The following is a 125293-nucleotide window of genomic DNA, read 5'->3' as shown; positions in this document are numbered from 1 at the left end:
ATGAAACAGGAAGCCATTGAAGAGCTTTATGTAGGAGATGAAATGACCTGGTTGGGGTTTGAAGAAGAACCACGGCTGCTGCTGAGGATGAATTAGAAGGAGGCGGTGAAAGCAGAGAGACTAGGTAGGAAGCTGCAGGGCCCATCACAGGAGGGGGAGGGGAAGCAGGCAGACCAGGGGTAAAGGGGTGGGCCTCGTGCCTGTACTTTTGCAACGTCTCCAGATAGAGTTCTACGGGCCACTACAGAGAGGCTGACAGGACTGAGAAGGGTGGCATTCATCCTCTACCTGACAACCTGGTTCCCAAGACCAGCTCTCCCAGCATGGAGTGAATTACGAATAAATATTTCTACCTAAATCCTGTAATCAGCCTGTGGATAGCATTCTGTATTACAGTTTTTGTAGTGCCGTGTCTGAGTTTGGGTTCTCCTAGACCTTGAGACTAGGATTCAATGCAAGGAGCTTGTCTGGGAGGTGCCGGAAGTGCAGGAGAGGTGGGGGAATTCATACAGGAAAGCAGCCAGTAAAGGTGTGTTAAGAAACCTCCATGAGTGACCAGCTTAATCCCTGTGGAAACTCTGGGAACGCACCTCAGCTTGTCTATCCGGGAGCACGGGAGCTGGGCTATTTTTACACCAACTTTCTCCACCTGGCCACTGTGAGGGCTGCTGGGCAGGGGTTAATTCTCTTAAATTTCTGTCTTTCCACAGGGATGGGTGGTCCGGCCTTCCCCAGTTCTGAAAGGCCTCAACACAGAGATGCAGGTAAGGGCAGTAGGGAATCTCCGGAGTCCAAAGAAGTTGCAGGGCCGGAGGGACACAGAGACATGGGACAGAATTGTGTGGACTTTGTGTTGGGTTTTCTTTCCCTTTTAAAATAGACCTCACATCATGGAAGTGACCTAAGCCTTTTTGATCACCAAGAGGCCCTAAGAAGCTGTGAAAATTCCAGGGGAGAAATGATGGTGGCCTGGGCTGAGGTGGTGGCAGTGGAGGTGGAGAGAAGACCGTGTATCCTTTGGGTGCTGGTCAGCTGGGATGGTGGGGAGGGCGCCGTGAGGCATAGGTTTGAGGAGAGAAAGCAAGAGTTTGGTCTTGTGTTCGGTAAGTCTGGGCTGAGTAAGAGCTATCTGAGTGGAGATGTTGGCAGGCTGGACTGGAGACAGAGCTCTAAAAAGGGGATAGGTGGCCGAGGGTATGGGGAGGGAGGGATGACTGGGGGGCACAGAGGATTTTTAGGGCAGTGGACTATTCTGTATGATGCTCTAGTAGTGGATACATGTCACCACATTTGTCCAGACTCGTAGGATGTACAACACCAGAGTGAACCCTAATGTAAACTAAGGGTGACAATGACATTATCAATGTAGGTTCATGGATTGTGACAAATGCACCACGTTGGTGTGGGATGTAGATATGGGAGCGGCCGTGCAGGACTGGGGACAGGGAGGAAACGGGAAGTCTTCTGTACTTTCACTCAATTTTGCTGTGAACCTGCAACTGCTCTAAAAAATATGGTCTACTGAATAAAGAGTGGGGGGAGAGGGAATAGGCGGGGAATAGGCAATAAAGACAGGAGGGGAAATGCTCAGAAGGAAGCCGAGGTGTGTCAGGGTGGCAGGAAGGGAGCTGCCCTGTGAGTGAACACGAAATGACCAGGGACCTACAGTGGGCAGGCCCTCCCAACCCAGCCTCACAAGAAGCTTCACAAGAAGCCTGTGAGGTGAGTGTTCCTGCATGGAGACTCTTAGACTTGGGAAGGTGAAACAATCTGTGGGTCCGTGGGGTTATTTATTTTTTTTTTTTGGCTACACCACGTGGCTTGCAGGATCTTAGTTCCCCGACCAGGGATCGAACCCACAGAGTCCTAACCACTGGACCGCCAGGGAATTCCCCATGGGGTTTTGAACTGAGGACAAGTTAACTCCAGCCACTACTCCGCTGCCTGCCCTTGAGGAGCTCACCGTGGAGCAGCACGAGGCCATGCAGTGGGAATCCGGGGGACAATGTTCTCAAGAGAGGCCTTTGCCAGCAGACATGGCTCAGTGTTGAGACTGCATCTTCCCTGAACCCAGGGGCCCTCGTCAATGGGAAGAGAAGGGAAAAAAAATGAATGCTTTTTGCTGTGGAAAGAGGAAGAACTCAGCAAAACCCAGAGTAATGTTTGCCATCTCTAATTGTAGCCCTAGTTACCAGAATATTAACTTGTGGTTCCAGGGAGGTATTTTCCTAATCATCATAAAAATTAGCATATATCTTTTCATTTGCCTTTCCCTCGACTAGGTCCAAAAATTCTTCTCCCAAACTCAAAAGCAAGCATTTCAGTTATTTTCTACCCTTTCGGTAATGAGGACAAGTTCAGTTTGTCTTTTTCCTTCAGGGGAACAATCTGTGTCCTTGTTGTGGCAGCTAGAGAAAACTGAATAAAGAGATGTCTTTTCCAGAATGAATGTGGAAAGAACGTTTTGGCCACCATGTCAGCCACCGCTTATTCATTCATGTGACAAATTTTTCTGAGCAGTTGCTATGAGCCAGGCGCTAGCCTAGCCATGGGGACCACGGAGCTGAGTAAGACATGAGCTCTACCCTCATGAAGTTCACAGTATGGTTAAGGTCTAGAGAAGACTATAGAAAATTCCCATGTGATGTGGCAAGAGCAATGAGAATGAGAAAAACATGAGAAATGAGAATGAGAAAAGCTTTCTAGGTACCTGCAAGGTTTCTCTAACCAGACCCATGGGGGAGGTAGTCAGGGAAGGCTTAGCAGAACAGTGCTCAAACACCAATACTCATTAAGATTATCTTTTCTTGGAATGAACAAGTGGAGGACTCTGCTTATCCTCCCAGGGGAAGTTCTTGGCTGTAGCCTGAGATTTAGCTGAAGGCCACTCACTTTGCAATTCTGAACAGGCTTGAAAGGCTCTAGTATGAAATTCCTTCTGGGCCTCTGGGCCTGAGATTCTAGGTTATTTCATTCCTTTTAGGACAAGGGAGATAAGCTTTAGACAGATATCAGCAGACCAATGTGTCCAATGAAGAGTTCTCAGTTCTAATTGTCCCCTCGCCAATGAATCCCTGTGTGACTTGAGGCAAGCTGTTGAACCACAGGCAATTGCTTCAGCTTTCTGTTTAGAAAAGAAGTGATAAGCAGTGAAACGTCCTCTCCAATGGCCAAAAGATATGGGAATTGGGCTGCTGTCTTGGGCCTGTAAGCAGATAAGGTGGGGGGTCCGTGGAGAAAGAGAACCAGGCATAGCTTTCTTGACCTAACAGAAGCCATTTTTGGCCTAAGCTATTTTGTGATCTAAGCCTGGTCACAGAACTTGCCCTTGAACAGGTCTCAGTAATTAATGATCTAAAGGGAACAGAAGAATGCGGAAACAAATTACTTTATCAGGCAAGAGAAGAAACTATAGCAAAGATAAAACATCAGTTGTAAAGACTTCCAGGTCTGTTTCAATGTTTAAGATTGGCCTGAAGCATTCAACCACCAGATCAACTGGAACCTAAAGCTTGGACTTGGGGACTTCCCTGGTGGCGCAGTGGTTAAGAATCCACCTGCCAATGCAGAAGACACAGGTTTGATCCTTGGTCCAGGAAGATCCCACATGCCGCAGAGCAACTAAGCCCATGTGCCTCAACTACTGAGCCTGTGCTCTAGAGCCCGCGAGCCACAACTACTGAGCCCGTGTGCCACAACTACTGAAGCCTGCATGCTTAGAGCCCATGCTCTTCAACAAGAGAACCCACCGCAATGAGAAGCCCGTGCACCGCAATGAAGAGTAGCCCCTGCTCGCCTCAACTAGAGAAAAGCCTGCGTGCAGCAACAAAGACCCAACACAGCCAAAAATAAATATTTAAAAAAATAAATTAATAAATAAATTTTTTTTAAAAAGCTTAGACTCTTTCTACCACCCAAGCCCCTTCATGAATATGCATGTACCCTTAGCTTAAAACTTCCCCAGTTTTCCTGTTTGAGGAGATACTGCTTTGGGAAAGATGCCTGGTGTTCTCCTTACTTGCTGCAAGTAATAAATCCTTCCTCCTCCGTATCTTTGCCTGGGTTGTGTCTTTTGGCTCCACACCCAACAAGAGGCGAACCTGGTTTTTCAGGTAACAGGCCTGGTGTTTGAAAAATACTCACTTAGAATCTACATTGTCACACTTACTGTAGGGCCGCTGTATGATTTTTATCATGTTTGATGAATTTGCTTCAAAGTACCCTGCTCACCACTGAGAAATTGGCTTTACTAATCAACAGAAAATGAATTTTAGATATGTCCTAATTCTCCCAATTTTGGCAAAAGAAGCCAAAATGGAAGCCCATGCATCATCCTAAAGGTTTTGAGGACAACACAAACCTTTATGTGTCTGACCCACTCATCTTATTAATGGACTAAAATTGCATTCGTAATTTTTTTTTTTTTTTTTGGCCACGCCATGCAGCATGCTAGATGTTAGTTCTCCGACCAGGGATCACAACCTGCGCCCCTTGCATTGGGAGCTCAGAGTCTTAACCACTGGACCGCCAGGGAAGTCCCTGCATTAATAATTAATTCCATTTCATCCAGAAGCCACAAGGCTACACCTCTGGCTGAAACAGGAAAGGGATTCTTTTACAGAAACAGTAATCCACAGGTTCACAAAAAGTAGCAAATGTGGAAATATCTATCTTCCCACCTGGATTAGACCTTTTTAGGTTGGGGCGACAAAGAGAAATAAAGTGTCGCTTTCCCAAGCATGCAGCTACTTAGAAGCTTTAACAGAAATTAGCTCCGTATGAATCTGGGTCAAGGGACCCGACCACTGTGACGTTTACACGCGGAGGATCCCCAGAAGGTTAGGAGGATGCAGCTCTTCCCAGCCGCGGCTCCGGCCGGGCCCCGCCCCCGCCCACCGAGACCCCGCCCCTGGCCCCGCCCTCCATGTAGACCCCGCCTTCTCTGCTTCTCCGTCTGCCCCGTGGGTGCCGTGCACCCTGAAGATGGCGGCCGTGGCGGGAAGGTTGCTCCGGGCTTCGGTGAGTGGCTGGCGGCGGGGCACAGGCGCGGAGACACTGTGGTGGCTCCGAGAACGTGCTTCCCTGATGGGATCCCGCTTCCCTGCGGCCTTGGGGCCTTTCACCCTTCTTGGAGGATATCGGAGGGTAACGGACCAGAGGCCTGCTCCTCTACGGAAGGCTCCCTGCGCCTGCGCAGAGCCGCCCTTCCCCCACCCCAGCCCTCTTGTGGTCCCGTGCCCAAGTCCCTTGCGCTCCAGGTCGTGGGTCCCCGGTCCCCTCTCCACCTAAGCATCTGGCTCTCGATGCAGGCGACCTGGCCCCTGGTCCCGGTTCTGTAACCGACTCTGTGACCTTGGACAAGTGACTTCTCCTTTCCGAACCTCGGTTAACTTTCCTCACCTTAACAAAGAAAGATGTTTCCGTGAGCAGCCACTTAAATGCTGGATGAAACCCAAAATGCCAAAGTAACCAGAGTGCTTACGTGCAAAAGGCGCTTTTCTCCTCCCCGCCCAGGGCGGTCCCTGCTGTTTTCTCCAGGCAGAGCCTAGTACCCTCTTGCTAGCCGCCCTCCCTTTCTCGTGGTGGGGTTCAGCTCAGGCTCTTTCTTCTTCCTGAGTCATGCTGGACCCTGAAATTGAGCAAACGTTTCCCTTGAGCCCTGTCCAAACTTTCCCAGAGGCTGAACTTTGCTCTGTTTGCTTCTCTGTGGAGCTGGAAGGCCCTTGTCTTTCCTAGGGAAAACCTTGACCATAGTAGAACATGCTCAGCAGATCTGCTGGTAAAGGGCTTAATACACAGGGCCTGGCCAAGTTTCCCGGTTTCTGAATCCTCTGGGTTGCTCTTAAAAGCATGGAGTCTTTATGTTCTTATAATTCTCCTCTGCCTTGCAGTCTTTTTTTCTCCCCCATTCATTAATTTATATATTTTTTTAATAAAAATTATATATTTGAGGTGTGCATCATGATTTGATATACGTAATGAAATGATGACTACAGTCAAACCAATTGACATATCTCTTCACATAGTACTTTTTTGTGTGTGATGAGTATACCTGAAATCTACTCTTAACATATTGCCAGCTTCAATACAGTATTATTAAGTATAGTCAATATGCTTGTACATTAGATCTCAAGACTTATCCTACATAACTGCAACTTTGTACCCTTTGACCAACATCTCCCTTTCCTCCTCCCCAACCCCCTTTACAATCTTGAAGGATGAGGAAGCAGAAGGGAATTTTAAGAACATGGAGACTCAATCCATGCTCTTAGAGTTTGGAGTTTGGTATTTTTGTTCACAGGAATAAGGACAGCTGAGGCCACTACTGGCCTGACGCCCGCTCAGCAGGGATTCAGCCACCATTCTGGGAATACTTCCTAATTTAAAGTGTTTCTCTTTTTAGCTTGTCCGACACGTGAGTGCCATTCCTTGGGGCATTTCTGCCTCTGCAGCCCTTAGGCCTGCTGCTTCTCGAAGAACGTGCTTGACAAATGCACTGTGGTCTGGTTCTGCTCAAGCAAAATTCGCCTTTAGCACCAGTAAGTGTTGTTGTTCTTTGGTTTGAACCAGAAAATGGCAACATTTGTCATCTCTGAACAGGGGCTCTGAACCCTGGCGGTATATTAGACTCACCTGGGGAGCTTTTGCAAACATACCACTGCCCCAGTCCCACCCCAAACAAAATGAGTCAGTCTCTGGGGTGAGACCAGAACATCAGTATTTTTTAAAAGCTCACCAAGTGATTCTGATGTGCAGCCAAGGGCTGAGAATCACTGAGGCAATCTGCCCTTGTGTCACATTTCCTTGTTGGTTCCAGAGGTTTTAATCCCGTGTTGAGGAACTTGAAGTGGGGTGAGAACACTCAGAGGCCTCTGGGCCTGCTGTGTGTGAAGGGCTGTGAGCTGACTGGCGACTGAGAGTGCAGCTCCTCTAAAGGCTTTTGGATTCAAACTTGTGGGCTGGCTCCACTTGGCCATGCTAGGGGGATGCTAGCAGTCTAATGGACTGCTCCATGATCTGAGTGACGCACAGCTATTTCTTGAGATTTACACTCCATTCTCTAGAATATGAGGTTTGCTAAGTACAGCCTCAGATATTTGAAAATGCCTCCTTTAGATCTATCGCACCTTTTAAAAAGAGTGTATTTAGCGCTTCCCTGGTGGCGCAGTGGTTGAGAGTCTGCCTGCCCATGCAGGGGGATGTGGGTTCGTGCCCCGGTCCGGAAAGATCCCACGTGCCGCGGAGCGGCTGGGCCCGTGAGCCATGGCCGCTGAGCCTGCGCGTCCGGAGCCTGCGTTCCGCAACGGGAGAGGCCACAACAGTGAGAGGCCCGCGTACCACAAGAAAAAAAAAAAAAGAGTGTATTTAACATGTAATGGTTTGGGGGGATATAGTTTAGCAAACCCTTTGTTTGTGGGTGAAATGTTCTGAAAAATTTTACAATTTTACTTCCTCGGAGCTTTAAGAAATTTCTGGTAGCGATTTGATGCCACAGGTTTAAAACTTTCCTTGTCACCTGTCCCAAACCCCCCTGCCAACAGCTCCTCCTGTTTCTGAAGCCAGACATCTTGACCCTTGGCCTCCTTTGTCCCGCCTTCCCAGGTAGAAGCGTATCCTCTCCAATTCTGGCACAGCTCTTACATCCTTTCCTTTCTTTCTGTTCCTTCTGCTGTACCCTTTCCCTCCACACCTCTCACTTAGATGCCTGCAGTCACCTCCTAACATCAGGCTCCCCCATCCCTGTTCCTCTCACTGTCCCCTGCAGACTGATCTTCCCGAGAACAGCTGACGCATCATCCATCTCCTACGCGAAAGCCTCCAGTGATTCCTGTATCTCTCCTTTTAAGAACAGATTCATCGGCCTGATGTATAAGCGCCCTTGCAGCATGGCCTTCACCAGCCTCGCTTTGTCTCCCACACGTCTTCCCTCCATGCACACCTGCTCTCTACATCAAGCTCTGCCACGGGCTGTTCCCCACACCTGCCCTGTTCTTTCTTTTGTGCCATTAGCCCTGGTCTTGGCAAAATCCGAACCATACTTAGGATCCACCTCCAGGCTCATGTTGTCCTTAATTCTATGTTCATTCCATCCCTACTACCTCCTGTCTTTTTAGTTTCCACAGCACTTTGAATTTGTGTACAGTCTAGAACTATGAAAAGAGAAAAAATTACCTAAGATGTACAATTGAACTGAACTTTTAATTATACTATGAATTAATTACTGTGAGAGGATTAAATAGAATCAAATAAGTGCTTGGCTTAACACATGAACTATATATGTGTGTGTTATGTTTTGTTTTCAGGTTCCTCCTGCCATGCCCCTGCCGTCACCCAGCATGCGCCCTATTTCAAGGGTACAGCTGTTGTCAATGGAGAGTTCAAAGAAATAAGCCTTGATGACTTTAAGGGGAAATATTTAGTACTCTTCTTCTATCCTTTGGATTTGTAAGTGTATTTTCTGTGATGCTTTAATGTCATTCTGAGAGCAGGCAGAGACCCCTGCCTCCCCGCTGACATTGCCTGTCTCTAGTTACTCTTGTCAAGGGGAGGGTTGCTGCTGACCCTTCATCACTGATGGCCTTGTTGATACAGTTTCCATCTGTAGCTAATTTACAGGTGATAAATATAGGGGGTGAAGTGGCATTCCTCTTAATGGGGCAGGGGTTTAATGTGGCTCTGTTTTATGTACGGACCCTGGAGTAGTGGTTCCTGTAAGCCAGTCTGTGAGGAAGTTTTCACTGGTTCGGGGGAAAATGAGAAAAGTAAGGATAAAATGAATTTTCTCATGAAGCTGCTTTATTTAGATAAAATTTTGTCTTCTTGGAATGTGCCTCCCCTACCCCCATTTTTCTAATATGATTCTTAAATAGAAAGGTGGTAAATCTTTTTTTTTTTAAACTGGAGTATCACTGTGACCAGGAGTCCAGTGAGGATGGTTAACCATTTTGCCTTTCTCACCTTTAAGCAAACTGAACTCATTTTTTAAAATTAATCATTTATTTATTTTATTTTTGGCTGCGTTGGATCTTCATTGCTGCGCGCGGGCTTTCTCTGGTTGCGGCGAGCGGGCTTCTCACTGCGGTGGCTTCTCTTGTTGCGGAGCACGGGCTCTAGGCTCGTGGGCTTCAGTAGTTGCAGCACACAGACTCAGTAGTTGTGGCTCATGGGCTCTAGAGCACAGGCTCAGTAGTTGCGGCGCATGGGCTTAGTTGCTCTGTGGCATATGGGATCTTCCTGGCCCAGGGCTCGAACCCGTGTCCCCTGCATTGGCAGGCGGATTCTTAACCACTGTGCCACCAGGGAAGTCCCTGAACTAGTTTTTAGACACCTATTGTTCAGATTTTAAAGCCTTGTTTTTCAATTCTCTGATGAAAATGTTTACCCTTTTTCCCCTAGCACCTTTGTGTGTCCTACAGAAATTATTGCTTTCAGTGACAAAGCCAATGAATTTCACGATGTGAACTGTGAAGTCGTTGCAGCGTCAGTGGATTCCCACTTCACCCACCTGGCCTGGATAAACACACCAAGGAAGGTATAAACATCATTCACGCTGTGTCTGCACTTGTGATCTTAAAAACTCAAATGATCCCATTAAAGACCAACGTAGAAGTTGTTAAAGCATGACTAGTCTGAAATGGGCTATTTGTCAGGCCTAACCTACTGGCAAATTCTGTTAAACTCCACCCATATCTCCTTTAACATTGCATGTATTTACCCCCCACTACACTTGTATTTTCCAGAGTACAAACAGTAGCAGAGAACAGACTCTGCAGGGCAGGGGAACAGCTGGGGTCCATTCCCCTCTCACCAGTACCCTGTAGGTCCCCGGGACCCTGCGAGCCATGTGGGACAGTGATTAAGTTTTCTATTTCACTGCTCTCCATGATCAGTATTCTTGCCTAGAAACTTGCTTGGGAGAATCATAATTTCTAGCTATGCTGCTGGACTATCTATCAAATTATTCAAAGTATTCTTTTTTTTTTTAAACTGTTCCATTTTTATGCTTCAGAAATTAATCTTCAACCAGAAGGATACTATAAGAATTAGAAAAAGAAAGGTCTGTAGTATCAGCTGGGTTTAAATCCTGCCTCTGCCCCTTCCTAGCTGCGACCTGGAGCAAGTTACTTAACCTTTGTGTGTCTCAGTTTCCTCATCTCTACAGTGGTAGTGATGATAGTAGCTACTCCAGGATGCTCAGAGGAGGAAGTGAGACAACAGAAAGAGCTTAGAGCAGCACTCGGCCCATTGTTGGTGCTCAGTTACTGCTGTCCGTTGCCACTGTCAGTCAGACATCGTGTTGCCTGGCTGAGGATGCTGTGGGAGCCACAGTATAACAACCAGCCCTGTTTGCATTTTTATTAGAATGGCGGTTTGGGCCACATGCACATCACACTCTTGTCAGACTTGACTAAACAGATTGCCCGAGACTACGGTGTGCTGTTAGAAGGTCCCGGCCTTGCACTACGGTAAGATCCGTTTCTTATGAACTTAAAATTGGTTTTCATGTTTAGCATCATCCACTTCAGAGGGGATTTATAGACACCTTGGTAGGGAATTTTTAGAACCCCAAATCCTTAATTTGTCTTTTAATAAGCACTGATGGATGCCTCCTGCAAGGGTTGGCAGCCTTTCAGAAATGCTGAGACATGTGTGCCCCCTGCATCACCCTGGGCCTGTTTCTGAAGAAGGATATCATGTCTTGATGGTCATACTGCTCCACTCTCCCTGACTGTCTGGGAGCCACTCCTGGTGGTGAAGCCATCAGACTGTTCGGAGATGGGGGGCGGCCAGCAAGGGTAGGAGTCAGTTTTCTGGAATGGTTAGGATCTTGTACAAGCACTGGAACCGGACCAGAGTTTGAATTTATTTAAACTCAGCTACTTAATAGCTGTATGACTTTGAGCAAGATATTTAACCTCTTTGAGTCCCATCTTTCCTGTAACTACAATGAGAATGTACCTCCCAGGTTGGTTGTGAGGATTAAATAAGGTGAGGCAGCTACAGTTTTTGGCACAGGTTCTAGTACCTGTCTCAGCCTGTCAACCTTGCTGGGAGGGATGAGAAGTTAGGCCTTAGAACTGGCGTCTTGATGGCTGCTGAATGAAGGAGGGATTGGGCAAAACTTTACGTCCAGGAAGGAAGCGGGAACCCCACTTTGATGCGCCTCACAGCTTTGCTGGGGGCTGGCTTGAACCCGCTCACCTGCTTGCTCTCGTAGCTGACGTCTGGCCTGCTTGGGTTACACCTGAAATTTTAGCTCCAGGAGCCACCTTGGAGCTTGGGCCTTTTTGACTCCAAGGGGATTACAGTCTTCCTTTAATAAACTAAAGTCTAGCTTTGACAGAGGTGGCAAGGGAAGGAGAAGAGTGCTGGCATTTTCCTCCCAGGATCCCCTCCCCTGTAGAGTCGTGCTAATTTTGCAGTTACCTCCCTACTGGTTTCACTATCAGGATTGACAAAGGGAGAGGAGTCGAGTCTGACTTGTAAGATAAGGCTTTCCTTCTGGAGTCTGTGGGCCCTGATCCATCCTAGCTCTGTGTCTGCATCTAAACGGTGGACTCCACCTTGGCTCCACCCTGCAGGGGCATGCACCAGGACCCCTTAGCCTCAAAGCCTAGACCCCCAAAGGCCAGGCCCAGGGAGGGAGAACCACCTTTTTATCTTCTGAGTTTTCTCTAACTTGCCTTTTTCCCGAGTGATTAACACTTGGAATGCCACACCCTTTTAAAGATGGACTGTTAAAAACCTAGGAGTTTTATGACATCTGCATATGTCATAGTAACACCAACACACATATGGAAGATGAGCACAGAGCCCAGGGTGGGTCACCTCATTACATTGCTGCCGAGTGATAAAGAGTGACGGACTTGGATAATCTGACAATAAAAATAACAACTAGAAGTGACTGAAACACATCAGATATATTTAAATCGTTGATTTGAAGAGTTTCAGGGAACCAATTCATTATTTTGAAAACTATTAATAATGGAATAGTACTAAGCACTCATTCTGTCTTTCCTGTACAAACTGTACCTCAGGGTAACCAAAATAAACAGAAGTGATGGGCTTGGTTTTTCCTTTAGATTTCTGCTCTGCATAGCCTGAAGGCCAGTGAATTGTCCCATGGGATTTCCCCCCCTCTATGCAAGAATTCACTCATTTCATAAGTACTTACTGAATACAGATAAAATACATCTCTGTCCCTTCCCAGTTGCCTATGGTTTCTTGCCCAGATTTGATGCAGCAGCCCAAAGAATGCTTTACTACGTCACTGATAAGAAGTCTTTGCTCTCTGTAGTTCAGTGACTTACAGATTCTGCGACATATAGGTCACATTTGTAAATGTGACCATACTGCCTGTTTTCCATGGTGGCCTTGTCCAGTGCTGTCTTTGTTAAAGCATCTGTCATCAATAAGAGATGATAAGCTGTTTGTATAGCAAGGAAAACCCCATTTTTAAGCATATGATAGAGTTTATTAATAAATGCTCTATCAAGGATAATTAAAGACAAAAAGGATAGAAGTTAGAGTCTTTCTAGCTCTGGTAATGTTGAAATACTGATGATGATAAATTCTGATGCAGAGGTCTCTTCATAATTGACCCCAACGGAGTCATCAAGCATTTGAGCGTCAATGATCTCCCAGTGGGCCGAAGCGTGGAAGAGACCCTCCGCTTGGTGAAGGCATTCCAGTTTGTAGAAGCCCATGGAGAAGTCTGCCCAGCCAACTGGACACCAGATTCTCCTACAGTAGGTTTCTTTTCCAAAAGCAATGGGACCCCAGCAGAGGGTCCCGGGTCCTCACTACCTCAAGGGCTGCTGGCCTGGAATATCCACGGAAGAAGCCCACCCTTGGAGCAAGGGTGTAGATGGTGTGCAAATGGGTGAAGCTGGTGCAGGTGGGGGCGGGACCAGGCACCAGGCAGGCTGTTAGTGTAAGTTTCATCCAGGTATTTTAAAGGAAACACACCCATCTTTAAAAAGTTAAAGAACTTTAGATTAAAAATTGAGGGCTTTCAACTCACTTTTGAGATCATAAAGTCACTTACCCAGTGAAATGTTTTTGTATTTTCAGATCAAGCCCCATCCAACTGCTTCCAAAGAATACTTTGAGAAGGTAAATCAGTAGACCATCCCATGTGCACCTGCAGCTTCCCACACCAGAAAAGAACCACAGCTGGAACTCACTTTTAGCATTTCAAAGATTATTATTTATAGAAGGCAAAAAAACAATTATGCTTGTATTAATAAATATTACTCTAAATGTTTTGTTTTTGAAACATTGGCCAAGGCTTTCAAAATGTGGTTAGTTACTAACGTAAGGAGTCCTTTATTGGCAGTGTATGGATGGATGGCTAGTTGCTATAGAATGTGCAGTTCCCCTATTTCTTGGATCATGTCATCAAAGGGAAAAGGAAACAACTCTTCTTTATCAGCCTTACTTGAACCTTTGTGTACACTAGAGTAGTATGACAGGCATCAAAAGCTTCTGATCAAGGGTCCTGAGATTTTCTTCTTGAGTTTCTTTGTATTAAACTGAATTTTCTTTTAAGATCATAGTTTTGTTAGCATCAATGGTCTAATTTAACACTTGCAGGACTTCCCTGGTGGTCCAGTGGTTAAGACTCTGTGCTTCCAGTGCAGGGGGCGTGGGTTTGATCCCTGGTCAGGGAACTAAGATCCCACATACCATGCAGTGCGGCCAGAAAAAAAAAAAAAAAAACAACACTTGCAATGAATGTGTATGTGATTGAAGCAGATGTGAATCATGTTTTTTAAAAAACCACCTACAGTGGCCAAGTGACTTAACTGATCATGCATGTTCCCCAGTCCTGAGATGTATACTTTATATAGTTATTTTACTTATTTTGTTAGCTGACTTAGTGCCTACATACATTTCTAATATTTATTGGGCATAATTATAAAGGATAATTATTGAATCCAGGGATTTCATTTTGAATTTGAATCATTCATGCATTTGAATCATTGTAATTTTCTTTCCTGAAGTGTTCAATGTAAAAAAATACAATAAAAAATAAACTTTAAAATACTTGCTTTTTTTTTTTTTTTTTTTTTGCGGTACGCGGGCCTCTCACTGCTGTGGCCTCTCCCGTTGCAGAGCACAGGCTCCGGACGCGCAGGCCCAGCGGCCATGGCTCACGGGCCCAGCCACTCCGCGGCATGTGGGATCTTCCCGGACCGGGGCACGAACCCGTGTCCCCTGCATCGGCAGGTGGACTCTCAACCACTGCGCCACCAGGGAAGCCCAATACTTGCATTTTTAACACCATTAATTTATTGGTTCAGCTTATGCTGTGGGACTCTAGTTTTCCTTCTCTGATTATATCAACAAACATTTATTGAACATTTAACTCAGTGGCTACAAAGATGAATAAGATGCTGGCTCCACATCCAAGGAACTCAGCTTAGGGGGCAAAAGAAATATGGAAGCATTTGTTAATTTTAATAAATCCTGGAGTTCCTACCATATGCTGTGTACTATTTTGGAGGCAAGAGAGTGAACAAAAAAGACACGCCCCTTCCTTTATGCACTTAAATTCTAGAGGGAATAAACATAATAAAAATACATAGTGGGGGGCTTCCCTGGTGGCGCAGTGGTTGAGAGTCCGCCTGCTGCTGAGCCTGCGCGTCCGGAGCCTGTGCTCCGCAACGGGAGAGGCCACAACAGTGAGAGGCCCGCGTACCGCAAAAAAAAAAAAAAAAGGGGGCTTCCCTGGCGGCCCAGTGTTTAAGACTCCATGCTTCCACTGCAGAGGGCGCGGGTTCAGTCCCTGGTGGGGGAACTAAGATCCCACATGTCTTGTGGCACGGCCAAAAAAAAAAAAATACATAGGATGCTTGGAAGGACAATAGAGTGGAGCAAGGGACTAGAGCAGAGTGTTGCAGGTGTGTTCTAAAACGGTTTCAGGGAGTCAGTCTCTCCAGGTCTGTTTTCTCATCTGTAAAATGAGGACTGTAATTGTACCTATCTTAGGGTTTTGATGATCAAATGAGATAAAACATGTAGGTGAGGGAGTAAGGAGGATAAGAAGGTTCTAGGCAAAGGGCATGGCAGGTGCAAAGGCCCTGAGGCAAGGGTGGACCTGGGTGGGTGAAGAATTGAAGGGCCATGTGACCAGAGCTGTGAAGGAGAAGCATGGTAATGGGGAACCCAGAGTGCTTTATGGGCAAGCTAAGGACTTTGAATTCTATTCTGAGATGGGAAATGTCAGGAATGTTCTTGAGAAGAGTTCCATCAACTTGTTCTAAGAGGATCACTCTGGCTCCTCTGTTAAGGCTAGACAGTCCAGAGAGGGAAGCAGGTCAGGTGGGCTGGATCTGTGACATACTTGCAGGTAGAGCCAGCAGGATAATACAGGTGTGCTAAACTGTGATACAACAGATACATTCCTGGGGCACAGAACACTGGGGAACAGTGAGGAGGGGGCACCTTACCCAGCTATGGGCATCAAGGAAGTCTTCCTGGAGGAAAAGATGAAGTCTTGAAGGCTATGGAAAAGTGAGCCAAGTGAGCTGAGCAAAAGTGGGAGCTGAGAGGCCACATGGGCCTCTAATAAGCTGGTTTCATGTTTCCAGAAGGGAAGGCAAAGCAAGGGAGGGCAAAGGCCAGCTGCCTGTAAGTGGCCCAGCCTGAGCCAGCACTGTTAGGGCTTTTACATGTTTTATCTCATTGGATCCACAACAAAAGCAAAATAGGTACAATTACTGTCATCATTTTACAGATGAGAAGGTAGATTTGGAGATACTGATTTGACCAGGGTCACACAACCAAGTAGTGGATGGTGCTGGGTCCCCAACCCAGGACTCCTGAGGAGCCCCCTCAACACCCTAAACATCCACACGTCTTCCACACATAACCCCCACCCACCCCAGTGCTGGGGAATGGGGTGGAAGGCGAAAGGAAGGCACGTTTTTCTCTGCAAATGGTCCCTACCTGATCTGGTATCCAACAGAAGGAGCTGGATTTGCCCCGGCGCTGGGGAAAAACTCTTGGGCAGAGAGAGAGATAGTGCACTGAAATCAGGGCCAGCTTCACGGGCTGGCAGCAGGGCCCGACACTTAACTTAGAGGGGCCCCGGAGTTTCGGTATAATGCTCTGAGGTCGACTTTTGAAAATTGGCAGTCTTTTTTAAATAAGGGGTGCCACGTTTTCATTTTTCACTGGGCCACGCAAATTATGTAGCGAGTCCTGACTACCCGTACTACACGGGTACGCTGGACTTTAGGTGCAATTGAAGAGATTTTCGAGGGTGATATCCAAAAGCCTGTGCTGGGGGGTGGGGGGTTGGACGCTGCAGGAGCGCAGGGCGAGGCTGTGGAAGGCGCCACACGCCACCTGATCGGGTCTTCGCGGTAGGTACAGTGATCTGGGGGTTCCATAGGTAACCCCTCTAGGCCTGAGGCGACCAGGCTATCCGAAAGGGCGGAGCAAGGGTGGGAGGCCTTGACCTGTGGGAGAGGTGGACTCACGGCAACAGCGGGCGCGCGGGGCCCGGGGCGCTGGCGCGTGGTAACACCGAGCAGCGGGCGTGCAGGCACCCAGGCGCCGGAACAGCCGGCGCGTGATGAGGAGGAGCGGCGGGCGCGCGGCCCCGGGAGCGGGGAAAGGGGACGCGCGCGCCCGGGGCGGGGCTCGCCGCCCGGCTCCTCCTCCGCGCCGGCCCAGGCGGCCGCGGCCTTTCCCGGGAGCTCGTAGGTCTCAGGAAGAGGAGCAGCAGGGGGAAGAAGCGCGGGGGCCGGTTGGCTCCTAGGGTGCAGCGGCGCCGCAGCCCGCATGGAGCCCAACGTGCGCTTCTGGATCACCGAACGCCAAGTACGGCCCGGGCCTGGCGCGTCTGGGGACGGGGAGGGCGTGGGCCGCGCGGCGTGGAGTCGCCGCTGGCCGCGGTGACCTTGGGCAGGCCACGTGGTCGCAGCACCCGCCTTCCCATTTCAGACCCCGGGAGGGGACGAAGGAAACCCAAGCTTGCCGGATGCCGACGGCCATGGCTGTTACCGTGCGTGGCCTCTGCCCCAGGCCTCGCTAGCGAGGGTCGCACAGTATTCCCCTGCAGATCTCACGAACTTAGGAGTCACTCCCCACCACTCAGGGGTCTGCCTTCCGCTGCCTAAGCTGTTGCTGGGCATCAGGTTGGAGAGGAACAGGTCCTCCCAGGTGGCCCCAGCTTCCCTGAGTCTGTAGGCTCAGCCACCGGACAGTGAGACTCGGGGCTGCGGGAAGCCGCCATGGCCGGAAAGTAACCTGGGCCCCATCTCAGAGTGGGGCTGGGCGGCGCTGTCCAGTAGAAGTAGGATGGGAGACGCATAGGTAATTCCAGATTTTCTAGTAGCCACATTAACAAACGTGGCTTTTAAAATTTAAATTTTAATAATATATTGCATTTAGCCCAACAGATATAAATATTAACATTTCAACATGTAGTTGATATAGAAAACTATGAATGAGATATTTTACCTCCTTTTCTGTAGGAAGTCTTCGAAATCCCGTGTATGTTTTTACACGTACAGCACATCTCAGTTTGGCCTGGCCACATGTGGCTAATTGGACAGCACAGTTCTAGAGTGTTCTCTTTCAGCCTTTACCTAAAGTAGAGCCTAGCCTGATTCTCTTAGGTGGGGATGTTGAGGAAGCACAGGGTACTCAAGGTGTCCTGGCAGAGCCAGGCCTCAAAGCTGAAACCACTGCAAAATTTGGGGACTTTTAGGAGCAAACCATGCCTGCTTTCTCCATATGTGAACTGCCTTTATTGAGCCTTCACTGGGGTGTCTGGTTCTTTATGACTAGAGCTAAGCCTTATAACCACCGCAGGAGGGTGAAGAAACAGATTCTGAGACCTTTCTAGGTAGTGCTTCAAGGTCATATGTGGGGTGTCAACATAGGCCCATTTGACCCCAAAGTCTGGGCTTTTAACCCTCAAGAGCACTTTGATAGTGGAGTGGTTAAGAGCACAGGCCATTGGGTCATTTCCTGGTTGGGTTTCCTTGAATCCATTCATGAGTCCTTGGAAGCCTCAGTTTCCTCACCTGTAAGATGGGGATGTTATGAGGATTCCAGGAGATGCTGCAAGAGGAAGGCCCTATTAGGTTCTCAAAAATAATGTTAACTGCTGTTATTACCATGTATCTTGGTTTTTCTGCTGCCATTAACCTCTCTGGTGCTGTTGCCCCTCTTAAGTCTTTTATTCAAAGATTTCTTCAGTGGACAGAATTATTGGATCCTACAAATTTGGTCGTTTCAATTGTAAGTATTTTCTTGTTTTCAGAGATAGTGAATTTCACATTTTATTCTGAAACGTGAAGACTGTGTGTCCCTTTTGAAAGCAGCTGAGATAACAGAATCCATATATATTATCATGTTTTTATTCCTTGTGAATGAGCTTGTTGGATTGGAAGGGTGGTACATAAAAGCAGACATCTATTTAACAGGTAGTAACAAAGGGGATCCAAGCAAACCTCCCTCATAATGGAGGACAGATTGGCAAAGCTAGTTGCAGACCTTGACCTAGGGTTCTAAGGGCAAGGTATAGCAAGGACTTGGGGGAGGTTGTTTAGAGAAGGCAGGGAGGGAGGGAGGGCCAGGGAGGAAATGTCAGGAAGAGCCGACTGTAAGCAAAATGGGGGAGGGGGGACCAAGTGGGCCATGTCACCCAGTTACTGGGTTTGTTTGTTTTTTTCCTGCTGCGCAGCGCAGCATGTGGGGCCTTAGTTCCCTGACCAGGGATCGAACCTGTGTCCCCTGCAGTGGAAGCGTGGAGTCTTACCCTCTGGACTGCCACAGAAGTCCTCCTGGGGCTTTTATTTTAATTCAGGTGAACCAGGCACTTCTTGAAGGTCCTTGTGTGTCATTCAGACGAGGGGGGTTTGTACCTAGCCAGGTGGTGAGTAACCAGAAGGGACCAGACTGAGAACAGTTCAGGGGGTGGATGGCTCAGCTGTCCAAGTAAAAGATGAGAGTTTGAACCAGCTGTGGCTGAGGGATGAAGAGGAGGAGAGACCCTGTCACCAGCAATGACCCTCGGGGCCAGATCCACAGGGATGCTCCTGTCCTTGTGCTCAGGTGTTCCATATAGTCTTGTTTATAATAGAGAAAAACAAGAAACAAGCTGAATGCCCATCAGTAGGGAAATAGAGAAATATAATGTAGTATATTCATGCAGTGGAATACTGATTAGCTGTTAAAAATGATCTGGTGATCGACCTATGGTATAAAGTGGAAACATATGATATGTGTGCTGTTAAATGGAAAACATGGTATCCATGATGTTTTGTAAAGAAAGCAAGATGCATATAGTACAGCATTTATGCGAATTACAACATAAAAAACCAAAACTACATATTTGTTTTATGGATACATGTATTCATGTATGTACAAATATAAACAATGGACTGGAAGTTTATACCTTGAATTCATAATAGTGGTTACCTCTGATAGAATGGAGAGGAAATTGAGACTGGGGGTGATGGATCTTTTGGGGGGAAAAATTAGAAACAAATATAACGGAATGTTCACAGTTGTTGATTCTGGGTGAGGGGCTTGTATGTAATCATTTTTTTAATTTCCTTGTTTAATTTTTTTACTCAGATTAAGTAAAACAGAAGAGAGAAAATAAGACTGAACTGATTAGATGTGGGTATGAGAGAGAGAGAAGGGACTTCCAGGTTTCTGACCTGTGTGGCCAGGAGGATGGTGACAGTCGGAGAGGAACCAGTGGAGGGGATGGGGCAGGTGGCAGCAGCAGTGGGGTAAGCCACTGGGGCTGTCTGAGAAGCAGGGTGGGGGACTTCCCTGGTGGGCCAGTGGTTAAGGAGCTTCCAGTGCAGGGGGTACGGGTTCAGTCCCTGGTTGGGGAACTAAGATCCCACGTGCCGTGAGGTGTGGCCAAAAAAATAAATGAAAAAAAAAAAGAAGAAGCTGGGTGGTCTGAATCTGAATGACACACAGGACTATCTAATGGAAACTCAGGGGGTACAGAGCCTTAGCTCCACGTTGCTTTAAAATTAAAATCAGGTGTGAGTGAACAGGTGCTTCTTAAATCTGTGGATAAATCTGAACAGTGTTGAGATCATTGCTTGATTTCCTTGTCTCTGATTATAGGAAAAAATAGAAAAATCAAGGCAGCTATTGTTAACCCATGAAGATGCATCCAGAAGTGACTTGGAGGACAAAAGGGTATGACTCTTGTTCCCAGGTGTGCCTGGCTCAAGGCTGAGTGGGGTTGCCTTGAGGTGATTTTACTTGCATGGTCTGAAATCAGGTGGGATTTTGCCATTGTAAACACTGCCCAGTTGGGTTCGCTTTTTAAATGTAGGTAGGATTCCTTCTCGTAAACCAGATTAATGTTAGTTACTAGTGTTAGGAGCTGGTATTAAGAAGAAAAGGCGTAGTGTTCCTCCTGTGCAGCAGATATTTGCAGTTGCAATATCTGTTGTGAGGATTCTCTGTAGCTGATTCCTGGAGCCCCATGGCAAATTCCAGAATTCAGGCAGGCCTCCAGAGTGAGAACCTACTTCCTGCCCAAAGACTCAAACCAAGTGTTTGTTATCTACCTTGCGGTGTACGGGGCTTTCCGGAGGCCACAGACATCAGTCCCTCGAGGCAGCCTGCGGAAAGCTCACGCACTTAACTTGGTTTTTCTGAGAACTTGTTGGGGCCTCTGAGCTCACAGCCTGGCTCTGTTACAAGTGACTTGGCTAATGGCGTGGTCTGCGCACAGTCCACTCTGCTCTGAGCCAGGAGAGGCTGGCTGCACTCAGGGACTCGCCCGAGGGGACGAGTTAGGTGTTGGCCTCTCCTAGTTTAGAGACTTGGGACTTTTTAATGTTTTGGTCATTTTCGTGTGGATCTTCTCTTTGCTTCCTGTCAGTTCATTCGTTTGATTCACTTGTTTTGATTTGTTCAGTCCCTGTGGTAGAAAACAGTTTGCCCTCCAGTCTCGGAAAGGTGGAGCAAAGTTGGCACCAGAAATGAGACTGTAGAGGAGATATTCTGGCTGCTAAGCCACCTTTAAAAGCTATTGCTTGGTTTTTCTCTTTTTAGGTACAAGAAGCTTGGAAGAGAAGTCTCGTAAGTTTCAGCCCCGTCCTAATTTTTAGCCTAAGATAAGAAAACCAAACATCAGACTCACCTTTGTGTTTACCCTTCTGAAGTCAACAGTGCATCCTGACAATAGCAGGCTGATCCCTGGTCCTTTTCGACCTGCAGGTGAGTTGAGTCTAATTTTCAGAGTGGTTTGTAACCTTTAGAAAACCTTGCCTCCCTCTAGTCAAGTGTTTGGTTCCCCTGGCAACCAGCCCCCTCCCTTAGGTGCTTTCCCAGGGTCACTGCATTGACATTATCTCAGGTGTGGTTGAAAGGGGCTTGTTATGAAGAATAAGAGACACTCCTTTCACCTTTATCGCTCTTCTCACTTAGGAAATTTCAGGGGTTTTAGGCTGTGTGCCAGGAGCAGGGATGAAGAGCAAGTATACATGTCTTATTATAAGTCCCAGTGTCACAGATGTATTGAATTCATGTGGAAGGGTGAACAAGGACCGGGAACAAGGGACCACTTACCTTCAGTGGGCAGGAGCCTGGTCAGATGTAACTCTGCTGCGCTGATTTAAAGTTCTGCCACGTGCACAGCTATTATTTTTATTAGGAACAAAAAAGCACGTGTAAAAAATACCCTTTGACGTCCATGCCTTCATTCGGCCTGAGAAGAGGTTTTTGGGTGGGTGCTTTTCCACCCACTCTGCTGTCACTGACCCTCTTGTCTTTTTTGCCAGCTTTCCTGCCTTTCACGGCGCCCATGGTGAGTAAGCTGCCGCTCACCGCTCTGAAGCTGGGGGCTTAGGAAGATGTCCCCCCATCTCCTAAGCTCAGTGGCTGGTGTCCTCCAGCTCTGGACCTCTGTCCCGTGACTGCCTGATAGATGGTTAGGACCCTGCACCTCCGACCCTTGTCCACTCCCCACCCCACTCCCACCTATCCCTCCCCGGGCACCAGGGCCTCTTGAGGGTTCACAGTGTCATAAGGTAATCCTTTCTTTGAACACCTAGTGTGTGCAAAGCGCTATGGAGCAGATTGATGAGTTAAGATGTGCTCCCTGGCACAAGCCCGTGTCACTGGCTGTCACCTTCTCTCCGCAAGCCCTCCCCTGGAAACCGGAATCGCCCCCAGCGAGGCCGTCCGCCTTGGCTCTTGTGAGGCGCTCTCACCAAGTGACAGCACTCCTCTGCCCCTGCAGGTGCTGCTGCTTAGCTGCCCTGCTCAGTTGCCTGGAGATGGGGGCCACTGCGAGGCACCCAGGGGCTCCCAGTGCCCGTGGGTGCCCATCCAACGTCACCTGTCCACTGCCCACTAGCCCCCTGCATCGCACCTTCCTCTACTTTCCCTGCTCCTGGGGTCTCAGGTCCGCATCTCCCTGGGGAAGTTCTTTGCGCCACAAGCCCTCCCTCCCCCCAGACACTCACAACTCTGCTTTATTTTCTTTTCTATTTTATTTTTTTAATTGGAGTATAGTTGATTTACCATGTTTCAGGTTTACAGCAAAGTGATTCAGTTATACATATATATCTGTTCTTTTTCAGATTCTTTTCCATTGTAGGTTATTACAGGATATTGAATCTAGTTCCCTGTGCTACACAGTAGGTCCTTGTTGTTTATCTGTTTATTTTATAATATATATAGTAATCTGTATCTGCTTTATTTTCTTTACAGGTATTTCTGTCAATGCTGCCCGTAAAAAGTCTAAAGTCCATGATTTTACCTCAGGTAGCAACTCTTTCTGTTTCGTAATTATTGGATTTTTTGTGCTTGAAACCAGAATGTGACATGTTAGCCTCTGTCTTCCCGCAGGCTTCCTTCTACACCTACAGTACAGTCTTCAACATTGTCAATGGAAATGCAAGTTATGTGAGTATTATGAGGCCCAGAGGGTATGCAATTTCATATTGTTTCTTTTGGCGATTTTGTGTGTTTGTTTTCATTATCTTTCCTGGGTAAAACTCTGGTATTTGCTAAATATGAACTTTTGTTTTTCCCTAGGATCGTCGCCCCCATGAGAGTATCTTAGTAGGAGCAGGAGTGATTGCTTCTTCCACCTTTTTTGGAGTGTGTATTTTAGAAATCTGTCGAATCTTTTTTATTCCTCAGAATCAAAATTTTACGTTCTAACTTAATTTAGAAAGTGTGATTAAGACATAAAGAAGAAAATAAAAGTCATCTGTAATCCTATCACCCCAAAATTGTGTGATTATTTTCCAGGTTTCTAGGCATGGGCTCAGTACTGTTATCTTTAAAAACAAATTAATTCAGGGGACTTGCTTGGCAGTCCAGTGGTTAAGACTCTGCGCTTCCACTGCAGGAGCTGTGGGTTCGATTCCTGGTCAGGAAACTAAGATCCCACATGCAGCGCGGCACGGCCAAAAAAAAAAAAAATTTATTCATGTTTATAAACATGTTACACAAATTGTGTATTGCTTTAGATGTCAGGATACTGATAGGAGAAAATGTAGATTTCAGAGTCCAGTAAGCCTGGGTTCACATCTTGGCTCAAACTCTTAATGGCTTAGTAACTCTGGACAAGTTCTGTAGCCTCTCTTAAGTCTCCAAGAGTTCCTCTGATGATCCAGGAGAACACGTCAGTGTTGCAGGAATTAAAACAAGAAATACACGGAGAGCACTTGCAGGGGTCTGACCTGTAACAGGAAGTAAGTTGACACTAGCTCTCTGCTGGTTCCATGCAGTAATGATTTTTCTCTCTTATTTTCTAGTTATTCCCTCGTTTGCTCCAAGTAAGATTTTCACTGAACAGCATTTTGAGCAGAAACGTCATTCCTGTCATCATTCTCGGTAAGCAGGGAGCCTCCCTCCATCTTCAGGGATACCCAAGTCTCTGGGCCACACTGTGGCTGATGAGGGCCACTGTTTGCATCTTGCCGGTGCCCCCAGGCCCAAATTAGGTCTTTGGTTTGAGAGGTGACACTTTCTCTGTAGATACCCCTTTAGTTGTCCAAGGGTGAACACAAACCTGGAAACACAAATTACATTTGAAAGACTCTGTACAAGCCCTGTCCATGTATTATTTCATTTAATCTTGACAACAACTTAGGGGTAGGTAGTAGTATTATTCCCATTTACAGATGAGGAGACTGAGTCGAGGGGAGGCTAGGGAACTTTTCTGGGGTTTCACAGGGAGAAAGTGGTGGTCTAGGGGATTCCAACCCAGTGGTCTGACTCCAAGGGAGTGACAGAGCTATTAACCAACTGTTTTAACTGTTTTGCCAGCCTGCAAGTTCACTAGTTCACGCTCCACATTTGGGTTTGGGAATCGTAGCAGCTTGAAGAGTTAGCAGAATTATGTCAGTGGTAAACTTTGGGAAATTATGTTACAGAAACTTGGTCAAAGCAGCTTCAGTAGGGAGTTCCCCAGTGGTCCAGTGGCTAAGACTGCACTTCCACTGCAAGGGGCACAGGTTCGATCCCTGGTCATGGAACTAAGATCCCACTTTGCACGTGGTGCGGCCAAAGAAACATAAAAAAAAAACAGCTTCAGCAAAGCAGGTAGGCGTATTTCAAGGACCCCAGGGTTTCTCCGGGAATCCAGTCAGGGGTGTCAGAACCTGGTGCTAGTTTGTGGTCAGGATCCAAGACTGAGAGCCCAGCAATTCTGACCCTGCCCCACAGCCCAGAGGAGAGCTTGGTTGGCCCAGTACCACCCGAGGATCAGGAAGTGCAACCATCAAAGAAACAGGCGTGACACTTGAAAAGATGTTGCTTTATTGGACTGACACTTATCTCTCTGTTGTGTGTTTTCTTCTTTACATCCACAGCCCAACTCAGCGGAATGAATGTGGTTGCATCGAGAAGTTTGGAGCCCCTGCGAGGGATTGAGGTCATGGACAAGGAAGGCAGTGTCATAGGCTATTCCAGAAAAGCTGGGACAAAGGTAGGGGGACGCACAAGATGGAGCTGTAAGCTGCTTGCCTTTTGGGCAAAGAATTGAATTGCCTGTTTGAGAGTTGGTAACAAATTCATGTCTCCCTTCAACCTTTTCTTATCTGTCTTTTCTTACGATGCTGAGAGAGAGAATTTACATTTTGTACGCTGGTGTTTATTTTTTAAATTAAAAAAATTTTTTAATCTGTTCTCTGCAGTAAGATCTTTCTCTTTTTATGAATTTATTTATTTTATTTATTTTTTATTTTTGGCTGCGTTGGGTCTTCGTTGCTGCGCGCGGACTTTCTCTAGTTGTGAGCGGGGGCTACTCTTCTCTGTGGTGTGCGGGCTTCTCATTGCGGTGGCTTCTCTTGTTGTGGAGCATGGGCTCTACGTGCGTGGGCTTCAGTAGCTGTGGCATGAGGGCTCAGTAGTTGTGGCTCGCGGGCTCTAGAGCACAGGCTCAGTAGTTGTGGCATACAGGCTTAGTTGCTCCACGGCATGGGGGATCTTCCCGGACCGGGGCTTGAACCCGTGTCCCCTGCATTGGCAGGTGGATTCTTAACCACTGAGCTACCAGGGAAGCCCCACCCTGATGTTTAAAAGGTGATGCATTAGTCTGGGTTCTCCAGGGAAACAGAACCAATAGGATATCTGCCTATCTATCTATCATCTATCTATATATATAGTAAGACATTTATTTTAAATAATTGGCTTGTGCAGTTTTTGCACTGGGAATGTATAGGGCAGGCCTGAAAGCTGGAAAGTCAGGAGCTGATGCTGCGGTCTTGAGGCAGAATTTCTTCTTTGGGAAACCTCAGATTTTGCTCTGAAGGCTTTCCAACTGATTGGATGAGGTCCATCCACCCTATGGAGGGTAATCAATCTCCTTTACTTAAAGTCAACTGATTGTAGATGTTAATCACACCCCCACAGCAACACCTCGGTTGTGTTTGATTAAATACCTGGGGACTACATCCCAGCCAAACTGACCCCTAAGATGGGTCACAGATAGATGTCCGCCAAACGTTTGGACCCCATCTGAAGGTGAGATCTTGTCCTCCAAGCTCAGCATCTGCCCTCCCAGCCTGCTCTGTACTTGGGGAAGTCAGTGGACATGTCTCTGGGTTTAAGAGAAGCCCTCCGTGTCCACCTCCCAGTGGATTTTCTTAGAGTCTTCATCTTTAAGGACCAGTCTGCTGTGAAGAATGGCCTGAGGAAATCCAATGCTCTGACCTAAAACTCCTCTAAAAGGCCTCCATTTCTAAGACTTCTTATTGTTAAGTAGTTTACTCTTTTGCTCAATCCAACACAGTAGCTTCTGTCTGCATTCAGCTCAAAGAACCTGCAGTAGTCTATGGTTTCATTTTGGGTATAGACTTAAAAAAAAAAATACCTTTCAGGAAGTGAGATCTTTTTTGATCTCTGTGGAGTGACTTTAGCTAAAGAACTGTAACGTGAGGCAGTTGCTCACAAAGCAAAGAGAGTAGCTGGGCCTCTCACAGTGTCTGCGTTCAAGAGGGCTCCCTGAACCAGCGGGACCTCCTTCTGCCCAGAATGCTGGTAGGAAAGGCGGTCAGATAAGATGGCCTCTCAGTCGATCAGTAAATACATCATTATTTGGCTCATGAAACATGTTACTCTAAATCCTGTCACTATTTACAAAGCTGAATTGTAAACCACTGGATACATGCTACAGTATTCCCACCAGCCCATCTAATAGCAGGTCTGGAAATAGTGGCCACCTTTCTAAGTGAATTACAACAGGGACATCATAATTGCAAGTAACAGGAGAGAAATTGCTGCCAGAAATGAAATACCTTGTTTTGGAGATGAAGGTTCTATGTTTAAGAATCCACCCTAAACGGTCCACCAGAGGGCAGACAGCAGAAGCAAGAAGAACTACAGTTCTGCAGCCTGTGGAAGGAAAACCACATTCACGGAAAGATAGACAAAATGAAAAGTCAGAGGACTTGGTACCAGATGAAGGAGCAAGATAAAACCCCAGAAAAACAACTAAATGAAGTGGAGATAGGCAACCTTCCAGAAAACGAATTCAGAATGATAGTGCAGATGATCCAGGACCTCAGAAAAAGAATGGAGACAAAGATCAAGAAGATGCAAGAAATGTTTAACAAAGACGTAGAAGAATTAAAGAACAAACACCTAGAAGAATTAGAGAACAAACAAGCAGAGATGAACAATACAATAACTGAAATGAAAAATACACTAGAAGGAATCAATATCAGAATAACTGAGGCAGAAGAATGGATAAGTGACCTGGAAGACAGAATGATGGAATTCACTGCCATGGAACAGAATAAAGAAAAATGAATGAAAAGAGATGAAGACAACCTAAGAGACCTCTGGGACAACATTAAACAACAACATTCGCATGATAGGGGTCCCAGAAGGAGAAGAGAGAGAGAAAGGACCCAAGAAAGAGATTTGAAGAGATTATAGTTGAAAACTTCCCTAACATGGGAAAGGAAATAGCCACCCAAGTCCAGGAAGCACAGAGAGTCCCAGGCAGGAGAAACCCAAGGAGAAACACACCGAGACACATAGTAGTCAAACTGACAAAAATTAAAGACAGAAAAATTATTGAAAGCAACAAGGGAAAAACGACAAATAACATACAGGGGAACTCCCATAAGGTTAACAGCTGATTTCTCAGCAGAAACTCTACAGGCCAGAAGGGAGTGGCACGACATACTGAAAGTGATGAAAGGGAAGAACCTACAACCAAGATTACGCTACCCGGCAAGGACCTCATTCAGACTCGACGGAGAAATCAAAAGCTTTACAGACAAGCAAAAGCTAAGACAATTCAGCACCACCAAACCAGCTCTACAACAAATGCTAAAGGAAATTCTCTAAGTGGGAAACACAAGAGAAGAAAAGGACCTACAAAAAATAAACCCATAACAATTAAGAAAATGGTAATAGGAACATACATATCAATAATTACCTTCAATGTGAATGGATTAAGTGCTCCAACCAAAAGACACAGGCTCACTGAATGACTACAAAAAAAAAGACCCATATATATGCTGTCTACAAGAGACCCACTTCAGACCTAGGGACAGATACAGACTGAAAGTGAGGGGATGGAAAAAGATATTCCATGCAAATGGAAACCAAAAGAAAGCTGGAGTAGCAATACTCATATCAGATAAAATAGACTTTAAAATAAAGAATGTTACAAGAGACAGGGAAGGACACTACATAATGATCAAGGGATCAATCCAAGAAGAAGATACAACAATTATATATGCACCCAACATAGGAGCACCTCAATACATAAGGCAACTGCTAACAGCTATAAAAGAGGAAATCAACAGTAACACAATAATAGTGGGGGACTTTAACACCTCACTTACACCAATGGACAGATCATTCAGACAGAAAATTAATGAGGAAACACAAGCTTTAAATGACACAATAGACCTGATAGATTTAATTGATATTTATAGGACATTCCATCCAAAAACAGCAGATTACACTTTCTTCTCAAGTGCACACGGAACATTCTCCAGGATAGATCACATCTTGGATCACAAATCAAGCCTAGGTAAACTTAAGAAAATTGAAGTCATATCAAGCATCTTTTCTGGCCACAGTGCTATGAGATTAGAAATCAGTTACAGGCTACAAACAACAAATGCTGGAGAGGGTGTGGAGAAAAGGGAACCCTCTTGCACTGTTGATGGGAATGTAAATTGATACAACCACTATGGAGAACAGTATGGAGGTTCCTTAAAAAACTAAAAATAAAACTACCATATGATCCAGCAATCCCACTACTGGGCATACACCCAGAGAAAACCATAATTCAAAAAGACACATGCACCCCAGTGTTCATTGCAGCACTATTTACAATAGCCAGGACATGGAAGCAACCTAAATGCCCATCAAGAGATGAATGGATAAAGAAGATGTGGTACATATATACAATGGAATATTACTCAGCCATAAAAAGGAACGAAATTGGGTCATTTGTAGAGACGTGGATGGACTTGGAGACTGTCATACAGAGTAAGTCAGAAAGAGAAAAACAAATATTGTATGTTAACGCACATATGTGGAATCTAGAAAAATGGTACAGGTGGACCAGTTTGCAGGGCAAAAATAGAGACACAGATGTAGAGCACAAACATATGGACACCAAGGGGGGAAAGTGGTGGTGGTGGAGTAGTGGTGGGATGAATTGGGGGATTGGGATTGACATTATACACTAATATGTATAAAATAGATAACTAATAAGAACCTGCTACTTAAAAAATACATAAAATAAAATTCAAAACAAAAAAAGAATCACCCTAAAGAGACATGTTTAAACAGCTTTATTGAGGAGGAATTTACATAGTATAAAATTCATTGTAAGAGTACAGTTTCATGAATTTTAGTAAAATCAAACAGTTGTGCAACCATCACCACAGTCCAATTTTAGAACATTTTCATCACCCTAAAAATTTTTCATGTGCCCATGTACAGTCACTCCCTTTCCCACCTCCAACCCCAGGAAAACACTGATCTGCTTTAAAATTTATTTATTTATTTATTTTTGGCTGCGTTGGGTCTTCGTTGCTGCACGCGGGCTTTCTCTAGTTGCGGCGAGCGGGGGCCACTCTTCGTTGCGGTGCGTGGGCTTCTCATTGCGGTGGCTTCTCTTCTCTTCCCGTGCGGAGCAGGGGCTCTAGGCACGCGGGCTTCAGTAGTTGTGGCTCACGGGCTCAGTAGTTGTGGCTCACGGGCTCTAGAGTGCAGGCTCAGTAGTTGTGGAACATAGACTTAGTTGCTCCATGGCATGTGGGATCTTTCCAGACCAGGGCTCGAACCTGTGTCCCCTGCCTTGGCAGGCGGATTCTTAACCGCTGTGCCAGCGGGGAAGTCCCCTGATCTGCTTTATATTGTCATAGTTTTACCTTTTCTAGAAGTTTCATACAAGTGAATCATACAATATTTTTGTGTTGGGATTCTTTGACTTTTGAGGTCCGTCCAACTTGGAAGGCATCAGTAGTGTGTGGCTTCTTATCGCTGAGCAGTGTTCCATTGTATGGCTGTACCACGTTTTGCTTGTCCACTCCCCAGGCAATAGATATTGGGATTGTGTCCAGTTTTTGGCTATTACATGTGATGCCGCTCTGACCATTTAGGTACGACTCTTCGTGTGGATATATGTTTGCATTTCTCTTCAACTCACATTTAAGTGCAGGGCATGGGTATCGTTGTGAACTGTTCACAGAGCTGGAGAGAAGAGTGACAGCAAATGTTTAATCCACAAGTTGTTCCTCAGCACCTCCTCCCTGCTGGGCACTGTGCTGGGCTCTGGAGACCCATAGCCTGACCAGTCAGCATCCCTCCTCTCCAGGGGCTGGGGGCGGGGAGGCAGCCTCGGGCCCTGCTAGCTACCCACTTATCTAGCCCAGCTCATGGAGAGAAACTTCCTTTTTTGCATGAAGGCCAATTTAGGGTAAAAGAAAGGTTTGATGGTCTGCTCTTTTTTAAATGTTTATCTTTCTCTTAAGAATAAAGTGTCTGCGACTGTGCGTAAGCATTCTTTTATCACTTCCCTGTCACCGAAAGGTTTATTTTCTTTGGCTAAAATTTCAGAAACTGCGTAACCAGCAATATCTGATTGTAACAGGGCACCTTTGATCAGATTTCAGGAGCCTAGTCCGTGCTGTTTTCCTTGGCCTGGCCGTGTCAGCTACTCAGTTGCAAGCTGTCACGTGTCTTGCAGTGTCTCCTCATGACCGGTGTCTGGTTTGGAATGTCTTCTCTTCCACACGAGACAATTGGAGTGAGGCTGGCCTCGCCTCACTGACGTCGAAGCACAGGGTGCTCAGCAGCCACTTTTCTCCTCCTGGAGTCGAACAGCTTTATCTTGTATTCCTGAAAGTTTATTTTAAAAGCCACCCTTCTTGGTGCCCTCTGTCCTCGTGGGGGAAGGACATTCCCGCAGAGGATCGGATGAGCCGAGCGTTCGTGTCCTAAGCAGAGAACAGGCGTGCTGGGTACAGCAGAGGAGCCCAGACAGCGGGCTGTAGCCCCAGGGTCACAGGGTCATGGGCTTATGGGAGGACAGAAGTGCACAGAACAGAGTTCAGGGGAGGGAATGGTGGGGAGAGTGCCTGTCCATCTTGCGCTGAGTGGTGCTGTGTGCGGAGTTGTGTCTTATCCAGGGCTTGGGTTCTGAAGTTCGCACACAAGTGTCATCTGTAGTCAAAAATTTCCCTTGAAAGTCTCTGACATTGCTCTTGAGTACATGATTGTGTACATATAACCCATACAGTCAATCATATGTTCAATATAGAGGGTAACGTATATTCTAGAAAAGATGACAACATGGTAGGAAATATACATACGTGTTTACGCAAAATACAATTTTATAGCACATTGTTAACTACACAAGCAAAAGATGGGTGCATACAGGAAGACATATTCATGTTACATGTGGGTGCGATGCCACACCAGTGCACTCGGAGCCGGCCTTCCTCCACTGGAAGGGGTGGGAATAACTGGGGGGGGCCTGTTCAGGAGGGGAAGGCCAGTGGCAGAGTCCTGGACTGGAAGGAAAACATGGAGCGGTCCTCAGTGGCAAGTCCAGTCCAGCATTTCCATCAAACGGACTGCCATCTGGTTCTGAGTAAGGATTTGTCTGTCAGCTGCCTTTGCTTGTGCTTGGTATTATATTTGGGGCGGTTTGGAGGAGTGATGGAGACCACTGTGGAGTCAGGGAGGTAAATCCCATCTCCGGTTCCTCTGGCACCAACCCCAGGCATCCTCTGTACGTGTGCACGTCAGGCGCTGCCTTCACCTTTTTGCACGTGCATTGTTTTTCTAAGAGAGAAGGGAGAGCTGCTGTTTGCCGGCCTCTGTCCTGAGTTGCAAGATGCCTGGAAACTGTCTCACTCCACGTGCTAATAAGCTGCTTTCTTTTCATTTCCACTAGGCCATTAAAGACACAGCAACATCCAGAGTTGTGCTGTTTGGGACCTCAGCTTTTATCCCTGAAGTCTTCTCATACTTTTTTAAAAGGTAAGAGGTATGCTCATCTCCCCGGGTAGGAATCAACATTTTAACAATCAAAATTGTATAAAACTTGTCAAGTACTGAACCTGGTTGGAGAGGTGGGAATCAGTTGCTTCAGGAATCTTCCTTCTAAACACGCTTCATCACAGTTAAGACAGTAGGATTGATTTAGGGCAGATGTGCAAATCCGGATGTGCACATTCCAGCAAACCTGGAATCTCGCCCAGGCCCTGTCCTCAGTTAACGTCTGCTCCTTGGGCATGTCCCGGCACCTGCTGAGGCTCGATTCCTCGCTTCTACAATGATGAGTGTGGATGATTTGCGGGTTCTCCCAGCTCTGATATGCTATGAATATTGCTCAAACCTCTTTTTCCCCCTTCATTCCAAGCATGCGTTAAATTAGCTTAAGTGGCCCAGAATCAGTAGACTGCTATCCGTTTTGAGAAGCGAGACATGGCCTGTTAGGAGGAGAGCCTGGCATCAGCCAGTATGAGAGGCCCCACTTGCAGTGAGTAGCTTAGGGCAGAAGGGAGATGCGTTGGTTTAGATACTGGGTACGGTCGGGGTGCGTTGCCTGTGGCAGCTGATCAGAAGCTCTGGTGCAGGACGGTCCTCTCTTCTCCTTCGTGGGTGTTGTCTTCCTTCTCTCCCACCACACACTGGCTTCTTTATGTTGAGGGACGTGACTGCAGCCACCTCCCAGCTCATATCCTCACAGTGTCCTGATGAGAGAGAAAAACACAGCAAGCCCTGGGGGTCTGGGGGCAGGGAATGTCTTCCACTCAGTTCACAAACTCCCAAGGAAGGATTCTGTTGGCCCAGGAGGGGTCACCTGCCTGGTGCTGAACCAGAACCAGTCTGCTCTGTCCAGGTGGTGAGCTCGGAAGTCCCCGCTAGGACCACACAAGGAGCACATTTCAGGAAGTAGCAGTGTCCTGGGCAGAGCCAACTGTTACTTCCCGTGGTCGATCCAGCTAGCTGGGTGTGGGGACTTCTGTTGGGTCGGGGTCTTCCTGAACCTCTCTGGCTGGCCTCAGAGTGGGGGCTTCTGGAAAAGCTGGGGTCCTGCGGTTCATCCCGAGGCCTGCACAGTGGCACCCGCTGTCTGGTGAGGAGAGATGGTCCTCATTTCCCAGTGGGCCTTGGGTGCCTGGAAGGACCTCATGTCATCCCACAGCCATGATGGTGTCCAAGCTGGAGTGACCACCATGGCTCTTCTGACTCAACCCTTTCATTTTGCATCTGAAAAAACTCAAGGCTCAGAAGGGGAAAGTGACTTGCCCAAGAGCACACAGTCTGTCAGTGGCCAAGCCCCAGCCGGACCCCAGGTCTCTGACTCCCAGGATGGGCTTCTTGCACCTTCTTCCCACACTCTCAAAGGTCATGGTCAGAATGTCACATCCGTGTCAGTGTAGCCCAGGGGAGAGCACAGGCTCTAGAATCTGACCTCTCACTTTTAAGAATTTGGAGATTTTTGACAAGGGACTTACACGGTCTGTGGCTGCAGCCTCTTGTTCGTGTGAAGGGTATGATGATAACACAAACCTCATAGGGTCATGGGAGGATCTTATGAGCAAATGCGTGTGAAGTGCTTGACCCGGGCCTGATGTGTAGTGAGCGCTCTGTGGGTGCAGCTGCTAGTATCGCCTGTTTGTGGGGCAAGTGGGAACCAAGTCCGGGCCTGCAGCTGCTGGCAAGACAATTGGACACCATTCGAGCAGAGGGCCGGCCTCTAAAAAAAGCCCTGGTGCCTTGTCTCTTACAGGACCCAGTTTTTCCTGCAGTGTCCGTGGTCACTGTGGACCCTAAAGCTTTCTTGTACTATCCTTGTCATGGGACTGATGGTGCCAGTTTCTTTTAGTATATTCCCACAGATTGGACGGGTAAGTGTCCCCCTTCGACTTCCTCTAAGAATATATATCTCTTTCTTCTCCTCGTTATCAGAGTGAAATAAATTATTCTCCAAAAAAATCTGCGAAATTTACAAAAGTATAAAACAAAGTAACATTATTTATGCATAATCCCATCTCCGAGGTCACCTGTACAATTTTGGATTCTGTTTTTCTTAACTGTATATCTGAAGCATTTTTCTGGGATGTTAAAAAAAACCCTTTGAGATATTTTAAATACTTCATAATATACTATTATGAAGCGACACCCCACCCAGTGGAGCTTTCCACAGTGATGGAAATGTTTTATATCTGTGTTGTCCAATGTGTGTAGCCGCTTATCACATGCGGCTGTTGAGCACTTGAAACGTGGCTAGCGTGACTGAAGAACTGAATTTTTAATCTAGTTTAATTTAATCTTACGTGCTCACATGCAGCTAGTGGCTGCTGTTCTATAGACCAGGGTGTATTATGATCTATGGTGCGTCGGACTGCCTGGACTCAGATTCCCAGCTCTTCCATGACCCTGGTCAATCTGCTTAAACTCTCTGAGGCTTAGTTTCTATTAAAGACAGATGATGATCATAGTACCTCTGCAAAGCCTTGTTGCTGGTATCAAGGACATTATTGATGTAGGAGATATCAATTTCTAGTATTTCTTGGCTGAACATTTCAAATGCTTGTTGCTGTCACCCCCCTGTCCCCAAACCCCACCAAGCAAGTCTTGGCATTTGCTGGACTTTTTAAATACCTTGTTGGTCCAAGGTGGGCATGACGTAGCTAAATGGTGGTCCTGTCCTGCCTAGGGTGGTTTGCAGAGAGAGCCCAAGGCTAAGAGGGATTCTGCCAGGCCCCTGCCCAGGGCACCTCCTTAGACATTACATGGGCCACAGCATTTGTTTGTATTTGAAATTTTCCATAAGAAAGTTTTTAAAAAGTTAGGTTAATGTTTTTTTGTTATAGATTACACATCACTGAAAAGGTTATTGGACATAGATGCTTTCTGAAATTGTGTTGTTTTTTAAACTTGGCTTCTAAGGCAAGAAAACGTCTTAATGTGAATATTAAGAATTTAACTTTGTGTTTTAGATACAGTGCAGTGAGCTTGAAAAGGAAATTCAGTCTGCAACAGAAGAAACAGAACTCTTCTATAACAGAGGGGTGTAGGGGTGAGTTTCAGGTGAATTTGTTTGGTACCTGTGTGAAAACCTTCCTCCAAGGTTTCCGTTTGGACAGCCCTGCCAGAAGTGTCCTGGTACCCCCAGAGGTGTCTGCGCCAACAGGACGGCTTCCGATTACACGTGCCAAGACTGTTTTGAGGCTGATCGTGCCTAGGGTTAAACAAGCTTGGGTGGAAGGAGAGAAACGGGGGCTGTCCTGTCTAACCCACCACAGGGGGTTGCTGAGGGGATGCATGTGTGATACGAGATTCAGTTTTCTATTCGTCAGCCTGTGAAAGGATACTCTGAACTTCCTAATAAACTTTTCTAAAGTTGAGTATTGGAAAACAAAGGAGAGAGGTCCACCCATGTGCCCAAGGCACAGGCATTAAACTGATGGCCCATCTCGAGGTGTATGTGTGGGGAGCCAATGAAGAACTCCAACCCCCAAAGCAATCCTGTCTCCCTTCTCAGCTTACTCCTGTTGGACAGCTGCTTAAAATCTTTGCCAGCTGCTGCCCAGCTCCTCCTTTCTCCTCACTGGCAGGTGACCCTGTCTCCTCCTCCACTGTGAAAGCCAAGGCTATTGGCCTCCTGGCACCAAACCTGCTGACCGCCCTCCACACACGCCCAGCCGCCCCTCCTCCGTGCAGAGTCAGCTGTGCCCCGGGCTTGAGCCCGACCCTTCCTGTTTCCTCAGGGCCTCCGCTCTGCGGCCTCCACTGCGCCTCTGGCTCCAGCCTCCCCGCTCTGCTGCTTCTCAGTAGCAGTTCAACGGCTTGAGTCACCTGCCTCATGAAAAAAGCAAAACCCCCCCTTTGTAGCCAGACTTCTTCAAAGAGTTTTCTACCCTCACTGTTTCCACCCCGCCCTCCACTGCTGAGACTGCTGTCATCCGTGCCCCCCCAGATGCTGGTCATACTGCCACTGCCTCCTGTGCAGGCCTGTCGTGGGGCTCGCTCTCCCCTGCCCAACAGGCCCACGTCCAGCGGCCCCCTGCGCTTTGCCGTCTGGATGTCCACTTGAGACCATCTTTCCCTCCCAGCCTCAGGGAATGGCACCACCGCGTACCAGTTTCGTCAGACAGGACCACTGGCCTCGGCCTTACTCCCCCGTCGCCTCACCCCATTCAGCACTATTGGGCTGAGTCTGTCAAGTCTCTAGAACTCACCCCTCCGCGTCCACTGCCCAGCCCAACAGCATATCCCCTGCTGGTGTCGCTCATCAGTCCATCTCCAGCCCGCTCTTCGAAACCACACCTGCTTTAAAAGCCTTAAATGGCTTCCCAGTACATCAGGATCAAGTCCAGATTCCTTGCCATGGCAGGCGGGAGCCTTTACCTTATTCATCTCTTGCCACTCCCTCTCCTCACTCTGGACTGACATCCAGTTCCTCGGATGTGCTGCGGTCTCTCTTCTCTGGCCTTCCCACCAGCTGTTCCCTCTGTTCTGGGCTGACTCCTTCCTGTGTTTCAGGTCTGACTTGGACGTCAATCACTCTTCTCCAGGAAGCCTTCCAGGATTCACAGTACTGAACTAGGTGCCCTTCCAATGTGCTCCCGTAGTGCTCGTATCATGCCTAGCACTCGCCACACCGCGTGCAATCCCGTTTGCTGACTGTGCACCTTGACAGCAGGAACTGTTGTCTTGGGCATCAAGGAAGCCCCAGGATACGCAGTCCACGGTGTAGAGTAGGTACCCGAACGTATGCGTACTGGATGGAGGGCTGTTTCCAACACACCCTGCCCCAAGTCGTCTAAGAATGCACCTGTGGCTTTCAGTTTTCCCTAGGCCACAATGACGGTTATCTCCAAATTGGGTAAAAGATGTTTCACAACAGCCTAAAAGGACAAAATCAGTAAAAGGGATGGATCAGTCAGCTCCATGTAGCCACAGGCTTATACTAAACAAACTTAACAAAATGTGCAATGGCTCCAAGTGGAGGTTCAGCCACTGACAGATAACTGAGTAGTAATGTGAGAGCATCTTTTCAGAGAAGGCACTCGGACCTTACAGTCAGCTCCAGGAAGTGCGGGGTGGAGGAGGGCCGGGCAGGGAGAGAAGGGCTGAGCCAGTGGTGGAAGGAGCCAGACTGCCTAACTTTCAAATCGGTCTTTGGATAATTCCCCGGTGGGCTTGCGGTTGACAAAAAAGGGTTTTTTCTTTTGTTGGGGGTGGGGAGAATTAGAGAAAGAGGGCACAACTTTTCATATGCCTAAAACTGTTGAGTATCAAAATATTTCATTTTATTTCTGTATCATAAATTTGTCATTTTAACAACTTTGATCATTAGCTAATAGAGTAATACAAAAAAAACGCGGGCAAAAAAGATGTTAGTATTCATTCCCATAAAGTGCAGATTTAATTTTCAACTGTTTGCCTCAGTAAACATCATCTCATTTCAAATCCTCCCCTGCCCCCACCCAAGGAGGGGCTATTTTAAAATTTTTTTCCCTAACAAATGTGTAACACCAGGAATAAATGAAAGATCCAATAAAGACAAGCTTTTTTGCAAACATTTTTCTGCATAAGATTTCTAAGGACAACAGTACTGAGTGAAAAATAACCTTTCCTAATGAATATGAATACATATAATAAGCAGAACATAATTTAGACCCCCATGCTTATTTTGCAATTTTTAGGTCTCCAATTATGAAAAAGTTACCTAGCTAAACAAAGAACGGTTACCTTCATACGTGGCCAAATTATTTTTACTGATGTTGTTTGAAGACATTCTCTGGTTTTGGCCTTTACAAGAAGTTAATTCTCACAGTCTCTCACCAATTACATAAGGCTGCTGTTTCAGCCATAGAGACATTTATATTCCAAATGGGCTTTCTTCTTTTACTCTACTACATAAGGACTGGCATCTTTTTCAAAAGAATATTGCTAGCAACTGGGTTAATTAAAGAGTACTAATGGCTTAAGTTTGCCAAATGCTTACCTCTGCAACAGTATAAATATGGATTATTAAGTTGTCTACTCAAGTATAAAATCTATGCAGAACCCTCATACTATAGGCAAAATGTTCAAAGGCTAAGGGAAAAAAAATTCTTTTACAAGAAAGTGCAACTGCGGGTCTTTTGAATGATCTTCTAGACGGTTCTGCAGAAAACTTAGTAGTTTGGCTCAGAAAGTAGAGTTCCTCATGAGGAATTAAAGTTCTTCCTAGAAGAATACAAAGCAAAATTTCAGGCAGCTTTCTGAAAATAAACCATTAGTTTGTGGTTACACACTGAGACAAATTGGAACTTATAATAATGAAGGCTTTCGGATTTGCTGTGATTTGCAGGAGAACTTGAGTTGTTCTGCTCTTACTCCGGGACATCAGGCTGTTTTATAATGTTATATATATAGTTGGTTACAGCACTTTGTAAACATTGAGAGTAGGCATGAAATTAATCAGATAGGAGGAAATCGGAAGTGTTTTCATATGTGTTTCAGTGCTTTTTCAGGTCAAATTGCAATGCTTTCAAATAAGTCATTAAAAATATAACATTTTCTTTGTTATTTCCAGTATTTTACACAGTTAACGGATAATCATGGTGCTAGGGCTTTAGATCAGTTATCAGTGATACATTCTATCCCACCATCAGATTTTCAGCATTTGTTCCGCAGCTGCTAGATGGTAGAGGAAGTTTTCCGTTGCTGGTGGAAATCGTCTTTGCTTTAGTGCCTCATAATTGAGCACTCGCTTTCCTCCATCATCCGAAACTTCTGAAAATGGAGCCAGGTTGGTGAAGATTTCTTTTGTTTTTAGGGATATATCCTTTAATAGAACACGAAAATACACAATATGTTAGTATCAAGAAATCTGAGTTCTTCAGAATTCTTCCTGCTATTCTTTTTTTTTTTTTTTTTTTTTTGCGGTACGCGGGCCTCTCACTGTTGTGGCCTCTCCCGTTGCGGAGCACAGGCTCCATACGCGCAGGCTCAGCGACCATGGCTCACGGGCCCAGCCGCTCCGCGGCATGTGGGATCTTCCCGGACCGGGGCACGAACCCGTGTCCCCTGCACCGGCAGGCGGACTCTCAACCACTGCGCCACCAGGGAAGCCCCTTCCTGCTATTCTTTAAGTTTATCGGACTAACTTTATAAATTATAAAAAATGAAACATTTAAAACAACAAAAAATACATGTCATGGTTAATTTTGAGCAGTGGTGATGGTGGGATCGGTGTGGGGGGGGGAGTTTAACCATTTTTAAAGTGTGCAACTCAGTGGCGTTTTAAGTGCGTTCACAGTTGTGCAACCATCACCACTATCCATCCCCAGAACTTCATCATCCCAAACCAAAACTCCGTACCCATTAAACAGTAACTCCCCACCGGCCTCTCCCCAGCCCCTGGCAATCACCATTGTGCTTTCTGACTCTATGAATTTGTCTATTCTAGGTACTTCATATGAATGGAATCACGATATTTGTCCTTTTGTGACTGGCTTATTTCACTTAACATGTTTTCAAGGTTCATACACGTGGTAGCACATGTCAGAACTTCATTCTAAGGCTGAGTAATATTCCACCACATGTATATACTACATTTTGCTCATCCATTCATCCGCTGATGGACATCTGGGTTGTCTTCACCTTTTGGCCACTGTGAATGATGCTGCTGTGGGACGTGGGTGCACAAATATCTATTTGAGTTCCTGCTTGCAGTTTTTGATACATACCCAGAAGTAGAATTACCAAATCTATGTTAATGCTATGTGTAACTTTTTGAGGAACTGCTCTTGCTTTTAGAACAGATCTCTCCCCAAAGTCCCCTCCTGCCTGGGATGAGTGACCCAGCACCTGTCGCACGGGCTTTATTCCCCTTCACTGATTGACATTCCCCTCGGGTGGCTGAGGACTCAGCAGAGCTCGCATTAAAGTCACGTCTTTCTCCTGGTTTGCTGACATCATTAACTTATTCAAGTACTGTGAACCCGTACAACATGGTAGGCACTCTCATCATACATTATACTGAGTCATCTGTGTATCACTTTTAGTCCATGAAAAAAACAGTAATACAAACTCAAATTTATACATTTCACCAACATTGTTGTCCCTCTAATGTTGACAGGGCAATGGATGGGCAATGACCATCTGTCCAGTAAGACAGTCTCAGTGTTTGGGTTCTCGGGACAAAACCTGCCCACTCCTCCCAGCCACAGCACCGAAGAGAAAGGACAGTGCTGCTGGCGGGTCCCCACCAAACCCTATGGCCCCTCTCACCACTTGGCAATCACATCTTTCACTATAAACGCTTGGCTTTGGCACCAACGCTGTCTTGTCTGTCTCTCCCTGGAGCCTGGTAACTGATTGGCTCATCTTCGCCAGGGCCATCCTGCAGACCTCATCTCAGCAGCTGCCCACCGGCCTCTCCAGTCACTTCACTCTGTGCCCGTGAACAGCAGATAACCAGCCGCTGCCCAGCGACGCCGTTTCGAGACTCAGTCAGTGGGAAGATTAAGGCATTACCTGTATAACTTGACTGTCTGATTTCTCTGGATCTTCTGCCGACTGGACAATTAACTGACCGATTTCTTTATGTAGTTTGCCCATTGTCATGGCCTCTGGTGAGATGAAGAAGAATATGTTTTGTGAATATTTAGATGTTTACATAATGAAAAGTAATCATCTATCTGAAAACTTGAACAATCACACAGAGGGAATTTTCAAAAAGCAACTGACAACCCCCCATTTCCATCTTATTACTACACATTACTACACATATTACTATTACTACACATAAATATGGTGTCACAATAGATCATGATTTATATACTTCACGTCCAAAATAAAAATACACCACCACCAAACCAAAATTCTGATAAGAATTCTTATTTTTCTTTCTAGACAAAACCTAATGAAATCTGACTGCCTGTGGGTTGTGACTGTAAGCCAACAGCCTGACTTTCCTCTCCAGGTCTTCACAGTTGAGAATTCGCGTTTATCTTTCTGGCAGGGATATTGTGAAAGCAGCACTTCCTGTCAGTTCTGCAGAAGCACCTCAACATTCACTGTGTAAAGGCCCTTAGAAACGAGCTAAGGCAACAGCCCAAGTTACACTAATTATATACACTGCTATTTTCTGCCGCCAGAAGGTTAACAGAAATTGCTGTTTGATTCTCTTGAGGGACAAACTCCACTGGGAGGAGCCCGTTTTATAGACTCAGAGCAGCAGAGGGCAGCAGGGAGTTGCCACGCTTTCCAGTGCTAACGCTTCAGCAGTTTCAGTGGCCCCGGCCACAGCTAGTTTTCTATCACTCTGGCTTTAAAAACGCAATATCCCCTAAAGACCTGATACTATATTTTGAATTTTCCACCATGAATATTATATGTGTAATTTCAAAGCGAAAATAAGTTCTGGTTCTATGAATTTCAGGTTGCTAGATAAAACCTCACATTATCAGAACCTAGCTAACAAAAGTCCCTCATTGGCTGGCCTTCAGCTGCTCCCACTTTTAGGAGAAAGATAAATGACACCACAAAAGCTGTTATCTGTAATTCCTGTCTAAAACCAATACCTCATAGTGTCCTAGGCTCAAAACGTATTTAACCCAATCTTTTCTACTCTATGCAGCTGTAATTTAGGATAATTTACAGTTGCCAGAGATGACCCTATGACACTAGAACACCCTTTCTTGGTCATTAGCCCCCAGAATACTCTCATTCCCTGGTGCTTACTGAGACATCCTTCAAAAAGATTTTCCACTCGGGAGTCATATTCAACCCTCGTGTAGTGACAGATGTCTGCACACTCTTTGATACTCCTTCCTTTATAAGGCGGAGTCTAATTCTTCTCCCTTAATGACCTGCTTTAACAAATAGAATATGGAGGAAGTGATCATGTATGACTTCCCAGACTAGGTCACAGAAGGCACTGTGGTCCCCCCCTCTCTTGAATTACTCACTGTTGGGGAGACCAGCAGACACGTGGTGAGAACACTCAAGCTGCTCTATGGAAAGGCCCATGTGGTGAGGCCTCCTGTCAACAGCCATGTGAGTTAGCTTGGAAATGGATTCTCTAGCCCCAGTTAAGCCTTCATTTGACTGCAGCCCTGGCAATATCTTGATTAAAATCTCATGAGAGACCCTGAATCAGAACCTCCTAGCTAAGTCACTCATAAATTCCTGCCCACCAAAACTGTGAGATAAGTATTTGCTATTTTAAATCACTAAGTTTAGAAGTAATCTCTTATGCAGCAATAGATAACAAATACACCTTGTTTGAATATGAAACTGAAGAAACAAGGCAAACAGACCATTTATCTTATTAACATATAACCGTACAGCGTAAGCACTCAGATGTATCCCTAAAAGGGTTAGGTCTATTAAAATGAATGCTGTGTTCTAGAAACAGAAAAATCCCTCCAGCACAACAGGTGAAGCAGGCCTTGAAAAGTAAGAATCAGCCTAAAAAATACAACTGCTTGGCTTACATCTTGTGTCAACAACAGAACAGAACAGAGAACTAACCTTTTGCAAGCGGGGCAATGGTAATCTCACTATCTGCCAGATTCACAAACACATCATACAGGTCTGATCTATTGCTCACCTCCAAGTCTACAAATCCAGCGACGTAACCTGCATTACAGAGAGGAACAATGTTACTAGAGTAGGAAGAAATCGCATTGTGAACATACCAAAAAAGGAGTGAGTCTAAAAGCTCATCAGCTGCTTTTCTTCTCTGCTTTATATATCCAGGGCATTTTAGCTATATCCCGTGGCATTTATTAAGATGACATTTTTGCCAATTGCCTGAAGAAACTCAAGCAACTCAAAATGTTCCAAAACTAGGTTTCAGTGTCAAGGAGGAAGGCTGAAGCAAAGCATCTGCTTTTCAGTCATCGCTATTTGGGTCAAGAATGACAGAGGAGGCAGCAGGCAGCAAGGGTTCTCCTGACCACTGTCCCCCCTAGGTCTCTGTCAACAGGAAAGTCATAGCCAAACACTCGGGTTCCTCGGGGATAGCATGGTGGAAACAGCATCATCTTCACCAATTTCAGATCTGATACAACAAATGCTAAAGGAATCAGGGCAACTCAAGAATTAGCAGACTTCTGGAATTGGTGTTAAGACAATGGTTCCCAGACTTTGGATTTCACAGAGCAGTATGATTTAAAAAAAAAAATTTATTATTTTTTTGAGGACCAATTTTACTTCACCAAGGGACAACATTTAAGAAACAACAGCAGCGGACTTTCCTGGTGGCGCAGTGGTTAAGAATCTACCTGCCGGGCTTCCCTGGTGGCGCAGTGGTTGAGAGTCCGCCTGCCGATGCAGGGGACACGGGTTCGTGCCCCGGTCTGGGAAGATCCCACATGCCGCGGAGCAGCTGGGCCCGTGAGCCATGGCCGTTGGGCCTGCGCGTCTGGAGCCTGTGCTCCGCAACGGGAGAGGCCACAACAGTGAGAGGCCCGCGTACCGCAAAAAAAAAAAAAAAAAGAATCTACCTGCCAATGCAGGGAACACGGGTTCAAGCGCTAGTCCAGCAAAATCCCACATGCGGCGGAGCAACTAAGCCCGTGAGCCACAACTACTGAGCCCACATGCCACAACTACTGAAGCCAGCGTGCCTAGAGCCCGTGCTCTGCAACAAGAGAAGCCACCGCCATGAGAAGCCCGCACACTGCAACGAAGAGTAGCCCCTGGTCACCGCAACTAGAGAAAGCCCACGTGCAGCAACAAAGACCCAACAGAGCCAAAAATAATAAATAAATAAATTTATATATTTTAAAAAAAAAACAGCAGCAGCAACAAAATCAAAAACCTGGAGCTGAAGATGGCGGCGGTGGGCCCTGTGCAGAGAGCCTGCGCCCGGCACTGCCACCTGGAGCCTGAGCCCCGCAGGCAACTCGCGAGAGCTCTGCTGTCCCACCCACAAAACGAGATCCCTATAAAACAGCCCTGACCCCGGTTTGCGGGGGAGAGCGTGGATGCACCAGCTGCGACCTCTCCGTTCTTTGATAAAAGGATGAAGCTTTCCTTTGCTTCCGAAACGAAAACTCATTCTGTTGGCTTGAATGACACTGGGCAGAAGGACCCTTGCCAGGGACGGACTCCAGAGGCGGGGAGGAAGCTGAAAATGGCCGAAGCCAATTTGGATCTTCACAGAAGATATCTGTAGTCTTCTGCAGTTAGAGGTGGTGACCTGGCTGCTCCTCCCTTGATTTGCAACTGTTCGAATCTGCCCTTTGGAACTCAGGGAACGTCATGGAGGCTGGAGTCTTGTCTACAAAAAATGGGGGACAAAAAGGCCTCCGTGCCTGGGAGGCCCATAGGTCCCCGCTCAGTTTCAATTTCTTCTTGCCAATTGGATCATAAAGTCATTGAGGAAAAGCGTCTTGTCTTATATAATATGGCAACTTGCCAAGACCTCAGCATATACTAGGTGCTTAACAAATGTTTATTGCATGATGACTTGCTTCCTTGACTAATACACACCATAATTCTTCCATCATTTGGGAAATAAAGGGGCTGTAATATTGTGATATAATAAGAAATGTATATTTGGTTATCCAGGCTCCTGGCCAGAGGTCCTACAACACATGTAATTTCCTAAGTGATACGAGTTAAAGGAGCACCTTTTGTTATAATACCTGGATTTTTGTCCGCAGTTCCTGAAATAGTTCCAGAGTGTTAAAGGTGAAAGGAGGGTCTTTTATTATTTATAACAAGCCCGCTTTCAACCACCCCAGAGTTTATGTTAATGAAGTGACAAAAAAAGCCCCTAAGAATGGGGGGTGCTGGTGCTTCCCTGGTGGTGCAGTGGTTAAGGATCCGCCTGCCAATGCAGGGGACACGGGTTCAATCTCTGATCTGGGAAGATCCCACATGCCGCGGAGCAACTAAGCCCGTGTGCCACAATTACTGAGCCTGCGCTCTAGAGCCTGTGCTCTGCAACAAGAGAAGCCACCGCAATGAGAAGCCTGCGCACCACAACGAAGAGCAGCCCCCACTCGCCGCAACTAGAGAAATCCTGCACGCAGCAACAAAGACCCAACACAGCCATAAATCAATCAATCAGTCAATGAAATGAAATGAAATGATACTGCAGATTCCTGGAGAGGGGACACTATTCTATAAGTGTTCCTGAGCTAAGTTGTTATCCAAATGGAAAAAAATGGAACCAGATCCCAAACCCACACCCTACAAAAAATAGTAATTCCAGGTAGATTAAAGACTTAAATGGGGATGAAAAAACTTTAAAATTTTTTACTAGAATATATAGGAGAATACCTTTCTACTGTTGGGATAGAACTTTTCTTAAACAAAATATAAAAAATAAAATCATAAAAGCCTAAAAAATCCCAACACATTAAAATTAAGATGTCTAGGGACTTCCCTGGTGGTCTAGTGGTTAAGAATCCGCCTTCCAATTCAGGGGACGTGGCTTCGATCCCTGGTCGGGGAACTAAGATCCCATAAGCCATGAGGCACGGCCAAAAAAAAAAAAAAGAGGGTAACTTTTATGTGATGTGTATTTTACCACAATTTTTTTTGTACTTTATAATTTTTATTGGAGTATAGTTGATTTAGAATGTTGTGTTGGTTTCAAGTGCACAATTTTTTTTAATTAAAAAAACTTTTGAAGGGAAAAAAACCGGTTGCATTTACCAAAAAAAAAATAAACGATCAGTATGCCCCTTAGGAATGCACTTAAAAAAAAAAATCCCCCAAAACAAACAACCCTGGTAAAGCTGAGCTTCTCATCCCCTGGGAGCCTGCTGTCTACCTGGGCACATCTGCAGGGCTTCCAGCTCATCGGCGTCCAGGTGCACATAGGAGTGAAGTATGGTCCAGTCCTGTCGATGCCACACCAGGGCAGGCAGAGTCCTGGGGTCAAGGTGAGAACACAGATGGTTGCCAGCCCACACCTGAGACTCAGCCCATCCTCTTCCCTCTTCTTCTGGGGGAGGAAACTGGCTACCAGATGCAGAGGGAGAACAAGCCCTAAACATGCCAACACCTCCTCCAGGCTTCAAAGTAAAGTAATGCAATGTTTTAAACACTGACTGTTGGGTCAGATTGGCTACAAAAAGCTCAAGGTAAAGTTTCAAAAGATCTCCATGGTGGCAAGGAAGGATGCTTCTGAAGTGTTCCTCCCAACGGCCACTCTGCAGACTGCCATGGAGGGACACTGAGGGTAAAATCCAAAGTGGGCCCTGCAAGCAAGAAATTTTTTTGAAGTCTCGCATTTCATATTTAAAATTCCAGCCAAACTTGCAAACTACTTTGTGTTTGTTTTTATACAAAAATAAGTTTTCTTAAAGAAACTTCCAATAAAACAGCTACTTCATTCAGGAAGAAGTATGTGCCGAATTTATCTGTGGTTTTGTGAACCCCCTGGTGGCCTGCTACATATCTCAGAAGCTGTGTACACTCCAGTTTCAGAAGCATAAATGGAGAGGAAAAGGGTAATTGGGTGGAAAAATACAGGGTTTGGGAGTCAGAGCCGGGTAAAAATTCTGGTCCTGTTACCTAAGATCTAAGGCAATCACAATCATAATAACAATTATCGTCTCTAGAGTGCCCACTATGGACAAAGTACATGCTGAGCACATTACACAAATTATTTCCCATCCTGAAACCAAGCTAACGAGGCAGGTATTATCATCTTCATTTTACAGGTAAAGAAACTGAGACGTAGAAACATTACATACACTTTATGTGGTCACAAGGCTAAGAAGTTGCCTCCCAGGACTTTAACCCAGGTCCTTCTGACTTGAAAGCCTTTCTTCTTCTCAATATCTAACCCTTAGCCTCCATCTTCTCATCTATAAACAGGGCAGTAACACTTCCTCCCAGGGTTCTTCTAAATTTAATAATTTAAGGTGACTTATACAATGCCTGGCATACAGTAAACAGCATAAATACTAGTTCCCCTGCTTTTACAGAAGAATCTAAGTTAGATTTGGCAAGGAAAACAAAACAAACTATATTTATTATATAAATAATACAGTCTGTAATAAAATTGAATGGAAGAAACAACTTACCTAAAACAGGGGTCAGGCAACTATGGTCCATGGGTCGGCTGCCCATCTTTGCACATAAGATTTTACTGGAACATAGCCAAGCTCATTCATTTACATATGTACTGTCCATGGCTGCTTTTATGCAACCTGTGGCAGTTAAGTAGTTGGGACAGAGAGCGTATGGCTACAAGCCTAAGATATTTACTCTCCGGCAAGGGAAAGTTTTCAAACTCTCCGCTCCAAAATATTCATATTTCAAAATTTAAAGAAGAATCTATTCAAATTCAGTAACCTTGAACTACTCAATCTAAACTAAAACATTACACCAAAATGGTATTTCACCCCCAACCTAACGCAGCCTGTTTATACCAATGTGCAAAGGAACAGGGCACACAGTGACACAGAGGGCCCCAAAGTGGCTGCTAACAAAGTTTACACTTTTTAATGATAAGAGACCATACCTGGTAAACTCCTGGACAGCTTCTATTTTCGGGTGATAGACAACAATTCTTTTCTTTAGCATCAGTGCTGTGTGTAAGATAACAGTTTCCATTCCAAACTGAGATACAATGTCTTAAAACAAAAAAAAATTATGTCACTGCATTAAACATTATATAAAGAAATCAAGTTTTTATTGGAAATTATTCTTGTATGAATGCAAAATTATTTTCAACACAGAGAATAAATTTAGGTAAATGTTATAAGTACTGAAGCACCTTATTTGGTGGATGGGCATATCAATCCATACATCTGCTCCCCAGGATGGGCGTTACAGTAGCTACACCTGCTCCCACAAGGGACAGTATGCTGGATGCACAGATGAAGCCAGACTCACAAGAAAGTGGAATTATATGAAGGGAACCACCATCCTCGGTGTAGTGCAAACTTAAATTTTAAAAAATATTCACTGACTCCCCCCAAACCCACATACACATCATTGCATAAGTCCTTGTGAGACAGTTGGACAAACACCTAACACCTCAACAGGGATGCTTAGAAACCATATAAAACAGTAGGATCAAGAGTGGAGACAGGGCTTCCCTGGTGGCACAGTGGATAAGAATCTGCCTGCCAATGCAGGGGACACGGGTTGGATCCCTGGTCTGGGAAGATCCCACGTGCCGCGGAGCAACTAAGCCTGTGCGCCACAACTACTGAGCCTGTGCTCTAGAGCCCGTGAGCCACAACTACTGAAGCCCGCGTGCCTAGAGCCCATGCTCCGCAACAAGAGAAGCCACTGCAACGAGAAGCCTGCGCACCGCAACAAAGAGTAGCCCCCGCTCGCTGCAACTAGAGAAAAGCCCGTGCGCAGCACTGAAGATCCAACACAGTCAAAAAAAAATAAAAAAGAGTGAAGACAGGTGCTGTGGGAGGATGAGAAAGAAGGCCAGCATCACCCTTGGAGTTCCCCTCTCTTCCCTTTTAAGGACCTGATGTCCCGGTTTAGCCCTAGGCTTGACTTTCCAGTGAGGAGAGAGTGATGGGGAGTTAGAATGGGAACTCTGGGGCAGGGGCCTGAGCTCCCCAGGTGGAACAGGTCACTGCTAAGATCTAAGGAAAGGAAAATGATGGAAGTCAGTGGAGACCTTGACCCGTAACTTTAGCTCACTGGTGAAAGTACATTTCTGTATTAACAGCTGGAATCATATGGAAAGAAACACCACAAAAGTCTGCTTTCCTGACAGAGTTCTAACCACATAAGGAAATGTAGTTGAACTACCCTCTTGCATAGGAAACAAATATCATGTAGATGAAAATATATGGAAAGATGAAATAACAGAGTCTAATGACAGATTGTCCTTGGCTTGGGGATTTTGTTGTTGCTGGGATGGACTCATCTGGGATGGGTTTTTGTTTCTTTTTTGCTTCTTCTTTTTATTTATTTATTTATTTTTTACCTTTGATGGAGCCTGCAAGGTATGCCTTTCGGGCATCAAAATCCTTGCTAAGGAAAGAGCCATTTTCTTCACTCTGGCATATCCCCTTTGTGAGAACCGCGATGTAACTCTCCATCATCTTAACTGGGCTCCCATGTTTCAGGTACATTCTGTGAGAAAGGATAAAAAGCAAGCGTGCTACTAGTTAGCATGAACCACCTGGAGAAACGCACCGAGGCCAGGCACGGGTACGTTCTAAAGAATCTAAGCCAACTTGCTAATACACCTCTGAATGCCTGAATCTTTTCATGATGTGGTTATTTCTATAAATTTAATTAGAAGATGTATTAGAAAAACAAAACAACCACTTGAACAACCTTCAACAATTCTGTGAAGTCGGCTCTCTTGTTACATCTGGGGAGGCCTGCTGTGGTCCACTTAGGCAGGAGAATGAACTATGGACTTTCTGAGGCCCTGCTGTTCTCAAGAATATTGTATCCTTATCTCTTTTTATGTCCTACATTCACAACTGTTTTTGTTCGTCATAACAACTGTTTTATTGCTGGATATCCTCTGACAAGAAAGGAGTTTTATGCATTGTTCACAAAGAAAGCAGTAATTAGGTGTAGAACCTATATTTATTATCAGAGTTCTCAGAGGTAACTGTATTTAGATAATTAAGAAATCAAACTCCTTTAAGTTTCCGATGATAAATGCACACTAGACACATTCATCAAGTTAAAACTTCCAGAAAATGCTGACAGGAAACTGGCTACATTTATAGCTCACATGTGAAATCAGCCCTTTCCCCTGAAATATCTTCCTGTAAGTAAGTAAATGTAAATTCTTCTGGAGAAGCAGGACTGGGTCTACTCGGGCATTTTAGTAGCTGAAGGGATAGAAAATTGGGACGAAAACAAAATAATTGTTTAAGAAAGATCACTTGAAAACTATATTTACTGTAGACTAAGTGAAAACAGCATGTGATTTAACTGCTTACTAAATTTTGTCAATCATCAGTGTTTCTAAATTATTTCTATGCATAAATTGGGGAAAAAAGGCGAAGAACAATGAATATGGTAAACTATCATATACATAGAACAGTCAACCCCATATACATGCTTATATATGAAGAAAATATCTCCAGTAAGATATAGAGAAGGGAGGCCCAGGAGCTGCCTTGGGGTGGGGAGTCGGTAGGTAGAATTAGAGATGGGGAATAGGGGAAGGAAGGGACTTAGGTTTCACTGTATACTCTTCGGTATTATTTGCATTTCTTTTTACGATGTGCTTACATTACCACCACCAAAACAAAGCAGGAAACCAAAAAACACCATTAAAATTATAAAATTTTTAAAAATAAAATAAAATTTATTTTTAAAAATTTTAAGTTTAAAATTATAGAAAGGGGTCATGGCTCTGGACCCAGATCCCACAGGGGGAATGAACCCCTCCATGGGGGTTTCCATGGCCACGTGAGCAGCGTGCTGTGGAGGGCACCTCTCACCAGAAACGGGAGGGAGCACTTCACCACCATCAAAAAGTGTGTGTCTAACTAATACAACATTGTAAATCAACTATACCTCAATAAAAGTAAAATAGAAAATAAAGGGAAAGTGAAAAAAAAAAAACGCTTGTCTCTGTGTGTGTGAACAGGCACATGTGCACACGGGGAGAGTGAGTGTGTGTGCACACGAGCACATGAGCGTGGACAGGCGCTAGGGCAAGCACTCAAGTGCGGTAAGCGGTGGGGGCAGAGCAGGTGGCTGGCAATAGCTTGAGCCCTCCTTTCTCTTGTAACTGTGACAGAGAAGAGAATCCAGAATGTGACACTGCCACAGCACGGCACAAGTGGAGACACCCTCTGGGCTTCCTCCTGGGCAGGAAGTGGGGTCTAAAGCAATCTCGCCTTCTGGGCCCCAGAACATTTCCCAGTGAATTCAGTTGAGTAACCTAACCCTGACTCAATCAAATGAAATGGGAGTCCAACGTTTGTTCAAAAACACCTCTGCAGTGTTTTTAGTTCACGGCTTCTGGATAGAGCCCCTTCTAACAATAATCATCTCCCTTTGTGTCAGTGCCGCATTTGCAGAAAACTGTTTATATTCCACAGCGAGCCATACACCTGGAATTTATCTCACTGAAAGCAAGAAGCCTTTCTTAACACAGCTGACTGCAAAAACACTAAAACTTCATTTTGTCAAAATACAACCTAACCGAAACACTTAGGTGATGAGATTGTATTCTTGCGCTGTGTGCGCACACATGCGTGCATGTGCGCGTGGTCATACACAGAAATGGCAAAAAAGACAACCATTTATCAGGCTTATGGTGAGAAAAACAGAAACAACTCCCCTTATCCACCCCTCCCCCCAAAAAACCTACTTATTGGGGATAAACCTGAGGGCTGAGAGGAATACATAACACTGAGAATTATAATTCTATCTAGTAACAATATTAGAAAAAAAAAAAACCCAAACCCTGAAAAAGTCTTGATTAAAGAAAAAGCCAATATCCCTAACATATAAAACAGATTTCATTAATTCCACCAGATATACTTATCAAGGCAAAAAAGCAGACTGTATATTTTAGTTAAATTTTTTCAACGGCTGGGATGAAACTGAAGGAGTCTATCCTTCGGTTTAACGATTAACCAGAAAATCAGTTTCTCAGCTCCTCAGCATTCCAGCTAAGAAATATTTTCCTGTGTTTTAGCATAATTCAAAATGCCCATTAACTTTCCCCAAATGACTCCCACACACAGACCTCCGCACAAATGAACCAGCTTAACACTTCCATCCTAAGGAAAGTTCCAGATTGGAAATGAGTAGAAGTAACAGACCAAAAGTGGCAAGCGACTCAAAGTACCCAGAAATTACAATAGTTGTGCAAACTGCCTCTTCTCCTCCCCTCTAGCATTTTCCCTAATAAGAGGAACAGTACCATGGAAGCAGAAGACAAAACAGCGTCCGAAGGGCCAGTAAAGATTAAGTTGGGGAAACAGAAGGCTGAAATATGCTTCCTCAGTGTAGAAATCTGCTGTATTACTATTGAGTAGGATCTTCATTTTTGTATATTAGCATTTAATACAGTTTTCATACAGACCTACACAATATCCTAGTGAAGGCGGCATATTTCTCTGGATTAAAATCTTTGGCGGTCAGAACAATAGAAAAATGAGTCACCTGTCCAAAACAAACAAAAAAAAGTACACTCTTTAAAGATACTTTAATAGAATTAATCTTTATTACTATAACCTAACAAGTCTCTTGTATAAGACATACCAGCATTAAAAAGAAAAGACCAAAACGTACCAAGTCCTCACTTGCCTCTTTATACTTCTATGTATATTACACACATAAAAAAATTATATACACATATATATTTAATTTTTTAGAGTTAGAGTTTTTTCCTCAAAAACATAAAAATATTTCAAAAATATCAGAAATGTGACTTTTTATTTAAGCCCCCTACCCTCAACGAAGCAGAACTAAGAATGCTGTATCAGACCTACCACATAGTGACTGTTTTTCACTAATGAAATAGAAGGATGGAAAACAACAAAAATACATTTCAGTAAAATTCATACAGTAAAAATCATACAGTTCCCAAAATAGTCAATTCTCTGTAAAATGCTATATAGGCTAAAGGGCATTGTTATAATAACCTTCATTTATTTATATGCCTCTATCATTATACGTATAAATTTCTGATAATCATATACCTATTATTTCCATTAATGAGTATCTTTCTGCAATTTACATTTTCTAATTACTAATCTCTGTTTTATCTTAAACCTCTTACAGTTTCTAAATTGTTGCCTTCCTGTTATTTTAAACGTACTTCCTTACATTTAAACTGGACATGCTGCATACTGTCTGGTGATTGACTATAAAATCAGCCCTGAAATTGTAAAAGAAGTCCCCACCCAGAAACCGACCGGGAGCTCAGCCACTTCTTCCCAATATTCTTTCCTCTGAAAAAGCCACTGGTTGTGTGGGACTAGGAAAGTCCACAACGACCACATACTTACTGGTTTTTAGTCTGTCACCTGATGGTGTTCATATGAAATGACACACACACACAAAGTCTACAGAACACATGAATTTCCTCAATTATCCTTTCTATTCTTAACATATCCTTATCATCCATAAACAAATGAAAAGGTTTTCTTAAGTAGGATAATTATAACCTTTAAAATAGTTTTTAATTATGGAAAAATACTTCTTCCCACTTTTAATCAGAGTCCAGGCTTTGAAAGTACTTCTACATTTCTACTCCATCCAAGTATAACCTGGGAAAGGCTTCGCTATACCAACCCCAGGTCAGTCAAATAATATACACCAATAAATATAATGAATGAGAGTGAAATGTGAAAGAGAACATTCCCAATTAAAGTCATATATTTAATATTTTTCCAAAGCGTATTGTGAACGATGAAGTCTAAAGCTAAGGGTTACTGGAATCTTACATCACTTAAAATATTTTCTGTTTTTTGACCCTCATACAATCATACCTTTTTCAAAACGGAAGAATCTGGAACTTCAACTGTTGTGATATAAAACCACGTTCTTCTGTACTGACCAAAGACGAAGGGATGGAGAAGTTTGTTTTCCTCTGTAAGGCAGCATTTTCTCAGCAGTAGGTTCCTTAAAGTAGCTGTTGTGGAAGGATAACACCACACCCACAGAACTTCTCCATTTGTGTCCTTTTCTACGGTGGAAAGATGGTCACTGTGAGAATGTCAAACAGCAGCAAGGAAGTGAATTGATTGGTTACTCAGAAGCACTTCGTGGAATCAGTTTTAACACCCCATTTTACAAAGCAACCCAGAGCACGTGAGAACCCCCAATTCTCACCTACCTCTCCTGGTTACATTAGCTAGCTCTCCTGATCTTGAATTTTAGGCCACGTGAGTAAAAAGCTTTTCTAACAAATCATGAATAAAAATGTAGCCTTAGAGGTTTGCTAGGGGTCTTCCCTATCTCCTCCCACACTTTACCTTTTAATCTAGTTGGAAGGATCTTTAATAAATACATAGAATGGATGGGTTTGTTGAAAACTGGAAATTAAGAAAATGGTGAAATCTCTGTCATATGCTATGTACTGATAGTATGTATCTATATTTAAAATGTTAATAATAATGGTTAAACAGTCATATATGTAGTTTCACCAAAGTCAACACCTCAGTAATAAAATAGGAACAATTTGCTAATAATAGCTCCAGGCAAAAATAGCCTAAACTGGGCTTCCCTGGTGGCGCAGTGGTTGGGAGTCCGCCTGCCGATGCAGGGGACGCAGGTTCGTGCCTCGGTCCGGGAGGATCCCACATGCCGCGGGGCGGCTGGGCCCGTGGGCCATGGCCGCTGAGCCTGCGCGTCCGGAGCCTGTGCTCCGCGGTGGGATAGGCCACGGCGGTGAGAGGCCCGCGTACCGCAAAAAAAAAAAAAAAAGCCTAAACTTTAGAGAAACAGTAACTGAACATATAGCAGTAAAAAATCCAGTTTTTGATCTACAGACTTAAAAACAAACCCTTTTATTATGGAAAATAGCAAGTATAAAAAAAAGTAGAGAATGATAAAATGAGCCTCCATCACGCAGTTTCATTAGTTATCAACACCTGGCACTCCTTGGTTCATAAGGGGAAGGAGCACTCCTCCCCTCCCCGCCCCCTTATTTTTAAGCAAATCCCTTTTAAATTCATGTCGACATGAAAAATAAAAAAAACTGAATTGAAAATACGATAAGCCATCTTTTCCTTTGCTGTTACCAGATAAAGTCAGAGTTTAATTCAGCCTTAATTCCGAGGTACCTTCAAGAAGGACTAAGATGCTTGAGGTACTTAGGTTTTGCTTTGAAACAGTTTTTAAAAATCACATTAGAGATGATCACAGGAAGCCGTTCCCAGATAAACGCACTCCTTTGAGACAGTGAAAATAAGCAGCAACATTTCGCCGCATTTCCGCCAGTTTTGCTAGATCCAAGCAATGTGCTTGTGTACTAGGGTTTAGGGGTATATAAAAATCTCAGGAGAATATTTTTTCAAAGGACAATGGCACTCAGGGAACCGACAGAAGTTCATTCAAGCAACCCCGTGCTCACTGTCACTGTCGGATGAATGGTTGCTTCAAAAACCCTGCACAAGGTTCAGGCACACACTCCAGACGGCCCAAAGATCCCAACGCACTCCCCTATCCATTAATTCCTCAAAACGAACTGGGATTCCACCCACTGTGATTATGTAGACATCTGTGTCATATGCACGACTTCTGTCTTAGGATGCAGCTCCCCACTGGTATGAGTTGGGGTTCTCGGGCTAGACTGCAAGGGTCCCCCATCCTGGGTCTGCCACTTCCTAATGTGCGTTCTTGCACAAATGACACCCTGGGCCCCCACCTGCTGCGTAAAGTGGGCATCAAACATTACCCAGATCCCCTGGAGCCGAGGTGAGAGTCAAACGGGAAATAATCCACGCATAACGTGCAGCACCCCGGGCTGGCAGTTGGCCACCGCGTCTGGAATCGCTCGATCACATGCCCGGGGACAGCCGGGCGCCGGGCTGGCAGTCACGCGTGGCTCTCCCTCGTTCGGAGGGACCCCGGCCCTGCAGCTTCACAAACGCGCGGCCTGCAAGCTCCTCTCTGCATGACCGGCGACTCGCCTACGCGGCTCGATCACTCTCCACGTCCGGGCTCCTCTGCAGCCCGGGGCGTCCAGGAGGAGCTCCCTCCCAGAGCCTAGGAGGCCTCCAGGGTACCCGGCCCCGCCTCCCGGCCCGACAGGCCCCACACAAGGCCGCGGGCGCACGGGCCCAGGGCGGCAGGCCGGGGCCCTGCGCCGAAGAGGCCGGGCCCCGCAGCCCCTAGCCCAGGCCCAACATGGAGGGGGCCGCGCCCTCCCCACCGCGGGCGGTGCCGGGGACCGCGGGAGTAGGGGCAGTCCCGGGCCCAGGCGGAGACAGAACTGGGTGCGGGCCTGCGGGGCAGGGCGCCTTCCTCCTCACCGATCAGCCCGACTCCGAGCATCAGCAGAGGGTCCGCAGGCTCAGTTGCAGCCATCTTCCGCCGCCGCCGCCGCCGCAGAAAACCGCTCCCAGCTCTCTGCTCATAAGCTCCGCCTCTCCTCGGGGCCCGCCCGCCCGCAGGCCCCCGCTCCGCAGGCTCCCGCCCCGCCTACCTCCCTCCAGGCCCAGACCCCGCACTGGAGGCCCCGCCTCCGCCCCGCTCTGCCGGGGGTCTGCCCCTCCATTCACCTTCACCCCTGGCTCCTCACCCTCAGAGATCTCCCTCATTTCTCTGCTCCAGATCTTCATTCCGCTCCCTCCTCAGCCCACTCCAATCTTCGCTCTTCTCTTAAGGCTTTCCTCATTCTACCTTTGCCCTCCAGTCTGGCTCAAAAGAGGCGTCCTGAGGATGAAGGAATGGAGTCCATTCATTCAGTCCCTTATTCATCCAGCCATCCAAAACAAAAAAAATAATTGAGGATTTAAAATGGCTTTAGGACTTCCCTGGTGGTGCAGTGGTTAAGAGTCCGCCTGCCCACGCAGGGGACATGGGTTCCAGTCCTGATCCAGGAAGATCCCACATGCCGCGAAGCAACTAAGCCCGTGCACCACAACTACTGAGCCTGCGCTCTGGAGGCCACGAGCCACAATTACTGAGTCCGCATGCCACAGCTACTGAAGCCCGCGCGCCTACAGCCCATGCTCCACCACAAGAGAAGGCACCGCAATGGGAAGCCCGCGCGCTGCAATGAGGAGTAGCCCCCACTCGCCGCAACTACAGAAAGCTGGTGCGCAGCGACGAAGACCCAAAGCAGCCATAAATTAATTAATTAATTTAAAAAATAAAAATAAAATGGCTTTAGAAATATAGTATTGACTAAGACAGAGCATTCCAATGGGGAACGTACTAAAACAGCCCAGAGGGGTAAGCCTATTCAATAAAATAGTGCCGTTTGTTAGAGAGTGGATAGGGGTGCGCTGATCTGAAATGGGTGTTAAGAAGGCTTCCCTCAGGAAGGGATATTTGAACCAAGATCTGAATGATGGGAAGGAGCCAGACAGTTTGGGTGGCTGCAGGATCTTTTCTTCCGGATTCTCTGTGCCTCTAAACCCAAATCACACAAAACTAATCAGGGAAAGATCTTTGGAGTCTGTAGGAATACAATCCCACCCTCATCTCATTTTATCTTTAAAAAAATTTTTATTTTTAATATGACATATTTCATACACACATACCAATCTAAGAAAAACATATGGTTACCACCCAGCTTAAGAAATAAAGTATTACAAGGACGTCCCTGGCAGTCCAGTAGTTAAGACCCCGTGCTTCCACTTCAGGGGCAGCGGTTGGATCCCGGGGAACTAAGATCCCACATGCCTCGAGGAGCGGCCAAAAAAAAAAATAATAAAATAAAAAGAAATATAGTATTACAAATGTAGTTGAAGCACTCTCCTTCTCTTCCTTAATCTCTTAAACTTCCCTATCCTACAGAGGTAACCACTATTCTAAATTTGTTAATTGTTGTTTTCCTGTATGTTTTTAAACTTTGGTATATGTGTATGTATCACTCAACAAAATATTATACTCCTTCTAAAACTTTATACCATTGCAACAATAGTTAACATTTATTGGGTGGCAGGCATTGTTCTCAGTGCTTTACTTGTATTATTTCCATAAATCCTCACAGTACCCCTGCCTGTAAGTCCTATTATGATCCCCAATTTACAGGTGAGAAAGCTGAAAGGAGATGCAACTTGCTCAGGATAACAAGTGGCAGTACCAGGATGTGACACCAGGCCGTGGGATTCTAGCCACACACCGGGTCAGTGTGCTACACAGCCTCCCATGCTACGGCGTGCTGTTTGTATTCGTTTGTAAAGTGCTTTTCTTTTTTCCTTCTATTTTTTTTGCTCAGCGTTATGATTTATCCAAGTTAATATTTATAACTCTGGTTCAGTAATTTTAACTGTTGAGTGATTTTTGCATTTGGAAATATGATTATTTCCATTGTCTGTTGATGGAAATTAAGTTTGTTTCCTGTTTCTTATTGTATCATTACAATGCTGCTATATTTTTTTTGAACATTATGGTTTTCCTTTTTATTTAATCAAAGACTGGTAGATAAACATAAATACAGCACACTTACTTCAGATCATTCTTCATACTGTATACACACAGACCAATGAACATAATCTGGAAGAAACCTGCAGTCAGCAATGAAATGCATACAGCTTTTCCTTCCCTTGCTCAAAAAAATTTAAAAACACACAAACTTAGAATCTCATCAGCACACACTCTCCTGTGACAAATGATTCAGACATAAATAGTGGGTGCAAAGAAACTATATGCTAACATATGTATAACCTTTGTTAATGAAAAACAGAAGCAGCCATAATGATTAAGATACATTCAGTTACTGATAACTAGTTGTGCCCTAAAGGGCATTTATCAAAAGAGAAATCGTGCTGCAGAGAAAAGCTATATATACATACACAATGAGAAAATAAACTGCAAGATTAACGCATGCACGTTTAATACTGGAAAAATCACAACCCTCCAACATTTCTCCACATTTGTTATAAAAGCCCTCTGCACTCAATTAAAATTAAAATGATCTTAAAAGGATAATACTTGTAAAGTTTACTTAAGTCTTTTCAGCCACAGAAACTGTGTTCGGAGTCATTTTCAAAACAAAAACAAAAATCTATTCTTCTGATGACATGCATGATTAAAAGGTCTATGCAAGATACATTGCTCTACATTCCCAATGACTAGGAAAAAAAAACTCAAGTCAATTTTTAGTTTGCAGATGGTCGAAGGATTTTTTATTCCAGGAGTTCAAATCTTCTGGATCTTTTCACCAACAACTACTGGATTTTCTTTTCTGATTTTCTCAGCAGCATCAGCTTTGTAATTGTAAGAGCAATTGTGTACATCTGAGTAACGGTGTACACCACAGTAAACATTTCCACACCAACATTCAAACCCAGTAAGTCCCACTTTCTTCCTGCACATGAAACAGCGATTCTTTTTTCGTTTTGGTTTTTCAAGAGACTTGCTTTGCTCTTCAGATGGCTGCTGTGCCGTTTCTGATACTGAAGCTTGCAGGTCTTCTGTTTCAGGTATTGCTTTATCCACAGATGTACTGTCCACTTGGGAAGATGCTACAGATTCTGATAAAAGTGACTGATTTGATACAGGGCTTGGCTGCATAGATGAAGATGTCGAGTCTAACGCCGACTGAGTTTCTGGGACGCTGCCATCTGTGCCCTGAACTGGTAAAGACTCAGACAGACTACTGACAGAAGGTGCATGCAGGTGGGCTTATTCTACCATTACTACTATTCTGTCTTTGAAGATGTTCTTTATAACATACTGAACACATGCCATTTGTACGAGGGTTTCCATGAAATCCGCAGCCAGTGGAACAAAACATAGGCACTTGGCTGTGATTAGTTTCTTGAGCCATGTTCCTCTGTTGCACACTCTGATAAAAGTATAGGGACTTTGGATTAGGGTTCCTACTGCACTGAGGGTGTTTTGTAGTTCTCTCTCTGTATAGCAGTGCCCAGTTCCCTATGTCAGGTTGTCTTTCCTGCTGCTTCTTGGGCTGGCGGCGGCTCTCTCCGCCTGACGCGCTGCCCGCCGCTGCCGGTCGCCGCCGGTGAATCATGCTATATTTTAAACAAGTCTCCTCATTCTACCTGCTCTTTACCTTGAGAAATTCTTCATCATCAAGTCTCAAGTATGATTTCTTCCCTAAACCCAGGCAAAACTACATTGTCTCTCTTCCAAAGCCTAATAGTATTTGGCTGTAGAGCTAGGATTGGTGTATATTTAGGTGTGTATATGGCTCTTCTGTTTCTCCCATTAGACTGAACTCCTGGAGGGCATGCACTTTTGGATTCCCTGTGCTCACTATTGTAGTAAATAGTTGTTAATATTTCTAGTTCCCACAGAAAATATGCAAGTATTGGGGGCTGAGGAGCGGGATGCAGAGTCGGAATCAGTTTGTAAGCCAAGCAGACATTTGCACTCCTGTTTCATTGGCCTTTGAAATGTCTAGTGGGGTTCTACAAAAAAAGTGTTTACAAGGAAAACAGATCCTCTTGTGGATTCCCTTTAACAGCCTCAACAATACATCAGCCTGCATCAATCTGCGCCTTAAGTACCTGCTTTTAGTGAAGGCCACTGCCACCCAATCAACTAGGATAACCATATAAAATCACATATAGCAGCTACTGATATGAGCTGAAATAACCCATTGTTTTATAGCATGGTCCTAACCCCCATCACCTTGGAATGTGACTTATTTGGAGATAGGGCCTTTAAAGAAATGATTAAGTTAAAATGAGGCTGTTAGTGTGGGCTCTAATGCAATCTGACCTGTGTCCTTTTAAGAGGAAATTTGGACACACAAGAAGATACCAGGGATGAGCTCACACAGAGAAAAAGCCATGCGAGGACCAGAGAGGCGGCTGTGCAAGCCAAGGAGAGAGGCCTCAGGAGAAACCAAACGTGCTGACACCTTTTTCCTGGACTTCTAGCCTCCAGAATGGTGAAACATTAAATTTCTGTTGTTTCAGCCACCCAGTCTGTGGTACTTTGTTATGGCAGCCCTAGCAAACTAATCTAGCTGCTCTTAGGCAATTAGTTTTAGCTGCATATGGAGTGCTCTGCTGGATATTATATTTCTGTAGGGCTTTCTCCCTGTTCTCTTATAACAGAGAAGTTTGAGAAAATTACCTTTGAGTCATTATCTCTGCAGTAAAGGGGTGGGGCCATTGAGTTCACCTAGATAGTCTTCCTTGGATGGGCAATTGTTCCCACATCTGGGATTAAGACATATAGTCACCTCCTTTTGTGTTTGGGAGTTTAAGAGGAAATGTGCCAGACACCTGAAGGGATCCCAACACCTCCAAGGAGAGAAAGTGACACGGGGTCTGTGTGCATGGGGTTATGGACCCTGAAACAAGCCCTACCTAACCTGCTGCTCCTGAGGCAACTGGTTCCCCTGAGGAGCCAGAGCAAGAGTTCCTCAGAGATTCAGGGTCCCCCACAAAAATCAGCACAAGGATCCATGCCTTGAGGAACATCACAGGGTCCAGTACTATAGTGGATGCTGCAGGCTTAGTCTTTCAACAGTGATCTGTGGGGCTCTGAAAACCACAGTCACATGTGGAATGCCCAGAACGAGTTCACAAACTCCCTGGATTTGTTTGCTGGGCATCTGGGACAATTGGAAAGAAACTCTTAATAAGGCAGCTGCATACTCTAGAATTTCATACAAAAGATAAAAGCAACATGAACATAATTGTTTATAGAGTTTGCGGTAGTTCATTCTGATTTAACTAGGAAATACCATTTTGTTTAATATGGGTTTTATGTATTTAAAGAAAAAATGTTAATGAAGCCTTTTTAAAAGGCAGTTTGGCAGTATCTATCAAAATGGAAAAGTGCATACCCAGCAATTTACTTTCAGGATATACTTACACATGGACACAAACATACATGTGCAAGGATCTTCATACAGCGCTACTAGTAATAGTGAAAATGTGAGAAGACGAGCTACAAACCTGCAGCCTGTGGAACAAAAACCACATTCACAGAAAGATAGACAAGATGAAAAGGCACAGGGCTATGTACCAGATAAAGGAACAAGATAAAACCCCCGATAAACAACTAAATGAAGTGGAGATAGGAAACCTTCCAGAAAAATAATTCAGAATAATCATAGTGAAAATGATCCAGGACCTCGGCAAAAGAATGGAGGCAAAGATCGAGAAGATGCAAGAAATGTTTAACAAAGATCTAGAAGAATTAAAGAACAAACAAACAGAGATGAACAACACAATAACTGAAATGAAAAATACACTAGAAGGAATCAATAGCAGAATAACTGAGGCAGAAGTACGGATAAGTGACCTGGAAGACAGAATGGTGGAATTCACTACTGCGGAACAGAATAAAGAAAAAAGAATGAAAAGAAATGAAGACAGCCTAAGAGACCTCTGGGACAACATTAAATGCAACAACATTTGCATGATAGGGGTCCCAGAAGGAGAAGAGAGAGAGAAAGGACCTGAGAAAATACTTGAAGAGATTATAGTTGAAAACTTCCCTAACATGGGAAAGGAAATAGCCAGCCAAGTCCAGGAAGCTCAGAGAGTCCCATACAGGTTAGACCCAAGGAGAAACATGCCGAGACACATAGAAATCAAATTGGCAAAAATTAAAGACAAAGAAAAATTATTGAAAGCAACAAGGGAAAAATGACAAAAAACATACAAGGGAACTCCCATAAGGTTAACAGCTGATTTCTCAGCAGAAACTCTACAAGCCAGAAGGGAGTGTCATGATATACTTAAAGTGATGAAAGGGAAGAACCTACAACCAAGATTACTCTACCTGGCAAGGATCTCATTCAGATTCGATGGAGAAATCAAAAGCTTTACAGACAAGCAAAAGCTAAGAGAATTCAACACCACTAAACCAGCTCTACAACAAATGCTAAAGGAACTTCTCTAAGTGGGAAACACTAAAGAAGAAAAGGACCTACAAAAACAAACCCAAAACAAATTAAGAATATGGTAATAGGAACATACATATCGATAATTACCTTCAATGTGAATGGATTAAATGCTCCAACCAAAAGACACAGGCTAGTGTAATGGATACAAAAACAAGACCCATATATATGCTGTCTACAAGAGGCCCACTTCAGACCTAGGGACACATACAGACTGAAAGTGAGGGGATGGAAAAAGATATTCCATGCAAATGGAAATCAAAAGAAAGCTGGAGTAGCAATACTCATATCAAGACTTTAAAATAAAGAATGTTACAAGAGACAAGGAAGGACATTACATAATGATCAAGGGATCAATCCAAGAAGAAGATATAACAATTATAAATATATATGCACCCAACATGGGAGCACCTCAATACATAAGGTAACTGCTAACAGCTATAAAAGAGGAAATCAACAATAATAGTGGGGGACTTTAACACCTCACTTACACCAATGGACAGATCATCCAAACAGAAAATTAATAAGAAAACACAAGCTTTAAATGGCACAACAGACCAGATAGATTTATTTGATATTTATAGGACATTCCATCCAAAAACAGCAGATTACACTTTCTTCTCAAGTGCACATGGAACATTCTCCAGGATAGATCAAATCTTGGGTCACAAATCAAGCCTCAGTAAATTTAGGAAAATTGAAATCGTATCAAGCATCTTTTCTGGTCACAACGTTATGAGATTAGAAATAAATTACAGGGAAGAAACTGTAGAAAACACCAACATATGGAGGCTAAACCATACGTTACTCAATAACCAAGAGATCACTGAAGAAATCAAAGAGGAAATCAAAAAATACCTAGAGACAAATGACAATGAAAACACGATGATCCAAAATCTATGGGATGCAGCAAAAGCAGTTCTAAGAGGGAAGTTTACAAGCCTACCTCAAGAAACAAGAAAAATCTCAAATAAACAATCTAACCTTACACCTAAAGGAACTAGAGATAGAAGAATAAACAAAACCCAAAGTTAGCAGAAGGAAAGAAATCATCAAGATCAGAGCAGAAATAAATGAAATAGAAACAAAGAAAACAATAGCAAGGATCAATAAAACTAAAAGCTTGTTCTTTGAGAAGGTAAACAAAATTGATAAACCGTTAGCCAGATTCATCAAGAAAAAGAGGGAGAGAACTCAAATCAATAAAATTAGAAATGAAAAAGGAAAAGTTACAACAGACACTGCAGAAATACAAAGCATCCTAAGAGAGTACTACAAGCAACTCTATGCCAATAAAATGAACAACCTGGAAGAAATGGACAAATTCCTAGAAAGGTATAACCTCCCAAGACTGAACCAGGAAGAAATAGAAAATATGAACAGACCAATCACAAGTAATGAAATTGAAACTGTGATTAAAAATCTTCCAACAAAGAAAAGTCCAGGACCAGATGGCTTCACAGGTGAATTCTATCAAACATTTAGAGAAGAGCTAACACCCATCCTTCTTAAACTCTTCCAAAAAATTGCAGAGGAAGGAACACTCCCAAGCTCATTCTATGAAGCCACCATCACCCTGATACCAAACCCGGACAAAGATACTACAAAAAAAGAAAATTACAGACCGATATCACTGATGAATATAGATGTAAATATCCTCAACAAAATACTAGCAAACAGAATCCAACAACACATTAAAAGGATCATACACCATGATCAAGTGGTATTTATACCAGGGATGCAAGGATTCTTCAATATACACAAATCAATCAATGTGATACACCATATTAACAAACTGAAGAATAAAAACCATATGATCATCTCAATAGATGCAGAAAAAGTTTTTGACAAAATTCAACACCCATTTATGATAAAAACTCTCCAGAAAGTGGCCATAGAGGGAACCTACCTCAACATAATAAAGGCCATATATGACAAACCCACAGCAAACATCATTCTCAATGGTGAAAAACTGAAAGCATTTCCTCTAAGATCAGGAACAAGACAAGGATGTCCACTCTCGCCACTATTATTCAGCATAGTTTTGGAAGTCCTAGCCACGGCAATCAGAGAAAAACAAGAAATAAAAGGAATACAAATTGGAAAACAAGAAGTAAAAATGTCACTGTTTGCAGATGACATGATACTATACATAGAGAATCCCAAAGATGCTACCAGAAAACTACTAGAGCTAATCAATGAATTTGGTAAAGTTGCAGGATACAAAATTAATGCACAGAAATCTCTTACATTCCTATACACTAATGATGAAAAATCTGAAAGAGAAATTAAGGAATCCCTCCCATTTACCACTGCAACAAAAAGAATAAAATACCCAGGAATAAACCTACCTAGGGGGACAAAAGACTTGTATGCAGAAAACTATAAGACACTGTTGAAAGAAATTAAAGATGATACCAACAGATGGGGAGATATACTGTGTTCTTGGATTGGAAGAATCAATATTGTGAAAATGACTATACTACCCAAAGCAATCTACAGATTCAATGCAATCCCTATCAAATTACCAGTGGCATTTTTTACAGAACTAGAACAAAAAAATCTTAAAATTTGTATGGAGACACAAAAGGCCCCAAATAGCCAAAGCATTCTTGAGGGAAAAAAACGGAGCTGAAGGAATCAGACTCCCTGACTTCAGACTATACTACATAGTCTGTACTACAGTAACCAAGACAACATTGTACTGGCACAAAAACAGAAATATAGATCGATGGAACAGGATAGAAAGTCCAGAGATAAACCCACGCACCTATGGTCAACTAATCTATGACAAAGGAGGCAAGGATATACAGTGGAGAAAAGACAGTCTCTTCAATAAGTGGTGCTGGGAGCTTCCCTGGTGGCGCAGTGGTTGAGAGCCCGCCTGCCAATGCAGGGGACAAGGGTTCGTGCCCCAGTCTGGGAAATCCCACATGCCGCGGAGCGGCTTGGCCCTTGAGCCATGGCCGCTGAGCCTGCGCGTCTGGAGCCTGTGCTCTGCAACGGGAGAGGCTGCAACAGTGAGAGGCCCGCGTACCGCAGGAAAAAAAAAAAGTGGTGCTGGGAAAACTGGACAGCTACATGTAAAAGAATGAAATTAGAACACTCCCTAACACCATACACAAAAATAAACTCAAAATGGATTAGAGACCTAAATATAAGACCGGACACCATAAAACTCTTAGAGGAAAACGTAGGAAGAACACCCTCTGACATAAATCACAGCAGGATCTTTTCTGATCCACCTCCTAGAGTAATGGAAATAAAAACAAAAATAAACTAATGGGACAAAATGAAACTTAAAAGCTTTTGCAAAGCAAAGGAAACTACAAACAAGACGAAAAAACAACCCTCAGAATGGGAGAAAATATTTGCAAACAATCAACGGACCAAGGATTAATCACCAAAATATATAAACAGCTCATTTAGCTCGATATTAAAAAAATAAACAACCCAATCAAAAAATGGGCAGAAGGGGCTTCCCTGGTGGCGCAGTGTTGAGAGTCTGCCTGCCAATGCAGGGGACATGGGTTCGTGCCCTGGTCTGGGAAGATCCCACATGCCGCAGAGCGGCTGGGCCCGTGAGCCATGGCCGCTGAGCCTGCGTGTCCGGAGCCTGTGCTCCATAATGGGAGAGGCCACAACAGTGAGAGGCCCGTGTACTGCAAAGAAGAAAAAAAAAAAAAAAGGCAGAAGACCTCAATAGACATTTCTCCAAAGAGGACGTACAGATGGCCAAGAAGCATATGAAAAGCTGCTCAACATCACTAATTATTAGAGAAATGCAAATCAAAACTACAATGAGTTATCACCTCACACCAGTTAGAATGGGCATCATCAGAAAATCTACAAACAACAAATGCTGGAGAGGGTGTGGAGAAAAGGGAACCCTCTTGCACTGTTGGTGGGAATGTAAATTGATACAGCCAGTGTGGAGAACAGTATGGAGGTTCCTTAAAAAACTACAAATAGAATTACCATATGACCCATCAATCCCACTACTGGGCATATACCCAAAGAAAACCGTAATTCAAAAAGACACATGCACCCCAACGTTCATTGCAGCATTATTTACAATAGCCAGGTCATGGAAGCAACCTAAATGCTCATCGATAGATGAATGGATAAAGATGTGGTACATATATACAATGGAATATTACTCAGCCATAAAAAGGAATGAAATTGGGTCATTTGTAGAGACGTGGATGAATCCAGAGACTGTCATACAGAGTGAAGTAAGTCAGAAAGAGAAAAACGAATATTGCATATTAACGCATATATGTGGAACCTAGAAAAATGGTACAGATGAACCGGTTTGCAGGGCAGAAATTGAGACACAGACGTAGAGAACAAACGTATGGATACCAAGGGGGGAAAGCAGTGGTGGGTGGTGGTGGTGGTGTGATGAATTGGGAGATTGGGATTGACATGTATACACTGATGTGTATAAAATGGATGGCTAATAAGAACCTGCTGAAAAAATAAATAAATAAAATAAAATTCAAAAAAAGTTAAAAAAGTAAAATAAATCTTCTATAAAAAAATGAAAATGTGAAAATTAGCCAATGTTAATGAAGAAACAAAAAACAATTGTACGTTCCATATTACAGAATGCTATGAAGCTATGAAGGAGAGTGAGGTAGACATATTTGTACTAACTCATTATAATCCCATCTGTGTGTAAAACTCTAAGCTGCTATGTGTATATGTGTATGTATATATGTTATAGGATGGGAGGGATGCATACCCAGCTGCTGACAGCGGTTTCTTCAGAGGAAGAGCAAGGGGGGAGGGTGTGAAGGAAGGTTTGGGGCTGTGTACCCCAAACACTGTGGACTGTATAATAAAAATACAAATATATGGAAATATATAGTACATAAATGTATACAAATACAAATATGTATAAATGTGTATATTTAGTGCATAAAGGCATTAAATATACTATCTATAAGGTCCCTAACTGTAAAAATATAGAAAAATATTCAAATGTTAGTAACAGTGGTTTTCTTTAGATAGATGACTTCAGCAATTTTTTTCTCCTATTACTTTTATTTCACAATTTTAAAAATGCTGTCTTTCTTTGCATCCAATAGTCCAAATTTTTAAATCTCTGAAATTGGGATACATCCTAAAATTATAATTGGGAGTGTTTTTTTCTTTCTTATAAAATGATGTGTTTAATCACTGATGGCATTTCTAGATTTGAAGAAACATGGTAGACAGAAAAAATAAGAAAATATGTTAAATCCATAGACCCCAGATCTCCTGTCTTTTCCACTTCACTAAGGTCATTTGCTGAATCTTAAAAGAGACACATTTAACCCAAAATACTTTATAATTTTATGTGGTATTTGGACTTGGGTAACCATCTTCCATTAAATTAGCAAGAACGTAGAATCCGTCAGACTTGATTTCCTTTGCTCAGTGTGCTAGCAACTGCAAAACAGACTGTGACATGGGATAAAGGCTGGAGAGAGGGTACAGACATAAGTACAGCAGAGTTCTTGCCTGTGACCACCTTACAACAGGTGGGAAAACAGAAAAGAGGAGAGGGAACGCATGACCAGATCTATTGTTTCTGGGATTTCAGACCTAGAGATCCACACTTGTGGAAAGAGAAAAAGGCAAGAAGTCTCAGAGGTGGAACAGGATGAGAGCTTCCGAGTCATTGCCTCTCCTTGCCCTGCTTGGGTGGCTCCGCTGGGTGTGGGGACCTAAGTTGGGCGCTCTAAGTACTTCCTCTAAGAGTAAGTTAGGGACAACCCCCTGTGGCCAAGGCCCATCGGTGTCACCTTAGTCTCTGGCACATTCTGGAGTCATTCAGAAAATAAATGAGGATGAAGATGATGACCGATAGATACTAAAACAAAGGATTTGAGGGAGATGGTGGTGGGTACTGGGAGGGAAGGATAAAGAAGGCTGTGGTCAGGCTCGGATGGAGTGGGACAGAGGGTAGGGGTGGAGAGGTTATCTCTGGGAAAGTGGGAGGATGACTGGAACTGACACCTTCCTCCCTCCCCTTTCACCCCCAAGCCCTGTTAGACCCGCCAGACAGGTTCTCCAGAGTTAAGGGGGAGAAGTAGAGGGTGGAGAAAGGGGAGGCACCCCAAACTTTGGCAGTAAGATTGACTGCCGAGTGTGGAAACAGACAAACTTGAGCTCTAATTCCAGCTCCGCCCCTCCTAGCTGTTAAACCAGTCTTCTCTGGGCTTGTTTTCTCAGTGATCGAATGCAGCTAACCATATCTTCCTCTGTGCCTGTCCTAATAAGGGTTGGACCAAGAAAAATCTTTAGGCTAATGTTATAGATAAGAGTAGCCTTGTGGAGAGTATGAACTAAACTACGGTGGCCAGAGTCACGGCAGGACAGGAATTTAGAAAGTTTTTCCACCTCTTGGACCAAGTATTAGTTGAAAAGAGTGCAGCGGAAACTGTAACCAAGAGGGGCATTATGCTTCCAGAAAAATCTCTAGGAAAAGTATTGCAAACAACAGTAGTAGTTACCGGACTGGGCTCTAAGGCACCAAAGCAGTTCTAGACAAGGATTATTTTTTACTTAGAGATGGTGACATTCTTGGAAAGTATGTAGACTGAAATAAATCACTATGGAAATGGCATCACGTGAAGCTGCCCATTCCGCTGAGATATTTCATCATATAAATAATTTCCATGTCTCTCTTTTATAATAAACTAATGATATCCCCCCAAAAGAAGAATAGCCTGTGTAGGGTGTCCCCAAGACCACCCCCAGATTCAATGATTTGTTCAGGGGATTCACAGGATTCAGCATATAGCTGTATTCGTGGCTATAATTTATTAAAGCTGGAGGATACAAAGCCAAATAGCAAAGGGGAAAGGCACAGGGGCTGATGTTCAGAGCAAAGTAGGCCCAAGCTTCCAAGAGTCCTCTCCTAGTGGAGTCACAAAGGATGCACTTGATTCCTCCAGCGACAAGTTGTGACAGCACATGTGAAATATTGTTGACCAGGAAAGCTCATTAGAGACTCAAGGTTTTTATTGAAGGTGCCGGTCACGTAGGCAACTTCTGCCCAGCACATACCAAAATTCCAGCCTCTCACAAGGAAACAGGTGTTCAGCATGAACCCCACTGTGTGTACGAATAGTTTAGGCATAGTTGGTCACTCTTATCAATTCTGGGAATGGTGGGAGTGATCCCGAAATCCAAGTTCCCGACACCAGCCAAGGGCCTACCTTCCTGGCAGGCTTTTCTAAGGGCGACAGTCGCTGGCCTGCTACGTCTGGTTTGTGCAGCCGGCTCCTTGCTCCCCAGGAAAAGATAAAGAAGTTGTTGGCACTGATGTGGATTTGGAAAATGCCCAAACTGTCTGCGTATGTGGATAAGGGACCCAATATTTTCCACAGATGTTCCAATGCCCAGGCTCCTGTGAGCCAAGTGTGGCTCTTCTTTTCATCTGTTTCCATAACTGGATTTAATCAGAGATTAGGCATGTATTCAGCCAAGAGCTTCTTTGGGGTGGCAGCTCTTTTAAGGGATTCCAGGCCTGCCAGGGGACTGGAAAGTCACTTCTGGAAGGGGATTCAGTCAACTGCCCTGACACTCTGTGTTGATGGTTAACTGGCTTCCAGGCTATTCGAGACTTCCAGAACATTCCCAAGAGGAAGTCATCCTTCTTGTGTTCTCCAACATTTCAGGATGCTAATATTGGAACCTGAGTAGATCCTAGGCCCCAGGAAGCCCAGCTTTGGAGCCTTAAAAGAAACACTGTTGCATTAAAAGAAACATTTCAGTAAGGAAAATGCAATTAAAATTAATTCTGATCCTTATTTGCATTTTTCAAAGAGCATTAAAGATGACAGAATTCATTACCTACAGTAATATGTCTTAAAATTCCTTTCCTCTCATATTTTTAAACATTTTATTGTATTATTTTTAATTTTAAAATGTGGTACTGAAATCTGGGATAAATGTTTTGTTTTAGAACAGTTTTCAATTTACAGAAAAGTTGCAATGATAATACTGAGAGTTACCATATACTCCCCACCCGATTTCTTCTATTATTAACATCTTACATCAGTATAGTACATTTGTGGGACTTTTCTAGTGGTCCAGTGGCTAAGACTCCATGCTCCCAATGCAGGGGGCCCAGGTTTGATCCCTGGTCAGGGAACTAGATCCTACATGCTGCAACTAAAAAGATCCCACATGCCGCAACTAAGACCCGGTGCAAGCCAAATGAATAAATAAATATTTTTTTAAAAAGTATAGTACATTTGTCACAACTATTGAGCCAATGTTGATACATTAGTAACTGAAGTTTATATATTATCCAGATTTCCTTAATTTTTACCTAATGAGTTTTTCTGTTTCAGGTTTCTAATTAGGATGTTTTCTTAGGGTCCTCTTGGCTGTGACAGTTTCTCAGACTTTCCTTGTTTTTGATCACCTTGACAGTTTTGAGGAGTAGTGGCCAGGTATTTTATAAACTGTCCTTCAGTTAGGAGTTGTCTGATGTTTTTCTCACGATAAGACTGGGTTTTGGGCTTCCCTGGTGGCGCAGTGGTTGAGAGTCCGCCTGCCGATGCAGGGGACACGGGTTCGTGTCCCGGTCCGGGAGGCTCCCACGTGCCGTGGAGCGGCTGGGCCCGTGAGCCATAGCCACTGAGCCTGCACGTCCGGAGCCCGTGCTCCGCAACGGGAGAGGCCACAACAGAGAGAGGCCCGCGTACCGCAAAAAAAAAAAAAGACTGGGTTTTGCATTTAGCGGGAGGAAGACCACAGTGGTCAAGTGCAGTTCTCATCTCATCATATGACACCTTGATCACCTGGCTGAGGTTGTGTTTGTTGGGTTTCTCTCCTGTAAAGTCACTCCCTCTCTCCTTTTTCTATACTGTTCTTTTTGGATAGAAGTCACTATGCACAGCTGACACCTAAGGAGTGGAGGCTTATGCTCCACTCTCTTGAGGGCAAAGTATCTACATAAATTATGTGGAATGCTTCTCCACGGGAGATTTCTCTATTTGCTCAATTTATTTATTCAATCGTGTATTTATGTCGGCACAGACTCCCTTGTATTTTTGTAAACTCTCTCTCTCATTCATCTGGCACAGGTTCTCATATCTCTCTCCACTCTCCTTAGAAATAACCCTTTCTGTTATCTTCATCTTCTCTCCTCTTTCCTTTTTTCCCCCCATTAGCCTTTTGTCCCACCCCTCTATTATCTCTCTGTCTCTCATCTAAGCCCCTTCCTACTTGAATCTCCTACCCAACTTCTCCAGCCATCCTCCTGATTGATTACTTCCTGTCCCGAATACAGGATGTGGAAAACAGGGGGAAGGAAACGGGGAAACGCTCGTTAGTCATCATCAGAATAGTTTAGCAGTTGAGGGGGCAGAAAGGGGCTGTGAATATTTCAAGCATGGATTATTTTATCCGTCTTGCATATACGTGGAAGTGATTTCTAGAGAGCTTGTGTCAGGGCTGGTACTAAGAACGATACACATAGTATCTCACTCAACCTCACAACAACCTCCTCATGCTTATTCCACAGTTGATAAAACTGAGGCTCAGAGAGATTACTTGCCGAATGTCAAGTAAAATGGCAAAGCTGTGGTTTGAAGCCACAACTAACTCCAAAACTGGCGTGCTCATAGGAATAACTGAGATGTGTTTATAATCCTAGCTCGCTAGGAAATGTAACATGCCCCTAGTTCTAAAAATACCAGTGTGGAGTACGGTAACTTGTTCATAGTCTCAGAGTCTCAAAACTCTCATGAGGCTTTCGCTAGACCTGTCCGGATTTTTATAGTTACACCTTACACAGTCTTGCCCTTTTCCTCCATTGAGTTGTACCTTGGTTTTCACTTCCTGCAAAGCGAAGACTCCATAGTGTTTCATTCTTTTTTCCCTGTGAGTTAACATGGAGAAAACTGTTAAGGTTCTCTGTATTAGTTTTCTCTTGCTATGTAACAGGTTACCACAAACAGGGGCTTAAGACAACACCCATTTATTAGCTCCTAGTTCTGTAGATTTGTGTGGCTGGGTTTCTGTTCAGGGTCTTGCCAGGCTGCATTCCTTTCTGGAGGCTCTGGGGAAGAATCTGTTTCCAAGCTCATCCAAGTTGTTGATAGAATTCAGTTCCTTGCAGTTATAGGACTGAGGCCTCCATTCACTGGTTGGCTTTTGGCTGGGGGACTGCTCTCAGCTCCTGGAGGCCGCCCGCAGTTTTTCGCTCTGTGGTTCCCTCCATATACTTTCTCATGCTTTGAATCTCTTACTTCCTCTGCCTCTGACCTCTACACCCAGATTTAAAGGGCTCATGTGATTGGTTAGGCCCACCCAGATGATGTCCCCCTCCCTTTTTTCACGGGGATGTGGGATCTTAGTTCCTCACCCAGGTGGAGTCTTAACCACCGGACCACCAGGGAAGCCCCAATCTCCCCTTCTTAAAGTCAACCGTGACATATAACGAACCTACTCACAGAAGTAATACACCATCACATTTACAGTCCCAGACATTGAACAGGATGTGTACACCACGGAGAAGGAGTCTTGGAGGACATCTTAGAAGTCTGTCTATCACAGTCTCCATTCCTTCATTTATTCACACGTCTCATACTTATGGAATGCCTGCCCTGTGCTGGGCATAGTTCCAGGAGTTGGAGATACAGCGGTGAACAAGATGAACTTGGCCTCTTAAAGCTTACCATCTAGTATGTTAAGACAGACAGTAACCAAGGAAACAAAGAAAACTCCCAGTTAGTGCTGACTGCTCCTCTGAGAATTAAAACAGGATGGTCTTTAGATTAGATTGGGTGGTCAGGAAAGGGTTCTCTGAAGAGAGACTACTTTAGCAGCTCCCTGAGAAGAGAGCACAATGAAAAGGTCCATGTGAAGATAGTCTAACATCCACAAACCCAGGATGAAAGCCCACACGTTCTAGGGTTCCTTCTAATCATGTTTAACACATTTCACAGAGAAGCCTCAAACCACACCCAAAACCACTATGCACAGTGTCTTATTCATTCTGCCTCCTTGGCTGTAGTTGGTTTGTGTAGCTTTGGGCATAATCTCCTCAATTCCCAAGCAGGAGCTGGGCTTCATGGCGTGCCAACAATGGCACGTGTGAGCACGTGTGCCAATTCCCACAAACAAGCCCCTCTTTCTTCTTCCCCTCAGCCTTCTTCTAGAGGCAAGCAGAATATTAATTGAAGACTCCTGAGTGTAAGGTACATTTTTCCCAATAAATAACAGTATATTGCCAGGATGTGTTTCTGCTAAAAAATATACTCAACTGAATTTGCATTCCAAGTTTCTGCTTTAAATGTGCAGAACCCAAAGGCTCAGTGAGAACTGTCTGGCACAAGCACAGTGTACCCTACGTTTGCCTTTGGTACACCACTGCTTAAAAGCTTTCCAACCCTGGTTAGACACTTTCATGGTTAGGAATTCAAGGCTGTGAGGTTTTGGACCTAGTTTGTTATAGTGCAGCTGGAACCACCAAGGTGCTTGGGTGTGATCATGAGCCAGGCACTGTCCAGACACAAAGATTAATGGTCCCAGTCATTACTTTCAAAGGACTTCCAGGGTCATAGAGGAGACCAACATGCAGACGGGCAATTATAATATAGGAGGCTTGCTTTAACCAATTGTCATTTCTTCCACGAAGATTTATTGAGTGCTTACTCTGTGCAGGGCACTCTTACTGGTGCTGCAGATATAGCATTTGAACAAAACAGACACATCCCTGCCCTCATCAAGCTTATATTCTAGAGGAGTAGACAATAAAGAAAGAAACTCATAAAATATATCAGGGATCAAATGATGATAAAGAAATAAATGCTATGGAGGAAAATAAAGAAGAGAAGCGTGCTAGGAAGTACCGTATGGGAAGAAGGGAGGCTATCATTACTTTAAAGAGGTGAGGGAAGACAGCATATGGGAGGGACAAGGGAAAGGAAGGGATTGTGTAGGGCCTTGTAGGCCATTATAAGGGCTTTTTTTTTTTTCTTTTTAAGGACTGGCTTTCACAGGGTGATCTGGGGGCCACAAGAGGGTCTTCATTAGGGGACTGACATGATCACCTCACTTTTGTGTTAAAAGGATCCCCCTCCTTGCTAAGTGGAGAAAAAAGAGAAGGGAGTCAGGTGAAAAGAGAAAGACAAGCTAGCAGGTTATTATACACTCCAGATGAGAAATGATGGTGACTTGGATCAGAGTGATAGCTGTGGAGGTAGCACATGTGGGATTTGTTGATGGGTTGACTGGACGTGGGGATATGACAGAAAAAGTGGAGTCGAGGATGTCTCCAACACTTTTGTGGCTTAAGCAACCAGAAGAAAGGGGTTGTAATGGTTCACTGGGGGACGATGGCAGGAGGCACAGGTTGGAGCCAGAAGAGACCCGGAGTCTGGTTTGGGACAGGCTGGGTGTATGTTGTGTGTCAAACATTTAATGGATGTGAGACGGGCTTTCAGGGGAGAGATCAAGTGTTGATGATACAGTTTTGTAACTTATAAGCACAGATGTGATTTCTAAAGCTATGAGCTAGCGTGTCGGGTACCTTTGCCATAAACAAGCATTTCCACTGCATAACTAATTGGCCGTAAGACAATTTTGTTATGAAGGATATAATAACTGGTTGACAGTTCTTGGTTTGACAGTTTGGTTTCAACTGGTTGAAACGTATTAGCATTTCTTCCGGTTAGTGATATTATGGATGTCTTTATCGAGCTGACAGATGAGGTCCCTCTTTTACTTTTCGTTATTTTATCTTTTAGGGCAAAATTGCCTAAGGCCAATTAGTTATGCGGCAAAAAATATTTGGTGCCAAAATGCTTGCGGCAAAGATGCATAATGCGGAAGTACCTAGAAGCACGAGCTAGAACCAAGAGATGAAGGTAGTTAGAGGAGGGAAGAGGTCCAGGAGCTGAGCCCTGGGACTTTTCAACCTTAGAGGTCAGAGAGAAAGGAGCAGACAGAAAGGTAGGAAGAAAATCAGGAAAGGGCGATCCTGGAAGCCAAATGATGACAGTGTTTCAGGGAAGATGCGGTGATCATCTCTGTGTGTGAGAGGAGATGGAATCCAACGTATTGGTAGGTAGGGGCTGGCACTAGATAGGATAGTGGATGGAGAGTAACAGGAGGGAAGGCAGAGGGTCTGAGCACAGATGAAGATGGGTGGTAGACGGCAGAGTGCCAAAGTTCTCTAATTTTTCCACTGTTTTGGCCATTGGCTGAGAGTAGAGAAAGGACATACTGGAGAATTAGAGAGAGGAAAAAGTATGAACTAGTCTTCTGGGAGAGTGGGAGTGTGGCCCAGAGAAGCGGAGTAGGATGGCTGAACAGCAACACAGTACTTGTTGAGGCTTGTGGTCGTGAACTTAAAGTGAGACTTGTCGACATGGCTGTGCATTCTTCTCCAGTCACATTAGGCTATAGGCAAGGAGTGGGTGGAGGGTTGGGTTGGCCAGGGTTTGGGGTAGAATAAAGGGAGAACTGAGCAAGAAAATAACTAAATGATGGAGTCCAAGTTGCGTCTGGAGGAAACAGAGGACAAGAGGGATGAGAGCAGCGAAAAGGAAGTACAGTTGATGAATGGATTGCAGGTCCCAGTCAGGCAGCAGGGTTGTTCAAGTTGGGATCTGATAGAATTAACCATAGGCGGTGGTGGCCAGAAAATAAGATGCTTGAAAACAAGATTTGGGAACTGAGACAGTTAGTGTGACAAGGTCTGGGTTAGGGGTCAGCAAACTATGGCCTGTGGGTTAAATTTGGCCTGCTGCCTGTTTTTATACAGCCTTGAGCCAAGAATGCTTTCTCACATTTTAAAATATATTTTAAAAAAAAGATTATTATCCTTTTAGCAAGAACGGGTTGCTCCAATAATTGAAGACATTGCTTCCTGGCCTGCAAAGCCTAAAATAATTACTACCTGGCCCTTTATAGAAAAAGTGTGCTGACTCTTGGTCTAGACTCTAGGGTATCACCATGTGTGAGTGGCTGAGCTCAGGTAGAGGACACATAGTGAAGGCCAGGTGGCCAGGATCATTTACTGATACATGGGTATAGAGCCCACGAATCATTACGATGGTGGTGTTGGAGAGAGTGACAGGGAGCCAGAACTAAAAGCCAAGGAAGGAGGGAAGGTGACCTGTGTTCTGAAGATGCCTGTAGAAGACTGCAGTGTGGAGGAATCACATGTGGCCTAGACTGATGGCATGAATGTCAAAACTCAGAATTTAAGGGAGGAGAGAGAAAGAGAGAGAGCGCGCTCTGGAAGTAGCTAGTGGGAAGAGCTATTCGGTCACTGGTCACCTCCAGGCACCAGTGGTTTGATGGAGGAACACAGCCACCCCTTGACAAGGTTGCAGGGGCAGCAGAGTGCTCAGAGCTGGCCCCAGTGATGGAGTTAACGGTGGTGGAGTTAACGGTGGCCTGAACAAAGAGCACAGGCAAAGGGGAAGTTGGGTAGGGTCCCCGCTGGCAGGAAAGGCTTTGCAGAGGAAGCATTTGGGCTGAAGCTTGAAGTACTAGCAGGAGTTAGTCAGGTAACGGTGGGGGGTGGGAGGGATATATATGTGCAGGAAAGCATGGTATCTTTGAGCACTGACCTCAGAAAATCATGAGTGAACTTTGCCACAACTGGAGGTTCAGAATCAGTGCCATTAGGAACTTCGGGTGAAGAACATTCTCGTTTCTTCTTTACTATTTGAATGCTGAGGCTTAGGGATATCGAGCGCTCCGTGTAGATAGGGAGATGCTCTATGAACGAAGCGTGACACACATTGGCCTTTAAACTTGTTACCTCCCCATGTGTAAGGTAGGAAAATGTATTATATAAATATTTATGTAAGGATTTATTCATTTCTCCCTCCAGCATTTTTTGAGAGCATCTTGTCTGCTTGATGCCTTACCAGGCATTGGGGATACAGTGGTGAACAACACAAATATGGTCCTTCCCCTCTCTAAACTTACGGTCTGCAAGTAATTACACTGAAGTATGGTCAGTGTTAAGACAGGATGTTACTGGCTCTCAATGCCTTGGCACGTAAACTTATCTGGGGGCCAGGGAAGAATCCTGGCAGAAGTGACATGTATAGGTGATTGTTGCCAGAGCAAGGAATGGGCAGTGGCGAATTTCCAAGTGAAGTGATGGCATGCGCTGGGTTGGAGGTAGGAGACGGCTGTTTCGGGCACTGAAAAGACACTGAGTGTGCTGAGAGATGGGCCTAGAGAGACGATGGGGGCCTGGACAGGAGTGGTATCTCCGTTTCCACGTGGCTTCTTTTTTTTTTTTCAGCCTGTTGGATCTTAGTTCCCTGACTGGGGATTGAACCCAGGCCCTGGGTGGTGAAAGCACGGAGTCCTAACCACTGTACTGCCAAGGAATTCCCTCCACGGAGCTTCCGATGAGTGTTCATATCTTCCTCTCTCTAGACTGCAAAGTCTAAGAAGGCAGGAACCAAACCTGTCCTGTTCAACTGCTGTGTACCTACCTATTGGGTGTTTACCTCCTCAGCCTGGCACATAGTAATGGTTTGTTGATAATATGACGTAGTTTGTTGAATGAATGTATAAATGTGAACCTTGGTTTACCCCTGAAATTTATTATATTCGTCAGTATAAAAACCTTAATTACAGCATTCTTGTAAACAAACAATGAATGTGAAAGCATTTCAGTAAACTGTAAAACGTGATACTTGTTTTAAAACTGTAAGACATTATGTTGCAAATACGTATAATGTAGTACTTCAGTTGTGCCCTTAACAACTGTTTTTTTGAGAATCATATTTATTCCACTCAAGTCAGAAAAGCCCTCCAAAACACTGTATTAAAGAAATTATCCAGTCATATATAGTACAAAAGTAGCTTGATTAGGGAAAAAACCTTTATCACCCTGATTACTTCCTTTTGCCACCTCCTGAGTGGCTTTTAGTACACTTACGTTGCTTGTTTTCTACAGAGCATTAATCAGCAGCAAGTAATTATGCTTTTCTCCAGGCCCAGAAAAGATCCTATCTTGACCCTCATTGTGTACTCATCTATCTCTGAGGGCCCAGGCAATCTCTGTGCCCCCAATTTTAAAATTTTACCTAGATATGAAATAAGCTTGCTTATTTGTTTAAGTTACTTATTACAACCCTCCTCCCCATACTAGTCCGGGCTGTGACAGGCCACCACTATCTCCGGTGGTGAGCATCGCTGGCCCTAATGATACCTGCTCAAAGCATCTGTATTAAATGAATGAATTCGGCATTTTAACTCAGTCAAGCCAGGACATTCTCTAGGCGGATGGGACCTGAGAGTTAACTTTGTATGACTCCGCACAAGTCATGTTAAAAGAAGAATCTGTGCCTTCTCGCCAGACAGAAGCTCTGACCCAAATCTCACCTTTCCCACCCAGATTGTCGCTCGAAGAGTGAGGTGCCGGAGAACCGGCTCTCTAATATTTCCCCGCGGAGTCCCCAGGTGCAGCCACAGAGCTGGGAAGACTTCGGCCGGCGCCACGTCAGCCGGCAGGCCAACGCGCCTGCGCGCGAGGAGGGGCGGGGCGCGGGCGAAGGCCCGCCCCTACATCCGGGGCCTGGGCGGCGCCGCCGCCGCCGCGCGGGGGTCACGTGGCTCTTTCCTTTCCGTCTCTGGCCGGCTGGGCGCGGGCAACTGCTGGCGAGGCGCGTGGAGCCTCGCGCTGCTTCCCCTTCGTCTCCTCTCCTGGCCCGGGCCCCTAAGGAGTTCGCTGACGCCGGGTGAGCTGAGCCTGCCGCCAAGATGCCGGCCTATTTCCAGAGGCCGGAAAATGCCCTCAAACGCGCCAACGGTGAGTAGGGGATCAGGGCGCGCCGGACTGGGGCGGCCCGAGGCCTCGGAAGTCGAGGCGCCCGGGCCAGCTTCTCACTGCTTCGCCGCCCAGCTGCGGCTGCACAGGAGGCCGATGCGGCCTGCCCGCCGCCGACTCAGGCCGTGGTTGGGCATGGTGTCCCTTCTCGCTCCAACCGATTGGGGGGTGGGAGGCGCGGAGCAGGGAACCGTCGTCGCTCGGGGGCCCGTCCCTCCCGCCGCCGCCGCTGGGTGAGTCTCGGGGCCGCGGCTCCCGAGACAGGCCTACCTGGTGCCGAGCTTCTCCCTCCCACCCGCCTCCGCTTGGTCCTCCAGACCACGGGGCTTTCAGCTTCGGCCCCGCGCCCCCGGCCGCCATCTGGGAGTGCCGGGGAGGAGGAAACATGGCTCCCTCCCGGGGACAATGCACTCGAGAACCTCGGCTCCACCTCCCGCCGGGCCGGGAGCCGGGCAGTCCCACCTCCGGCCCTCCCGCAGACAGCTCGGCACCCCCCGAATCCAGCCTCGCGCTTTGCGGGGTCAGGGTCCACTTATCCTCCCCTCTGACCACTATCTCCTCTTCGGGGACTCTGACCCATTTAACCCGTTTCCTCTTTTTTCTGGCATTGATTATTGGCAGCTCAGAAGCCTACTCCGAATCACAGGAAGTTGGAACAGAGTTAATACTGTAAGAGGGACTTCAAGTTCTCTCTCAGAGATAACGAAAGTGAGGCCTAGGGAGTCTGGTTTGCCCAAGGTCACTCTGGGAGTTAGTTGTTGAGCTAGGAGCCTAAAACCAAGGTCTCTTCCAGATCAGTCGATTTTTTCACTACGGTGCTGCTACTTGGCGATTTTTATTTCCATATGTGTACTTATGGGAAAACTTATGGCGCTTCTGGGAAAACTTGTGCTTGTCCCGGTCTATTCAGGAGGCATTTATTACGTTGGCATTATGGGGGTGCAAATGTACTATACGTGCCTCTGGTCTTTAAACACTTTCTTATTTAGGGTTTGTAAGTGTTAAGGGCGTCCATTGCTCTTAGTTTCACCCTTCTTCCATCCAAACAAGTTTTGGATCTTACCCATGTTGTAGGTGGATATGCCGTGTCTGTTAAGCTTTTATGCTTGTGAAGCTTATTTTGGTAGTTTGTTTGAAAATCCTCTTAGGAAAAGGTCAGTTTCAGTCAGTACATACAATTGATACTACTGATAATCTGTCAGGACCAGAGGTCTGTTTGTCACATGCTTGTTACTTTAACTAGAAGTAAGAATTTCGGGGAGAAGTAACAGTCTGTGAAATAGGGTAGTGCCATATTCTGTGGAATAGAGTAATTGTTTTAAAAACAATTGAAACTACAACTTTGATCTAAACACCCCTTTTAATTCTCCATCTAATAGTTAGAACAGGCAAGAAGTTTACAGATGTTGATTAATTTATAGGAAAGAAAACAGATTGAGATGGAAATTTAACCCTACAAAATGAGCTAGCAAAGTTAGGGGAAAAAATTTTTTTTTGATGTTTTGAAGCTTAGAGAATTATATTGTGGTATACCAAATGACTTGGGTGGAATTACTGCTGTAATTGCTTCTGCAGATCTGTTTTACAGTCCTTTGAATGCTTGACCAACAGAGATTTTTTCCCCATGTTAATTGGCTGAAGCACTGTAATCTCAATGGCCTAAATATTACACATTTGATGTGTTCAGGCCTTGTTTCCTCTGCTCCTCCCTTATGAATCTTTTTATGAACTTAATATGTCAGTAATTTTTTAAAATTAGAAGGGATATATGATATGTAACAAATCTTAAATCTTCTCTCACAATTTCTAAGTTGAAATAGATTTGATTCATGGAGGGCAATATGGGGAAAATGTCAGAAATTCAAGTAGGCAAGATGAGAAAGGGACACTGAAATGGAGGTGGGAACTTGAATTTTGTTGGTGTAGTTTTTCAAAAAGGCCCCTTTAAGCTGTAGGATGAGTGTAGGATGGTAGAGATGCCTTACCTCTCAAGTAGTAATTTCTGTACCTTTGATCTTGTGAACGAGAAATCCCATCTTATGTCAAAGAGCAGAATGTGCCTGGCAAATGACACTGCTTACAAAACTTTAAATAGGATGATCAAAGCACATTTTATTTTAATGGAAATCATCTCATTTATCTGTAACATTGGTAATCTCAATCACATTTGGACCTCATCCATTATGTTATCCTAATAAAACATGAATAAATTTAAGTGTAGAATAGTTTATCAGAGCAATATTTTTGGAAACAATTGGAAAACAATCCAGGAAAATGAGAACTTGGCCCAGCAGTTACAGGCAAGAAATTCATTCCCCAGAATCATTTGGAAAAAGCCCTTTTCCAGTTTATATTGTTAAGAAATCAGTTGCTTCTGACCTTGTAACAGCTTTTTAACTTACACTCTACAACCAATGACTTAAAAATGAAGTTGTTAATAAACCCACAAATTGTGTAACATTATAGCTTATCTGCTTGGTCCAGTGCACAAATAAACTAGTAAAATTGAAGGGTTGACCTAAAGTTTTTCTTTATAGGTAGACACATAGTTTCATTCATGGTGTCTTAAAGGTAAACTCAGAATGCCCACCCTCCTAGTAATAGTTGGTAATTCCAGATTTTAATTTTTATTTCAAAAATATCAATCTGGAAATGAACATTTCTGTAAATTTTACAGTAGAGGTTTTAGTGTGTGATAGTTTTTTCCAGCCTGAAAAACTTCTTTTTCCCCTAATTAGATGATCCAGAGGATCATCTAAACTATATCCTCAGATATCAGTTAGGATAAAGACAGGAACCTCACCCTCATGGATCATCATGAGAAACTTATTTCCATTTCAGTGTTTTCTTTTAAAAACATCCTTGCCTGGTATCCATGTTTTCCTTTTTTTTCTTGGTGGTGGTGATGGTCCTATGGAAAATTATTTTTTAATGCATTTGCTTTGGCTTTTATGAAACTATTGTTTCAGAGTTTGAAAGTATTGAATTTGGAATCCTAAATTTTGATTGGCTGTTGAGGAAATGAAAAGTACTTTTAGTTGTATCACTGAACAAGACTTTCTGTTTTTTTTAAAAATGACATTAAGATACCACACGAATTTAAAAATAGGATATGGGGAAAGTGAATTATTTTTTTGACAGTTTAATATTTTGTCACCACATCATGCTGGTGACTCTTTGTGCCTATTCTGTATTGCATTGACAGTGTTTATATATGGTAGTATGGGATTTAAATCCTCAACATAAGTTTGGGAATTGGATATAATAGGTTATAATAGATCATTTTGGTGTGCTGCTGTGATATTCTTAATGTAAAGGATAAACTTAAAAACATTTACTCCCCAATTTTTGGATGATAGAAACTGTTTATGTCAGTTTTGAAAAGGATTTAAAGTACTGTTGGATTTTAAAATAATCTTCTGTGCATGCTCCAGGAAGAAGATGGGTAGGTCCTCCCCTTAAAATAGAAAAGGCTTATTTCAGCAAAGTATCTAGTTGTATTACATCTTTGTTTAATTTTGTAGGATTTATTTGGGGGGAGGTAATAAAATTGATGCAACTGAAAATGGCCTTTCTGTCATATTGGCAGGTTTGATATTGAGACTATTGAAGTATTGAAGAGGGGGTTATATTCATTTGCCTGTGAGGAATATGATTTGATAAAATATGGGATGATGTAGGATATTGTGTTAAAGATACTAAGTTCAGTATGTTTTGTGATTTATCCTGTGCAAGCTTTTTAATATACTAGAGTTGGAATATTGTTTGTAGTTTTCCGGGAGGAAGGAATGTTTAGAAACAGCATTCCTGAAGGATGTGATAATTGGAAGAAGAAATAACAGAGTTACTCACTAAATCTGTAGATCTAGTAAATCCTCCAAATAAGAGACATTTTTACCTATGTTTGCCTAGCACAGTTAATGTTATACATTGTTAGGTTAACACTTAAAAGAATTTTTTGTCAAGGATTTTTTTTCCTTAGGAGGAAAGTAAACAATGATTTTAAAAAACAGATTTTTTTAATAGTGTAAACTAGTGTTCAGTTCTGCCAAATTATTTTTCAAATGTTCAGTGGAGAGATTTTTGTGCGTGTGAAATTTGCCAGTGACTGAGTTTTAAGTTGAACATAACCAGAAAAATACTACCCCCTAGTCTATTAAGTGTACAAAAGAAAATAAGATGAGAAAAAATATAAATTTTAACCTTGGTCAGAAATAATGTGATAGAGGAGACTTTGCTTTTGTTTGAGTTTCAAAACGAGCAACATACCTAAGATTGGAACTGATGTTGAAATATTGCCATGTACATGCCTTCAGGTTTAGGTGGTGAATTTTAAAAGAGTATACATTTCTTTGCTCTACGTTCTAAATTTTTTTTTCTCAATTAAACAATAAGCTTAATTTTAGAAATTTGAGATTTACAGAATTATATGGTACAGAGGGTTCCCATATACACCACACACAGATTCTCCTATTAATGAATCTCTTACATCTGTGTGGTATATTTTTCATAATTAATGAATCAGTGCTGTTACATTGTTATTAAGGAAAGTCCACACTTTGTTCATATTTCCTCAGCTTTTCCTAATGTCCCTTTTGTATTCCAGGATCCCATCTAGGATACCACTTTACATTTAGTTGTCTCCTTAGGCTCCTCTTGGTTGTGACAGTTTCTTAGATTTGTTGATGGCCTTGACGGTTTTGAGGAGTATTGGTCAGGTATTTTCTCTCTCAGCTGGGATTTGTCTCAATGTTTCTCATGTGTAGACTGGGATAAATAAGTGGAGCGATATTCTGTGCTCATGGATTGGAAGAGTAAATACTGTTGTCAGTTTTCCCAAACTTGTTATATAGATTCAGTAAGATCCCAGTGAGCTTTCTTTCTTTTTTTTTTTTTAACTTATTTATTTTATTTATTTGGCTGGGTCTTAGTTGCGGCATGTGGGATCTTTCCTTGTGGCATGTGGACTTCTCTCTCATTGTGGTGCGTGGGCTCCAGAGCGTGCAGGCTCAGTAGTTGCAGCGCTGGGGTTTAGTTGCCCTGTGGCATGTGGGATCTTAGTTCCTGGACCAGGGATCGAACCCACGTCCCTGCATTGGAAGGCGGATTCTTAACCACTGGGCCACGAGGGAAGTCCCCAATGAGCTGTTTTGTAGGTATCTACAAGCTAATTTTGAAGTTTATGTGGAACGGCAGAAGGTGTTGTATAGCCAACATAATACTGAAGAACAAAGTTGGAGTACTCACCCTACTTGATTTGAAGACTTTTCTATATGGCTACAGTAATCAAGACAGTGAGGTATTGGCAAAAGACTAGACAGATCAATAGAGAACGATCACTATAGAGCCCAGAAATAGACCCACACAGTCAATAGATCGTAAAGGAAAAAAGTCAATCTAATTTGTTTTTTCTGCCTCAAGTCTTAACATAAACTAACAAAAAGTTCATCAGCCAGATCATTGTGACCAAAGTTATACTTGATTTTTCTGCATGTACAAGGGGGAGATTGTTTTCCCTCATGACTTGAATTTCTGGAACTTTAAAATAGCTTAGAAAGATATAATTGGTACAGAGGAATTGAGTGAAATCTAGTTTTACCTGTAGGTCATATTTGAGATAGTATTCATTTTTCATTGTTTTACCTTGGATAATTTTGGCATAGCTTTAGAAGTCAAAAATAAATTTGACCTCAAAAGAGAGAGTAATAGGTTCAGAAATTAAAACAGCCAAATTAAAAAGCAAGATTTAGGCATTTATATAGTATACATAACTGATTTTAATTCTCCTGAATTACTTTTCCAGAATTTCTTGAAGTCGGCAAAAAGCAGCCTGCTTTGGACGTTCTTTATGATGTTATGAAAAGTAAGAAACATAGAACATGGCAAAAGATACACGAGCCAATTATGTTGAAATACTTGGAACTTTGTGTGGATCTTCGCAAGAGCCACTTGGCTAAAGAAGGCTTATATCAGTATAAGAACATTTGTCAACAGGTATGAACAGCTGGGTTTTTATGTTTTACTAAGTGCTTTTAGTAATTTTCAGAGGAGTTTGCCTCTGAAAGTTATTACGTTTTATATCATAAAGTTTGCTTTTAAAATATTTTATGGTTTGTTGGGGAAAGTTTAATTAATTTATTTTGTCTAGGTGAACATCAAATCTCTAGAGGATGTTGTTAGGGCATACTTGAAATTGGCAGAGGAGAAAACTGAAGCTGCTAAAGAAGAATCCCAGCAGATGGTCTTAGACATAGAAGATCTGGATAATATTCAAACTCCTGAGAGGTGTGTGGGTTAAATTGCTAAGTAAATTTTTCTCATTGTTTTTCTTTACATGTGTCTCCATCATACCCATTTGAAGTAGATGTTTGCTAGAAAGAATGCTTATCTTTGAAATTTTAAATGTATGGTAACCTCAAGAAGTCATTACTATTCAAAGTTCGTAAAGGTGGAAAATTACAACCATCAGATAGGAGGGTGTATACTAATTTAAATGGCTGTAATACAGATCGGGAATTCAAATACTTTGACACTAAGTGATAGCTTTACAGTGTGTCCAGAGTTGTAGTAACAATTTAAACTATTTTATAATGATCAATTTTGGTTTGGGTTTTATAATCATATGGCAAAGTAGGAAACCATGTCTAAAATTGTTTTCAATGTTTTTAAATATTTTTGTAGTGTTCTCCTAAGTGCTGTAAGTGGTGAAGACACTCAGGATCGTACTGACAGATTACTTTTGACTCCATGGGTTAAATTCCTGTGGGAATCGTACAGACAGTGTTTGGACCTTCTTCGAAACAATTCTAGAGTAGAGCGTCTCTACCATGATATTGCCCAACAAGGTAAAACAAGAACTGATTTGAAAGTTGACTTAAGGATAGGTTTTGCAAAAGATTCGCTGTTAAAGTTAACCTCCTTTTCTCTGCAGTACTTATTTTACATAGTTTTTATTGTTGTAGGTGATTAGCATTCATATGAATATTACATAAATGATTATAAGGAATTTGTTTCATTAGTCAAGGTAATTCTCTGTATTCCACTGATGTCTGAAACACCTTTTAAAGTCATTTTGGAATTTTCCAAGTGACTGGAAAGATAAACTTAACTTTTTGATTGCTTTCTGGCAAACTTGAGTTCTACTTTCGACTCTACAACACATTCTTTGGCAAGCTACTTAACCATGTACTGGGTTTCTAAAGTCTTTTTAAGGTCCAGAAGACTTCCATGATCCTATGAAAAACTGTATTTTTCCTTTCTTAAACAGTGTTACTGAATATAGAACTAAACCTTCTTGATGACTCAGGATCATCATAAAAAGTATCTAGTAGTTAATACTGCATGCACTTTTAATCTGAAGAACTGTGTTAAGTCTGTTTTCCTAATCTTATCTTTTTGCCTTACTGTCAAAGCAGCCTTTAACTGTAAGTGACTTGAGAGTGGCTCTTGGCTTTTTCTTAACTTTTGGCCTTAGGCACAAGCAGGTGTTGCCATTCTTTTTAATATGGGGCTGATTGGCTGATCTGTTTCGTTATGCTTACATGGCTAGCATATGTGAATTTTCATTTAACACAAATAAGCTAGGGCTTTTTGATAACAGTTGAGATAAATATTAACTTGTAGTTAAACTGCATCCTTTGAAATAGAAATACTCTATTTTTAAGGGAAGGACAAAAGTTATTTTAGTATTGCATTTTTTTGACAGTAGAAAATGACTATGTATTTTAATGGTGGAGCAAATACTTCATTTACACATCTGTGTACACAGTTGAAATTAGGTTACCACACACCCCCAGTTTGTATTATTTAGTTTTAATTAGTGCAAAAGCTTGTTTTCTAGTAACTTAGATAGGAAAGTTCATTGTATTTCAGACCAGAATTTTTTTGCTCTTTTAGGGTTTGAAGTGTTTGAAAGGTGAGTCCCTCCTAGACCTAAATTTGAATCGCTTCCTTTTGTAAACTCTCCCAGAACCGTATTTTAGTCCTAGACCAGGACTGATGACTATGTCCAAAAGGTGGTCAGGGCACATGAAGTGAGTTATGACTCTGATCACTTCTAAAGACTGATGGTGAGTTTGGTAAATCTTGTTAAAATAACTGACCTTAGTATATGAAATAAAACCTATTCAAATACTTAAATTGATGGTGGAAAGTACCTAATATATTTTACACTTATGCTTATAGCTTTCAAATTCTGCCTCCAATATACCCGTAAGGCTGAATTCCGTAAGCTGTGTGACAATTTGAGAATGCACTTGTCTCAGATTCAACGTCACCATAACCAAAGTACAGCAATCAATCTTAATAATCCAGAGAGCCAGTCCATGCATTTGGAAACCAGGCTCGTTCAGTTGGACAGTGCTATCAGCATGGAATTGTGGCAGGTATGTTGTGAACTGTTAGCTTTTCTTTGTAGTAATAACTGCCCATGTTACCTTTTTTTTTCCTTAATGAGTATCTGCATCTTGATAATCTGTTGGTTAATTTCAATAGATAGGTGACAAATTTAAGGTTGTCTAATGGAGTAGGAAGAGTTCTGGACAGGAAGTCTCAGATATTTTGGTTCTTGATGCCTGCTGTCAGTTCTGAGCCAAATCATGTAATCTTTTTCAGACCTCAGTGTTCAAAGTGTGGCTTAATGCTTGGAGAATATGCATTTACAAAAATTTTTAAAGAAGTTTCATGATAGTTTTGTGTCTATTTACTCTGATTAAAAAAAAGTCTAAGTCCATCTTTCCATCTTATTTTTGTAGTAATTTTATTGTATTTTATAAAAGTATTGGTGGCAACAGGTTAGAAATGACAAAGATGAACTTGTCCTTTACCGCAGAGAGCTACAGAAGCACTGCACTAGATTATCTCCTAGAAATCTCAGTGCTGCCCTGACTTAGTAAGCAATGCACAGTGAATATCCTACATTGGAGATCCCAGTGGTGTTGGGAATCTTGTCCTCAGCATGGCCTTTTTACTCTTAAGAATTCTGCAAAGACATTTTCACATGAATTGTTTTTATACATTTGATTCCCCCACCAAATCTAATTGAAATTGCGGAGGAAGAAACTAAAAATTGGTAGTTTTTCAGCCAGGTGGAAATGTGATTTCCCGCTCTCCCCATATTTTCTGTTTCTGTAGAGTACACCCTTGGAATACTGTCTGATGAACTAAAGAGGAAAAAGAGTTCAGTAGAAGACAAGTAAACACGCTTAGTATAGAAAAAATAGATAAGTAAAAGGGAGAAAAAACCATTATCTTTATCACTCAGAAATAACCTCTATATTGTGTTTTATATCCTTTCAGATTAAAAAAATGTATATTCCCTCAAGCAGTATGATAATATGCATATTTTTTTTAAAAGTTTGGGCAATCTACTTTAAGCAGTTTAAGGATTTAGTGTTTTTTGTAATTATGATGTTTTTCTGAAACATATCAGATATTGAATTATAAGATGAATAAAAAGAACCACACATGAAGGCATTTTATTTGCCATTTTTATTATTGTGTTCTGTATTTTAAGTTTCATAAAGAGATTTGAGTTAGATTTGTTTGTTTGTTTACAATGCAATGACTGTAATTTGTACCACTAATTTTAGGAAGCATTTAAAGCTGTGGAAGATATTCATGGGCTATTCTCCTTGTCTAAAAAACCGCCCAAACCTCAGTTGATGGCAAATTATTATAACAAAGTCTCAACTGTGTTTTGGAAATCTGGAAATGCTCTTTTTCATGCATCTACACTCCATCGTCTTTATCACTTATCTAGAGAAATGAGAAAGAATCTTACACAAGAAGAGATGCAAAGGTAAGAGTCTTATTGTCAGATAGTATTGAAATTATGAAAGAAATAACTTCTAAATAGCATGATAGTGTTTGATGAGGGTGTCTCAGCTTCTTCGCTGTTGACATTTGGGGCTGGTTCATTCTTTGTTGTGGAGGGGACTCATTCAGGATCTTCAGCAGCATCCCTGGTTTACCCACTGGGTGCCAGTAGCAGTCCTTCCAGTTGTAGCTACCAAAAATATCTCGACGTGGTTCTTCTTGGGCAGTATTCTTGGTCTTCAGTAGCTATCTTTTATCTGATAACTCTCCAGTTCAGAAAATGGAATATTAGGAAAGTCAGTGTTAAGGTATGAGCTTTCTATCCACGTATGGGTATTTAGAATCTAGGAACTAATTAGACAAAAGAAATGAGTACTTCTATCAAGTAACTTTTTCCCAACTATGAAACATTAACTGTATAGAATATTTGGTGTGTGTATTTTTATGTAGATAGATAGTCTATAACCTAACAATCTAAAGACCATTTTATTTTTTTAACATTACATATATACTTTTCTTTCAGTCATGTTTGGTTTTTATTGTACATTTCAGTTGGGTTTAGGCAACTCACATACCGTATCTTATTGGTAGACCATGTTATTTTGGCCTCTAGTAGAAATATATACACCAGATTGTTTTTCTTCTAGCTTTTAAAGCAATACATGGAACCAAATAAATGAGTTTTTCTAGTATGTATTTTTTAAAAATAACTCTTGAGGATAGTGTTCATTTTGTCATTCACTGTCCTGTACGTAATCCATGTCTGTTGGGGATAAGAAAAAACCTGATTTTCCTTTGTTGTTTCTATACTCTCCCGTTAGAAAATACTGTAAGAGTGCTGTCATAATCGTTAAGCTGTTTTGCTCTATGTACGTTATGTACGTTATTTTCCTTAATCCTCACACCAGCCTTGTGACTCAGAAAATGAAGTATTTTGCTTGCCTAAGGTTCCAGTCTTGGGAATCGTGAAGCTGAGATTCCAACTCTAGACTCTTGTGCTCCAGAGCATACAATCCTTGGTGTCCTACGGTGCTCTGAATTCAACCTGACTCCATTTGTGTTTTAAGGAAGCTTTAGCTTTTGACCCCCACCTTCCATAATTATGTTCACTTATGGTCCTTGTAATTTTTTCCTCTTTCTTATTGTCATTTTTCCCTTCGTTTTAAAAGCTGCCTTAAATGTTTTTATAAGGAAGTATGGGGTACATGCAAATATGTCTGTTCTGCCATTTTCCCCACAGTCTTTCTCTGTAGCTAGAAGACATTGACGGTGGTAAGCGGGTGAATGAAGTTCTGCTTCTCCAAGTGTTCATTTTTGCATAGTCCATTTCTCTTTTAATTAATCCCATGCTTTGACGAATACTTACGAGTACAGTTTACCATGGTGGTGTACATATTCTGTCAGTGGCAGATTTTACTAGAGGATTAAAGAGAAGTGTCTTTCTGTTTATCAAGTAACGTTTACAAATTTAACAGATTGTAACTTTGTTCTCCAGAATGTCTACTCGAGTCCTTCTGGCCACCCTTTCCATCCCCATTACCCCTGAGCGTACTGATATTGCTCGACTTCTGGATATGGACGGCATTATAGTCGAAAAACAGCGTCGCCTTGCAACACTGCTAGGCCTGCAAGCCCCACCAACGCGAATTGGCCTTATTAACGATATGGTTGGTATAAGTTTTAGCATTCTTATGGCTTTGAACAGAAAGCTATATGGTCAGGTTTTATAATTTATGATTATTAAATGCTGAGAATTCTGATGCATGGACAAGTTTGAGAACCACTGGTGTAAGTCAACACTGTGTTTAGTTGAGGTGTTTTGTCTTGAGTGAGCTGGGGTTAAATTTGATGTAGCAGACAAGACTTGGACTAGCTTCGAGGAATAATATGGGCCTCTTGGTACGAGAAGTGATGATGGGCAAGAATGTTCAGGGGCTATAGAAAAAAATCAAGCTGATAGGTGTTAGAAATACGATAATGAGTCTAGGGAAGAATGTGAGTTAGATTAGGCCCAATTCTGGACAATTAAAATGTTTCCAACTTTTTTTTCTTTTAAACTTTCATTGTATGTTTCTAAGTTAGTGGTTCTTAATCAGGGCTATGCACTGAAATTTGTGAAATACATTTTTAAGTGCAGATTTTTAGGTTTCACCCACTGCATTCACTAAATCAGTTTCAGAATATGGAGCCTAAGATTTTGTATCTTCACAATGTTTTACAGTGGAATCTTTAATTCATTGGAAATTTATCACGTGAGTGTCTGTTACATGCCAGGCAAGTGATACTAAATGGAATTTGCTCTCTTAGAGGAGTTTAGATTTTAGAGATTCTGAGGAACAGTAATAGTCTGACTTAGTGGTTATTGTGGTACACCTCCAGCAAATTACTTTGGGACAAGAGAAAAAAGAGGGACAGGTATTAGAGAACAGGCCTTACTTTACTGGCAGTCAATTAATTTAGATAAAAATTAACACATTTTCTGTATGGCAACAGTTTGCTCTTGTAACATAGTTCTCTGTATAGTAGCAAGGCAAATTCCCTTTGTGGTCAACTTTTATTAAAAAACTTAATATCTAAAACAGTATTTCTCTGTCTTTGTAGCCTCCATGTTCTATTCTGCTTCCACTTGCAAAAATCAGCTTTGTGTTTTGGAAAGTTTTTATGGGACTGAATTAAATTATAAAACAACAGCATTGTGTTTAGGAAGAGGTCTTACTAGCAAAAAATTTTTTAAATACTGAAAAATGTGCCAAACTGGAAGTATAATCCATATCTCTTGAGCCCACGTCTGTACATAGCACACCTTGGTGTTAAAGATATTTATTCAGGGGTGAGTATTGGTGGGATCAGTGTCAGTAGCCAGGACATCCACATCTGGGTCCTCATTGTACCCATAGATAAATGTTTAAGTTTATAAGAAAGGTACTGGTTGGTGCCAGATGAGTAGAATAGCTAACTGTCGAGGCATTTTATAAAACTTCAGTTCACCATATGTACAAGGTCAAGACCTGAGTTTTGGGCTCATATAACTAAATTCATAATCACCAAGAGAATGATTCTAATATCTCAGGAACAGACTCAGATTAATCAAGTTCATAAGAGATTGGTAGGTCAGAAAGCCAATGATTAATTTTAGAGAGAAATGTACTTTAATAGATTATGGTAGCCTATCTAGCACATTCGCTATTTGGAGGGGGTGCTAAATGGAAAATGTAGAATAATTATTTATTTATTTATTTTAAATCAAATTGTAGTTGGTTTACAGCGTTGTGTTAATTTTTGCTGTACAGCAAAGTAATTCAGTTATACATATATGTACATTTTAAAAATATTCTTTTCCATTATGACCTATCTCAGGATACTGAATATAGTTCCCTGTGCTGTACAGTAGGACCTTGTTGTTTATTCTGTATGGAAGAGTTTGCATCTGCTAACCCCAAACTCCCAGTCCGTCTTTACACCCCGCACCCCTGGCAGCCGCCAGTCTGTGCTCTGTGGGTCTGTTTCTGTTTCATAGATCGGTTCATTTGTGTCATATTTTAGATTCCACATATAAGTGATATCATATGTATTTGTCTTTCTCTTTTTGACTTCACTTAGTATGATAATCTCTGGTTGTATCCATGTTGCTGCAAACGGCATTATGTTTTTTTATGGCTGAGTAGTATTCCATTGTGTGTGTGTGTGTGTGTGTGTGTATGTGTATGTGTGTATTACGTCTTCTTTATCCATTCATCTGTTGATGGAAATTTAGGTTGTTTCCGTGTCCTGGCTATTGTGGATAGTGCTGCTGTGAACATAGGGGTGATGTATCGTTTTTAATTATAGTTTTGCCCAGATATATGCCCAGGAGTGGGATTGATGGGTCATATGGTAATTCTAATTTTAGTTTTCTGAGGAACCTCCATACTGTTCTCCATAGTGGCTGCCCTAATTTACATTCCCACTAGCAGTGTAGGAGGGTTCCCTTTTCTCCACACCTTCTCCAGGATTTATTTGTAGACTTTCTGATGATGGCTATAGAATAATTTCTTGATAGGAATGAAATCAGGGCTGGGGGAATTTTATTTGAATGCTTGTATCACATCTTATTCCTATAAACATACAAGGGCACTTACAAGGGAAGTATTCAAATGCTGTGGGACATCAGTCATGCACCCATTTTGCACTGGAGTTAAACCCAGAGTGTTCGAGAGTGTGGACATCCTCCTGTCTTGGAGATGGGATCTGCCAACAGTTGCCTCAGTTTGGAACCTAGTCTGTAGGGGTACATGCTTCTGTGCTTTGGGGGTCTTGGTGTGTTGGCTGCAGTTTTTCTCTCTTTGGGTTAGCAGTTTCCAACAAGTAAAGGATAAAGGTCACATGCACTGCATGTAGTTCGAGCACAGGTAAGATAGGATTTGGTTATGGGCAGTTTTGGAGTTTATAAAATTATACCACTTTTTTGTCTCCTTTGTGAGGGCGGTTTATGCAAGCAGCATCTTTATTGTGAAAGGAAGTTGAGTTCTATTCAAATATAAACTTAAAATGTATTAAACTGTAATATTTTTTAAAGTACAAATCATAAATGTAATTGCATAAATTCTCAAAAGATTTTTCCAGTCTACACTCTCCCATTTCCCCCAAGAATAACCACTGTCCTGATTTGTAACACCACAGATTAATTTTGCCTGTTTGTATATTTTATATGAAATTTAAATTTCACATAAATGGAATAATATGTGAAATTCTTTTCCTCACCATCTGGGAGATTTATTCATGTATTGAATGTAGCTGTGCTTTCTTTGACTGTTTCTGTATATTATGTGAACCTGTCCCTTTTGTCCTGAGTTTTTTTTGAGTTTGTGGCTATCAGGAGTGGCGCTGCTGTAATAACTTTTGTGTGATAAAGTTGTTTGTAAACTGGTATTTTACTTGTTATTGATAATAAATTAGTCGATGTTGGCCACACAGTTGTCTTTGTAAATATTTTGATTGTGTTGATGAGTTTTTATTTCCCTTGTAAATTCTTTTGGGGTTTCATTGTAGAGAGCTGCATAATTTGGGGCAGGAGACTCAGCGTAGTGGTCCTGGATTTTTTTTTCATAAATTTCAAGCAGGTGAGGTTGAGGCTAGATAATCTTAGAGTCATATCCCAGAATTCCAATCTTATATTTATCTTTAATTTATAATCATTTCAGAATCCCAGTTGAAAACACCTTCAGCATTTAAACCTTTTGTTTTGCTTACTGTAGGTCAGATTCAATGTGCTACAGTATGTTGTCCCAGAAGTAAAAGACCTTTACAATTGGCTGGAAGTCGAATTTAACCCACTAAAACTCTGTGAGAGAGTCACAAAGGTAAGCTTTGGTTACATTACCACGTAGCCAGCCCTGTTGCAGTTTTAGGTTGTATTTTTATTTGTTAAGAGGGAAGTGTTGTCCTGTGTGTTTGAATTTGGTGCACATTTCATTGTCTTTTTTTTTTTATGTCAAGAGAAAAGATATTTCTGATGTGCTAAATAAACCTTTGGAGGTAAATTAGCAGCACGACTAATTTAGCCATTGCTGTCAGTCACCTTCAGACAACAGTCAATAGCTGCATGTTATCTTTTGTATTTCTTTGCATTGTGTGGTGGTTTTGTATATTAAGAAAATTGAAAAAAAAATCTCAGGTGTTTTAGTATTTGTCGTGTAGAAAATATAACTCTTTTTCAATTTAATGGATTTTATAGGTTTTAAATTGGGTTAGGGAGCAACCTGAAAAGGAGCCAGAGTTACAACAGTATGTCCCACAGCTGCAAAACAACACCATACTCCGGCTTCTCCAGCAGGTAAAGATGAAAAAAATGAATGTTTTATGGAAGAACTGTAATTTCTCCCTTGATTGTTTTGATCACAAAACTAAAAAATGTAGGAATAGCCTAGAAAATGAAAGCCTCCCCAAATTCTACCCTCCACCAAAATTAGTTTTATTATTTATCTGTTTGATTTGAAAAACAATTATGTAATTCATAACTGCTTTTGTCTTTTTTGGTTGGCCACTGTCTTCGCACATTTTTCCTTGTTAGCTGTGTATGTCTTATTCCTTTTAACACCTACGTAGTTTTTCATTGTCTAAAGGTACCATGATTTATTTATTCAGAGTCTATTGATGGAAATTTTTTAGTTTTTTTGCTATCATAAAATGTTGTAGTAGTGAGCATCTTCTCTACTTGTATCTTTGCATTCTTCTTTGATTTCCTGTAGCTAAGAAGTGGAATTAGTCATGGTCTACACATTTAAAGCTTTAATAGATCCTCAAAGATCAGATTCTTGGGCCCTCCCACCAGTAGTGAACAAGAAATAGAAAGCCTTTTTTCCTGCTAACACTAAGTATTGTCAGTCTTTTTTTTTTGGGCTGCACTGCGCGGCCTATGGGATCTTAGTTCCCCAACCAGGGATAGAACCTGCGCTCCTTGTGTTGGAAGCACAGAGTCTAAATCACTGGACCGCCAGGGAAGTCCCAGTATTGTCAGTCTTTTAACATATTTTAGCCCACCTTTGTACTTCAGTTTGAATATTATGGTTTATAATATGGCTTAAATGATCCTGTTTTGTCTTCCATTTGTTTCATTTGGGGCTTTTACTATATGTTCATTTTTGTATTGGTGCACATTTCATTGACCTGCTTTCTCTCCTATATGTGAGCAGTGTTATTTCTTATGTGCTATACAAATAATTGAAGGTTAATTAGCAGTATAACTAAGTAGTAATACTGCCAGTCTCCTTCAGACAAATAAACAATTTTATTAAGTGTTCAGATGAATTAGGTAAGTAACAGGTCTCTATCTAAAAATATGTGACCATTTAGGTGGTTTTTTTTTTTTAATGAAACTAGGATATGAAAGGATTATGTGATGGTTCAAAATATAATATAATCCTTTGAAATAGCCTTGGATTGTAATTCCAGCTCCAGCAATGTACTGTTAACATACTCTGAGCTTCAGTTTTCTTTTCTTTGAAAAATAGGCTAAATTTCTACTTTCTATGGTTGTCATGAGACTCCACATAAAAATTGCTGAATAAATGATAGCTATTATTACTAACCTTGTGTTTTTTATGCAGGTGGCACAAATTTATCAGAGCATTGAGTTTTCTCGTTTGACTTCTCTGGTTCCTTTTGTTGATGCTTTCCAACTGGAACGGGCCATAGTAGATGCAGCCAGGCACTGCGACCTTCAGGTAGGTGCTGCAAGGGGACTCTGAGGTTGCAGGCCTTTGAGGACGAAAAAACGCATACTCTTTGTTTCTCAGCTTTTGGTACAGTGGCACTGTTGAAAGCTTTATTGAATCAAACTTCTAGCTTTTATATTTGACATTCTTTAGTTAATTTTTTTTCTCAAATGCGTTTGAAATTTTAATCAAGTTATTCATTTGTAGAATGACTATATTTGCATGTAGGTTTAACTGTTGATAATACCATTTAATTTTCAAAGGTTCGTATTGACCACACATCTCGGACCCTTAGTTTTGGATCTGATTTGAATTACGCTACTCGAGAAGATGCTCCAATTGGTCCTCATCTGCAGAGCATGCCTTCAGAACAGATCAGAAATCAGCTGACAGCCATGTCCTCAGTACTTGCAAAAGCCCTTGAAGTCATTAAGCCAGCTCATATACTGGTATGTATCTTTGGGAGAAATGGATTACAGAATATTTGAGGGACCCTTAATGTCTTTCACAAAAAGGTTTGAGATGATGTCTGAGAGAAGGGATTTATTACATATTTCCTATTGATATTTAGTTGTATTTGATAGTTTTGATATTTTATCAAATATCTTTATCAGATATGCAGATCTTTGAGCTTCCTTCCATGGGATAAAATGATAACACTATTCGGGTAATGTGATAAAAGGAGTACTGTTAAACCGTACAATAGCAGACCACATGTGATGACCCTCCAAAGAGGGGGAGTACTATGATTGGGCTTTTCCTTTCTGCTTCAGTTGTTTCTTGTTTGTGAGCTCTGTTAGTATTCCGCCTTGGCTTGAACACTTTAAAGTAGATTTGGTTCAGGGAAAAGTCAGCCTAGCAGATAAACGTTCTTCAGCTGTGTCATTACTGTTAAAGACTTCAAATAGGAGTGGCGCCATAGTGTTTGATACTGGGAACCAGTAGCTTGAATAATGTTATCGTCTGTTATTAACTGCAGATACATGTAGGATAATATATTAGGATTATGTAATATTTTTGATGTCTGATACCATGGTATGTCACTTAAATTTTTTTTTAATGCATTTGTTTTTGAAGCAAGAGAAAGAAGAACAGCATCAGTTAGCTGTTACTGCATACCTTAAAAATTCACGGAAAGAGCATCAGCGTATCCTGGCTCGCCGTCAGACAATTGAGGAAAGGAAAGAGCGGCTTGAGAGTCTGAATATACAGCGTGAGAAAGAAGAGCTGGAGCAGAGGGAAGCTGAACTCCAGAAAGTACGGAAGGCTGAAGAAGAGAGGCTGCGGCAGGAGGCAAAGGAGAGAGAGAAGGAGCGTATCTTACAGGAACATGAACAAATCAAGAAGAAAACTGTTCGTGAGCGTTTGGAGCAGATCAAGAAGACAGAACTGGGTGCCAAAGCGTTCAAAGATATTGACATTGAAGTATGTAGCATATTATGCATTAAAAACTTCAGTTTTGGGGCTTCCCTGGTGGCGCAGTGGTTGAGAGTCCGCCTGCCGATGCAGGGGACACGGGTTCGTGCCCCGGTCCGGGAAGATCCCACATGCCGCGGAGCGGCTGGGTCCGTGAGCCATGGCCGCTGAGCCTGCGTGCCCAGAGCCTGTGCTCCACAACGGGAGAGGCCACAACAGTGAGAGGCCCGCATATTGCAAAAAAAAAACAAAAAAACTTCAGTTTTGTTCGGGTCTCTTAGAAACACAGTTCTTTACCATTTATTGGTTTATTTTGGGTTATTTGGTTATTTCACTCATTTTGATACAGCTAGTTCATTAATCTCTGAAGTAAGCATTTGTTTTTAGTGATGCTACAGTTTTTAGCCACTATTGAAATGGAGTTTGAATACGGTAGAATGGAGGAATAAGAAATAGATGTTAAGATTACATTGTTTTTCCCTACAATCAAGTAGAAATAAGGCTATTTTAAAACATTTTTATATTGCCTGAATTTACCCATTGCAAACATTTGCCCATTATAAAGAAAGTAATTTAGCATACGTTTCTAGAAAGAAATGGTGCTCCATATTGACCGCTATGCACTTTTATACTCTTATTAATTATGGTGCGTTTGTGTTACTTTTCAGGACCTTGAAGAATTGGATCCCGATTTCATCATGGCTAAACAGGTTGAACAACTGGAGAAAGAAAAGAAGGAACTTCAGGAACGCTTAAAGAATCAAGAAAAAAAGGTAAATGAAAGAACTGGTGAACTTTAACATGCCAAGTTTAAAAGAATTTTTTTTTTAAACAATACTTGTTCTCATGACATTCAGATTGACTACTTTGAAAGAGCTAAACGTTTGGAAGAAATCCCTTTGATAAAGAGTGCTTATGAAGAACAGAGAATTAAAGACATGGATCTGTGGGAACAACAAGAAGAAGAAAGAGTAAGGTTTTCATTTGATTATAATATTTTCAGACTGTAAACTCTAATTAAGTCCTCTGCCAGTAATAGGAACAGGGTTTCAAATTGATTTTTGTATTCTTTTGCCAGATATGGTGCTTTAATGGCTGCATGCGAACAGATTGGTAGACAGACAGAAATTTTCAGAATGGAGATTAACAAATGAAACTTGTAAAATACCAAAGGATAGCTGAAAATTTTATTTTAAAAAAACCCAGCAATTCACATGCCATATAATTCACATGCCACGTAATACAATTCACATGCCACGTATTTCACCAATTTAAAGTGTGCAGTTGATGGTTTTAGTGTATTTACAGAGTTGTGCAACCTAATTTTAGAACATACCCCTAAAGAAACTTCATACCCATTAGCAGTCACTTTGTTTTCTCTCCACTCCCTCAGCAGCCACTAATCTCTTTTCTGTCTCTAGACTTGCCTGTTTTGGATATTTCTTATAGGTGGAGTCATACAGTCTGGTTTTTTGTGACTAAATAGCTCCTTCTATAGTTTTGTTAGTCTGTATTGTATGTATTTACCTAACGATACAAAAGCAACATTTGCAAATGCTTGTAGCGGCCACATTTGTAGTAAAAACGAGTGACCTCATTCTGGTTAAAAAAATAACCACAGGCAGGAGACAACACACAGCTATGGAGGCTGCCCCTCCTCCTCGGCTCCATTGGATTGTTGTCATTCTGGGCCTAGTGTTGCCAGTTTTACCAGTTTTTTTAGAAGTTGTAATTTGTGTGGTAATTCTTTAAATGTATGAAATTAGAAAAAGAAAAGTGTTACAGACTAGCTAAAGTGCTTAGGAGGATTTGCTCCATGTGCCCTGAAACCTTTTATTGTTTTACTTGGAGCACAAAGGAAAAGCTTTCCTATATATGAGTGATTCATCCTGCCTTAACCTCCAGTTGTTTTTGATTTTTGTTTTTTTTTGTGGTACGCTGGCCTCTCACTGCTGTGGCCTCTCCCGTTGTGGAGCACAGGCTCTGGACGCGCAGGCTCAGCGGCCATGGCTCACGGGCCCAGCCGCTCTGCGGCATGTGGGATCTTCCCGGACTGGGGCACGAACCTGTGTCCCCTGCATCGGCAGGCGGACTCTCAACCACTGTGCCACCAGGGAAGCCCTCCAGTTGTTTTTAAGGAAGAAAATGCGTTAAACAGTAAAGCCATAGTGCCTATTATACCATGAGGTATTTGTTGTTTTGTTTTACTATATACATTTCAGTTTTTCCTCTGTAAATGTTGTGGTACCATAGGGTGTAAACTGTTTCTTACAGTTTAAACTGTTTCTTACAGCTCCAAGTCGTCTTTATCCATTTTCTGTCCCTGATTGTCTTCCTAGGGATGTGTTACCCTTCCATTTTTATGGCAGAATGGAAGGGGCAAAGGAACTTCTTGTAATTCATCAAGAGTATCTGTCAGGAATTTGGGATAAATTAGTAAACAGATAATGAATACTTTGAAATTTAACTTTGTATCATGTATTTGCAGATTACTACAATGCAGCTAGAACGGGAAAAGGCTCTTGAACATAAGAACCGAATGTCACGGATGCTTGAAGACAGAGATTTATTTGTAATGCGGCTCAAGGCAGCACGACAGTCTGTTTATGAGGTGAACTTACTGGTTTCAGGGAAACATCTATTCATGAGCTTTTGGGTTTTACCTTAAGGATTCTTTAACCTTGTGGTACATTCTGTCTTGAGCTAACATTTATAATCGTCATTCAAATAATATTTTAATAGAGATATCTTGAAATTATTTCATAGGCCAAGTAACCATCACTATGAACAAATTTTTCTGAAGGTGAAAGTGTGGACTGCATAAAATTTGCTTTTGATACAAGCTTTTGTTTATTCTTTTGATTCAGAAAGGAAAAAACTAGATCAGAGTGTCCTGCTCTTAGTTTCTGACTTAATCATTTGATTTATTGTAAAAAAAAATAAACCCACTGGGTATAGATAATATTGTCAGTTCAAAATTTAAAAAATTTGACATGCGAGAACTTCAGTCTTTTGGAAATTTGGTTTTTATAGTTAAAGGTTGCTTTCTGTGGTTCCACGAAACTTGCAATGATTTTGTAAACTTAAAACTTACTGCCAGTTTGTAGCCCTTGAAAATTTGATTGTTTTTTATTTTTTGGTAACCATTCAATTACAGGAAAAACTTAAACAGTTTGAAGAGCGATTAGCAGAAGAAAGGCATAATCGTTTGGAAGAACGTAAAAGACAACGTAAAGAAGAACGAAGAATAACCTACTATAGAGAAAAGGAAGAGGAAGAGCAGAGGAGGGCAGAAGAAAAAATGCTAAAAGGTAACTATGTAGACAGACTGGAGGTATGTGGTAAGGTTGGTGATAGGTCCAGTTTGTACAGTCTTACTTAGAAAATAGAGGAATGTGGAACCAAGATGATTGGCTTTTTTTTTTTTTTGCGGTACGTGGGCCTCTCACTGTTGTGGCCTCTCCCGTTGTGGAGCACAGGCTCTGGACGCGCAGGCTCAGCGGCCATGGCTCACGGGCCCAGCCGCTCCGCGGCATGTGGGATCTTCCCGGACCGGGGCCCGAACCCGTGTCCCCTGCATCGGCAGGCGGACCCCCAACCACTGCGCCACCGAAGCCCTTCTTAACTGCAACTAACTAGTTCTCAGGTTCTGACAACCCAGCTTGTAGTTTTCTGCAGTTTGTTATCTGTGAGGGTGTTAGGTCCTCTGCCAGCTTATTTCCACGTTTTTGGTGTTCTTTTGAAAATTCTGCCTTTTTATTTTTTATCACTGTGGTCTATATAGTATTAACATTTATTGAACAACACATGCCAGATGAAGTAAGTCTCTCAGCTGATCCTTTATCTGGCACCCCAGATGCTCAGGAGTTGGGGGAGGTATTCTCCTTTAGTTGTGTTGAGTGGCATAATACTTGTTTTCTTGAATATTTCTGATATTCAAGTTTAGCTGATTGTAAACCCTTAAAATTCTGAAAAAGAATTTCCTTCTACATTATGCTGCCTCTTTAATACCAGAGAAGTAGACCTAGCACTAGGGGAAGCGTGCAGGTAGGAGGCACACTTTATAACCTGGTACGTTGTACAGAGCGGGAAGAGAGAGAGCGTGCTGAACGGGCGAAACGTGAGGAGGAGCTTCGAGAATATCAGGAGCGGGTAAAGAAATTAGAAGAGGTTGAAAGGAAAAAACGTCAAAGGGAGTTGGAAATTGAAGAAAGGGAACGTCGTAGAGAGGAGGAGAGAAGACTTGGTGATGATTCACTTTCTAGAAAGGTAAGTATAGACATCACTTTGTTTTTATGTGATGTGTGTTTACCAGCCAGGTCTCTTGCATGATGCATTTGGTCAATGCACGTGTCGGTGTCTGGGCTTGGTGTTTTAAATCACATTACTCACGTTTCTTTTTAAGTCTGGTATTGCTTTGTCTTCCCAAAGACAGAAGGTTCCTAGGGGCAGTGGGGAGGGGATTAAAGTTGTCTTAGCAAAGTTTGGATTTTATAATAGACTTCAGTTTAGAATACTTAATTCAGTAAGAACTAATCCCATGAAACTAAGTATTTGACAAAAAGTAACATAGTCGTGTGGAAGAGGGACTGTTTTGCTTCCTTGAAAGGAGTTACTGTGAATTAGGAGGATGATATGAGGGTACTCAAAGATGAATCTGGGGGACCAGCAGTATTCAGTATCCCGTTAGGAGCTTGGTAGAAATGCAGAATCTCAGGCCCAATGCCAAATCTTCTGATTCAGAGTCTGCATTTTAACAAGAGTACCAGGTGATTCGAATGCTGGTCTAAATGTTTCTTTTTAATATGCATTCATGTCCAGAACTGACCTGTGTTTCTCACTTTATCTTGTGTGAAGGGGGGTATCTCTTTAACCCCCCTTCTGGTGGTGGCATTGGACCTACTTAACCACAGTGGTTTGAACCCCTCCCTCTCCATTCTGTCCCTGTGCTCCTGCCTTAATTCAGATTGTTTCTTTTGCCTGTATTACTTAGTTGTCTTAACTATTTTCCCTGATTGTAATCTTCCCCAGCTTCAGATCTTCCTCTATACAGTGGCCTGCTTGGTTTTTGCATAATGCATATTTGGTTGGTAGCCCTGCTCTTGGTTTCAAACCTTCCTTTGAGTGGTACTCATTGCTTAGAGCCAAAGGTAAAAAACATGCCTTAGCACTCAGGGCCTTTTATGTTTATTGCTTTTTTCATTAGCTTCATCTATCACCATATTCTTCTTCGTCACTATATACTTTAGCTATTCTGAGCTAGTTTTATGCTTTACCGTGTCTGTGACATCTGCCTGCATGCTCTTGGTTTTTCCTGGGATGTGTCCATGCTGCCCTTTAAGTAAAATACTGCTTATTTTTTAAGGTTAGAGGTGAGTAGCTGGAGGTATCTGTGCCACACTTGTATCAGATGCTTAACTTTACTGGAGGACCTGCTACTAGTTACCTATGTAGCCTTCAATTTGTTTTATAATATATAGATAGATTTTTAGTTTTGTTACTCTTGTTGCTAATTTCTATATTACGAGTATTCTTTTTCTGTGGGGCACAAAGTGCTGTATGTGTGAAATCAGAGTTGCGGTGTTTGATTTGCTGCATCCTGTTAATTTGCTTCATCTTCTGAAGTGGGTGAGGTAAATCACCCGGGGTTATGGGTTTCTAATTCTTTTCATTAGTTTTTGAAATTCTGTGTTCATCCTTTTGTGTTGTTTACGTTTGTAGGACCCCCTCTTCCCTTTCAGTTGGAGAGTCTTCAGTTATCTGTTAGTGTGTAACATGGTAACTAGTATATGCGGCTTTATTCCTGACATTTGGTTTGGTGTTTTTTATTTGCTTCCATGTCCCTGCCACTCACCCCTTCCTTTCTTGAAGCCAAACTTCAGAAGTTTTCTCAGCTCATTTGTTGTGCTTTTCTCTATTCTTTTAGTGATTTCCATCTATTCTTTTCAGAGTCTAAACTTGCAGTCTGTAAATTTTGAGAACTCTTCCCTCTCTTCAGAACAAAACAAAATTTTGAGCACACCTTAAGTTTTATTGCCTCCAGTGCATTAAAACAATGCTAATCTCTATATAGAAATCATTTAACATGATTTAGTTAAAAATATGTTTACACTGTTTATCACCTTTTCCCCTTTGCAGATAAGTTTTTTTTTGTTTTGTATAGTGTATATTTTATCAAGTATTTTTGTGTATGTCTCAAAAGAGGTTTTGTTTTTCTCTCTCAGTTGAATAATGGTTCATTGGTTTGGCCAGTTCAAAGTCATCCTCCTCCAGAAGTTTAGAGACCTGTGCTCACTGTCCTAGTACATAATGGGAGGAGGGTTCTTGATAATAGTCTTGGTCTTGTTACTTTTGTAGATAGTCTGCTTTATTCCTTGGAAGCTCTGAACATATGGTCTGTTATTCACCTGTTTTGGCATGTGTGCCCTATCAGTCAGGATTCAGTTTGCCTAGAGCAGATAGAATTTCCTCAACTTAGGGAAATTTTTTCTCCTTTTCTTCTGGCCTTTCACAGTCCATCTCTTTTAATGTTTCACTTATTCTTTTCATCTCTTTGTGCTTTTGTTACTGGCTCTTTGAGATTCCTGTTCAGTTTATATGTTGATCAGTAGTGTTGCTAATGTAGTGTCTCTCATTAACTTTGCTCAATGTAGGACTCTCGTTGGGGAGATAGAGATCCAGAAGGCACATGGAGAAAAGCACCTGAAGTAGATTCTGAGTGGAGAAGAGGCCCACCAGAGAAGTAAGTGGAGTTAAGGAAAATAGTACCGACAAATCACAGATCCTGTTAATTACCTTATCAGTGTTTTTCTCATTTGGTTTATTTTGTAGGGGTGGGGAAAAGGGAGTCATGAAGAATTGTACGCATGTCTATTACTGAAATGTTTGCTTCCGTGCTGCTGTAATTACTGACTTATAAATATCTTGGGAAATATGTGCTTCAGTTTTTTTTTTTTTTTAATTCCCTAAACTAATAGTATTGAGGTTAGAGTAAGAATGAACAGTTGCATAACATTTTTCCCATCGTTTTGAAAGCTTGTAGTAATAGATTTAGAAATTGCTAAGGTATTCCTCATAAAGTGCAGATACCTTTTAAAGGCACTTGTCTGCTTATTGGTTTAATTAATTGTTGATGGTAAGATTTTGGATTTTGTGGTGTTTTTTAGTGGAACATACTCTTTTAGGAGTAGGATTAATGAATTTAGACTGAAGTGATTTTTAGAAGTAAGTAACATCACTCCCAAAAAGATCACCTGCTTTTAAGAAAATTTACTCTTAAAGATGTTTGGCTTGTTACTCTGTAGGGAGTGGAGACGTGGAGAAGGGCGGGATGAAGAGAGGCCTCAAAGAAGAGAGGAAGAGAGGCCTCAAAGAAGAGAGGAAGATCGACCGAGGCGTTTGGGGGATGATGAAGAGAGAGAGTCCTCTCTTAGACCAGACGATGATCGGGTTCCCCGGCGTGGCATGGATGACGACAGAGGCCCACGACGTGGTCCTGATGAAGATCGGTTCTCTCGCCGAGGGGCAGACGATGACCGGCCTTCTTGGCGTAATGCAGATGACGACAGGCCTCCCAGACGAATTGGCGATGAAGACAGGGGTACCTGGCGTCAGGCGGATGATGACAGACCACCTAGACGAGGACCGGATGAGGACAGGGGAGGCTGGCGCACAGCCGATGAGGACAGAGGACCCAGGCGTGGGCTGGATGAGGACCGGGGGCTGCGCCGAGGAGGTGCGGAGGAGGAGAGGTCATCCTGGCGGAACGCCGATGATGATCGTCCCAGGCGGGGCGTGGATGACGACCGGGGTCCCAGGCGTGGGCTGGAGGACGATCGAGGACCTTGGCGGAATACCGACGATGATCGATTTTCCAGGCGCGGTGTAGATGATGACAGGTTTTCCAGGCGCGGTGCAGATGATGACAGGGCGCCTTGGAGAAACACGGATGATGATCGGGTCTCAAGACGGGCTGATGACGATCGGATTCCCAGAAGGGGTGATGACTCAAGACCTGGTCCCTGGAGACCATTTGTCAAACCAGGTAAAATTCTGGTATTCAAGAAACCAGATTGGATGCTTTATAGATGTAATCTGCTTGATGTGTTTGCACATACAACATGAAATTCTACACCAGCTAACCTCCACTGTTCTGTAGAGGATGGCAAGTTATTTCAAACAAGGAGCTCAGATCTCAGGTGACAAATTACAGTTTGATTGTTAAGTAAGAAGTGTTCTTTTCAACTGAAAAAAGTGAAATTTTAACAGATTGATGACAGAGGTTGGGCTATATTACTACTATTTTTAGATAGACTGGTCTTTTATCTTTCCTTGAATATTTCTGCAGTGACTTTTATGTCAAAAGCTTGCCTCTGAGATCTTTCACACCAAAACAAGTAGCTTCACCCCCTTTTCTGCTTTAGTGATATATGCACTTTGTTTTCCTTCTTCCTTGTTGACTGCTTCTTTGAGGGCCCTTCCTTCTGTACCCGCCCCTAAGTATCGGTGTTCTTCAGGTTCTGTCCTGGACTAGCCTCCTCATATAAATAATGAAAAACAAAATATACTTAACTAAACATTTGTATGTACTTTTGCCAACCATGGGATTATGTTCATGAGAGGAGCCCATTGCTTTACTTCGTCAGTCTTAGGCCTGCTCATCCTTTCATGCTTTTTATTATTCTTTTTTTTTTTTTTTTTGCGGTGCACGGGCCTCTCACCGTTGTGGCCTCTTCCGTTGCGGAGCACAGGCTCCGGTCGCGCAGGCTCAGCGGCCATGGCTCACAGGCCCAGCCACTCCGCGGCACGTGGGTTCTTCCCGGACCGGGGCACGAACCTGTGTCCCCTGCATCGGCAGGTGGACTCTCAACCACTGCGCCACCACGGAAGCCCCTTTTTATTATTCTTGAGTAATGTATGCAGGTCTGTGACTTGTGTTACTGTCTTCCCCAGGTGACTTCTCCCCTTACCTTCAGACCTGTGTTTCCAACTTTATATTGCACCTGTAAGTGTTACTGACACTTCCAACTCAACCCATCAAAACTGAACCCCCCCTTCTCCAATACACACACACACACACACACACACACACACACACACACTTCAGGGGCACCACTGTCCATCTAATTGTGTAAGATGGGAGTTCTTTGCTCTTTCATCCTTTTTCTTACATCTTTTCAGTGACCATTGTGATTTGTTCTAAATGCAAATTTGAGCAGCTTCCTGCCCTTTATCCTTAGTGGTTTCTGTGGCATACTTGTGTTTCTTCTCACTTCATTCCACTGTGAAGCTTTGTGACTTTCAGAAAGCCACCTAACTTTTCTGTGCCTTGTGTAAAATGGGGATAACAGTATAGTAGATTCTCATTAATTCATGATAGTTATGTAATATAAAGTCAGTGAATACTGAACCATTGCTCTTAAGGGAAGCACCAGGTTAGGTTTCTGTGAGCCCTCTGGTCAGTTTTTCAACCAGTCAAGACATAACCTTGTTTTATTTTTCTGTTTAAAGACACTTTATTTAATGTATGTTATTGATTCATTAGCATTGAACTTATGGTCAACAGCACTGTAACTCATTCCTGAAAGAAGCTTATCTAACACATTTATTTTTTCCCTAAGGCATATCCATTGCTTTCTTGTGCTTGGGACTGCTGGGGCGTAGGGCAGGTGACGCACTTAAGAACTGAGATCACCAACAAAAAGCACAAAAATGTGAAAATGTGGCACTAACTAGATCACCAGAAGGCTTCTTGCTTAAAGTAGGAGAGCTGCAGCAAGAAGACGGCATTGTCTTGTTTGACCTCAGCTGAGAACAGGCCCGTCAGGCGACTCAAATATTTCGCCGCTCTGTATGTGTCTGCGAGTGACTTGTAAAAGTGCTAGAGTGTTAATTTGGGGATTATAGATTTTAGCAAGTAGCAAATTAGCAAGTATGGAATAATCTACTTAGCTCAGCACTGTGGGTAGGATTGAATGAGCTAATACAGGCAGAGGCTTTAGACTAGTTCTGTGGCACACAGTAATATAAATGTTAGTGACAATAATAATTATTAGCCTTGCAGCTGTAATACATTTTCATTGAAATCTCTGCTTCCTTTGGTTTCTTTTTGTGCGTGTGTGCATATGTGTGTGTACACGTATATATTGTTTCTAGATTTGGGCATCCCATGGCTGAGTGTGAGATATTGAGCAGGGCCAAAGGATTCATCCTTATTTCAGGACTTTTTACGGGTGGTAAATGGTGGGGGGGCATGAATGTGAAAGGAGAGAGTCTTTAGTTAGAAAGGTTCTGAGGATGTTGCAAGGTGTAAATGGACTAGTAATTGGGGTCCTGCCTCTCAGAGCTCTAGATCCTACCCTCACCCTTTGAGTTTTCTGCTTAAATGAGTTGTCTTTACCGTCAGAACAGATTTTTATACCTGAAATCTCTGCATATGGAACATTTATCCCAGGCTATAAAAGTTCCTATATGTTATATGTTAGAAAAACAATAATAGGTAGTCATACATAGGAGTTGGTGGTTCCATGAAATGAGGTAAATGAATTTAGTTGTTTTTTTTTAAATGAGGTAGAGCGTCTTAAGTAGCATTTGTAATGGTGATGGATTAACATCAAGATTTATGGCTGCCAATCTGTTTCCTGAGTGGAATTTTTTTTTTCTTTTTTAAAAACATAGGTGGATGGAGAGAGAAAGAAAAAGCCAGAGAAGAGAGTTGGGGTCCACCTCGAGAATCGAGACCATCAGAAGACCGTGAATGGGACAGGGAAAAAGAGAGAGACCGAGATATTCAAGATCGCGATGAGAACGACAGGGACCCGGAGAGAGAAAGAGACAGAGAGAGGGAGAGGGACAGAGAGAGAGATGGGGATCGAGAGGACCGCTTCAGACGGCCGAGGTTCGATACTCTAATTGAGAAGCAGTGTCTGTGGCGTTACAGTTAGGATTCCTTTAATGCTCTCTTGTGCATTCCCAACTAGTTTTGAAAAACGGTGCTCATCCCCTGCACGCCCCCCGGTTTATCTAGTAGAATCATAGTGTAGATTTGAAAACAATCAGAGGTCATCTTAATTGAACCAGTTCCCTCTCTACAGAGTGAGGACATGGAGGCTGGAGCCTGTGTGGCTGGCTGTGGGCTGTGTAGCTCTATGGCAGTGGAACCAGTCGAGGTTCTTCACTGCCAATTGCTTTTCCCTTGTGGTTGAGGTCAGTTTATTGCCTTTAAATGATTAAAAGCCTCTTTACTTTTATTTAGTAGTAAGAATTCTAGCTTACTTCCTCTGGTCAGAGTGGCTTTGTACTAATCTAGACCAGTACAGTTCAGTACAGTTTCCTGCAAGGATGAGAATGTCCTGTGTGTGTAATGTTCATCTGGTAACCAGCAGTCACATTTGACTGTGGAGCATTTGGAATGAGTAATGACTGCTGTGTTGGGACAGTGCAGAGCCAGGGGTTCTCATTTGACCTCCATGCCTGAGGCGTCAGTTTGAGGTCAAGTCACGAGTTTAAACTTTATTCCCGTTATTATTTGCTAACTTGGATGTGATATATTCACTTAAAATTAACCCGTAGAGTCTAATGACAGAACTCAACGTGTCATTTTGAATGGCTACAGGGATGAAGCTGGTTGGAGGAGAGGACCAGCTGAGGAATCTTCAAGCTGGAGAGATGCAGGTCGTCGTGACGATAGGGATCGGGATGACCGCCGTCGTGAGAGAGATGAGCGCCGTGATCTGAGAGAAAGACGGGATGACAGAGACCGAAGAGGACCTCCTCTCAGACCAGAGCGTGAGGAAGGTAGAGGTGTTCTTTCTGTATGACCGCTGAACCCTGGAGAGCCATAATATATGAGGGAATTCGGGGTTTTGCTATGCCTTAAACTTGTATGAACACCAAAAACAGAATGGACAAGTAGATCTTTTATTTCATTTAGAGTTCAAGGTTCTCACAAACTTACACACTGGTTGCTTTGTGAAGTTTAGCTCATCTTTAAATTCAAAGTATAGTATTAGACTAATTCAGTGGTGTAGTAAGCAATACCTATATTGATTTTACAAAAAGTTTATTTTATGTAAGGAAGGAAAAAAGTAAGGTCCTGGTAGATAAGCACAAAGTGTAAAACATTCTTTCTCTGGAATTGTAACAATGGAAGCTTTAGTAAAAAATGCTTTGTTTAAAATGACCGTAGCACTTAAGTAGTTGCCTCACAAGCTTTTACTATTTGGTTTGTTACAACCAGATTGTAAGGGTATTTCTTCTTTGATAGCCGTAATGAAATATATTGTTTCATTTATTTGCTGTTAAATCTTCTTCAACAGGAGCCAAAAATCCTTTAAAAAATTTTTATTCAGCCAGATTTTTGTCACCTTATCCTAAATTAAAAAAAAATATTAGGACACTTCCCAGGCCGGTGATTTCTTCTTGCTTGCAAACTTATATTTCTAAGTCTATATATTGTTTTAAAGGCTTTTCAGAAATTGTATCAAAATGATTAAAGTGTATTAAGCTTTTATTGTTTGTTTTTTGTTTTTTGTTTTTGCGGTACGCGGGCTTCTCACTGTTGTGGCCTTCCCCGCTGCGGAGCACAGGCTCCGGATGCGCAGGCCCAGCAGCCATGGCCCACGGGCCCAGCCGCTCCGCGGCACGTGGGATCCTCCCAGACCGGGGCACGAACCCGCGTCCCCTGCATCGGCAGGCGGACTCTCAACCACTGAGCCACCAGGGAAGCCCAATTGTTTTTTTTTTTTTTTTTATGAAGATTCTCTATCACTATCTTCAGTGCAGGATTTCCGAGTAATTTGAGGCATTCCTTTTGCTTCAGTTCTGTTTAGTCTGAGCTAATAGCATACAGTACACATTTATTCTCTCTCGTTTTTTTTAAATTAAAAGTAAGTTCTTGGAGACGTGCTGATGACAGGAAAGATGACCGGGCAGAAGAGCGGGATGCCCCTCGTCGTGTTCCTCCTGCAGCTCTTTCAAGAGATCGAGAAAGAGACCGAGACCGAGACAGAGAAGGTGAAAAAGAGAAGACCTCATGGAGAGCTGAGAAAGATAGGGAATCTCTTCGTCGCACTAAAAATGAGACTGATGAAGATGGATGGACCACAGTACGACGTTAAGTCTCAAGATAATGGACTCAGACTCATATCTTTACATAGGTTTGATCACATTCAAGGAATTATTATACTTGTGCTTCAACCAATCTAAATTGGACTCTTTAATGTCTCACCATAACACAAAAAGCATGAACTTGTATTAATCCTATGTAATAGGTTGATCATGCACCGTGTCCACAGAAGGTTGGAAAACCATGCCATTTTTTGGAATTTGAGGTGTTGCATTGTTTCATCAATCATTTGTTTACAAAAAAGAAAAACTAAAAAATAAATTTAAAATGGGAATTCTTCAGGTATTCAGTAACACCTGTATCTTGGTATAGAACTGATCTTTTTTCTTTTGATTTTGAAATACCTGATATTAATTTGGAATGAAGTAAGATTCTGTTATAGAAAATGTATTTGAAGACGCTAAAGCAGAGAGCTGAAACAATTCTCACACCACTAGCGGTTGAGACGTACCTCTAGGTATTTTGAGGTATTTACTATTTACTAAATTTAGAAAGTTTTTAGGTTTACTGTAAGTGCAGTAAACATTACACACACCAGATACAGAGGAATTTTCGGTAGATTTTACTTGAGAGAAGGTGAGTATAAACCAATTTGCAGTCATTATTGTAATGACAAAAATACTGCTAAAGTGTGAATCCAAAACAGATACAGCTTTTAAATTTTAAAGCATTTGGTAAACTGTTGCTGAGTTTTTTCTGTTGCCAATAGCAAACCGCTTTTCCATTTATGGAGAATTCATGCCTTTCAAGCATTTTAAATATGACAATATTTATAAATGTGTGGTTTGGAGGAATTGTTTAAATTGTTTTTCCTAATTTCCTTTCTCTTTCACCAAGTAATTTGTAGTAATGACTGTGTTGACTTCAATTTTGGAGTGTAGTAGCTATGTTAAAGATTAACTATTTGGTCTTATTGAAGCCAACACAGAACTTGCTGCTGTGTTTTTTCTTCAATGATAAATAAAATACTTAGAGAATTTTAGTGTTGATTTGTGGTTACAGTCAAAGTGTTTTGTTTATAATGCTGAGCTTGCGTATTCAGTTGAGGTTTTTTCACTTGAGTTTTTACCAGTGCTATTAAATTTCTCACTGTTGGGTATCAAAGAACATAACCTGAATATAACAGAAAGCACACGTGGCTGGGATGTTTCCACGGAAACGTCCTCCTCTGTTCCTTGATGCACCCCTTAGTTTCCTTGTAAAGCTATCCTCTCTGTGAGTACGGTGTGTGTGCAGTACATCTTGGGTTTTCTCCTGAAATTACAAAAATCATAATTGGTTTCACAGAATGTTAGTTGCAAATTTATAGTGGCTATAGGCACTTATATTCTTCTTGGTGTGAGCAGTGGTGAGAATTTCTGTTGGTATAGCCCTAAGGCCAGAAGAGGGAGTATTGATGCTTTTTTAAAACTTAATCAGATGCAGCCTCTCCTTTTCGACGTTAACAATGATAGAAACCACTTCAGAGCTGTAGCCGGACCCCGAGCGAGCCGAGCGGCCTCAGCTGCTAGCGGGGCGGCAGCGGCGCCTCCCCTTCCCCCCCAGGAGACCACCGGATCACCTCTCCCCTTGGCCTCGCCATAGCGACCTATGGACAGAACTGCCCACGGCCAATGTGTATTCCTCCATCATATGCTGACCTTGGCAAAGCTGCCAGAGATATTTTTAACCAAGGATTTGGTTTTGGGTTGGTGAAACTGGATGTGAAAACAAAGTCATGCAGTGGCGTGGAATTCTCAACATCTGATTCATCTAATGCAGACACTGGTAAAGTTACCGGGACCTTGGAGACCCAAATATAAATGGTGTGAGTGTGGTCTGACTTTCACAGAAAAGTGCAACACTGATAATACTCTGAAATTGCTCTTGAAGACCAGATTTGTCAAGGTTTGAAACTGACATTTGATACCACCTTTTCACCAAACACAGGAAAGAAAAGTGGTAAAATCAAGTCTTCTTACAAGAGGGAATGTATAAACCTTGGTTGTGGTGTTGACTTTAATTTTGCTGGACCTGCAATCCATGGTTCAGCAGTCTTTGGTTATGAGGGCTGGCTTGCTGGGTACCAGATGACCTTTGATAGTGCCAAGTCAAAGCTGACAAGGAATAACCCTTGCAGTGGGCTACAGGACTAGGGACTTCCGGCTACACACTAAGGTCAATGATGGGACAATTTGGAGGATCAGTTTATCAAAAAGTATGTGAAGATCTTGACACTTCAGTAAACCTTGCTTGCACATCAGGAACCAACTGCACTCGCTTTGGCATTGCAGCTAAATATCGTTTGGATCTCACTGCCTCCATTTCTGCAAAAGTCAACAACTCTACAGTTTAGTTGGAATGGGCTACACTCAGACTCTGAGGCCTGGTGTGAAGCTTAAACTCTCTGCTCTGGTAGATGCGAAGAGCATTAATGCTGGGGGCCACAACCTTGGGCTTGCCCTGGAGCTGGAGGCTTTAATCCAGCTGAAAGAAACCTCTGGGAATGGATATCAGAAGACATGGCCTTAATATATTTCCAGTGTGACCAGCAGGCTTCCCCTGCCTTCACCCAGGAAGGTGATCAAAACAAAGGATGATCTAAAGAGCTGTGTTTTAAATATTTAGGCAGTTACTTGTTAGCTGGTTTCTAGTTGAATTGGTTATCTAGTTACCAATGCTGCAGTCGTGCAGTCACCTATACATTATTTAAATGTATTTAACTGTTAAATGCGCTACCCACCAATAATAGACCTTTATGAAAACAAAAAAAAACACTTAAAAAACATTTTTCTTAATATCTGGACTTCAAACAAGTGAAAGTCTTAAAAGGTCCTCTTTTGTGAGGGGCGGGTCTTTCCTTTTGTAAGAAGGGAAAAAACTTGGGGCAGTAGGCTGCTCTGTCTTAAGTTACTAGAACAGGACTGTGCCTGGGCCATCACAGATAGGCCACAGCAGACGATTCATTTACGCTGATTTGTTTAGATGAGTTACAGATGCGTGTCTGATAGTTATGTTTCCAGGCTAGTCTGCAAACCACCCTTCCTGCCCAGACCCTTTTCTAGACGTCCTGTTCTCCCAAGTTCTTTGTCCTGGGTATTGGAATCAGAGCACAGGATAAAGGCAGAATAGTCTGCAGCTGCTTGTGATCCTGCTCTTAGGTTTCCACTCTCAAGGCCTCACAACCTTACCCCCCACCCCCAGTGTTTATTCACAGGTGTCAAAGGAAAGCTGAGCGACCAACCTACTCACTGTCTTCCACGTTGCCAGTGGTTTCTGCATTTTTAGATGGGGATATTAATGCTGTCAATATGGATGGATCTGAGGGCAGAGACAACGGCCTGAAAAAAGACTCGACATCCTAGTAGTTGTCCATAGTGGCTACCAGGAGGAGGTTGGTACCTATATGGTGTGGCATGATTTGGCTGTAGACTGATTCATTTCATAAGTCTAATTGAAGTATACAGAAAATTAATGGAATGTTCAGATTATAGCTAAGAACAGAATAGAAAATTAGGACTAACACTGAAACTTCTTTTTTGAAGTACATGTGTATTTGTGGTATAATTTTAAAATATAAAGCAGTCTGCCTGCACAGTTGGTGAAGCTCTTTTGAGGATTCCATACTTTTTTTTTTGGCCAAATATGCAGTCTGTTCTTAGGAAAACAATTTCATCACACTATTGTGGATACTTTTTAACACTTCCAAAAATTGGGTTTCTTTTACCCTAAATTTAGCTTTTCAAGTGTTTAAAACATGTTTCAGATTGAGAGTTGCTTTTAAATGTATTAGCGTGGTTAGTAAACTTTTCGTAAGCGATCTCTGCAGAACTACTGATACTCCCTGTTCATGCTTAAAATACTGGGAGTTAAAGTTAGCTGGAGAACAGGCAAGTTTGGGGGCTGATGCAGTTATAAGTCACCTAAACCGTATCTTCTGGTGTGGAGAGTGCACCCCTCAGTTAATAATGACCTTGAAAAGGTACAATTAGAGCAGTGGCGAGAGGTAACAGGAATTCATGTTGACCTGAAAACTCCTTAAAAAGCAAGTCTAATTTAAACTGGTATGTTTTCTAAGAAAACTGAAGAAAATAAGTTAATTTCATGGTTTTATTAAGCTACTTGAGTTTAGGCCTAGTCAAGTGGATTAATTTTTCCTGACCAAGAAATCGTCCTGCCCATCCCCCACCCATGCACCTTCCTTTGACCAATAAACGCTCATAGCTATCCCCAGTGTTGTTTATTTATTTATTTATTTATTTATTTTGCGGTACGTGGGCCTCTCACTGTTGTGGCCTCTCCCGTTGCGGGCTCCGGACGCGCAGGCTCAGCGGCCATGGCTCACGGGCCTAGCCGCTCCGTGGCATGTGGGATCTTCCCGGACCGGGGCAAGAACCCGTGTCCCCTGCATCAGCAAGCGGACTCTCAACCACTGCGCCACCAGGGAAGCCCAGCAGTCTAATTTCTAATAACCTAGCTAAGCTCTCCTGGAACCTCTATAGACTAAATCTCTTGCTGGTATTTTCAGATAGTGATTTTATACATTTCAGATGACTTCATCTTAATTCAGTTCCATCTTTGCCTTCTATGTCTGTCCTGATGCTAGATATGGTGTGGTACTCTCACTACAGTGGATTTGAAAATGAGGGTGGAAGGTTAAAGTAGGAGTCAAGCACCTTTGCTAAGGATTAGATTTAATCTCATTTATGGATAACTGGCGGGATTCCAGAAAGAGAAGGGTAATCTTCCAGTGAGAATGGGAACATGAGAGAGGCTGCGTTCCTTGTCTCCCCCCACCCCAATAGTTCCTTTAATTAGTGCTTATACCAGTTTGAGGACTGCCTGTGATGCTTAAAGCCAACATAGCCCAGAGTGGAACCTTCCTGAACCCAGGTTATTACGCTGACCTTCCAGAGCTCAAAGGATTCCATCTTATATTTAGTTTGAGAGGCAACAGCTGGAATGAGCTTTCCACTATTTAGGAACCCTGAAATTGAGCAATTCAGACAGTGAATTAATACTACTCCCTTTTGATCTGAAGGATGATAAATGTTTTGAAAAACGAATGGGGTGGGGAGCATAGACAAAAGGCCAAGTACCAGAGTTAAAGGCAAGATTAATGAATTAACATACTGTTACTGTATAAACGCACAAGTTTTTTTTAAACAGCACCATTTTCAAGTGTGTACACAACATTATAACTTGGCACAACTTTTAAAGGTGGAAAACGCTAGTTGCTCGTTCAGTAATAAAAGACCTGGTACATAAAAGGATAAGGAGCTGTATTCTACCTGCTACATCCAGCTAGGACAGAAACAAGCCACAAGGAGGGAACACCCACCCAAACTAATACTGGAAAGTTTACTAAGCCTTCACTTAATGATGCTACCAGGCAGGGGGGCTTGCTTCGCCTGGAATTATAATAACTGATTAAGGACAACAGAAATATTACTTGTTTCAAACAATAAAAGTCATTTTGCTGACATTCCATAAAATCGCCAGTTCAGTTAAGAGGCTTTTAAAAAAATATTCTAGACCTAGTAAAGTGCCTCCATTCATAAAATTAAACATCCAAGATTAGATTGAGACAATTGCATACTGATGCGCATCTAAAATAGGTCGACGTATAAATAAACAGCGCCTCTAAGTTGCCACATTTCAGTTAGCGGAATACCCAGCCTTCATCGTCTGGATGTGCACAAACGAGATAAATCAAGACTTTAGCGTCTACTCTCAACCGCTCTTCGACAGGAAAGTACTCAGTACCGTCGGCTTCCTTTGAGAAAACCAAGACGACATCCCAAGTTGAGCCATCTGCTGAGCTCCATGCTCACCAGCAGCAAGGGAGAGAGAGTGCGCAGACCAAATACGAGAGTGGGCAGGCGGCGACCCTGGTGGCGTCAGGTGGCAGCAGCAGACCGGAGCCCGCGTCCTCAACGCAGCTTCTTGCCGGGCAGGCCGTCCCTGGCGCTGCGCGGCGGCGGGCGGGCGGCGGGCGGCGGCGGCACTTTGGAGAGCGGACAGTACTTGATGGTGTGTGCGTTGTCACCGCTGGCGCCGCACAGGGGGCACGTGTAGCGGCGCAGCACGGGGCACAGCACTCGCCCGTCGGGTCCCTTCAGGATGTGGGTGGTGTAGAGCGCCACCGCCTCCTTGTTGTTCCGGCAGAACACACACACCTGCAGCTCGGGCTTGAGCAGCCGGGTGGCGGCCGCCCCGGAGGCGGCGTGCAGCCTGGGCTCAGCCGCCCACGCCGCAGCCCGCTCCTCGCGCGGCGCCACTTCGGCGGTGGCAGCAGCGGCGGGGGCGCAGCCCAGCAGCACGGCGGCGGCGCGACCAGCGAACGGGCTCAGGTCGGCAAAACGCTCCTCCAGCAGCCCGGCCTCGGCGGGGTCCGCGCACAGCTCCAGGGTGCGCAGCTCCAGCGCGCCCCCCAGGTAGCGGCCCCGGGATCCCGGCTCGTCGCTGTCGTCGTCGTCCTCGTCGTAGTCGGGCGGCCCCACCGCGGGCCCCAGTGTCCCGGGCCCGGCCCCAGCGTGGGGGGAGCAGCACGACGAGGAAGAAGAGGGCGGGGAACCGTCACCGCCGCCGTCCCCGCCGCGGGCGCAGCCGAAGCGCGGCTCGCCGTCCACCGCCTTGGTGATGAGCGTGGCGAGCCCCAGGTAGTCGTTCCACGAGCTGAAGGGCTGCGGGTGCACCGGGCGCTGGGAGCTCACGTAGCGGGCACTGGGCACGAGCGCCATGGGCGGGGGGGCACGGCCGCGGCGGGGCGAGCGGGGCGCCCAGTGGAAAGCCTCCATGGGTGGGCTGCGGGCCGCGCGCGCCGCCTCCCCACCGCCGGCGCGGGCCGGACGTAAGGGACGCGCCGAACCTGCCCGCTGGCCTGCCTCGGGGTGGAGCCGCCTCGCCGCCTTTTATCCGGCCCCGCTCCTCCCCGCCCCCGGCTTCGTCGCCTCGGCCCTGCCCCCTGCCCTCCCCCGCCCCGGCCACCTCGCCCGTGCCCCGGACCGAGGCGGAGCGGAGGCGGACGCGCGGGGGGGCGGGCAGGCAGTGAGCGCGCTCCGCTCCGGCCCGCGCGGCTCCCGCGCCCCACGCGCTGCGCCAGCCTCGCCAGCTGCGGGGCGGCTTTCATTCTGGGAGTGGGCGGGCGAGGCGCCGCCTCGGGCCGCTGAGCTAATTGGCTGCCGACCTGAGCCCCCTGCGCCACGGGCGCCGCTCCGGACGTTGATTGGTGAATCGGGAGAGGGGGCGTGACCTACCGCGCAGCTGGGAGGGGAGGGGAAAGTAGGGGAGAGGAGTACTGGAGGGGCGGCCGCTGGGGCTCGCGTGAGCCTTGTTTCCTGGGTTTGGAACCGATGACCAGGCCTGGATCTCCCTCGGCCTGGTGGTGAGACCCACCTCCCAGCCTTTAGTGCCCTAGGCTAGCCTTCTGCCTTCTGAGAAACCCCTTCTCTCCTCTCTCCTTCTCACCAGCATCAGCAAGAAAAGATGTGGGGAGGCAAGACTTGGCGCGACCTAAGGATGCAGTTTTTAAGTCAGAGCAGCCCAGCAATCAAGGAACTTCCGTTTGCACAGCGTTTTGGAGAGCTTTCAACTGGGTGAAATCCTCGCACAAACCTCAGAGAGGTTCAGAGAGGTTTTGGTTCTTGCCTAGTAAGTAGTGGAAGGACGCAGGGCTTTCCCACGGCACCAAGCACCTCCCAACCGGTGTTCCGAGACTAGGTGGCCATTAGCTGGTGACAGGTGGGGATGCGGGCTGGGCCAGATAATCTTCCGGCCTTAGGACAGTGATTGGTGTGTGTGTGTGTGTGTGTGTGTGTGTGTGTGTGTGTAGCTCCCCACTCTCCCTGCCCCACCCCCAACCCAGGGGCGGGGGCTGTATTAAAATCTGAGGTATATGTGCAATTTGAATAACAGCGTATTCAGCGTCACGGTTGAATACTTTGAAATGAATAAAAAATTTTTCTAAAAACTTGGAAAATAAATCAGAAGACTTGATTAGGTGGCTGCAAGGTGGTTATGTCCTTCCCAGGAGAAGTGGCAATACATTTTTTAAAAAGATGGAAAGTAGGAAAGGTATTAGCTTCTGGGAGGATCCTTGTAGGGTGCTGTGGGACAGGGAAAACGCCTCCTCTGGTGGCTGAGCTGGCAGGCAGGGTTGGCTTCCTGGGGCAGGGCAGGGTTTTCCTTCCTCTCTCTGGAGGAGCTGTGGCTATTGAAACAAGGACTGGGAGGCTGGTGTTGCAGCCGTCATTAGTGGTCATTAGGCTATGCTTATGGGTCTGGCTGTGCCCAGCAGGTTTAGAATAGCCCAGGAGGGGATGTCCAGAACCTAGCGCTGGCACAGGTTAACATTAGAGTGAATGAGTGTGTCAGAATGTTAGCAGTGGAAGGGATCTTTGAGATCATTCACTCCGATCATACTTTACAGATGAAGAAAATGAGACCCAGAGAAGAGAAGGGCTCCTTTAAGGTCACACGGTGAATTTGTCACAGCCAGAACTAGGACTCAGGCCTCTTCATGACTGGCGTGGTGGCCTTCCCACTATATCATGGAACCTGAACGTATTTCAGACTTTGAGTCTGTGCATGCATCAGCAGAAATCTAGTGTAGCGCACAGGGAAAACTGGAAGAAGAGAAGTGAGATGGGGCCTTGTGCCTTCGGCGTGCGCCCCTGCCCTCAGGAGCAATCCAGAGGCCATGTAGCAGGCATGGGGAAGGCCTTGAGGCGGTAACATGATGCCTGTTCTGGCCACCTGTCTGCATGTGGGTGGAAGAAATGTTTTTCAGTCTCTTCCTCACCTACCTACTCCCTAACAGTTAAGTCCCCAACCAGGCAGTGATATTCTGCACTTGCCAACCCAGTTCCTTTTCCAAGTTTGTGTTGGCACTCAAGTTAAAAAGCTATTCCTTTATTTCCTCCCGTCTCCCACCAAAAATAAATAAAAGGGCCCAGATGGCGTGGGGCTCCTGGAGAAGTGTGGCGGGTTTGCTGACACTGAACTCCGAGCTCTTACCACGAGAACGCTGGCCCCCAGAGTGGTATGAAGAATATTATGCTATAAATGGAAAATTCCTGCAGCCTGCATACTTTCAAGGTATGCAGGCTTTTCAAGTTCTGAAGACTGGAGCTACCATTCTGAGAAAAACTTCTGCAAGGAAAGTTTAAAACCGCCAGCTGCTGGGCCCAATCCCCCTTGTTCGGGCCAAAGAGAGGATGGCAAATAAGCGAGGCCTTCTTTCCTCCCTCACATGATTTTTTAGCCCTTGTGGTTTTGCAAGGGGAATAAACACTTTTAAGTGAACATGAATGGAAACAAATGCCTTGATTCGGAGCTACAGCCTGGGTGGGTAGGTTGTGGTGATTGTGAGATAGATGCCCTGGAGAGAAGTGAAAGGATGCTCATGTGTCCTGGGGCCTGGCTCCGTGCTCTTTCCCTAGGCTGCTCACCTTGTCTGCTGTTGGCCTTGCCCACAGTAGGTGTTTTGCCCTGAAAGAATGTCTGGAAGTGGAGGCCAAGTTCATAAAGGCTTTTTTTTTTGGGCAGGTGACACCCTGGGCCTCAGTACACTGTCAGTGACCGCAGAAAGGCTGGAGTGGCTGCCTGGTCCAGCTCTAGGGTAAATCAGCAGTTACTTTTGTCACCAAGCACAGGCCTCAGATGAGCTCTCCAGCTCTCTTTGAGGCAGTGAAACTGACTTCTGAGATGTTCTTAGATGCTCCGATAAATGAAGTCTGACTGCCTTTTTGTTCCCTTTCCAGAAGTCTGGAATGAAACAGAAAGAGTCACAGTGTGACGGTGTCTTCGAGGGATACCTTCAGATTGATGGAAGCAGGAAGACAGATCAGGATGGGCCTCATCTCAGAGGTTAGACAGCGTTGCTCAGTTTCTACTGGAACGGAGCCTGTGTGGCACAAGTCGGGCAGGGCAGGGGTGGGTAGTGGGGAGGGATGCTTGGGCTCTGAGTTTCCACCTCTCCACGTGGCCCCCAGCCGCCATCCTGGGCCATTTCCTTTGCTGGCAGCAGAACTGAACCATGAGAGGCAACACACAGACCTCAGGCGTCTTGAGGCTCTTCAGAAACATGAGGTCAGCCCTAGGGAATGAGGCAGCTTGGCGGGTGTCCAGGCAGCTACAGAGACGCTGTTTGTCAGGCTCTGGGTTCCCGCTGACCTGCCTGCCAAGCTCTCGCGAGGGGCAGGAAGTGCTTTGGCTCCCCCCGCCCTGGGGCCTGGGTATGTCAGGGGCTCACTTCTGTAACGGTGCTGACTTTGTGCACGTCATGCCTCTGGCCGAGCTCAGAGGGTCCCGGGGACGGGGCTTCTGCCCTTTGGGGCTTAGAGGCGGCTGTAGTGGGTTGAGAAGCCACCTGATGAAGTGACGGGAGTTCGCTGGGCCAGTGGCTGGGTTTTTATCTTGGTCCTTCTGCAAAGTTGCCTGTGGCCTTGGACGCGGGACTTTACCACTCTGGGCTCCAGCTCCTTCCTCAATCCGCGAGGGGGCTAATCGTGTAAAGTGACAGCCACTCTCTCCTTCTTGCTTTCTTAAGAACAGTCTCTCCCTCGCCCTATGTGGATGAGCTGTGATGGGTATGAGCCAGCAGAAACAGCCTATTTTCCCCGAGTTTACTAGGAGAGGGCTGGTGACCCAGGTCCGGTCCCTGAAATATAAGGGGATGTCTGTTAGGTGGGCTCTGAGAGGGAGTTTGCTCCCTTCTTTAAAAAGAAAAGAAAAAAAAAAAGATCAGGAACCTCACCTTCTTCTGGTCACTGACAGGTTGTGGAGCTGAGGCAGTCCAGAGGTGACAAAAGTCTTAAGGGATAAAAAGCTGGCACACTGGTGATGGCTGCCTGGAAAAGCTATATTAAAAAAAAAAAAATGAAGCCTTGGTGACATTTCTGTTGAAGTCTTGTGATTTGTTACACAAGATAATTAAACACCTTTATTGTTTCAGCCACTACAAGTCAGGTATTCTTTTTTTTTTTAATTTTTTAAGATTTATTTATTTAGTTAGTTAGTCAGTTTTGCTGTGTTGGGTCTTCGTTTCTGTGCGTGGGCTTTCTCTACTTGTGGCAAGCGGGGGCCACTCTTCATCGCGGTGCACGGGCCTCTCACTATCGCGGCCTCTTTTGTTGCAGAACACAGGCTCCAGATGCGCAGGCTCAGTAGTTGTGGCTTACGGGCCCACTCGCTCTGTGGCATGTGGGATCTTCCCAGACCAGGGCTCGAACCCGTGTCCCCTGCATTGGCAGGCAGATTCTCAACCACTGCGCCACCAGGGAAGCCCCTCAGGTATTCTTTTACTTGCAGCTGAATTCACTCTAATTGAGACGTAGTAACATGAAAAAAATGCATTTGGGAATTCTATCAAAAAGGTGGGATAGGGCTTCCCTGGTGGCGCAGTGGTTGAGAGTCCGCCTGCCGGTGCAGGGGACACGAGTTCGTGCCCTGGTCCGGGAAGATCCCACATGCCGCGGAGCGGCTGAGCCCGTGAGCCATGGCCGCTGAGCCTGCGCTCCAGAGCCTGTGCTCCGCAATGGGAGAGGCCACAACAGTGAGAGGCCCGTGTACCACAAAAAAAAAAAAAAAAAAAGGTGGGATACAACATTCTGGCCAGATGGAGGTGACAACCATGTCAGAACTGTGTGTGTGTATAAATGGGGACAGGAAGAAAATCCAGAGAACTGAGAACAGGGGCTTTGTGGTGGCCCTTCTCTTACCCAGCCTGCCTTGCGCTGAAGTCTCCCAACTGATATCAGTAATGGTGACACCACGACCATCAGACCAGGTGCTTTATGGCATCGTCTTGGTACCACTTACACGACTGCTGCACGCGGCAGGTGCTGTGATTGCCCTCGTGTTATCCATGAGGGGAGGCTGCAGAGCTCACATTTAAATCCGTGTCCCTCTCCAAAGCTGGGCTGTGCCTGCTTAGATGCAGCCGGTCATCCCCTGGCCATGGGGCTTCTGGGGCTCGCCTGGGGGAGGACGGCTAGGAGCACGGGCAGTGGGGGCAGAAGGAGGCGGTACAAGGAGCCGCCTGGGGCCAAACAGGGCCCATCCAGCGTGTCAGAGATTGTTCCCAAAGAAAACCAATTCCACTCAGGAGCGGTGTGGATTTGTCTATTTATCTAGCAATGGGTACTTTGGTATAACGGTAATCGTTTCTCTTTGTAACACACCCTCCCTCCTCCTAGCCATGTGGTTTGCTTTTAGAAATATGTATCGTCCCAATTTTGTTTAAAGCAAGATGTGCCTGGAAGCTGACAGCCCGAAGGGCTGATGGTGCCGATAATAACAGAAATAACAGCTCGCACGTCCAGAGCCTTTACGGGCACCGGCATGAGCTCATAGTTTCTTAAATCCTTCCGGCAGTGCTACAATCATACCCTTTTCACAGAAAGGAAAATGAGGTTTTCGGAGGCTAAAAAAGTGTACCCAGCATCTCCCCGGTAGGTAGTGGGTGGGCTTTCTCCAAGGCCTGTGCTGGGAGCTACCATATTTTCTCAACCAGCTCCTGGCCCATAGACATTCAGTTAGAATTCACTACTTCCTGTCTCCCTACCTCCTCACCTTCTTTCTGACTGGGACTATCAGGCTTCCCTTGCTCATCCTTAACCCCTGCTGTCTGCAAGGGGAAGGGAGTAAAAGCTGGGGCCCCTAGTGGAGGAGTTAGACATGAAACGGTAAACTACGAGGTCAAGGTTGTTTTCCAGTGGGCCTGAGGGCTGAGGTGGGGGAAGATGAGGTCAGTGAAGGGGGTGAGACCAGACTGCCTAGCAGGGCTGCTGTGTATGGTTCTGCAGGTTGTGCACTGTGCAAGGGCTTTGCATCTAAGGGGGTGTCTTGTACTTCATAGACGTGGTAATACATGTATGAGTGAATCTCTGATAGTTTTCTGGCAAATCGAGAGTAAAGTGTCTTTTTCTAATGGAATGGTATATTATGACAATATTCTGACAGATGGAAAAAGATGTCTTGTGGAAGAAGTACCTTTTCCTAATTTGCCCAAAGCTTTCACTCTGGCCAGAAGAGTGAAATGCTAAGATTTTTTTTTCTTAACATCTTTATTGGAGTATAATTGCCTTACAATGTTGTGTTAGTTTCTGCTGTATAATAAGATTCTTGAAAGCAGGCCTTCAGTCTGCCATTAACTACATGCCCATGGGCCTTTCTAAAGCTTCAGGTGAAAGTGTCTTTCTAATTGAGCTGATCAGGCGGGTGCTGGGCACAGTTCTGCCTAGTAGTTATTGGTGGACCAGGGGCTCCATTTTTAAGATTGCTCAAGTCATTTTAGACATCTTCTCTCGGTCTTACCTGACTTTCCCAGCTGTCCCGAGTTCCCTAGGGTTTCTTGTGCCCTGACAGTGCCTGTCCATGATGGTAAGTTGGCAGTTGTGCCTGTCCTGGGGCTTCTATGGCTTAGGGACCAGAAGTCAGGGTGGTGGCCCAGGCTGATACAGATGGAGTAGCCTTAAGCAAGTCATTGCCCTTCTCTGGGCCTCAGTTTTCTCTCATTTAAAATAATTAGGTGAAAAAAATAAAAAATAAATAAAATAATTAGGTGGCCTAAGCGATTTCTTGGCCCTTTCCAGCTCTCAGGTTTATTTGTTCACCATCAGGGCCTTGGGCTGAGTGTGAATAGGACGGGCATACTTCTGAGCTCATGGAGCTTATACTCTGATGGGGGTGGACAGACAGACAAACAGATGATGATACTTTGGTGGGAGACATATTAGTTTCCTTTTGCTGCTGCAACAAATCATCACCAACATAGTGGCTCAAAACAGTACAAACTGGGCTTCCCTGGTGGCGCAGTGGTTGGGGGTCCGCCTGCCGATGCAGGGGACACGGGTTCATGCCCTGGTCCGGGAGGATCCCACATGCCGCGGAGCGGCTGGGCCCGTGAGCCATGGCCACTGAGCCTGCGCGTCCGGAGCCTGTGCTCCGCAGCGGGGGAGGCCACAACAGTGAGAGGCCCGCGTGCCGCAGGGAAAGGGGAAAGAAAAAAAAAAAAAAAAAACAGTACAAACTTATCTTACCGTTCTGGAGGTCAGAAGTCTGAAATGGGTCTCACTGGGCTAAAATCAAGGTGTCAGCAGGACTGCGTTCTTTTCCAGAGGCTCTAGGGGAGAATCTGTTTCCTTGCCTTTTCCAGTTTCTTGAGCCTGCCTGCATTCCTTCGGCTGAGGCCCCCTTCCTTCTTCAAAGGATTTTTTTCTTCTGCTTCCCTCTTCTACTTTTCAGGATGCTTGTGATTACATTGGGCCCACCTGGATAATCCAGGGTACTCTCCGTATTTTAATGCTCTCTAATTAGCAATCTTAATTCCACCTGGAACCTTAATTCCTTTTTGCCATGGAAAGTAACATAGTCTTCAGGGTCTGGGAATTAGGATGTGGGCATCTTTTGGGGTCATTATTCTGCTTCCCACAGGAAGAGTACAGAGGACTGTGGGACCCCTTGGCAAGGGGCATCCAACCAACACACAGGGGACCCATGTGTCATGGGTCCCAAGACCTTTGCATATCCAGAGGTCAGCTGGG

The 125293-nt window shown here is 43.7% G+C and overlaps 6 protein-coding genes and 1 pseudogene across 11 annotated transcripts; 4 read left to right on the top strand and 3 right to left on the bottom strand.

Moving 5' to 3' along the window:
* Positions 1 to 4983: 4983 nt before the first annotated feature.
* PRDX3 (peroxiredoxin 3) lies at positions 4984 to 13556 on the top strand (the record flags this gene model as incomplete). Its single annotated transcript, XM_079696810.1, has 7 exons — positions 4984 to 5019; positions 6404 to 6539; positions 8304 to 8445; positions 9397 to 9532; positions 10363 to 10466; positions 12584 to 12749; positions 13075 to 13556. The coding sequence occupies 7 exons, from the start codon at positions 4984 to 4986 to the stop codon at positions 13126 to 13128; spliced, it is 774 nt and encodes a 257-aa protein (XP_079552936.1). The 3' UTR covers positions 13129 to 13556.
* Positions 13557 to 16695: 3139 nt separating this feature from the next.
* On the top strand, positions 16696 to 35357 carry SFXN4 (sideroflexin 4; the record flags this gene model as incomplete). 3 transcript variants are annotated; one of them, XM_079705940.1, is made up of 14 exons in its annotated part: positions 16696 to 16833; positions 18196 to 18261; positions 20116 to 20190; positions 21058 to 21084; positions 21168 to 21222; positions 21786 to 21811; positions 22720 to 22773; positions 22858 to 22914; positions 23047 to 23112; positions 23775 to 23853; positions 24834 to 24949; positions 31898 to 31983; positions 33743 to 33860; positions 34956 to 35357. In XM_079705940.1, the coding sequence occupies 14 exons, from the start codon at positions 16795 to 16797 to the stop codon at positions 35031 to 35033; spliced, it is 942 nt and encodes a 313-aa protein (XP_079562066.1). In that variant the 3' UTR covers positions 35034 to 35357. The 3 variants fall into 3 exon arrangements, with proteins under 3 accessions (XP_079562066.1, XP_079562067.1, XP_079562065.1); XM_079705941.1 differs by lacking the exon at positions 23047 to 23112; XM_079705939.1 differs by lacking the exon at positions 16696 to 16833 and having other exon boundaries at positions 18079 to 18261.
* Positions 35358 to 38127: 2770 nt separating this feature from the next.
* Positions 38128 to 55923, bottom strand: DENND10 (DENN domain containing 10; the record flags this gene model as incomplete). 3 transcript variants are annotated; one of them, XM_079701816.1, is made up of 10 exons in its annotated part: positions 38128 to 38193; positions 38616 to 38794; positions 40489 to 40583; positions 42490 to 42597; positions 45749 to 45849; positions 47450 to 47561; positions 48887 to 49035; positions 51971 to 52050; positions 53382 to 53578; positions 55869 to 55923. In XM_079701816.1, the coding sequence occupies 9 exons, from the start codon at positions 55921 to 55923 to the stop codon at positions 38618 to 38620; spliced, it is 1074 nt and encodes a 357-aa protein (XP_079557942.1). In that variant the 3' UTR covers positions 38128 to 38193; positions 38616 to 38617. The 3 variants fall into 3 exon arrangements, with proteins under 3 accessions (XP_079557942.1, XP_079557941.1, XP_079557943.1); XM_079701815.1 differs by lacking the exon at positions 38128 to 38193 and having other exon boundaries at positions 38487 to 38794; XM_079701817.1 differs by lacking the exon at positions 38128 to 38193 and having other exon boundaries at positions 38487 to 38794; positions 42490 to 42576.
* Positions 55924 to 58707: 2784 nt separating this feature from the next.
* LOC307048106 (AN1-type zinc finger protein 6-like) lies at positions 58708 to 59347 on the bottom strand (the record flags this gene model as incomplete). The annotated part of the gene is given in 2 exon segments (XM_079697006.1): positions 58708 to 59181; positions 59183 to 59347. Coding segments are annotated over 2 exon segments (630 nt in total). The 5' UTR covers positions 59339 to 59347.
* Positions 59348 to 79147: 19800 nt separating this feature from the next.
* On the top strand, positions 79148 to 111752 carry EIF3A (eukaryotic translation initiation factor 3 subunit A; the record flags this gene model as incomplete). Its single annotated transcript, XM_079702949.1, has 22 exons — positions 79148 to 79196; positions 85018 to 85208; positions 85363 to 85499; positions 85896 to 86059; positions 87399 to 87598; positions 88805 to 89013; positions 90526 to 90697; positions 94265 to 94369; positions 94744 to 94842; positions 96116 to 96232; positions 96487 to 96672; positions 97301 to 97648; positions 98308 to 98412; positions 98497 to 98610; positions 100128 to 100250; positions 100797 to 100950; positions 101724 to 101908; positions 104293 to 104381; positions 104944 to 105683; positions 108317 to 108536; positions 109254 to 109435; positions 110528 to 111752. The coding sequence occupies 22 exons, from the start codon at positions 79148 to 79150 to the stop codon at positions 110755 to 110757; spliced, it is 4119 nt and encodes a 1372-aa protein (XP_079559075.1). The 3' UTR covers positions 110758 to 111752.
* Positions 111753 to 112378: 626 nt separating this feature from the next.
* On the top strand, positions 112379 to 113179 carry LOC307049962 (non-selective voltage-gated ion channel VDAC2-like; annotated as a pseudogene). Its single transcript has one exon. The product of its transcript is annotated as a non-selective voltage-gated ion channel VDAC2-like (transcript).
* A 1801-nt stretch (positions 113180 to 114980) lies between these two features.
* On the bottom strand, positions 114981 to 117597 carry NANOS1 (nanos C2HC-type zinc finger 1). The gene has a single exon (XM_079718196.1). The coding sequence runs from the start codon at positions 117542 to 117544 to the stop codon at positions 116678 to 116680; it is 867 nt and encodes a 288-aa protein (XP_079574322.1). The 5' UTR covers positions 117545 to 117597; the 3' UTR covers positions 114981 to 116677.
* Between the last annotated feature and the right edge of the window lie 7696 nt (positions 117598 to 125293).

The sequence above is a fragment of the Hyperoodon ampullatus genome (assembly GCF_949752795.1).
Source record: "Hyperoodon ampullatus genome assembly, chromosome: 1".
In the NCBI taxonomy this organism is placed as follows: domain Eukaryota; kingdom Metazoa; phylum Chordata; class Mammalia; order Artiodactyla; family Ziphiidae; genus Hyperoodon; species Hyperoodon ampullatus.
The sequence above is the reverse complement of the archived record's forward strand: the minus strand, read 5'-3'. Positions and strand labels throughout refer to the sequence as shown.

Coding starts and splice junctions, on each gene's coding strand:
- NANOS1 (XM_079718196.1), bottom strand. CDS start 117,544: ATGGAGGCTTTCCACTGGGCGCCCCGCTCGCCCCGCCGCGGCCGTGCC.